Below are 144,179 nucleotides of genomic sequence, written 5' to 3' on the forward strand. Positions count from 1 at the left end.
ATCTCTAGGAACTGCATTATTTGTAGGTTAAATCTTGTTCCTCTCAGACGGTGCAGACAGAAATTAATGAGACAAGTGAAATCAGACAGAAATTAATGAGACAAGAGAAATCATCTGAAACTTTATAAAATCTGGTCCAAAGTGATTTGCTCTATTTCTGAATGACTCGGTGAGAGACCCTAAGGTAAAATTTAGTTCTGCTGCTTAAACTTCTTCATGAATGGTTTGCAAAACCACACCTCCCCCCTTTATTCACTAGTGCTCCTTACACAATGTTGTACCTGGAAATACTTTTGTTTCTATCTTGCATTTTGTCTGAAGGGAATTATTTTATTTTCCTTTTCCATTACAGAAAGCTATGTTGCTTCTGTTAGGAACATCTGTGTCTGAATTAACTTTGTAAATCTTAAATATACATATGTCAGCGTATGTACAAAACATCCAAAACAGAAATTGCTACCATTACTCAATAATTAGATGAAAACATTATTTTCTAATGAGAAATACTCTCTTAAGCTTGAATTAATCATGCTGATTAGTCATGGTAAAAGACACATTAAAAAATACTAACACTTTGGAAGTTTAGGGGAATATTTAGTTTGAAAGGTTATGAATAAAGAATGAAGAGAAATGTAACAGAGCTCATGCAAGAACTTTATTTGCCTATCAAAAACTATACCAAATTTATTTAGTGTTTCTTTCCAAGAGAGTATATTATTAGTTCAGCTGCAGTTTCTTAACTTCACCGTGTTTTATATAATTTGGCCATCACATATTGCCTCAAAATATACTATGAAGTGTGATTACAAATGCGTCCTGATTATATAGAAATTCACCATGGGAGGAGTGAGGGTCATAGCATAAGATCCACTGTTTATGTGTAGATTACTTTTAATGATCAATTGTTAGATAAGCCTTTTAATCTTACTGTTTGTGGTATACCTTTATTTATATTCTATGGCACTGTTTCAATTGCAGACCTGAAGAGCAGACAATGTTGTTTATCTATCTCTCCCACTCCCACTGCACAACAGTTTGGAAAGAAAATGTAGGGGATGTGTCTCCATGGAAAATGAAAATGAGAAAAAAATCATCGAAAGAGCTAGAAGGCAATAGTGAAAGGCCTAGAGAGTGCAACAGAACAGTATTTTTTATTGGTACAAAAGAACTCACTAAGGACCTAAAGTTTTGTTGCATCTTAAAGCAAACAGATTTATTCAATTTAGAGAGAAGGGCCAGAGGGATGACTGTAGCTATCATGCAGATGATCTATCAGAGGGGTTAAAAAGCTCTGTTTTCTTCAACTCTGAAAAAAAGCAAGAGCTTTTAGTTTTAAGACAATAGAGAAAGCCTTGCACTGTATGAGATTTCAGGAGCTCTGAGAATCAATGCAAAGAGAGATTGCAGATGTGCACAGAACTTGTCCTCTCCATCATTGTCACTACTACTGACTATGGAGAGCATCGCACCAAGACTCTCATTCTGAGAATTGCCCTTGTGAAATGCTGAAGATGGTTGAGAAGATGAAGAAATGGTTACTTGATGTGTGCTTGCCCAGGTAACAGTGACAGTGTCAGACAGCAGTTGCAAAGTGATGGAGGGAGATATATGATTCCTTGCTTCTGGGCAAGGGATGAGACAAATTCATTAAGGAATGGCCAAATATGTGACATTTTGAAGTGTTTGCCCATGTATAACCTTTATCTCAAGAAATCCCAAACCATCACTTCACCTCAAGAAATCCCAAACCATCCCTTCCTGGAAGATTGTTGAGTGTAATGAGAAAGAATCACTCCGTGATATATGCCCTAGTTCTTCTGTGCTTACCCTAAGCATCTGTTCCTTGTCACTATAAGAAGGAGAATACTTCTCAGGCACATAAGTGGAAGACTAGACACATCAGGATGAAGTAAAAGGTCAGAGCCCAGTTTCCTACGCTCACCACTCTACTAGTGATGGAAAAGCCTTTCACTAAGAGTCTGAGCCTCTATCAGCCTCTTAAAATATAAAGAAACTAACTTCTCTTTTCTAAGAATCTCCAATAATCAGGACTTTTATTTAAGAGTGAAGAAAAATGATTCCTCAGGAAACTTAAAAAATGTTTTAAAATGATCCTTAAGCCCTATCCTGCATGTCAGTCATGTCAATGCATGTGTTTCCAATTTGAAGATGAGGAGTTTTGTCAGAAAACTCCTTGTAGACAGTGTCTTGCCAGCTCTTCCCAAGATTAAGAGTTCAGTGCTTTCTTTCTGATAATGAGGAAGGAACTCAGTGCAGCTGTGAAAGTTGGGAAAGACAGTACAAGGAGGATGAAAGAAGGATGAAAGAAAATGTGATCCTCATTGTTGGAAATCTGTTAGATGTGGGGAGCAGTTAAATTAGATGTTGTTATACTGTAAGATGAGTCCAAAATCCTGAAAGCATGAACAAGGATTAAAGTTAATCAGCTCAGAATGAGAATCTTCATGTAATGCTCTCTGTAACCAATAGTAGTGGCAATGTTGGAGAGGACAGGACAAGACATGTCTGCAATCTCTGTTTGCATTGGTTCTCAGAGCTCCTGAGGTCTCATACAATGCGAGGCTTTCTCCATGGTCTTGAAAATAAAAAATAGCCCAAGGTGGGAGAGTGAAATACTAAGTTAGGACTGGCCCTCCAACTGTCCAAAGCTCGTGCTGTTAGCCCCATGGGACCACTGCTAATGTCTTGTGTCTGCTGCTTACAGCTTTAGAAAAGAACATGACCTTGTGGTGAAGAGAGTGGTTGCCTCTTTGAAGAGGAGATAATGGACTGCATCTTACATATGAATGGTTATTCTCACAGCAAGAATGTGAAGTAAATACATTTTTCCTCTTCAGCTGAATATTCCACTCATTTCTTTTCTGCTCTAGAGCTTCCAGCTTTCTAACCTGATGAGTTATGGACGGTCATTCTTTCCAGCATCAGCTGAATTCTTTTCTAATTATACATGTTCTGAACAGCACGAGGCAGACCTGCTGGTAGAACATTTGGTGCAGAGAGCATAATAAATTCCATAGAGAGCTTGACATGCCTTGCGATAGATGCAGTATTCATTTTCATCACCATAGAAGAGATGAGACACTGAGCCAGAGTTTAAAAAAACTGCTGTGCTACTTTACCAGGATGTGTGGGTGGGATTAACATCGGCTGTTCAGTTGAAAGGCTGCCTTGTAAAACATCTTCACTAGAATTAATATCTAGACATTTGTAGATCATATTTTACAAACACAAAAGGGCAGGAGATGCATCTAAAAACAGATCCATAAGATACAAAAGATCTGCCACAATTTTAGCATAAAATTGATACTAGCACATTGAAAATAGCACATAGAAAGCGTAAACTATGTCAGGAAATTTTAATACCATTTTTTTTACTCTAATATATCTCTGGAAATTAGATGCTAAATGCTTACAATAAAAAGCAACTCTGAAAACAGTGTGAGTTTATTGTCAAGCAATGATTTACAGAACAAATATGTTCAGATTTCAAGTAAAAGTACTTTTTTGTTTTTGTTCAGCCACCAGGCCTGCAAATCCATCTTGGGACCTCCAAGCAGATTATTTTCTTGTTTCTCATGGATAGCAATAAACTTGCTAAAGACCATCTGTGGAAAAGATGTCCAACATGTCTCTGGATGTTGCAAGCTGCATATTCAAATTTTGGAAAAAAAAGTGGAGTACAGAAAAGTGGGAATTTCCCATCTTTTTGTGGATTATCTATAGCCCAACTGATACCAATGTAAGATAATATTTATGAGACAAATAGCAAGCTTGGAGCAGAAGAAGGCATATGGTTGTGTCATCTGGTTCTGTTCTCAATGCATTAGAATCACGCCATAGAATCATATCATAGAATTATAGAATGACTTAGGCTGGAAGGGACCTTAAAGATCTTCTAGTTCAAACTCCCCTGTTGTGGGCAGGGCTGCCACACACCAGCTCAGGCTGCCCAGGGCTCCATCCAACCTGGCCTTGAATATCAAGGATGGGGCATCCACGCTTTCTCTGGGCAGCTGTGCCAGGGCCTTCTCTTCAGGGCTGTTCTCAATGAGTTCTTCTCGCAGTCTGTACTCATATCTGGGATTACCTCAACTAAAGTGCAAGACCTTGTATTTAGCCTTGGGTGAAAAAGGTTTTGTGAGCTGCTTGGGCAAACAGGTCTTTGCTGCAGCTGTTCAGCTGGCAGGCCATGTGTGAGGCAAGTGCAGAAACAAGGACTGATTCAGTGCTCAACAGCCCAGCTTGGGTTCTAACACATCCCAAAGAGATGAGAAGACAAATCTTAGTATCAGTGGTGTGAGCCACAGTAACCATAAGCTACTGACCTCTAGCAGCAGACTTGCCAGGGCAGCAGACCAAACCTGATGTGCCAGTTGCCCAAAGCTGCTGGTCTGAGGGACAGATGAGAGCCACATTGCTTGTATCGACTGAGTCCAGAAGATATGTCCTAATAATTGTATAGATAGATAAGAACCCATGAGCACAGAAGTAATTTACTTTTGTGGCACATATTGCTGTGTAATTCTCATGGCTTCATGCACTGTTTGGTGCACATCTACGTTTTTATCATGCCGCTGCAGTCAGGGATGCTTAAAGCTGGCAGTCTCTTCCCAGGGCCACTATGAGCATGGTGGGAGCAGCCACATTTCATCCTCCCACAGAGATGTTACTTTTGTTCTCACTTGCTTTGTTGTTTCCCTTTATATATAATAAGAGTCATTCAGAGTCAGTGTAAATGTTTGTTCAGAAGAGGGGATGGAAAAATGTAAGAATAATTCTGGTAATGGAAGTAGAATGTAAACAAAGCTTAGAGAAAGTGGAGAAGCAGTGGAGAGATTTCCTGTTTAATAACGGAAAATAGAAAAACTAAAATCCCTACTTAGGGAAATGTAGAATAAACCCTCCACAGTTTAATGAAAAAGGAAGAATATGGATCTGATCACAGGTTGACAAGGTGTTTTAACCCGCACAGTGGCAAAAAAAAGGTCATCTTTCTTGTGTTGGGAAAAAGATTTCTGTAAGCTTAAAAGAGAAAGGATTTCCACACCCATGAAATACAGTCTAAGTCCTTGACAGCATGGCACAGACACAAAGGTGTGTCCAGATTGCACTACTCCTGATGGCACTGGAGTGAGGAGGGAATGCTGGTGCATTTACTTCAGTTCTTGTAATTTCTGCAAAAAAAGGAATCTCTCAGAGATGGTCATGAAGGAGATCAATGAGAGGATTTCTACTGTGGAGCCTCCCTTCATTCCTGGTTGCAAAGGCTTGTGGGATGCTTGTTTTGGAGAATGGGATGTATTTCAGAGCATCATGACCACCCTAGTACTGTTGTGCTGAGTGTTTCTAATGTGCTAAAAGAAGGAACATTTACTAGGATTATTTTTTTCTTAAGTGCATGTGTTTCACTTGTTATTTCAGATTTATTGGTGTTTACTTATTGCTGAATAATGAGCCTGAGGGTAATGGAAATCTTAATAGGCTAAAGAATTGGAGCCAGCGTCATCAAATGCTTCCTGTTCTTTACTGGTGCAGTGTTGCCACTTTATTTGCTTACTCTGCAAGACAAATGTGTTTGTTGCAACATTTTGGCTGAAATCCTGAATCACACTTACACAGCACTGGGACTTCATCCTGGCTGCCTGAGGGAAAACGCAAGTAGGGTGGCTGTCATCTGGCTCCACGGTGCACGTACATGTCACCATGAGGCCACAGGATGTGCTATTGCTATCAGTGACACGCAGGAAAGATGAGCCTACATTGTTCTGACTGAGGCTGGCTGTTTTGTTGATGCCAGCTGGACTTGGAGCAACACGGTATTGCAGGGAATCCCTGTGACCCAGCAGAGGCATGTGGCAAACCAGGTCATGGGACGTTCACCCTCCCAGATGATGCTACCCTGGCTGAAGTGTCACATGAAGTTAGTCTGCATATGGTTGTGTGGCGAAGTCATATCGTACCTCAGCAGTTTTGAAGGCTAGAGTGTAACCATACCATTTGCTACAGGCAGCTGATTGGAGTGTCTCAGAACCATGGGTTGCCATATTTTCAGTGCCACCACTGGTGCCTGAGAGTCCTTGGCTATTTAGTTATTAGCATTTTGCGGAGGACCATCACTGCCTGAAGAACTATGGAGCACACCAACTCCACAGCTAACTATCTTGTTGTCATCTGAGACAGAAAGGGGATGATGCCTGGGGCTTCTTTCATAGAATCATAGGATCATTAAGGTTGGAAAAGACCTTTAAGATCATCTAGTCCAATCACTCCAACCATCAATCCATCCCCACTATACCCACTAACCATGTCCCTCATTGCCACATCTCCATGGCTCTTGAACACCTCCAGGGATGGTGATTCCATCCCCTCTCTGGGCAGTCTGTGCCAATCCCTCACCACTCTTTCTGAGAAGAAATTTCTCTCAATATCCAGCCTGAGCCTCTCTTGGCGCAACATAAAGCCATTACTTCTTGTCCTATTGCTAGTAACCTTGGAGAAGAGACCAACTTCAACTCACCATAACCTCCCTTCAGACAGCTGTAGAGAGAAATAAGGTCTCTCCCAAGCCTCGTCTCCTAAGAGATTTCACCCCAAACCCACACTTGTGGGTGCAGTGCACCCCATGAGCTGAGGCAGCAGATCAGCCTTCAAGATGGACCAGCAAAACCGACTCCTTCAGTGGATCTAAGCATTTCCATTTGGCAGAAGTGCCAGAGTCTAGAAAGCACGTGTGCACAGCTCTAAGATGAAAAGGAATTTAACCTGATATAATTTTTAACACATCATCCAAACTGCATTTTCAAGCCTCTGTATTTTCGAGCCTCTGCTAACAAGAAGGTCTTCTGATGATCAGACAGAGTGCTTTGTAAAGGAATTTGCAGACCAGAGGTGCTTACCATTAATTTCCTGCTGTCTACGATTACTATCATCGCATTTTTGAGGCACTTTTAAAATAAACTATGCCATGATGTAATGCACACAAAGGGGCTGGGGTGGGAGTGCAGAGAAAGGAAAAGAAGCAGCATCTGGATTTTGACTGGTATCTTCTATAGAGCATCTTGATGTCTGTAATTAGTGTCATGTTATGAGAGCTTAAAAAAATAAAGGCGCCAGAGTTCCAAATAAAACATAAAATGGCTTTGATAGAATAAATGTTACTATCATTGTTTAAAAATGTTGTGACCTGTCTGCTATAGTTTCTGAGAAAGATATTTTCCAGTGCTGCTGCTCTCGCTCTGACTCTTTTTTAAATTCTATTATTACAGATAAGGACAGAGAAAAATCCTCAAGACAGACTCGTTTTAAATCTCTGTAACACAATGCCAGCATTGTCTCTCCTCAAGCTGAACTTCTAAATTAAAATAGGCATGATCTTTAACAGAGCTCTGAAACACTCTGTTCTACAGACACTTTATCCCCTTTATTAGAGAACATTAATAATTCAAATGTTATGGCTTAGGTTAGGCAGACCCATTTGTCTGGTGTTGGAATAATTTAGCTGTACTCCACTGTTCAAGGCTGTTTTGATACAGAGTGGGCCAAATTCTGCAGGCTCTTTGAAAGCCGTGGCAGCTTTACCTGTATCTTGGCTATGCAGCAGGAAGGCACAGAAACAAATAAGAGGTCCTGGCAATCTTTTCCTTGACCTTTAGCATGCACGGAAAATGTACAAACATGCACTCCCAGCCGAATTTTGCAGACTGCATAAGGCAACATTTCCATTTCAGCCAGTTGGATTTTTGCCTGAGCAAGGCCTCTAGTCTTGAGATCCAAAAATTCTACATAAACACACTTGCAAAAACACATATGCAACCCACCTTCGCAGTAAGATTTCCCCCAAGCTTATATTTTACCATATGTGAAGCAGGATTTCTTCACTGCCGTGTGCACATGTGCCTCTGAATGCATCAAATTTGCAAAACATAGGGATTTTCTGTGACTTTTTTTCAAGACTTTCAGAGCCAAGCCACTTTATACCTACAGGTTAGATGGAGAAGTCATTAGCAACAGTGATTTCCAGGCCTATACAACTATGAAGTCTTTGTTTTCTCGTCAAACGTATGAGCATGTAGTGGCATCTAGATTAGTTTGCACACTTATTTTTACCAGGTGATATATTTCTTTGACATGAAACCAGATCTCATCCAAATACAGCTGGACATAAGTACTTAAGATATGTATCTGCCCCTTACGGTCTGACTCTAACACTAATGAAACACAAGCAATGCCCTGAAAAGGCTAAGTTTACTCCTTTCAAAAGAAGCAACATGTATGATGAAGTAGGAAGAAATGGATTCTGATCCCATTCTATACTTCACCTGAGGTAAAGGGTCAAAAAAGCTCCACTAACCTTGGTTATCCTCTACGTGAGATGGTGTGAACAACACTTCAGACAGCAGGGATGTTAGCTTTGCCTCAAGTTGTCATTTCAAGAGATGTAGGACCCTTATAAATAAGGGGAAAACAGCCCTTAGCTACCTGGACATAAATTAAAAACATATTATATTGTATAATTTTATGTTATGATTTATATGTACAGATTACATAGATTTATGAAAAATATTACATACAACTAGCTTCCAACAATGTTCGTCTCAGAGCAGATTGTTTTTATAGTAACAGTAAGAAGAGCATTCACACAGACATCCTCATGTCTGTTGGGCATTTTCTCATATCTGTTGGGCTTCTACATTACTAAATCCTGTAAGCAATGAACAGTTAAATTTGAAAGTGAGGGAGAGTGCAATAGTAGCCACATGTATTACTACACTCACTAAAGACAGTCTGCAAAATGTAATGACATTACTTAGAATAAATTACTCTGTAATTGTATGGAAGAAAACACAATTTGTTTTTAGTGCTTTCTGTTGAAGAAGAAACTAATATCCATCTCCCTGATCTCCCACAGACGTAGAAGTGACACAGAGGAGTTTAGTTGTACTTTAAGCTAGATTTTTCAGGAGATTTGTAAACTTAACATTGTTCTTTAATTACCTATCAAAGTCTTACTTCAGTATCTAAATAGAGATGTTCTTGAATATCCCACTTGATGTCCCTCTGCATCTTCTGGCAGTTAAACACAATCACAAATTGACTCCATGTTTCCCTGAGTTCCTGAAATAAAAGTAGGGCTTCTCTCTCTCTCACAGGTATTTTGACAAGGAAAACATGACAAAGATGGCTAATTATTTTTATCATGGTAACAGAAGATTTAGAGAAAAGATCCTTAAAACCCTCACAACAAGTGCACCAGCCCAAATAAAACACCCAGAGAAATGGAAGAAAATGGTTCCAAGTTATTCTCTTTCTGAATGGTTAGGGGTTAAGAACTAGGAAGAACTAGGTACAGTGATCTTAGGCAGGGGCTAATATCATTCTCAGAAGTTTAAATACTGTCTTAGACTTGGTGTGGGAGGGTAGGCTCTGTGTTACATTACTGAGATGGGGACAAGTCCAAGTGCTCATGAATCCACATTTTGGAGAGACTTGTGCTCAACAGGGTGCTGTTCATGGCACAGCAGCAGGTTATGTTTGAATGGACTCACTGAGAATTTTAAAGACAATGTGTTTCCATTTGTTTCTCTAAAGAATACCAACTCTTTGTTTTGTGCTAATATTTATCTGTGCCTCAGGTTCAACTGGGCTCTTCATCTAAGTTGCAATGAATGTAGTAATGGCAAGCACCCCTGGTGGAAGAGGCCAATGGTTTTAAGGGCAACTGCTGAGCTTTCTGGTGGATAAGGCATGCTCTGACTTTGTTCCTCACCATCCTATGGTAGAGCTGGGTAACTCCTGGAGAGGAACTTGTAGTAAAATCATAAAATTATATGATGAAGACTCTGGGTGAGGAAGAGTGACCTCCAGAGCATGGGAATTTTGAAAAGGGAAAAACCAAGGCACTGGTGCTGAGATACAAGAAACCTGGGGTCTGGCCCAGCCTGGCTTCAGCTTTCCTTAATCTCTTCACCTCATTTCTCCATCCTTCAGTTCTCAAAGAGGTTTTCTAATGAAAAAAACGTTAGTAAACGTGAGGTGCTGAAAGCACATGGTTATCATATGCAAGACTAAACATAGAAACAGTAGAAGGATCCTTATGCTTATGTGATATGTAAGTCTCACAAAAGAGTAAGCATATACAGTTCTACTAAATCATTATGACCTTCAGAATTTATTTAAATGAAACCTCACATAGTCTGTTCAGCTGTTCCTCATAAATCATAATTTTAGTTAAAAAATGAACTTCATATTTCTTCTGGGATTTTGTTCTCCCATAGCTACATTCCTGAAACTGCTGCAGCCCAGAGGTCTAAGGGAGTCTTCCCTGAGAAAAAAAATCCCGTCCTCCTATCTGGGGGACTGGAATCAGGCTCTGGAAAAGACTCAGAACTGGGGGAGGAGAGTGCTGGGAAGAAGGAGAAAAAATGGGAAAGACATGATGTTACAACTCTTACATAGAGCACCTTGTAGTTTCCCATGCTGTCTCACAAAATGTCTGTAGGCTAATGAAATTGTTTAATAGTAATGTACTTTAAAAAAAGAGAGCAAGAGAAAAAGAGAGAGAGAGAGAGAGAAAGAAAGGGAAAGAGAGAGAGAGAGAGAGAAAGAAAAGGCAGGAAGGAAGGCAGGAAGGCAGGAAGGCAGGAAGGCAGGAAGGAAGGAAGGAAGGAAGGAAGGAATTTGAAGCATACTGTTCTCCTATTTCTTCTATTTGGAAGAACTAGGTACATTGGCCAACTCCTCCCTTCCCAAATTTAATGTTTGTTTTGCCTGAAATGCTATGGTTACTCTGTGACAACTGTGCTTGCTTTTTTTTTTCTCTGTCCCAACACTGTATCCTGAATTTCTTCTGTGACCTAGCACAGACACACAAAGCTCTGTCTGCATCCCATCTTTCTATCTAGAGACTCACTAAACTGCCTGAGCATTTCTGGAAGACTCATTCCTCAGCCAAGAAATTCACTTCCAGAGTCTTAAGATTTCTCTGTGCACACATACCAGCACTACTACAACTACATGGCTGCCCCTTGGTGGTGTTGACTGTGATCTTTTGAAGGATGAGATGAGAGCACAAATCACTTTCCTGTTGGTCAAACTGAGGTCTTCTTTTTTGGTCTCTCAATCCAGGCTGAATCTAAAGAGATGTATTGCTCATTGTCCCTAGGAAGATCAATACCCTTCCTGTTGCAGGTTATAGGACTTCTAGTGTAAACCTTTCCAACAGAGTGGCAAGGGCTACAAAACTGCACCAGTAAAATGTAACTCTTTGCATTTTCAAGGCCATGTGGAGAAGCCTGGTGTGTGAAGCTGTTTTTATATGAAACCCAGGCCTAGTTTCACAATGATGACATCACCTGTCCCTCTGGATTTCAGCAGATCTGTTTAATCAGAACCTAATGCACATGCAGGAACTGAAGTACAAATCTCCTCTGGGAGATGAAAGCCAACCATTTGACTGGATAAGTCCACACTTATTCATTAGCAGCATAACAGGGAATTCTAGAACCCTAATATGGCCCTATTCTTCCAGGTGCTGTGTCTATGGCCAAGACCAGTCACTGGTCCAAGGAATTTATAACTAGGATGCTACAGCATTTCCCCTGCTTCTTCTCACATTGATAACATCAAATAATGTTCTGTTTGCCTTACAACACTGGTTTCCAAAATTAAATGTATGTCTTCCATTTCTGCTTGTTGAAAGATGGGACCTGCTGTGAGTGCACCAAGCAGTGAGAGCTGGTCAGGTGCTGTACCTGAGGAGAGAGAAAAACTGCCTTCTAGCCCTTAGGGAGAATCAAAGTACTTGCTCCTTTGAGAATCTGACAATGTTACCCTCCCTGAGGAGCAAAAGCAGAAGTAACATTCCTCAGCAAATGGTTGATAGCTCTGTTCCAAGTGAAGTATTGGAAATGTGACAAATGTCACAGTTATGCCTTCTTCTGCTCTTAATCTATCCTCACGAACACCCTTATTTGCTGCAGCCACTCCTTGTCCTTTCTCTCAGGAATGTCCCTGTTGCCATGTCTCAGAGCTGTTGATCTCCACATTCACCACAGGATTTATTTTATGCTCTCTCACTGCTGCTTCCCATATCCTTTAGCTCACAGGCTTGACTCCATAACATGAAGGACTCAGTCCACAAGCCCTTTTTTCTTTCTGGCTCTCAGTGAGGAGAAGACACCAGCCAGTCACTCTAGTGGTCTCCCAGTTCTCAGCCCTCTATTGCTCTTTCCACAGACCTCCCACAGAGCAAGTTTCCTCCTTCTCTGTTTATTCACCCCCAAATACCGCCATATAGACTTAATTAGGTCCAGCTGGGAAGCATGTGTTCGGTTGCAAGGACTTTGGACCCACATTAAAGGGGCAAGTTCTCCACGACAGAACGAGTTAGAGACTGGGTCCTTAACCTTTGCAAGAAGACAAATGCTGAAAAGAAGAGCTGCCCTTTTCGCTGACGGTCATGCATTGTCTGGAGAAGTATACCCCACTGATATCAGATAGGGTTGACAAAGGGTTTGGCACCACCTTCTCTCTGACACATGCACAGTACCTTCAAGCTCTCTGGCCCAGCAACGATTCTCCTGACTGGTGGACTAGCAATTGCAAAATGAGCAAGTCACATGGGGTGTTCACCAACCTTGGAAGCTTTTTCTGAGTTGCCATCAGATTCTTCCAGTGACTAAGGAGAAATCTACCACTGACTCTGAAGAGATTACGTGTTCTTCAGGCTTGGTATACAGTTGGGAAAGATTCACCAGGAGTGAACAAAGATGGCAGCTCAGCACAGGTGACAACTCTGGCATTGACCAGGAACATGAGGCCTTACAGCAGCATCGCTGATATCTGTCTAGCTAAAGACAAAACCTCTGAACTGCATATTTTATTTCTTCTGAGATATTCATGCTCGTGGTACAAACTGCTCCAAGTTTCAGACCCTGGTACACTTAGATGCAAAGCTGCAGTAAGACTTACAAAGCTCCCTCTCTCTGTTGCTCCAATTTCCGTATTTTTTCCTGTTTCCTCCTTTCTGTAGGGAACAGTATGGAGTAGCTAGAATAAAAGTCACCATAAGACCATTAAACAGATGGATGGGAATAGAGCCTTAAGGCTGAGTATTTCCTCTGTCCTTCAAACTTACTGGTTACTAGAGCCAAGCAGACACAGAAGAGTAAGTAAGGTTAGCTATATAGAAATTTCAGGCAGCTTCCTGAAAAAACAAAACTATTGAAACTAAGTTATGATTCCCTAGATTATCCATACTTTTTGGTGTTCAACAGTCATTGGTCTTCAGATTCGTTTTTTTTCCTGACACCAGGAAGCTGACACCAGAAAAGCATGAGAAATGTGAGTTGAAGACACTAAAAATAAAACGTAATCTAAGAAAGCTCTGTAAGTCATCCCATGTTGGTTGCGTAGAAAGTCATTGTTTTTAGAACTTTTTTTGCAACACCATCGATGTTCTAAAGCAGGGGATTTGGATATCTTTAGGAAAGTCTCCTCCACTGGGATTCACTGGCTTTAACATCTCCAGCACAAGTTTCCCAGTGAGCAGTTTGCTACCTTCAGCTAGCCTCTTCAAAAAGAGATATAGGCTGTTTGAGAGTCTGATTCCTTTGGCATGATTCATCATCTGTCTCAGGAAAGTATGTATCACATTCTGGATGTGCCTTATTCCCTTTAAGTTGATATTAAGGGTCCAAGAAGACTAGTTTACAAATAGATTTTAAAATCTAGTACAGATGTTCCCTACCCTGGCTTCATAAAACAGCCTTCAAAACTAGTGAGGTCTGCATGGACTTCTTATACACCTTCTGAGAAAACACATTACCAGGACCATCTGTTTTTTCTGATCCTGAACACACATTAAGAAGCCTCTCTCCCTTGGCTTCCCTTGAAAATCTGATGGAGCAAGGACGGTGTGAGTTTTTATGGTTCAGAAGGAATTACTTTTTCCAAAGCCAGCAGTTGTTCCATGCAGGTATTTTCACACACACACACAAATATGCTTTTAAAGACTCACAGATCTAATTTTGAGAGTTTTGTGGGGGACCCATACATTACAGTAAGATTCAGGGCTTGATTTTGCAGCCTTTGGTGACATGGGCCATTCTACATAGCATAAGGAGGCAAAGCTCTGGCACTGCTCATTTTCACTAGCTAAATGGCTGGCCTAGGAATGGGTAAGAGCCATTCATTGTGAGTTGGGGCTGTGAAATCACCTCCCAGAGAAGTTTAGGACAAGCCTCTTTCTAGTCTAAAGAACTTTCCTTAGACCAGGTAGGAAAGCAGCAAGGGTAGAGACTCCTGAGCCCACCCGCACTCACATTTCCTTGTCCAAGAACATCAGATTTTTGGGATATAGGCTGAAAAATAAAAACATCCTATAAGGAGACTGTTTAATAAGTTGGGGCAGCCAAGTATGTGAAAACTCCTGTGATCTTCTCAAGCCTTGTTGGGATTGGCAGAGAGGTTTCCGAAGCACATGGAGGTGGTCAGACACTTGAAAAGGACTAAGTGTCAAGTGCCAGGCGAAAAAAAGAAAATCTGTTAAATGTTATCACAGTATCTCTTCTCGGTGAGGTAAATTTCCATGCACTTGTGACTTACTATATGGCAATTTCGTGTGCTGATTCAGGCCATAAACAGTCTGTCTTTATTCAGTGTAAGTATGATCTCCCCCAAACACTGTATGCTTCAGGATTTGGTGTAATTTGATGTGAACTCATTCCATCCACCTCACCCCATTAATATACAGTCTTAAAATCATTTAAATCAAACACATCGTGACATCTCATTCCTGAAAGTAATTCCATGGCAGATAAGATCTTTTCTGTGCCTGCATTGCCATGATTTTTCTACCTGTCTAGAGGTTTCCAGATATAAATATGAAGAAGGAAGCCTCTCCACAGAATTTGTGGCTTTTTAAAAATAACCACAGGCTCCCTGAAACTGATGTAGCCTTAGATGAGCTGAGCTAAGCAGTGCCGCGTTCGGCACAGATGTGGTGGTACAGGAATAACTTCATTAACAAGGCAACAGATTCCTCTTCACCTAAGAATCTCCATGTCCAGCACATCAAAGTCTCTGGTAGCTCTTGGTCAATACCAGCCCTGCCAGGCAGTGGTGCTCTATGGGCCTGAACCCCAGTACAGGTACAACAGAAAAATCTTTGTGACTTCATCTTATACTGCTTTTTTTCTGAGTGACTGACCCTAGCTCAAGAAAGATTTAATTCAGGGAAGTCTTGTGGACAGTGTACACAAGGAAAATAGCCTCTAATGACTGCAGTTTATAATTAATGGGCCTAGGAATGTTTGTGAGGTTGTCTAGTAAGTTGGAGTGTTGGTGTAGGCACACAAGCTGTTCCCTTGTTTTACTACAGTATGTATCAGGATGAAACTCTACTGGCAAGAATATAAGAATACATTTTTTTACTGTAACTAACGTGGTAAGAAACTATGATGATGCTTATGAAGGCACATCTACAGTAAGTGATAAAATAATTCAAGGACTTCAAGAAGATATGAAGATTACTGGTCTGAATGTGTATGCATACAGGGATGCAGCATTCTCTAGTTTCAAGATCTGAATTTGTCCTGGCACTTCTCTCATCTTCCTTTTGCAAAGAGGAGATCTTTTTACAAGAGAAGTGTTATGGGCAAGGTGGTTCACTGGGTTATGAACATATACAGAAATTGTACAAATTCAATAGTGAGTTATTTCACACACCATACCACCTTGTGCTTTAAATTCTGGCCTCCCCGGTTCACTGATGAGTTTAAGAGTACAGCGTACCACTCTCAAGATACTCACTCTGTCAGAATGATGCATAAACTGATCCTGCTCATGGAAGATAAAACTAGCTCTGTGGATCACAGCAAAATTCACAGGCTTGAATGCCATTCTGGCATTCAGCAGCACCACTGCGGGAGAGTCGACTTTACCTTGGAACTCAGTGTTTGCTGCACTCAAAGGCAAAAGCCCCTACTGTCTAAGGCTTAAGACATCTGGCTTGTTGTTGTAAACCTTAAAATTCCACAGAGTAAAAGCCATTTTCAGGTACTCCATCACAAATCAGATTTGAGGTTATCAGTGTGTGCATGTAAGGTTTAGGATTCCTTTTAATCTATGTAAACAGTGTGCTCAAGAGCTGCATATATTTATGTATAGATCAAAGAGGTGGCAAAGCCTACGGGGAATAAGCAGCAAGAAAAGTCATAGAGATGGTAAATGATCAGTTGTGAGAAGGAAAACTTGAAAAACTTGATTCTGGACACGGCAAATAGGTTACACTCAGACACGACTCTGACGTGCATGCTGGGCTGGCACATCAGCCTCTCCTTTTATCCTCTCATTTCTAAGTAACACTGCATCGTGTCCCAGGGATGCAGAGCAGTTTGGACCCTCGCTTTCTGCCACCTGCAGCTTCCTGCATTCACCAGCTGCTGCCTGCACCTGGCGTGGCATCATGCAGTGTCATAGTACGCTCCCCCCTGCTGGGGCTGGGCTCCTCTTCACTTTTAGCTTTAGTCTCCTCTCCAGGAGGCATGGCCAGCTCTGTGGTTTCTTTCTGGAGCTTCCACTTTTGCCACTGTCCTACTTTCTTTCTGTCTCACATTCTGAATCTGACAAATAATGAAGCCAATGACGGTTTTCCTCTGGTGCTTGATTCCTTTCTCTGGTGGCTTCAGGCTAGTTCTGCCTGAGCACATCCAGCAAAGCACCGAGCAACCGCCATGTCCACAGAGATCAGTGGGCTCCCCTACCACAAGCCTGCTGGCACAATGCTGGGAAATCAATGCAACAGCTTCTGGTTTAGCACTGGGTGTGAAGCAAGGACTAGGTCCAGCCAGCCCAGAGCCATCCACCTCCTCCCAAACTCTCCATTTGCTGGTTCCTTGGGAAGTGTCTAAGTGGGGGAATAAACAACCTGAATGAGGAGCAAGGAGCCTGGTTAATGATGGAATGTCTCCTTATACCCCCTAGAGCCCATAGAGAAAGACTCTTCTCCTTTTCCCATGGCCATTTGTGTCCCTTCTCCATGCTGTGCTGGTTGCTAGGAAATCATGTCCTGCACAGAGGCTCCTTCCACAGAAAGCTGAGGGTGGCAAGACAGTGTGATGAAAACCTGCTGAAATGTACTTTTTAATGAGAAAATGAAATGTTTTCCATTGCGGTATGATTACTTTTTTTTTTTCTTCTCAAATTCAGCAAAAAAAGAAGAAACAAAAAGAGGAACATGTGTTCATTTGTTGTAACTGGAGTTTGTGAAATAAGGTCTTCTTGAGAAAGCTACCAAACATGCATTTCAAAGAATACGGACATTTTGGCATCCAAACACTGTAGCATGTCCAGAACATAATTAGCTCCTGAAGTGGTTTGAACTTGTAAATATGTCTTTAGATCATAAAGTGGTCCAATAGCTACGCTGCGCTTTAAAGCTGACTCCTGGAAAAACAAGGCTTGGAAGGAGAGCTCAAGCCACAATAGACATACACCAGACCCAAGAGAATTTTTTCAGGCATGTGGCTCATCTATCTACATACTTTGCCATAACTTTTTCAAAAACCTTTGTGCTTTGGGTGGTGGATGAGATTACCATTAGAACAATATAAGTAATCGTGAAAGGTTTGAGTTGTTTTGCTGCCTGCCAGTATATATTTCATTCACAATTTAGGCTTTAATTTTCACCAGACAAAAGAAGAGCAAGTATAAGAACACCTTAGATGCACTGCTAAAATTAAATCTCACAAGGGGCTTGCGAGTGGGGTTGGAGGGCACAATTTCTGATGGAGGGTTGGACTGATTTCCTATGAATGTGTTCAGTGGCAAAATCGAAAGAAGAACCTAAAAGACACTGAGGATATTCCTGCTTCTTCCCTCTGACTTTTGAAATATATTCTGCAGGCACGAGAGAACTCATTCAGATCAAATAAGAGCTGATCCAGACCATTGCCCAAAACCCAAGCAGTTAAGCTCTGTATAGTGCTTTCAAACTATAAAGTACACTATAAGTGCTAAGTATTATTATTACTTTGAATCAAACAAAACCCAAACCTGCTCTAGAGGTTCAAAAATATTTGCTTAACTTTTATGTATTTATTTTAAACTCTGGCTTGACTCTGCGCTTCCTGTTGTCTCCCGGGACTGAAACTGCAGATACTTGCATGCCACAAGGTGGCTGTGCTAGCAGGATTTCTGACTTGGCTGGAGGTGAGGAGCTCTGGAAATCTCACAAGAAAGCCTCCTGTGTTATTCTCCACAGAGAGTTTAATCCACCTGAAAAGCGGTGGGTGAAATGCTTGCTGCAGGAAAAGCCCCCACCTAAGTCAGAGCGTGATGCTGAGGTGTAGCCAGAATGGTATTATACTTTCCTGGAAGAGAAGCTGAGATTTTTGATGAAGCTCTTTCCAGAACAGGGGTTTTCAAAAGAGCCTGGAGGACTTAGGAACACCTCTGCCTTCAACTGCTTCTCTGAATGTGGGGTTTTAAAAAGCTAGTGCAAGCTGTGAACCATGACGCCCTTCCAGCCAGCATAGAAAGAGGTGGAAAGAGTATCACCTGCACAAGGCTAACTCTCCTGTAATTAGGCAAACCATCAGAAAGACTGCTTTCCTCATTCGATAGCAGTCTGGTTGGTTTGCCTCTGAGGTTTGCGTCGCGTTTGAAGCTGGATTGAGTCTATTAACCTCTTAACTACTCTTGGCCCTACCTGGCAGAATAGCACGCTACACTGATTTGGGTGGAATGCCAGTAAAATGTTGGCAAAGGAACAGATGCTGTTGGGACCCAACAGAGAAGTGGTTAGCCGCATGTATGTTGTTCAGCGCGGGAGCCTGAAAGCTCATATTGTGAGAAGCACTTTTCGCCATGTGTAAAGTCTGACACATATTTCAAAGGAAAGCTTTTAATTACAGTTGGCAGGTCTGCCCCCGTGACTGAAAAGTGACTTAGTTTTTGACCCCAGCAGCAGAGGAGTCTGTAAATCAGGCTGCCTATTGCAGGACTGATCCAAGCCAAAAGCTGCAGTTCCATGCTTGAAGAGGCAATATGTGGGCTGTGTGACACACTGAGCTGACAGCGGGGCTATGGGCTCATTGACACAAGTCACTTCACCTCCTTTCCTTGGATTCCTCATCTGCAGAATAGGAGAAATGCTGCATCCTTTCTGAAGTTCTACTGGACTTAAGGGTGGGACAAAAACCCTACAGGTTATTCAGTGTAGGTTATTCTGGGGGCCACAGATACATCCTAGCTGCAAAACTTGCTCTGGATTTGGCTTTGGACAGTCCCTAAGTTCAGGAATGTTTCAATGTTAGATTTTCATGTTTCAATGTTAGTTCAGCAGGAAATGTTGCACACTGAATCTGGGCTCGCCAAAAAGTAGGAATAAGGATCTGATTCAGGACATCACTGTAGAAAGAAAAAAGACAACTGCTTGGGAGAATAACAGTCATCCAGACGACGGCCAAACTAAGCCCCAAATCCCTTGTTGCATGGAAAACAATGACCCTTAGTATTGAAGAGGGGAGGGATGCAACATGGTACATTACAGGAGATAGAGATGGCAAGAAGTAACAACTGGCTGACAGAGAAAGGGAAGAATAATTGCTGCTAGTGGTCATCACAGCAGGCTGATGGTTTCGTTATTATCTCAGGAAGGAAGTAGTGCTCAGAACATGACAAATAGCCCAGCTGTAACACCTGGGGACCACAATAATTTTCACCAGTGATCAGATGAGAAAGTGAGCTTTCCAGCTACTGCCAAGTACCCTTGAAACTACAGTTCCTCCAAGAAAAAGAGCCTGGTTCTGCACCAAGCCCTCTGATGGTTCTGCAATCTGACAGTGGTGTAGGCACCCTTCTGTGGGCAGCACTATGTACAAACTCAGACGAGGGTTTCCTTGAATAAACCCGTCAGCATTTCACTTCTGATGATGAGTTTGCCCAACCCATCACAACCACACAGATGGAAGAGACCAGTTTACATGTGCTCATTGCAGCTCTGGAGTTGCAACGAGGTGAATTTACAGCACATATTTATGCTGAGACTGGGTTGTTTCTCTGGTAGGTTTTAAAAGGTACCAATAAGAAGTTGGAAAGGCAGTGCGATTGATTTAGCTTTTTTTTCTTTTTTTTTGGAAAACAACCTCCTAAATCTACAGATAGCTTTACAATCCATTGCCTATGCAGATTTGGGCATATAACATAAAAATATTTGTGTGCAAATATTTTGCAAAAGTCACATAGTTGGGGTGCCAGCACAATGCTCAAAGTGGTGCAGGATCACAATGTGTCCATAGAAGCATGGGGTTTGTCTGCTAGATATAGATCCCAGCTCTCACTCAGGGATGAAGGGCTCTGAAATTTGTTCATTAAAATGTGTTCAAATGAGACAGAAAAAAAATACTTTCAATTAAGATAATCCAACTCTGCATGGTCCAATTTTATTACCATAACTACACTTTGACCAAGTTAATTGTATGGTTCTCAAGTTTCCTAATATCCAAATAAATGATTTAAACCAAATCTAACCAATTACAGCCTCACCAAAGCCTTTTTGCAATAGCTGATACCTCCTCCCCCACAAAAAATCACTGCACCACCTATTAGTGTTGTGATGAACAGCCTAGGTAAGCTGTGGGTACTGAAAATAAACCAGAGTTCCTCGAAGAGACATGCATCATGTAAATGATTTAAGAGAGAAGCTACATTTAATAACTTGTTTATTATAGCAAATCCAGTATGACTTCATGCTAAGAAGTTAGATTGGTGTAATTCTCCTCTAGCTGGCTGCTCTAAAGTTTACATGAGAAGCGGAGTTTTTGGAGTCTGAGCTTTCATCATTCCACAAGCAATTGTAGCTATGTACTGACACCACTAGGACAATAACAATGATTTAACATGATAGTAATAGCAATATAGTCAAAGCTTCGTCAGAATTTCCATTTTAAACTCTGTTTATTTAGAAATAATATTTCAACCAGTTAAAACTGCATCAAGTACAAACTTGGCATTTGTGGTCAGCTTGGATGCCTGGATGTAATTACTTTCTTTTATACACACACACACAAAAGAGAAAAAAATTAAGTTACTCGATTTTTTTCATTATTTTCAAAAGATTTTTTTTCTTTTTTTCCTTGTTGTTGCTGCCATTGTCCAGATGAAAGAATTTTAATCTTAAACAACATGGTTTTGCAACCACACTGTCCATAAAGAAAACAAATTGCTCTTGGCATTAAAAACAGATGAGAAATTAAGGCCTGCACGAAGCTGATCCTCTGGCCCGGAGATCAATGGGAGCTCTGTTATTCATGTCACTAGATGCAAGGCAGCCTTGTGCCAGGGGAGCCATTGGAGCTGAGCACCCTATATGCATCCCCATCCATATGCTTCTCCTGTGAGGGGAGGGGCTGAAGTCCCATTCACAAAATGGGAAAGAAGGGGGAAGACCCCATTGCTGGGCAATGGGTTTGTTCCCTGCACACCTGCAGGCTCAACACACAGGACAGCCTGGTGAGGGAAGGGATCCTACTGCTTTTTCTGGCCACTTCCAATAGCAGGCCATCCCAAGCAGGGGACTTAAGCATGGAGTTGGCTTGGCTATGAGGTCCATGAGATAAATTCAAGTTCTGGATCAGAATTTGCTGAGAACCGGCCAAACATTTTAAGCGCGTATCAGTCATATGTTCCTAGCCAGCAGAAAGAGTAAAACCTTGCATTAAAACAAAGCCATGTATTCCTATTCAAAGGATAGAAAGCCCAATAAGGGCAAATACTTACCCTATCTCAAACACTGCAAACCCCATTTAAGGCTGCCCTCACACTAAATCCAAATGCATTAAAGGAAAAATGCAGGACAAAACCACCCAGGCAACATTAATCCTCTCTTGAAATCAAGTCAGACGGCTATTTCAGAGTTTATGACCTTAAATGAGAATAAATTGATTTTTAAAAGCCTTTTTGTTTTTTAAAATGTGCACCTTCCACCTCCCCATTTTCTCTTCTATGTGTCTGGGCTTGGGGAAAAATTAAGATTCTTCAGGTGCCTTAGAACTATTCAGTACCTCTGAAGCACAGCTTTAATTTCCATTTACCAGTGTTTAAAAAGTCATTTGTTGTTTCCAGCAATTATGTAAGGAAATGTACAAACTTTGAGCTCAGATGACTCATTTTTATGCTTGATTTGTGATTTAGCAGCCGTATATTAAAGCGTTGCCGCTTCTAAACACAGCTGAAATATTTTCTTTTCATAAGGCTGTTTAATATATAACAAAACTCCACAGAAACAAGTAGGAAGCTTGCCTCATTGATTTTAATGGGAATTTGTTTCCCAAGAAGAATTTGCTGGTTCAGTATTTTCCTAGTTGTGCAAAAACAATTTGCATGGAAAATAGATTTGACATATTTGGCCTTTTGATGCTGCAGAAGGATTGAAAAACACATTTCAGGACGGCCCTTCTTGCAAGGCTTAGGAAAACCAGCAGTCTGCAGCATTTACAGGGTTCACAGCATCTGCAAAAGCAAGCAATCTCCTTGGGTGCCAGCGGGTGGCATGCAGCAGGAATCACGTTTTGGGAAGGAACTGGGATTTTAGGAGGAAGCACAAGTCTGCGCACACAGCTGGTGCTTTTTCTGCCCTGCATTAGCCAAGGGCAGCAGGACTGGGGCAGTATGCTGCCCTGGAGGTGAGGGTGATCATAGCTTCTGAGGCCAAATTTTCAGAAGACAGCAAACTTGTCCATCAGCACACCAGACACTCAGCATATTGCGTAATATTGTGCAACGCTCTTTGGAAATCATCCTCCTCTCGACACCAAATGATGTGGTTGCTGGTGTGCTGGGTGATAATCATGTTTTTCTGTCTTTCTCTAGGAACAGCATCACAACATCCACTTCTAACAGGCACATCAGGAATCATCCCGCTGATTTCTGAGAACTGATTGCTTTGTTGCCTCTCTCATGCTGTCTCCCCAGATATATACGACCTTGGTCACCCCTCATCATTTGCTGGGGTGAGCGGGAGCCCCATGGGTGCTCCTGTCCATCACAGCCCCATCTGGACCTTCACTCATTCAGGACATGGGCATTGTCTGTCCTCATTGCTGTGGACAATCCCAGCAAGCAGCTCCTGCCTGCCGAGCTCTAATTGCCCTTACTCCCAGCTTCCAAGATGTTGTGCTTCTAAGTCAATCTTTACTTTTCTGTAGCACCTTTACCTTTTACTTCATTTAAGACTTAGGAAACAACACCGGTGGGGGAGATGGTGGACAGAAGAAAAGACAGGCGGAACTTCCTAACCTTTGGACTTCTGTCAGATTCACAAGCTGATGAAAAACCCAGGGGAGCTTTTCCTATGTTGTTTTCATACTCCCTGTAGCTGGAAAAGTGAAATTCTTCTGAATGAGCAAGACGAGGAAAATACTTAGCTCTGACGATGCTGGGAAAACTCTAGGGTTATTTTTGTCCACACATGTAATTTCTGGCCAGAAAAAAAAATAAATTGCCTCAAGTGTTCTGAGTATGTGAGTTTCTTATCTGCTATTAGAAAACATAAGCGCTGGCAGGAGAAAGCAGACTTTCTTCACTAGGTGCCAAAATATTTAAGATAGGTTCCTCAATATTGGAAAAAGTAGTCAGAAGAAAAACAAGAAAAGTCATTATCTGTTGTTTTTTTTTTTTCCCCTTTTAATAACCTTTTCAGTAGCACAATGCATTCAAAGCTAGGCACATTCCCCTCAGTGCAATATGGTCTCAAGACATGATTTAGATGGAAAATTTAAGTAAGATTAATGCAATTTATTATCCGCCAGGATATCCCTACAAACCACACTGCTTGGCTGAATTTTTGATTCTCGATCTAATATTTCAGATGAGATTTCCAGACGGGTGTCTTATTCCTCTATTAGTTTAGTGAGGGTGATATAGAGTTTGTAAAACAGGAGAGGTTAAGCTAGTTTTAACACTTGATTAATCATTTAAATTACTTTGTTACTGTTTGAACCCATTGACTTTTGTTTACCAAGCAACTCCCTGAAACCCAAAGCCAACAAAAACGGCAGGCAGCTCTCCAAGTTGTTAATTTATTCAATGAGTTCTTCAAAGGAGTTCTAAAAGGGGAAAAAAGGAGCAAATTTATAGTTGCATTGAAAGGGTAGAGCAATTCTTGTTCATTGCTTGCTAAAAACGTCTAGGTTTTTATGACTCAGAAAAAAAAAGCCAATATTCAAATACGCTGGCCAGTTCCTGCAGATGTATGTTTTTTAAGCAAATCAAACAAGCACTTAATAGAGCCTGACTGCGCGCTCATGAAAATGATGATTGAAATAAAATCGACTTGTGTGACAAGCCACACATTCCTCAGCTTTTTATGTGCATCTGTGACTTCATCTGAAGTCAGATTCTGTTCCCCTGAGGAAAATGTGAGCACTTTCAGTGGGAGCGGGATCAGGCCTGTAGGAAGTCAACTCAAGAGCATGAGGACAAAGCTTTTTCAAAAGCAGCTATGAATGGGTGATTAAAAAGCCCCCTTCAGTTACACAATGTACATGTGTACAGTTTAAAACTGTCCACTGGGGAAAGGAGGGAAAAAAAAATCCCAAACCCTAAATCATAGAGAAAAAAAAAAAAAAAGCGAGCCTTCTATTCTGCATATTACAAAGTCCGAGTTTGGTAAATTGATTACAATTTCTTTACAGAGACCTATCAGAAATAAACCACTAAGTCTTAGACATAAATTTGAATTCCAGAGTCTCCAGCTAACCCAGCTCATAAATGAATTCCTAAATGCTGACTGTGCCAGAAGACCCAGCACTGCAAAACCACTTGGCAGAAGCCATTAGTTTCAATGAGATGAACTGCTCTATTTAGCTCTCATTCAAAACTTTACAGAAATGCCAGATTTCCATAAACACAGGTTTCCTTGAATTTCCAGGGCTTTGATTAACTGGTAGATGAGGATGTCTTACAAATATAGATTTGTATGCAGGGTTCAGCTCAGAAAGCATGAGAGACTGGAAACGGACTATAGGCTTTTCTTTCTTTCTTATTTTTTCTGACCTAAGAGAAAGCAGGAAAAATCCTTTAGAATATTTTGGAGGCTTTAATAATTAATAATCATTCTGTGGTTTAACACTGTTGTAGATCATTTGGCTGTCATTTATCACAGTGTGTTAAGCTTTTTATGACAGATTAATATCCTCTAGCTTTTTTAGTACAGTTTTAAAATCCTGAAGCAATGAAAGACTGAAAGAAAAAGAAAAACACACCCTCCTTATTTTTTTCTCTTTAAAAAATAACTTGTTTGTGAGGTCTATTAAGGCAATGTCTATCTTTTTTTTTTTTTTTTTTTTTGTCAAGGGATAACACTTTAATTTTCCTAGTTCTTTTGCTTGCCTGCACTTTTCCTGATCCACTCATCACTAAATCATGTTGAAGCTAGAAATGTTTTTCAATATGCTTGAGTATGTTTGATAAAGGGTTTTTTTGGTTGTTTTGTTCGTTGTTGCTTTTTTTTTCTTTTTTTTTTTCATACCAGCATTTGGGGCTGGTTGTGCACCAGTGCCATTTACAGTGTAGATGTAGCGCACCAAAGATTAGAAGATAAAGTCTCTCAGTCTCTCCCCCTCTCTCATTTTTTTTTTCCTCCACTAGAAAATGTTCCTAAAAAACACATAATCTCTATACTGCCATGGAGATCGTCATAAATCTATGAAGAAATGGCACTGCTAGTGAGAGTGCAAGAACTGCACAGATAATAACATGCAACTATGGTTTATTAACCTTAAACCCTCTTAAATCAGTCATAGGCCCATAGCAGCCAAGAAAACTATTGTGGTCAAATGCCATGAACCCTAGCTTGCTTTTAACACTAGGAATATTTCCCCTCTTCTCCGGCTTTTCTACAGTATCTCTGCTCCCAAGCAGAGTTTTTATAATAAAAATTATAGTTTATGTGCATGTTTTTTGGTTAAGCTGAGAGTCTGATTCAGCATTTTTTTTCCAACTTTTTTTATCCATTGGCGGTGTGGGTGCTGAGCCATGGAGGCTGTGTGTGGCCTCGCGGCTTGGCACCCACACAGTGCAGTCCTGCTACAGCTGGCAGAAGCTGCTGGGATTTCATAGCTGTAAAGCACTACGTTAGGGCTTTGGCATTACCCTGACCTTCCAAGCGTTGCCTTTGAATAAGGCCGCATCCTTTGGCCATGTATGGATTACGGCCTTTCCAGTGTGTTCTGTTCGGCCAACGAATGAAAAAGGTTACTGAAGCCTGGACGTACGTGCAGGAATAAACGTGGTCTAGCTTTTCATTGAGAATTAACTAAGTTTACCATTAGCTCTTCACATGGGACTAACTACCAAGAAAGGGAGAATGGGCATGAGTGACTGACAGGCATTGCTGGTCTGAGAGAAGTAAATTCAACCAGCAAGGAGAATGCTGTCCTTGGAAAATATAGCCAGGGACAAAACAGTGAAGTAATTGCAAATCTTCATAAAAAAAGGAAGGGCGTTAATTTCACTAAACTATGCAGGAGGTGTTAAGAAGTTTTCAACATCTTAGGTAAAAGGTAACAACAAAGGATACTGCTTCAAAATTAGTGCTGGATGGGGTGCATTTCAGGAACTCCAGAAATAAGCTGAGCAGTTTGATCTCGGATAGGATGGAAGTGTAATGTTTGTAAAGCAGATACAGTCATGAGATGTATTGAGGTACAAAATCCACATCTCAAATATTTAGGCCTCAGGTTGGAATAAATATTATATAGAGAATAAATTTTCGTTTGACTACCTAAAATATATGGTCTTATTTACAAAAGAAAAACTGATGAAATAGGAAAAAAAACCCCAAACCCCAAAGATAATTTACTGCTGTTGTATGATTTCTCTTTACAGAAAAATGTAACAAGAAGAAACCACTGAAACATAGTTTAGGTCTGAAGAACTGTGTAGCTTGAGTATCTGTAAATCTATGAGCATCCTGCTGCTTTTGACTGGTTTCTGTGAGCCTAACGCCCCAGCTTTTGGTGAGAGGCCACACACAGATCACAGGCTGTACAGGAGAAACCCTGATCCCTCACTTGGCATGGCACAGAGGCTGTCTGTCCACTTGGTAGTTGGTGTCAGAAACCCAACAGCAAAGTCTGTCTTTCATATGAGAAATGCAGCATCTCTTCTAATAAAATGCAGTCAAAACAAGTGCCCTTCTCCCATATCTGGATGGGCTGATGTGCAGAGCACTCAGAATAGGAGACCTCCAACTGAGTGCTCTCCTCACCTGGATGAGACGCAAACCCATGTCTCCTACAGCCTCTGTTGAAAGCAACAAGAATCATAGAACGGTTTGGATAGGCAGGAACCTTAAAGATCATCCAGTTCCAACCCCCCTCATAATGGGCAGGGACACCACCCACCAGATCAGGCTGCCCATATCGCCATCCAACATGGCCTTGAACACCGCCGGGAATGGGACATCCACAGCTTCTCTGGGAAAGCTGGTTCAGTACCTCTCTACCTCATAATGAAGGATGTCCTCCTAACATCTAATATAAATCTACCTTCTTTTTAGTTTAAAATCTTTCCCCCTTGTCCGAGAATAAGAACATGGCCAATGTGATAGGATATTGCCTAGTTTGCCTTCCAAGCTTTATCAGTCTCCTCTGACTCCAGCAGGTGGCTTTATAGGGTTTCTTCCACTTGAGGAGAGATGCTGGTGACCATGAGTCATTTTTACTGTGGAAGCACACCAGATCTGGCTGTGCCATACACACATTCAGATACAGAAGCACACAGGCACACGCAGGCAGAAATGCCAACTCGTCAGAGGGATATTTGTTTCAGAGAGAGCCATGGGACACAACCTTCTGTTCAAAAGAGGAGCAGAAATGTTTTCACGTGTACTGAACACAAAAAATCCTACAGTAAAATTAATACACAAATCTGTGAGTTTAGAAAGATTCCTCCTTTTTAAAAAAAGGAAAAACCATAATTATCAGTTGTGCTAACCCATTTGAGCGTGTAAGGAATTCTGCCAAGAATTTTTATTTCAGATAACAGATTCCAAGACCCCACTATCACTGTAGAGGAATTAACGCCCTCTGTACATATTTTTGCCAACGTCAAATGTGGAAAATGCTCAAACCACACCTGTTTCAGTTCTACAACACATACACTTCTGCTTGCCAGCTCTCTAGCTGATAAAATTAGTTAGGGGATTTCTGATCTTTTTTCTCCTTTTTTGTTTTCTTTTAAAGGCCGTTATAGGACAGCAGAAGCAAGGGCATGTGGTTAGCTCATAGGGATGTGAGAGGGAAAGCAGAAACACAGCAGATCTTAGGCTGTGGTTGGCAAAGGAAGATTTAGCTCTACGAGTGACAGCAGAATCGTGCAAGGGTGCCAGGCTGTGCCGTGGGCCTTGGCGAGGGGATGTGAGGTCAGTCTGCTGCGCCAAGTAGGTTTGTTCAGTCCTTGGAGGTGTTGCTCAGCACCTGAGGCAGTCTGTATTGCCTCAGATTAGAATAATCTGTGCGCTGTATTACACAGATATCAGGACTCATTTTATCCTCATTTGTCTAAAATACAGTCTCCTCTGTCAAAAATTTTAAGTAATGTTTTCATACAGCTCCTTCTTCAGTCATCTGTAACTATTTTTGTCTTCTTTCCTATTCTCCTGCTTTTGGAATAACGAAATCTAGTTAAAATTACTCTGAATGTCCTGAATTAATATCAAAAAGGTATATTAACAAATTAATTAAACTTAATACTGCACTAGCACAGAGGACTACAAGATGGGTATTTTTGCTACAGAAATGAGGAATGAAAATAGTTTTAGAAAAAAAAAAAAAACTTTCTTGGGAAAAGAAATTATTTTCATTTTTGAAATCACTGTCTTTGGTTTGCTCTTCTATTTCCCTTTATGTCTGGTGGAAATAGTCAGCTCACTTTCGCATTGGTTTATGCCCATATTATTCTCGCCAATTTTCACAGTGATGTGGTTTATCTTCTCCCATGAGAGACCTTTCACAACCTTAAAATGAAAACACAGGGCGCCTCTTGCTCTCCTCCCTCAAAACAAAACAAAACAGCAACAAAACAAAACAACTCATTTTGTTTGCATTGTAGTTGGCAATAAAAACAACGGAAGAAGCTCAAGGTTCACAGGTTTTGCAAAACTGTTTAACAAGAATCTGCATTAAAGCGTTTCTTAAAAGATAAATATATAACCAAGAAATCTGCTTACTGTGAAACACAGGAGTCAAAACCTGATATCAAGAAAATTTGATTATTTAATCTCACTTGGCTCACATACATTCTCACAGCACATGCTGATCATCTGAAAGAGACCACTGAGCTTCGAGGTTTTAAGACTGCACAAAATGGGATGGCACAAGTAGATATTTTAACTAGAACTACAATGTGATACTGGAAAGATACAACCTAAATACTCACTTGCTAATTTCTAAAATCTCATCTCAAAGGTTATGTTTAAAAGAGCCACCACGGTGAAAATATTTTATTGCACTCATATTGCACTGAGTTTTTCCGTATCACCACTGCTATGAGAAACCTAGTTAAATTCCTTCTTTTTGGTCATAAGCCTTGTAATGTATATATCCGTATTATGAATGCTATGGATACCAAAGAAGGCCAGTTCTATTTTATGACAGATGTCTGGAGACACATATTAACACTAAATGGAAAATGAGGTATTATATGGTATAAATCACATAATATATGATTTCTATGTGTTAGATTGGAATTTCAGGCATTGCAGAGAATGGAGGCAATATATTTTATCTAATAAAGGTACTCAGAAGACATTTCCTACAATTTTAACTGGAACCATCAATAGAACGAGACTAATGGCAAGCAAGCCATTACTTTTGCTGATTGGTTTTCACTTGCTATTGGTGTTTGAACTTAGGAACTTTGGATTAAAGGAGGAACAACTCTAAGAGTCAAACCCAGCCCAAACCAATTTGCATTCTTTCATGTATATCCCTCAGACTAGCAGGTCTTTTCCATACCCTTCCCAAATGATTAATTTGGAAATATTCAATGGAGAATATAATTTCCAGTGTAGCCTAATGGATTTGGGGCAGAATAAATAAGTGATACTGTTTGCAAATACGTAATGGCCTACATGCACATCTGGCTAGTTTTTTTTTTATGAAACACAGATTTCTGCTGTCAGCCATTTATTTTTCCTGACGAATCAAAAGAGGAGTTGAGAGCACCTTTGCCAAGTAAAGAGCTCACCCCAGATAACAGTCAGGTCAACAATATTTTCCATGGTTTGCTGGAACATACCATAAAAAATAATACGCAAAGGAAAACTGGAAGTCTGACTAGTCTGCTTATAAAAATTAAGTGATGCTTTAGTACTCAAGTAAACCATATAATAATGTTTGCTTTTCTTCTTCTTTTTCTTTTTTTTTTTTTTTCCTAAATGAAACCTGAATAGTCTGCGGAGGACAGCTTTTATTTATAGCTTCTAAGCGAACCAGATACATTATAAAAGTAGAATGGCAAAGCAAATTAAGGTTAATTTAAACCTTTTGGCAGACTTCAGCACACTGGATCATTCTTAGCAATATTTTCTTATTTGCTGCTTCTTTCCCAGTTCATAGATTAGTTTGAAAGGAGAAGGGATGATGACTTCCTGCAGTTCATTCCTCTCCTTCATGTTAAGAAGACCAAAACATTTCCACTAGCTACCTTTGTAGAAAGATCCATAACTCTTTTGTAAGCATAATTTGTGCTGCTCAGACCATCTCTTCCAGGCTATCACACCATCTTTCATTCGAAGATGTAAAATGGAGAATCAATCAATTCTTGTCCAAGTTTCCCCAGTATTTAAGTACCTCACCGTTATAAATGCATGCCTGACTTCTATATGTATTTCTGGATCAATGATGAAGGAGGTGAGCAGTCTGAGAGCCTGGCCCTGCTCACTGGAGAACCTCTCTGGCCATACCCATTTGTTGGTTGTTGCTTCTTGGGCCCTAATTCTTAGTTGCCTCTTTATTCCATTCAGTACTTCACATGCAGTGTTATAGTGTGCAGTTTCCTCAGTTCTGCATGCCATGTAATAGTTGTCAAAAGCTTTAAAATGTCTGTTTTATTTATGCAGTCACTTTTATCAAACAAGTTTATAATCTCACCAGAGAACGAAATCAGATCTATCCAAGGAGACTGATTGTTCACAAAACATTGTTGACTAGCATTATTTCTTTTCCAGTCCTTTACTTCTTTTTTGATTATATCTTGTGTCAGTTTTATTCCTGGTGCTGCAATTGGAAACCCACAATAACAGCACTATAATATTTCACAAATCTGCTCATGGCCAGCTCTCCTGTTGATTCAAACTGTAAGCATTCAGTTTCTCTCTCTTTCTCTTCCTGCCTCCCCCCCAACCCCCCCAAAAAAGGAAGAAAACAAAGCTACCCAAGTAAATTAGGAGTCCTGCTAAAAAATGCATACAATGCAGAACCAAACCAGGAGCCTATGGGCTGGCACACACAGTGGAATTACAGCAACGCAACAATTTACCACCCACCCCTTTACAAGCTGTCTGTGCTTGATGTCTGGCCATGGTGACCATGATAGGGCTGTCTGAGGTTAGTTACACCACAGGGGCGGGACAAGCTGTCAGCTCAAGCATTCAAAGGTATGTAGACAGTTCTGGATGAGGCGTAATAAACTGGTAAGATATTGCCATGACATAATTGAAACTCCAAAAAGGAATTACTTCGAAAAATGCAGCACCAGCTCCTAAAGACCTTAGCACCATTAAACATTGCGTCTGCTGTCTCCTCTGCTGTTCAAAACACATGCACACATACTCTCGCTTCAATTGACAACCAGGCTTATAGCACAGAGTTCTGTTAGCCTCCTGTGCACAGCAGGTGCACCTGAAGCCCAGCAAAGCATGCGCTGTACGGCCTGAGCAAACAGATGGCTTCCAGAACTCTGCTGAGTACACACCGTGTTTATCAGAACTCTGAAAAATCACAGAACAACTTTTCCCCTTCCTTCTCCTTTCTGTAAATTTTATGCAAGTGGCATTTTGAAAAAATACACAGAAAAATATTATTTCCTGGCATAAGTGGGATATATGTATGTATATATATATTTGCAATAGGTACAGGAATGCTTTTGCACTTAACACCTCCCTGAATTTTTTTTTTAATTTTTTTTTTGGTGACAGAATATCGCATCTGGAAGGTCCATTCTGAGGTGGCTGGCCTGCCTGCCAAACGCAGGCTCCAAACCCTATCTTCCCCAGGTGCTAAATTACCTTTCCTGATAGGCTGAACTAAATCTGGGGAGGTGTTTGGATTAGGTTTGAATGGTGCAGTCCAACCCCAGCCATCCCTCTTCTGGATACCCAATAGCCCTGTGAATATTCCATACTGATAATGTCAGTAAAAGAGAGTTGGTCTGAGAAAGCACTTTTCACTGTAATTTTCCTGAGCAGAGATCAAATGTGGATGTTGTAGGGAAAAAATAAAGAGCAGAGATCTATATGTTGTGGATGCTCTTGGGTGAGATAACTCCAGCAATTGAGTACAGCTTGCACTCCAGCACTTGGAAGGGGTTAGAGAAAGTTTCAGCTTGTCTCTAATTTATTGCAGGACTGAAGGAGGCTGATTTCAGAAGGCTTACTATTTGGCCCTCTTTGTCTGAAGAGCATTGCCCCCCCGCCTTAGAGGTGGTGTACTTGGCAAGATACTCCACAGTGAAAACAAAAATGGCAGGGTTCTCAAATTGAAGCCATCTCTGGATGGCCTGTGGGTGCTTTAACTTGTCTGCACATAAGCCATGCAAACACATTGTGAACATCACAACTTGATCAGGAAAACTTCGTCATGGGCATATGGAAAATGATGCTCTCTGTGAGAACTGAAGTACCTTGAGGTCCTTCATCTTGCTAGTTACAGGTGTCAGAGAGAGACATCAGTGCTGCTGTCCTGTCCTCCCTTCTCTTTTCTTCACACTGCTGATCACAGCACAGCACAACAAAACTACACATCCAGAACTTGTGTAAGTTGCCTTGCCTTTGGGCAGCCAGTTGAGCACACATCACCAGATCCCAGAATCTCTTGGGTGCTTCCCTTGACACAACAGCCCATTACCCAAGTATTTATCTGAATTCTCATTTCAAAAAGGAGACTGTTTTGCATTTATCCTTCGCATTTTGTGCTTCGTGCTCTGATATAGATGTATTTCTAAGGAAAATCTCCTGTGCTTCAGGAATCCTGTTTTCATTTATGATCTTAAGGGAAAACATCTGTTACTTTTGCTCCCTTACCATTTGTCTTCAGCTTTCCTTGTAGCTGTTTTTTAACTTGTGATATCATCATTCTTTTTCTATCTTTGCTATCTTTCTGTGTTGTTTCTTCTCATCTCTTTGATAAGTCACATGCTGTTCTCAGTGTTTTCCAGGACAAGGTCTTATTTATTTTTAGAAGGTGTTTAAGCCAATGTTTTGTCTTTTACTGCTCCTTGGGTTTTTAATATTCTATTCTATGTCTTGGTCTAGAGTAATTTTCCCCATCTGAAATAGTCCCAGAGAGATAATTTGTCTCAAAAGAATAAATTTTCTCATTTTTCTCTACAGGGAAAAACTGCTGGACTTTCTTTTGCTTGGATTGTTAGCTGTTTTAATGGTTGTTTTAAATGGTGCTTTTTTGCTGTCTGTTGATGGCTGTTATCAGAAAATACTAAATACAAAACAGAGGCCCAGATTTATGATTTACGCTACTTCTCCAAGTGCTTTGTCAGTCTGCTACAAAACCTATGGAGAAAGAGGACTACTGAGACCTTCAGTGAGCAAAATTGTCCTCACTTCTCTTTTGACTAAACCACCACCAAATTACATAGTGAGAACCTAGCGCAACTGTGCTCCTATCTGAGGCAATTCAGGAAAAGGGTTAGAGTTATATGGGTAGCAGTCAAACCACAGAAGGAAGATATAGCTCTTAACAAGGATCTGATCAGCACAGTATCCCAACAGAATCTCTCTTCCATGTTTTCTTCCAGAGCAAGGAAAGAAAAGGAACGACGAAGACAGAAAGCATGAAACCCCCCAGTGTCACTGATGGGAGTGACACTCAAATAACCATCCTGTGTTATTCTTAAATGCCTCTTTCTTTGAAATTAAATGATGAAATCAATCCAATTCATTGACAAATTAACTACTGCCACTGAGACCTGTACACCCAGGTGCGCTTAAATATTACCTGGACTTTCTGTCAGTGAAACAGACACTGATCTCTTTACCAAGGCAGGACTCAGTGTACTTGATTTATGATTGCCAGGCACATCTATCAGTTCATGATGAAATACTATGCACTCAAAATATAATTCTCTGGAAAGAAGACACAATCATGTGGGCAAGCATGGGAATTTTCTATCTCAGATAATGAAATACAGAAATTTGATTTCAGGAAATGTAATGCAACCTTTTTATGTGTGTACACCTTAAGTGAGTATACACAAAAGCACGTGTGGAGTAGGCAATACTGATACTAAAAATCTCAGTGAGGTCAAGGGTAATGACAACAGGATCTTCCAGGAAAGCTCATTTGCTGATCTCTGCGTATCCTAAATTTGCTTTTTCTGTCTAATGTTCTTTAAAATTAAAAGGACAGTTCTCCTGTTCTGATTGCAGTGTGCTTAGATAAGGCTTAACTGTGCTACACTTGTCCTGCAAGGGGAATCATCAAACAATGCACTGCAGTGGCCTTTCACCTCTGGATGAGCTACAGGGCAAGATTTGGATTTTGGCTTTGAAATTGAGCAAACACTTCATATGGGGTTTGAATTCCACCATGCTTAGCTCCCATGGGCTCTTCTGCTGTGAGACTGAACACCTCACAAGGTTGATCCTAGTGTTATTTCCATCAACAAAGGCTGCATACAATCTGTAGACTCCTCCTACTTTCAAATCCCACCCAGCATTCAAAGAGAAAGAGTAAGTCCTGATCTATAAATGCTTACATCAGCCCATTTCTTCTCCCTAAGAGAATGGGCAGAAAAAAACGGTGGATGCTCTTGTTGAGACTTAAACTAGTCTCTGATCTTAGCATAGAAGAAGTTTACCAATACTCCTAGGGATCTCCCAGAATCTTTTACAGGCTTTTTTTCAAAATTTAAGCTTAAATTGTGAATGAAAATACTTTTCTAGATTTCATGGATACTTAGAGAATGGGGAAAAAAAAGCCCTGGTGTTCTTTTCCCTCTGGAAGTTTTGCAATAATCCACTAGAACGGTGCAATGCAAAACAAAACAAAACCATGCACAAAATGAACTAACGGTGCCACTCTCCCCCACCCCCACTCCTGACATGGCAAATTTATCAAAACAAACCTACAAAAACTCTTTTAAAGGATTTAAACATTTTAAAGAATAGAGACACCTGCATCCACTCAAAGAGTCCCAGTTCAGTTAAAGACATAGATTCTGTGTTGCAGATACTCAAGCCAAGTAGGGAACAGCATAAAAAATCCTCGTTTCATTTCTTGGCTTCTGCAGTCTTATCAGAGTGCTTTTCCCAGCAGAACTGAGCCCTGTGAAAAATGTATATCCCCAAGTTCAAGTGAGCAGGGTAAAACAATATCTGAGAGAACTTAATTCCATTGCTTGTTTCTTAAATAGTTTTCAGTGCAAGGGATGGCTTTATAATCATGTGTCTATGATCAGAGACTTTTGGATAGACACCAAATCAAAACATCAGCGAAGAGAATGGGGTGATGTGGAAAACTGATTTATTCACTCATAGTCAATAAAGTAAGCATGCAGTAGCTGGATTGTAAATAGCACTGCAGAGAAGATTTATAAGTCTTAACATTGGGAGACAGGTTTATCCCAGTTAAAAGCACATTTTAACTGGAAGAACTCTTCACTGTGTTTATAAAATGAGGCCGTGGGTGCAAGATGAAACCTTAGGGCTGTGTGAATTTGAAATGGGCAAAGTATGTCATCTGCAAGCATGTTTTTCATCCCTAAACTATATAGCTAAAATAGGTCTGAAAATGTAAAAAATAAAAATAAAAGGTTCTAAGCAAAATAAAACTAGGCCTCAGCAGGCATATGAGCTGTGCTTAAAACTTCCCTTTGCTACAGATTGCTGTGTTTATAAATCAAAATTATACGTCCAGTGGGGAAAAGGGAAGTAAAACTGTTTCCAAATGAAAAAAACTGCAAGTGATTCATTTCTGTTAAAATCATAATTGAAAATACAGAACATAAAAAAAACTCTTGGTTTATTCTTGTTTTTATTTGCAACATTAGTTTTGTTACAGACAATATGATCAAGGCTCTGAAAAAGAGTCCATTTACCACTATAAATCTTTTAACTATTTGAAAAAAAAATAGATTTTCTTCAGCATATAAAGTAGAGCTTCATCTTTACCAGGGTTATATGCACCTCCTTTGATATCCTGATAGAACAGGCCACTCCAGTATTTCACTTATTAAACAAGAAAGTATCCTTATTGACTGTAGAACATAAACAACTCAGAGGAAAACCAAGTGAAATCTAATGAGGTATTTCCCTTTGCTGCATGACAAGGTTCAAATATGTGCATATGTGCAGTAAGGAAAATAAAATTGGTTCTGACAATCAGATACCCTAGCGAGCTTCTATCTTTGCAATAAATGTGCTCTAAATTCCAATGTGCTTTGACAATCATCATTTATTTCAATGCATCCTCCCTAGACGCTGATTCTTAGGGGGCAAATCTCTGTCTCATGGAAGTCAGAGGGAGTTTTGCCATAGGTATCAGTGTTGGAAAGATTTGAACCTAACTATGTTTAAAAGCTATCAGATGCAAAATGAAAGTAAATGAGTCTGTTTACCCCTTGAAGTTCCAAGGACATGGAAAAAGCAAAAATGTCTGGTATTTTTATTTTTAAGCTCTCACATGCTGACAGAATATCAAATGCTCTTTACAGCTTAGCAAGATGCTTCTTCAAGGCCTTCAGGGGTGCTTAGGGTGCAGACAATTATCTGTCTTTCAGTGCAGTAAGTCAGATCTGTCTCCCTAGGTACAGCTGCCCTTCTGACAGCAGAATATTATTCCCAGGAGCTCCTTTGTGCTAGAGACTCTCGCTGGTTTTGGCTGGACACAAACTGGAGATATCTGCATTCACAGATGTGCTGGACACATAATTTGTTGCACCAAGAAGTGGATAAGGCTCCTTTATGGGCAGCCAAACTTAAAAGCGTAACAGAAGAGGACACCCTTGGGAAGAAGGGAGACAATCCTGAAGGAAGGGCGCCAGGGTGCACTTGAAATGAATCCTTTTGAAATTCAGTCACTTATATGACATATGTCATTGATGATTTATACTACCGAAGGGAGGACAACTACATAAGCAGAGGTTATTACTATTTTTTAACAGATGTAGAAAATGAATATAGTTCCAGGTGCTACTGAAGCTCAGTTAGGCATGTATGGTAAATATCACTGGTTGTCTGAGATGAGTTGGAGGCTGAGCACAACAGTAGGTTCAGGTTGTGAAGATCAAGACTATGCAACTAGATAAATGCCATATAATCATGTTACCATATATAATGGTTTTAAACTAAGATGGGGGAGGTTTAGGATAGGTATTAGCAGAAAGTTTTTCAGACGGAGGGTGGTGACACACTGGAACAGGTTGTCCAAGGAGGTTGTGGATGCCCCATCCCTGGAGGCATTCAAGGCCAGGCTGGATGTGGCTCTGGGCAGCCTGGTCTGGTGGTTGATGACCCTGCCAGTGGAAGGGGGGTTGAAACTAGATGATCTTTGAGGTCTTTCTCAACCCAGGCCATTCTATGATTCAGTGAGTCAGTCATATCACTGTGGGAAGCTATGGTAGTGCAGGAAAAAAATTCTCTGAGATGCCCTTGGCTCCCAACAAGTTTCCCTACCAGGACCTGCCCTTCACTTCTTGCACTGTGACTTCCATGACTGGTCTCAGCTCAGCACCACGAGACAAATTTTGGACATTCACACTCAGCTCAGAGAATAAACAAACAAAGTAATTGTGGGGAAACTATGATCTCCTTTCAGGTAATTCCACAAATTAAGCAGAAAGGAAAAAGTACTTATAGTACATTGGTCATATAATCCTGGAGATGAGCCAGTTTCAAGCAAGATGGATGCCTGAAAACATGAAATATAGAGAAAAGTTCTTCTTGCCTTTTTAAATACAGGAGAGGATCAAGCAGCACTTGAAATGCAATGGTTTGCTTTTCTTGTTTATTTCATGGCATTCACCAAATGAGAAATCTTGCTAGCAACTCCAAGCACCATCTTCAGTCAAGACCTTGTCTATTTTTGTTTCTATTCTCACTGTTCCTCAAAAGGAGTGGCCAGGCATGGCTCTGAAGATTTGTTTTGCTCCTCCAGCTGCGAGTTTTATTTTCTACACTTCAAAATGGGCAAGCAGAACACCTCGTGTAGCACAGCTTTGGTATGGTTTATAAATACACTTCTCAGAAGCTGTAAGGCTGGATGAGGGCTTCTGCCATCATTCCCATAATAGTGCTTTCTCTCTCATCAGAACACTGCTCACTGCACTGCTGGGACTTCACATTTATCTGAACGGCTATGCAATTAGTACATGCCTGACAACACTTCTTTCCTAGAACTGCTCTAATAAAGAGTAATTTCCTTTTCATAAAACCAAGAATATGGCTGTGAAACCTTCATCAGGTTTCACCACCAACCATGGATACATGGACTTGTTGACCGGGAGCTGAGGGACTACATCAGTTCCTTGTTGGCACACATAAAATGCTAAAAATCTTTGCAAATAAGGTCTGGTTACTCAGCCTGACTTACTGTGTGATTCACCAAGAGAACATTAATGAATGTGCTGTGGATCAGGACGTACTCTGCAGGTGTGATATTAGGGACACATTTTCAGGGGAAGAAATAAAATTATGTCATTTTCTGATATATTCAAAGCACAGATGAGGAACTGAGTGTTAAAAAGCTTATGTGATGTACCCAGGGTTATACAGGAGGACTGTGTGAGTGCTGGAAACTGAATGCAGTTTGCATCTCCTGGCTATCTCCTACTTCGATCGTTTTCTGTCACATAAGAAGATTACTGAGAGTACAGCTATTCCTCAAATAATTGCTGGGAATACTGAAAGATGATTCCATACGCATGTTAGAAAAGTGACAAGGATATGTGGTAAGCATTGCATCTCAATCTGCATTTCCCTTTCCTTGTGTTCAGGTGGCTTAGTGTTAAAAAGGGAATAACACTGCATATCAAAACCCACAGGTAGGAATCCAAACTCTCTGGAATATTGTCTTCAGTATGTTTGGAGTCTTGCAGTGCAGACTACAGAATATCTAAAATTTGGAGAGTAGCTAAGTATTTTATGGGGGGAGCTGGGAGGGTGGGAGTAGGAAGGAATCAAACTAAGCCTTGCAGAGGCAGCCTTCTGGTCACCTATCTTCTCCTATCTCTTGTTCTGCCTTTTAGTTTTACAGCTGCCTTTGCAATGAAAGAGCAATTAATAAACAATGCACAAAGGCAGGAGAGTATCAGTTGAAAAAAGGGTCGCAAGCAGTAGGGCTGTGATATATGATACTCCTGAAAAAAAAAGTCAAAGCGATTTGGGGAAAAAATGGTATGATGAATTACAGGAAATAGTAAATTACAGAAAAGTGTATTCTTTGCTACTTTTTCATAAATCCCTTGAAACTATTGTCATGGGATGATGATTAGAAATTTCAGTAACACAGTGGTAGAAAAAGTCTGACTTGAGAGACTGTATTTTTGGTTTTGTCTGCAAAACTTCCGTCTTTGTATATGTGGAAAGTGAAAGAAAGCATATACGTATGAATAAACAGTCACCCGTGAAATCAATGAATAGCTTTACACATTGTTATTTCTTTTCAGATATATTATTTGGAAATTAAAAGCCAGATCCCTGGGGTGGCTTTCGTTTAGAGATCTAATCTGGCCTCCTATTTTTATACCATTTTATACCACCATATACCACAATTAAACATCATAGATAGCAGAACAAAATTATGCAAATAATGTATTCTCTTATCGATTCCCTTCTATCAGAAAATGTTTCCTTGAATGCAGTTTTGTTACATAAAAGCTCCCAATATCTGGGCCATCTAAGGGTGGTTACCAGTCATGATTTTGACAGTGATGTCAACCTACTCTTCCCTAATTTATTATGCCTGCAACTGGTGTCCTGCCCATTTGCAAATTAAACAAAGGTTTAGATTTCAGAATGCCATTACTCGATTTTCTATGCAGAAATGGACCTAAGTAGGTACATCCATAACGTGCATTACTAATGACATCTTATACACAAGTTTCCCCTACTTTAATCATTTACTTGGTATGAAATGCATTTACTTCCTTCACAGGGGAGCTCCTATCAGAAAGGTATCCTTCGGGTGGGAGTAGATTCCTTTTTTTCCCTCTGTTTAATTTTATCCATCAGGAGTTTATACAATGACCACCAAGACTGAAGGAGAGACAGCTGTTGACTAAATGGGCTTTCTGTCACACTCCAGGAAAATGAGGAAGGCATATTGATTTTTCGGTTTGCTGTTAAGGCACATTTTGAAATTCTGTGGTTTTGGCTGACACTACAGGCTTGGCAGGGGCTTAAAACTGCAAAATTCAAACATAAAATGTGCCACTTCCCCAGTTCACTACTGTTCATTGCTCATACCAGGGATATGGCAGCCATCAGTCACTCAAGGTAGATTTTCAGCTCCTACCCTGTCTCCTTACAGCTCCAACCCCAGCTACGTTTCATCCATGCAGATGGGAGCAAGAATGTGGTCTGTCACAGACAAAAAGTAATTTTGACAGATTCTCCTTTTGTAAAAGGAAGAGATCACTGTTATTTCTCACAGAAAGCATTCAACCAGCTAACAGCTTCTCACAAAATACTTCCCTTCATCAGCTCTGGGGTTTAATGACTGAGCACACAATGATGTTCAAATTATCATTTCCAAGCCTAAGAATCAGTGCTGGGATCCTGGAAGAGGTCAGTGGGAATTAAGCTTGGAATCAGCCTCCAGTTATGCTTAGACATAACCACATTACTTTGACTTGAACAGAAATCTCACCTCAATTCCATGTCTGCCAGTGGTAGGCAACAAAGCCTCATATTCAGCACTTCCCTCAAGTTTATTCTTAAACTTAATTATACGCATGTGCTGACTGCAACCTTTGGCATAACTCAGGATTCTTGTATCACACTTGGGGTTTTAGCTGCACTTTTGAGCCAGAGCCTAATTCTGAAACCAGGCAAGCAAAGAAATTACAAGTATGGTTTTCACAAATGCTTTAGCTGTCTCTATTAACAACAAGGCTACTTGCATGCAAATCTAAATAAGCATTAGGGTGGGTTGCTACAGGCATCCAAATTTGGAGATGGTGGCCTTAATAGCTTGGATAAGGAGAGGTGTTTTGTATGTGAGGTGTTAAGTAAAATGCTTGAGTTTCAATAAATAAATACTTCTATTTAGGAAGTGGTGACAATGTGCAATCTACAAAAACGGGAAGCCTAGGAGGTGCTGTGGTAATAATGCAGTTACTTGAAGCACATTTAAGATACAAATATCTCTGTGGTTTTTTATTTGCTTCCACTCTTTGAGTCATTCTGAGAAACTTCACAAAGCTGTGCACATTCCCACTATGGCTGAAGCATGATGCACTCCTCACTGCACACAAAAAGCCTTTCTCCAGACAACTACAGCATGAGCTGGAAAGAAGTCTTTTCTGAGCCTTGCAAAGTGCAGTTGTGAATCAAAGCGTAATGGAGAACTTTCTTTCATGTGTATAAAAGAAGAAGAAGGGCAAATATTCCTGGCACAGGAAGGCAATTAAAAAGACAGGGAAGTAGCTACTCTCAGGCCTGAAGCATTTCTGTCATAACATGTTCTGCTGAAGTCACCAAAATGCTGTGGTGATGATGTGGCTTTGTCCTAGATGGGGAGAGATTGTTTTGATAGTACTAACTTGAATAATTATTACAAAATCATAAACATAGCCAGAGCCCTCAGAGGGTTTACCTGAACCAAAATTAGCTCAAAGCAATTTTGCATCCTTTGATTTCAAGTTCCAGAAATTGATCAAATTGTATTAGTTTCTAGAAGCTATTTGGAATATGGTAGCACTTGACTTGAGTTTTGCCCTAGGAGGTTCAAAGACAAGAGGAAAACAGATCTAAATATCTTCTGATAAAGACAGAAAGAAAGAAAAAAACAGCCAACATAACCACAGCCTCATGACTTATATTGCTTAAATGAAGGTGATTTTTTTGTTGTTGTGGTTCTGGATGCACAGAGAAACAGTAACCCAAGGATCAGGGCTGTCAGATTACAGATCCAGCACTGCAGCTGTTACCTATACCGAGTCAGCTGCCAAATGTTTCCTAATGCCTCAGTTTACTCAATCACAGAACAAAGATAAATACTTAAAGATTTACCTAAGGCTCTTGAACAAAATGTTTAACACAAGTAGAGATGCTCCTGATCGTTACTAAAACAGTAGTGTTTTGTTTGGTTGCTTTTGTGCTTTTACTGAGGTTCACAGCCCTCTTCAAATTCAGTCAGAGCTCATGTGAGGGCTCTGCCTATGCCTGCTCTGCTCCTGTCAGTTATTCAGGCTTTTTCTAGCTTTCCCAAGAGAAGCTGCTAAACATTTCCAACCAAGTTTGACTCTTCTCTCACTTTTCTCCGAGCCATCCATCTTCCAGCAAGCTCGATGCTGATAGATCCCTGAGGTCAAGTATAACCCCAGAAAGAGCCCAAGGCTGCTGTGTAGATAGAGGAATATGCCTGGGGAAGACAGGGCGGTGTTATCACAGGACGGGGGCCTCACAGATCATTTAAAAGACCAGCTGGGGGTGGGGGCTTTTAGTCTAAAAGGAATCACACTGGCCTGTAAATGCAGGCAAAGATCCAAATTAGCAGAAACAGTTCAGTTCCTCAAAACCTTATTCGCAGCACTGCTAATTACCACACAACGTTTCTGTGAAAACCCATGAAACTTCTCAAGACACCAAACCTTCAGTCTGATTTAAATGCTCGCTGGGCCAGGCCCAAAAGCTGAAATAAACACCTAACCCCATCATACACACATGTGACCCATTCTTCTAACTGCACATAGAGGAACAGGCTGGAGGTACTGAGCATGTCAACACGTACCTAGACTTGGAGGGCAGGGTGCTTTCCCATAATCAGGGGGAAGTGTTGGAATGTATTGTTGCTATGTTTTTTAAGACTTTTGAAACTGTGGCCCTAAGGAAATGAGGAAATACGGGGGATGGGGTTACATTGTTATTATTATTTCACTTTTTTGGGGGGGGGTGGGGGGGAAGGCAGGATTATAGGGCTGGATTCATACTGTATTAGCTTTCTAAATCTTTAAAAGCACAGGGTCTATAGTGCAGGTTTATGCTTTATTCATTAAATTTGTAGGGATTTTTTTCTGCTTACAAAACTCTGCCTACCTAGCATGCCTTCCTTGTTTGCTCTCTCTCTCACACATACTCCTCAGCATATTCTTGTCTAAAAACATGTGTGTGCAAACTTTCCATTTCATAAATAAAAGATTTGCTTTTTTGGGGCAATAAATCAGCGTTTCCTGCTTTCCTTAATTTCAGACTTGATGCTGACAGCTACTCTCTGACCAGGTTCCCCAACACCCTTGCACAATGAGCAGCCGTTGCGCAGCCTTAAAAACAGGTGGGATCAGTCCCTTCAGACATGCAAGAAACTATCCCGTTTTCCGGAGTAGTATTTTCTGCACATGAATGTGTTTCCAGGTGCTTCAGGTAAGAATGGTAAGAGAGGCGATGTTCATGCTTCCCCTGAGAATGAGAGCCTCATCATGCACCCACATACAACAATTTACATGACTGTCAAGTCCGTGAAGTTCAGTGGAATTGTCCCTGATTTATGTCAGTCTCAGGAAGATCAGACAAAGGCTTACCAGGGTTATTGCTCCCTAAATCCCAGTGCAAGAAAGTTTATGATATTACTACCACATGATATAATGTTTGCCATAGAGACACTGTATCATCTCAGACCTGCTTTGTTTGTTTGTTTTCATGAAGGTGTTAAAAGCTCTGACGCTGATTTCCGAAACAGTTTCTCCATACATATAAATGCTTGTGTGTGTTTTGTGTAGTATATGAAATTTAACACAAAAGACACAAAGAATTATCTCACTAATATTAATTAGCCAGTTTGGTGGGATTCCTCTTCCATGGAAGATGCCTCTTTTTGTACTTGGTTGACCCCCTTATACCGTTCATAAAATTGCTACTGTTGCATATTCAAGGAGCTTTAGGGAAGAACAGAAATGAAAACTGCCCTATGTGGAGGACAAGCCTGGCAGTTAGAGCTTGTCTGCTATCAAGCATGCTGGCTCTTGTGGCCTTACATACATCTCTTTTTCTCTCTTTTGTTTCTACTGCCTTATCCTTCTGATGGCTCTATTTGCTCTGGTTTTTTTCCTTTTCTTCCCAATTACAAGGTTTCTCTTTACAGCACTAGCAATTTACGCTTTCCAAGATCTCACCATACGTACAACATTAAGACGTTTTTCTTTCAAAAATCACCTCTTCCAGTCCCTACTATCATATGGGAGTAAGAGAGAGTGCAAACTCATTAACTTCTAACTGCCATCACAGTATTTCCTCAACAGTCCTTAAGCAATTGCTTTTCTAAAATACAGCAAATAGGAAGAAAATCGTTAGGTTTTTCACTATTTCAGACAATTGCACAGTACTGTACATCCTGTTCCAAATGCCACTGTAAGATATACTGTATATTGCTGAAACAAATTATATGAGCAAATCAATGCTTCTGCCTAACAACATTTCCTCTACATTACATGGGAAGTGTCACAACTTCCAGAGGAATCACTTCTCCACTCTGTCACCCCCAGAATCTCTACTCAATAAACTCCTTAAGTCATCGCTTTGAGCTCGGAGAAGAGGATGGTTGGGGCACACTGGCGTGCAATGCTGTGCCTTTACTCTGTGTCACAATGGCCTCTAGTGGATTTGCTGCAACTGACAGACAGCTCTGTCAGCCCCTGGTGGCTGCCAGCTCCCCAGGGGCCCTGGCATGGTTGCAGACCCTAATGTGCCCTGATGGAACAACGGCCTGCTGCACCCACAGCACCCTGCTGCACACCTTAAGCCTGATTCTGAGTCTGGAACTGGGCCAGGGCCTCGGACTAGACCTGGTCACTGCGCTCGATACTCCCTCTTGACCTACTGTCCCTGCTGGCTACTTGCTAGCCTATTTTCCCTCTCAGTTGGTCAGAGGGACTCAGTTGGTCCCTCTCAGAAGCCAGCAATATATTTCTCTTCCTTTGGAGCAAAGAAAGAGAACCACGCAGCACTGTGCACCTGCTGTATTTAATGTGTTTCAGCAGGGGTGCAAAAGGAAGAAAACCATGCTAAGCCTGCTCCCAGATGGATGTAGCATCAGCCTCTTGTTTTATCAATATGGAATGATTGATTTTTTTCATTAAAAAACAAAAACGACAAAAATAAAACCAAAAAAACAAAACCACAATGATTTTTAATGGGTTTCTTTAGCTTTGACCTGACCTTGGTCTGAATTTTATCAGAAGAAACTTTGTTGGTACAACTTCTGTTTTCTAAGAAGAGTGAGTACAAATTGAAGAGATGAGGAAAAACTGAAGGGAGAAAGTGTTTTGCATAGAGTAAACGACTTTCACAATACTGCACTTGAAAGATCCACTGTGTGTAATTTATGATTCCTACTTTCTGAAACACATTGCCTTATCTTATATTGCTGTTGGTCTGTTAATGGCATATCAGTGAAAGCACTGCCAGACACAGTCGTCCTACCTTGAATTTTTAACCATTAATCTTTCAAGAGTCAGCGTGGATTCCTTGTTTAAATGTGAGTCATCCATCAGAGGCATACTGAGCTGAAATGCAAGGACCAATACTTCACCCAGGGTGCAATCAGCAGCATCCCAGCTCCTGAGATCTGCCATGAGAGCAACTGAGACTGGACGTAAACAAATGAGGTATCGTCTTACATGGGTCAGGGAAAAGAACGGCAGCTTTTCTGGAAGAAAAGTCAAGTGAGCAAAATGCTGCTCATCAAAGTCCAGGCTGATCAGCTACTGCAGTAAGCAAGCTTTTTCTCCTCTCAAAGTGCAGCATGACATTTAAATGTACCTCACACACTCAAACAGCAGGAAAATGATGAAGCCCTGATTTTGATAATGTTCAAAAGTGCTTTATCATTAGCTACAGTGAGGTCTGTATATTTGTCCTCCTTGGAGCCACGGATCAGCCTTTTGCTTTCAAAATAGCATTTTGCGTTACTGGGATAGAACATAAGCTGCTCTCATACAAGGAGATTGCCTTGTAACTGGAAGACAGAGTAAGCACCTCCCTTGAGAATCCTTGGAGTTCAGGCACACTCAGGTGGAGCTCAGTGTTACACAAAATCACCTACAGGAAAGGACACACTTTTTCTTTGTTTCTTTCCTTAAGGTCACCCTTAAGGAAAAATTATTGTTATCCGACATGAAGGGCATGGAAGTGCTAACAGCAATTTAGTAACCACTCTTCTGTGCTTGTGATGGACAGGGGGAAAGTGAAATGATTCCATAGCCTCTCATAGAGAGAAGGGTGGCAGTTTTATTGGTTTTCAAGAACTTATTTTCCTTCCCTTCCAACATGCTTAGGAGACATAGGAACCTATGTATACACTTGTAGGTAAGCTAGGGGCCTCACGTAAGAAATAGCATGTTTAACAACAGGTAAAATGACAGCAAACATTTTTATAGATACAGGTCCATGGGGAACTTGCTTTAGCACCTTTATTCTTCAGTTCCAGACATTCTGGGAAGTCTCTGGGAGCACATCATAGACAGTGGGTCAGTAGGAGTCAGTACATGAACTAATCCTTGGACTCTGCAAAGGAGAATGCCATGCAGCACAGCCTCTAAAAATACCTCAGACTTCTTGCAAATGAGAGAAGTTTAACTGATTTTAACAGGCACGTTTCCACATAACTGGCTAATTTGCTATCCCGCCATATTCTGTGCTGTTTTACCAAGGAAAAGGGAAAATGAAAGCCTTAATTTTCTATGTAAGTGCCTCTGCAGCAAAGATAGAAGAGGAGAAGCAGAAAACACACAATACAAAGGCAGGCTTGTGTCTTTGCTGAATATTTTCATTATTTTCCCTGGGGGGCCAGTGGGTTTTTACACACAGCACTAGCACATTTCATTTTGACAACAAGTCAGACTTTCCAAGTCACTACACCTTTCACAACACACTGCAAACTGTCAGTGTGGTAACTTCCTTAAGTTTAATGAAGTTACCTTATGAAATCTCTTGACAGAACTGACCAAAAACAAAAACACCCAACCAACCAAAAAAAAAATAGCATAAGGCTACTCAAAAAATAAGAGGAGTCCCCAATGAAATGTGATACATGCAATCTGGAAAACCTCTGAGGGGAAAAGGAAGAGTTGTGTGCTGACAAATAGTGCAAACTTCTGGCTAAGATTAGATTTCTGCAGGCCGGATTTAGATAACTGGCTTGGTTTTTCCAATGGGCCGAACGCCTCCCGGCTCCCAGTGTTGGCCCAGCAAGCCACAGGCAGATCGTTAAGCTCCTAAAATTCAGGCACTGAGTTTGAACCTAAAAAAGCTTTAGCGCCGATATCTTCTATAAGACTCAAAGGACTATTGCTTTTCAATCTTTGCAAGGTTTTTTTTTGCACAGCCTTGCCAGTAATAGTGTTCCTAATCACCTATTTTTTTAAATCTAAATCAGTCTTCCTTTTTTTTTTTTTTTGTAAATGATGGCTATATGATGAGCCTAGAGAGGAATCTCAGCCTTCACCGTACAGCTGAAGAAACTCCAGGATAACAGTCACCAAAATTAAGGCATGTCTGTCAGTGACTAAAAGCAGAGACACCCACTTAGCCCAGATTAAAAAAACATATATAATTTAAGGATTAGCAGGCTAGCAGAGCTGGAAGAATTTCAAGCTCTTTACTAGGCTCAGGAGGAAATCTCTTTTAATATTCTATTTCATTCAGAAGTAGTCGAGGATTAGTGGTTTCAGAGGAGCAGGTCAGTGCTGATACGTGAAAGCTCTGGGGATGGTCGGTGCTGTTTGTCCTGGGTGCTGTGGAAAGGAATAGGTATCATATCTTTACCTGAAACTGAAGCCAAAAAGAGTATGCAACATTTGTGTAACCTTTGTTTAAACTGGATTGCTGTTAATGTACAGATACCTATGCTGAGAATATCTGCTGCCTGCTAGTCAACGTTTTCTGGATGTTTTCTTCATTACACTCCATTTTAGTTCTTGTCTTTTGTATATATATATATATATATACTCTTGTACAGAGGATTCTAACACAAGAGATCATCTGGAGAAATCCTCATTTCAATCACTGCAGGACTGAAGCTGTGCCAGATCTCCTTTGGCCTTCAACATGAGCAGGTTCAAGACCCTGCTTATTAAAATCTAGTTGAAAAAATTCAGTAAGAGAAAACTTTAAAACAAGCAAATTCAATCTTTGTAGTTGATGTTGCTAGTAAGTGAAATATAATTTTGGGCTGGGTGAAGGCAGGGAGGGTATTTTGTTTTCAGTAACTGAAACAGTGGGTTTTGGTATGCTCCCTGTTCTATTCTTTATTTGGGAATGATTTTACTGAAATACAGGAAAGTCTGTGATGTTTTCAAAGGAAAAAGATTCAATTTCCTGAGCAATCCTATAAATGGTTGCAGATCCTGATCTGGGCTAGGGGAGTGCCCCTTGGAGTAGTCCAGGCAGAGAATGGAGCCTCTTCCTGACAAGTTCACTGAAATCTTGGCAGATGATTTGTGCACTTGCAAATCAAAGAGGTCTCACCTCCCTACTCCCAGATCTTTGTGTACCTACAAGCGAAACCAAGAACACAATGTTTCCCTTGCAAATACTGTTCTTACTCCTAACTTCTCTAACTGTAATAGCAGCAGAAAGAAGAGATTAACAGGTTAGAACATATCAGAAATGACCTTTAAGAAGTTATCATTAGAGCCCTGACACCGTGCCGCTGAAGCCAGAATGAGCCCAGTTCAGTGGGCTGAAGTCTGAAGCATGGAAATCATCAACAGCAGTGTTAAATTACACTGTGCTCAAAAAGCAGAGACTTTGTTAAATTTAGGGGAAAATGAAGGGCAAGGACATGTAAGAAATTATTTGTTTCTGAGCAAGGAACAGGCATTGTTTTACAACTCTGTATTGCTTGAATCTGTGTGTTCATTTCATACAGAAGAAAAACTTCAGGTTAAAATAAGTATCTCTGAGTGTCTGCTGGCAAGCGTGGCCCCTGGCAGTTGGCGATTGTGGAGCTTTAGGTCCATTCCCAGTTTCTAGGCACATATTTCCCTTTTGAACCTCTTCTACACTGGGCTGACAATGGCATAAGCACTGAAAACTCCTGGGGGTTAGGGTGAGCCCCACTGGCACGCAGTTACTAAGCTGGCTTTAATGACACTATTTCTGTCAACTACTTTGATTTTCTATTAGTAAACAGAGTCTCAATTTTGCTGTTTAAACAGCAAAGAAAAAGCTGTCCTCTGTGCCAGCTGGTAAGTATTCCAACAATTAGACTGTGTGTTTATCTCCTTCACTAAGCTTGATCAGAGTAAACGTGATGATAAGTGAACCCTGATGAATCATTTCCTCATTTGCAAAGAGTTTGTTTTAAGCTTAGGAACAGCTGTGTCAAGTGCTCTTTAACTGTAGGGCTAAACTCCCATACGAGGAATATTTAAAACTACGTTCCTTTTTTTGATTAATCAATATTCTTAACTTATATTTTCTCACTTGGGAAGTACCCCACCCCTTTGATTTTACACAGAGGATATCGCTGATTTTGAAGCCAGTGCCAAGGTATAACAGAAATGTGACTTGATCAGCCTGTAATTCAACACGACACAGAACATTGAGTATAACTGCTGCTGTAGTGGTAGTACTGAAAACAAGACACAGAAAACAGAAAATAGCTGCCCAGGAGACTACTTGTAAGGGTGTGCAAGCTTCCACATCACATGATACAGAGCCTGCAGATACTGCTGCAACTGGAGCAGTGTCAAGTGTTGTGCTAAGCAGATACTGGGACAAAATCTGACAGTTAACATACATTTTCTACAGACTAGATCCAGACACCTTCGGGTTCTTTGAGTTCACTCGTACTTCCCACTTTGCTTCACTAATCCTTCTATTATTTTCCTCTTTCATTATCTGAATGAATCCAGGCCAGGAAACTGAATTCTGGCCAGATGGGTTAATTCAAAAGGACGTGAGACTTTGTATGGCTGCATTCGCTTGTGTGCAAAAGTCTCTGTCTATAAATTAAAAGCCTCTCAAGGAAGCACGTGCAGACACACATGCACTCACACACACTTACGATTTTTCACACCTTGTATAAGAGAATCTCAAGCACTTTACAAATCTTTAGGAGTGCATTGCACTCCCATAAGATGAGTAATGACTGAGAACACATTTGCAGGACCTCAGTTTGGTCTACATCACACATCACATTTCCATGTCTGCTATAGGAATTGCCCAGTGGAATTCAAGCAGAAGTTCATTTAGCCCAGTAGTCTGCGTAATTGCCAGAAGATGATATTTGGCATATTGGTATCATCTATAAAGCATAAAGAAATGCAAAACAGCATCGTTATTTATTCCTTCCACCCTTTTCATTATTTTATACATTTCTCTCTGTGTTTCTTGTATTAACTTCCTCCCCTAAACTGAAGGGCTTCATGCTTTTCAGCCCTTCCTACTCGGAAATCTTTCAGTAATCCCTGTCCTGCTCTGAAGAATGTCTGCATACTCAGCATCAAGTTCATCTGTACTATGATGATGTGAAGGAAAATCACACCTAAGATATTTATTTTTGTGTTCAGAGTCGGTGCTTATGGAGTGCGCTGCTGAATTCTGTAAGAGGAATGAACTGAGGATGTGTGACACGAGCAGTTGGATGTCATACAAACCAACACTCCTTCAGAATCAGCTTGTGAAATATCTCACTGATCACTTTGGAAAGTCTGAACCTAAAAGACTGACTATGCCACCACAAAGGAAATCTGTAACAGAACCTGAAATAGAATGCCAGTCTCCTATTCCACTGCTTCCCATTTCCCCAAAGCTTTTCAACTCTGAAAGCTGATAGACAAATTCGGGTCTCACTCCCACATGGCAATATGTGCCCACAGAACCACACCTTTCAGGAGAAAGGAAGATGGAAAATGGTGGTCCAATGTATCTGAGCCTAAAATAGGACTGTTTTTTTTTTGTTTTTAATTAATATTTTCTCTCTCCATTGAAAGCATAAATGAAAGCTAAGCTTGGTCTTTGAATACATCCAGGATAGTTCCATTTCATCAGAGTTAGTGGAAAAATTCTCAGAAAGAGCATGGCGCTAAAGTGACATATTTATGAGGTGAAAATTTCAGTAGAGAGACTGTCACAGAGATTTCTGTTTATTAGGTAAGTGTTCTCACGCTCGTGTGACACCTGATGTTCAGGGTTCACTCTAAGGAACAATCTCAGTGCAGAACCACGATGCACTCCAATTACAAGAAGTCAGTTTACCAAGTCCTACGTTCAAGATAAGCCTTTTTTATCGTCCTTCTTGGACCCAAAATGCCCAAAAGACTTCAGCAGGTGTTTGTTCCATAAATGTCAGGAGCTCCATATTACATCCAGAGGGAAAGACTGCGATAGAGCCAAAACTGAGGCATTGTATCAAATAGTCTTGCTGGGAAAGTGCCAATGTTCTAAGAAATATTTTAGTGATGTAACTCAGAATTAGGTGCTAATAAGTAAACATAAAATAAATTAGATTAGATTTAAGATGTTTGGCAGCATGAAGGCCTTGAATAGCACAGATGGACTTCCCTGTGATATTTTGATCTTCTAGAATAAATGATGATGTTTCTCACTGAAAGTAGTTTTAAGGGGCAGTTTTGTAGCACAGTAAAATTTGGTCATGGTTTCTATACACAGCTTCTACAGCAATATCTTCTCATGCCAGCACGTGTGACCACTATTTCAGTGAAAGTACCATCTGTGTTCTGGTGAGGCACCATTTGGTTTGTGCACATCATATTACCATAGTTAGGGCCATGTGCTACAAGGTTTTAGGCATCAGGAGAATTGAGGCCATTCAGCATCTTGCAACAGAGAGTGCTAAAAACGGAAAGTTACTTTTTTTGCCAAATAGCAGGTAGTAAATCTGTGTTGGAGAAAAAGCCCTGCTCCCCTCATATTTAGAACACTCTAAAATCAGCCACACGATGCTTAGACACGCTACATGCAATATGCATGCATGCTTGCATGTTTCTTAGCACTTTCATGCAAAGAAAGCTACCAAAAAAAAACCCCAAAAATAAAAACATTTGTAGGCACTGCAGTGCAGAAGTGTGAGCAAACTTTTACCTCAGAATCTACATTAATGGCCCTTCTCATGTCAGCTGACATTTCTTTCCCTAATTCTTCATTTTATAGTACCGCAAATCTTCTTGAATGTAAATGTCATTTACCACAACAGTGTTTTTGTGAGAGAAGCATCAGTCTTCCCGTACAGAAGTAACACTACTTTCTAACTTGGCTCTGTTTGCAGAAGCAAAAGTAGAAACTAGCTCTTTGTTTTTGCTACCAAGAGGGCTGACAGCAGTATGCTACTCACAAATGAAGATAAAAGATACAGAGCTAAATAAAAGTCTTGTTAAGAGAACTCTTGAGCTTGAGTAAATCTTTTCTAAGAGAAAGAATCCCTGGGAAGTAAGAAAGATTTCAAAGGAAATCATAACTACAGTTCTCCTTTCTGATGAAAGATGATCTTTCTAGCAGAAGTATGCCATGAGGGTTGGTGAAGAGACTGCTTATCTATATTGCTTAACAGTATTTGATTTTATGTAAAGAGGTACAAAACACAAATACTATATTGTTTCTTATATGTTTTTTGGATAAAACCGATGAATAGATCTCTTGAGCCTGACTCTGAATTCCCATCAGATTCATGAGAGACCTATCAACACAGCTGCTGCTGCTTTTTGCCACTGTTGGAAATAATAGTTACACAAATGTAGCTAGAGCTCTGGAAAAAAAAGAACATTTTCAGACAGAAGCTAGAGTCATCGCATGGCCTGCATTTTGATTATCTTATCTTTCACAACTGTAATGGGTGTCCTCTTGTTTTCTGTTACTCTTAATGCCTTGCAGTCTGGCAGTAACAAATCCTGTGTAGCCCACTGGCCTGATGTTAGATCTACCCTGGCAAAGGCATTGCCTTTGTGAAGCCCCTGAGCTGAAGGAGCATTTGCAGAGAACACAGACAGAAATCTAGTCAGGAGATCAAGGCCTTAAAATGACAGTAAGACGCAAAATCATGGTCAGTTAAAAAGAAAAAAAAAGGCGAAGGAAGCAAGGCAGGGCATCGCTCAGGGAATTCTATCTGCTTGCATGCAAACACTCATTTGTAACATACTCATATCTTCCTATAACTTCCCCATAAGACTTAGTTAGGTTCACTTCCAGCAGGAACTGAAATCTTCATATTGTAGCTAACTAAAATAATTTCGGACTTCTTCCCTGTTAATGCAGTTTCCTCGTATTTAAGTTCCATAGAAATAAGTTCCACAGCACATAAGAACATCATTTTTTTCCTAATGAGTACAGTTTTTTATAATTATGTTGCAACTGAGTAAGAAGAAAACACTCTTTAAGAGGAAGATAAAAGCTACTGCATAAATGATTAATCAGCACAAATGTTCATCATCTGGAATATCATCTGCTTTTCCTTTTTCTTTTTTTTAACTTTCAGTGCAAACAGATGTCTAAGGAATCCCCTTTTTTCATAATTTTCAGCAACATGTTATAGATACTCTGTGTAGTCTATAGAAGAAAAGCAAAATTGACTTTTGGCAGGTTCAGTCTATTAAGTTCATAAACTTTACTGCGTCTGTCTTGTCCAAGATTAGAGACAACCTGCTCCAAGTCAGTTTCCCATTTGCACTTAATTAGGGAGTTCATTTTAGAGGTCAATGAAAAATAGCAGAGTACGTTTTCATAATAACTCTCCTCACAATAAAATTATTTTTCAGGCACTCATCCAGTTTTCTCTGGAACAAGGGCAAGAAAAGAGGGGACACAAAATAAAGTTATTGGATACCTTATCTGGAACTACCCAACATGTTGTCCATTATCCAAGGAACACATAGTACATTCTGGACCTGAAGAAAGACGCCAAGCATTGCATCTTTTCAGACAATTTTCCTAACTGTACAGCTTCGTTTTTTTCTAACAACTGAGACAGGGATTCTGAAAATGTTTGGAAGGCTACGAGGCAGCCTGCACAAGGATCTCCTCAGTATTGCCCTTATGTACATTTTCATGGCTGCACATAACAAGGTGGTCTCATGAGAAATGCCAGAGGGAAGCTGGAATACAAGAGGAAACAGCAATGAAGAGACAGGTGAATAGCAGAAGGGCTGTGTTTTGTGCTGTATTGGACTGGTGGCATCATTTACAGGAGGAGAAGTACTTCATATGAGATTTGTCAGCCACGTCATAAGGTTTCTTCAGTGGGACTTGCAGCATGGATTTTCTGCTATCTAGCTGCCTGAGCAGCTCGCCTGAGTGAGCAGGCAAGTGAGGCCTGAATTTCTCCAAAAGCCTAAAAATGTGTGGATCCTGGGTTTTGAGCTGATGTCATCTCTAACTTCTATGTTTCCCTCAAGCTTGACTGAATCAAAACTATTTTGGAGAGTGCAAACTAGCATCTCTGAAGATTTTCCCAGCACTTCTTGGTCAGCCATATTTGTATACACTTCCAGTGACTAGTGCAGAGCAGAGTGCAGGGAGTTAACATGAACAACTTTGGATCTGATGTGGGTTTGGGGCAAAGATTTAGATGAGTTTCAGTTTTATTTTAACTGATCATGAACTGGTTACAGGTAATTGCCTGTGCAAGTATGAGTTCAACCAAAGTATGGCCAGGTGGGTATGATTTTAATTTCTCTACTTGTGTCCACAAAGAAACAACAAACAGACTGAGAAAAGCATACAGCAGGTTGGGCAACAAAAACTCATACAAAATTGGGTTATAATTTCCTGCTTTCACCTATGATTTTTTGTTTCTTAGTTTTGTTTGGCATTTCAAGAGATGTGTTTGACCTCTGTAGAGCAATTTGTACCTTCTCAGAAAACCTCCACACCATCCAGATTGCTTTTACTAAGTCTGGTGCCTCGCCTCTTACCGCTGTACCTGATTTCTTGTTTAAAATCTCAGGCACTCAGGAAATTCTACCTTGATGTCATCAAGAGCATCTATAATGGGCAGGTTCTGGGAGCTTAAGTTCAAGCCACTGGGACAGTTCATTGGATAAGGACAAAGATCACACCAAATCAGGTTTTGTTTGATTTTTTTTTTCAGTTTAGAAATCTTGTTTACATTGACTAGGGGAACAGTGCTTGTTTTCCACCTGACATGCATGATACTGGGTAGTGACTTTTTCTGAAATCGTATAGCATGGTAATGTCAACACTAATGACCAAATTAGAAAGAGCTAGTCAGTACCCATCTCAACACTCTTCAGGAGCCGCTGACCAGAAGTTTAAATCTTTTGCTATTTAACCTTTTATGAAGAGTACCATGAACATACTAGAAACGCATTTTCTTGTAATCTCAGACGTAATCTTACTGTTTTTTTAAAAGAGTTATCTTCTGTGCCCTCCAGAGTACAGGTTTTACTTTACACCAGGCTTTATTTTTTATTTCATTGCAAAGACCCCGGTCTCACTTGTCAGGAAGCATACAAAATGTAAAAATAAGTGGAGTTTGGACCACTGTCTTAGGTTACTGCCTGACAATGTTTTGCTCTAGGACAGAGACACAAATATATCACTGATATATATCAATGTGCAAAGGCCTTTTAGATCTATCACTTGAGAGCAAAAACTATCTAATGAACTGTGTAAATTGTGGCCAAAGGAACTTGGTTGTTCCTTTTTATCATCATCATCGTCATTATTATTATTACTATTTGATTTGTTGCTAAATGAAAAACAACATAGCTATTTTATTTAGGACACTGACCCAAGTGTGTAACCGTTGTAGGTGCTTTCCTAAATCAGGTTTCTTTCTTTTTTTTGGCTCCCCATCGTCCTTCTGAAGAGAGGAAGAAAGGTGTAGCAGTGGTTCAAATCATCTTGCAACACTGTATCACATTTCAGATCATTTACACTGGCAGCCATGTCAAGAAAACAGACATTTCAAATTGATCAATGCAGTAATTGAAACAGCAAGAAGAACTGGGGGTTATTTTGTCAGCAATAGCTTTCTTTATGAGACTGAACAGTGATGCCTTAAAATGGGATGTATCCAGGGAAAGCAAGCTTCCTGAAAATGTTGTAGCCATTACTTTAAAATAATATTATTTAGCCTTCATGGTCTATCCCTTGTGGGTTTTCAATTCCCCAGCAAACTTTCTTTCCAGCACATCTTTGATCCTGGTCTCAAAAACCTGACATTTTCATTTTGCAGAAACTGGATATACAATGGACTAGTCAAGAATAAGGGCCAGATGCCCTAAATTGGTACTGCTCCATTGCCCTCCAAACTGATTTACAGAAGACAAGGATTTGGCTGAAACTCTTCCAAAGCTTGACTGCTTTGCTTTGCATTTTCATGTAAGCACTTATTTCACGTTTAGTCGGACTTCCTAAGGAAATGGAGCTTATGCAATCATGTTCTTTGTGCACGCACATGCGTGTGTGAGTCTTCGAGTGAATATTTGTTTGTTCTTTCCCTCAGTGGCTTTTGAACCTGGTAGTCAGCCTGCTAGTTAAGCTCAACCAGACAGGACGCTTTAAAGAGACTACGCTCCTGCAATGTGTACGATAATAGCAGTCAGACACTTTGCTGGTGTTCCCACTGAGGAAAGGATTAGTGAGCTGAGTCCTTGCAGCCTTCAGAGGAGTATTTCTTAGACACAACTCCTTCAGTTCTGGTCCTGTTTTATCCACTTACTTTCCCAGGTGGCTTTCCTCCATCAAAACTTAAGCATCTGAAGCTCAGATTAACCTAGTTTAATTGGACTGGCATTTCTAAAGAGATGGTTAGTGCTCTTTTGGTGTTTTGCTTCAGAGTTTACTCTAACTATTTAATCAACACTTAATCCTCAGCTGGTTAATTAATAAGCTTAGAACCAACGGTGAAGCTGCTCCCTTTCCTTCATCTGCTGAGCAAAACAAAATCAGGCACAGAATTTCCCATGGCTTTGTAATTCTGTTGCAGTCATTTTGTTTTGCTCTTGCCAAGGGTCTTAGACAGAGAGATCAGAGGTCAAAGGGAAAGTTGTTGATGCTAATTCACAAACAACCTCATAAAACTGTCCTTATTAGTCCTGTAAAAAAGCAACAAAATATAATTATACTTGCTTTGAGCTTAGTCTTTGTGACTAATGAAGTGATCATTGTTTAGGGGTGTGTAGAGGTAACAGGATTCATTGCTTAATGGAGTGACATGAGAATTCCAAGAAAATTATGTGAAAAAAGCCTTATCATTTGCCAAAGCAAATAAATAACTAAATTAGCTTTGTGGTTGGCAAAACAAACAAACAAAATATCTAAAAAAACGCACCCTTGTAAACAGAACAAAACCAAACCACCAAAGCCGCTAAAATATAACAAACCCAAACCAAAATATACAAACAGACAAAAGCAATGAAGAAATGAGCTGTTTGTTAAGCTTTGTCCAGTAAACACGGGGCAGGGAAGTTATGACAGAAAACAGAAGTTCAGTGGGAGTCTAAGATATACTTGAATGTGAACTGGAAATGAATGGTAACCTGATATGCAAATGATGCACTTAGGAGATTCAAAAAGCTGAGGGGTGCAAAGTGATTATTTTCTATTGAAAACAGAAAGGCAACAATCACATTTTGTTTACTTCATGAGGTAGCTTATGCCAGGAAAAGAAAGCACCAAGAGCGTATTTTGCACCCTGACATGCAATAGTGCAGAAGGATATCCTGTGTGCGAGGAAGGGTCTCTCTGTATGGAACAGCAGGTAATGACAAATGAAACCAAGGATACTTCACATCCTGAAGTGCTTTGCTGAACTGGGAATCGGCGCCTTATGGGAACAACCTCTGGATCACGTGTATTTTTTTAACCTATGGACACCATTAAGTTAAGACCGAAGCACAAATTTGTCCACTTCTGGTGACTGCCTGATAAGGAGAAAGATGGACAGCAGCCAGATAGCCCCAGTGTGATCGTGCACTTCCCACTCTATTGATTTAAGCAAAATGTGAACAGATCTTTCTCTCACAGTGTGAGGATTGCTGAATGCTCTTGGTGACCTCATCCATGAGCAGTCATTTTGGCAGACAGTAAAAACTTTTTAAAGAGCCAATAAGAATAGTTTTATGAGGCTGTTTGTGAATTAGTATCATTCTTTTGCCCTTTGCCCTTCAGTCTCTTTCTCAGTTTGGGCCCCTTGTCAACTGTTGGACAAAAGGATCTCAAGTCAGCCTAAAACCCTGGGAAGTGCTATGAGTGTTTCTGCTCCTTGCTCCAGCCATAAGTCTTCTGCTGGTTAATTGATATAGCTCTGTGGGTGGAGATATAGCCCTTCAAAGTACGATGCTAGTTTATGAATGCTAATTGCTCTGTATCTTTTGGCATGAATGCTGACACACAGAAAAAGAATGCAAGCCATACTAAGAAGTGTCATGTAAAATATTGACTGAGCTGCTATTTTCTGTCCATAGGCACCCAATACTTTTATAGATGTTTCAGAATTCTCACTGTATTGAAAGGAAAACTGAGATAAAGGGAGCTGAATGACTTGTTCAGCCTGATCTGTGTGAGTACAATTCCTATTTCAGGAAGAACAAAGAAGTTTCAAAATAAAACTTAATGCAAACAAACGGAAAACTATTTTCCTATATAAAGAAGTCTGGGAGAGAAGTGTAATTCTTCAACTTCAGAGCTTCCTTCATGTCTGGACATATCTATGACCTGCACAAGGAAGCTGATTGCAAGGGTTTGCCTCACCTGAGCTGGGTGCTGAGAGATTCCCACTCACTTCCTTATCTTGTTCCGCATTTTCTGAGGAATGCACCAAATTACTCAAGGATGTGTGTTCACACTCCTGAACCTCAGCTCCCTTTGTGCCCAGCAGAGATAATTACACTGCTGTATCTCACAAGCATGTCATAGATTTAAGAATGTTAAAATACATTCTGGGCATTAGATTTGAGACCTAAAAGGAATCTTCAATTTACAGAAAATTTGCAGAAGTGGAGGCACAAGCTCTCACATGTGGCCAGTGATGGCTGAGTATCTAGTCCTCTTTCATTATTAATAACATGAAACTAAGAGCATGCTAACAATTCAGTGATTAAAACCTTTAGGAAAAAAAAAAAAAAAAGAGAATTGTGCTCCAGATTGTCCAAATTGCTTGGACCAGCAAAATGGAACTATGATTTGTACAACTGATGAACAAGCTTTCTTGCAAGATGCACAGTTCTTTCTGGAAAAGGAATAAAACTGACTTTCTCTTACTGTTGTACTCCTTGAAAAGCAAAGCAAATAGCAGAGTGAAATGAATAGCTTACATAGCAAAACATGTTTGTATAGCAAAAAAGACTCGATTCTGCCACAAAACTCCTAGGTTTGCTGAAATCTCTATCTAGCCAAGAAAAGACAGGACTTGAGTGAGTTAAAATACACTGAAGAATGCAATTAGTACATGTTATTCATTTTGATATTAAACGAGATTTATTTGACAGTAACACCATATGCTTAGTGGCGCCATCCACATGATGAAAATTCCGTTTTCAACAACTGTTGAAGTTCAAAAATTGTTTTCATTCAGCTTTGGAATAAAAACAAAAAAGCCTTTCAGTTCTTCATGGAGTAGAATTGGACTGAAGTGGCTGATTCCAGATAAAGAGTACAGCTTTTGCTTTTGTGAGGCCTTCTTGCTTATAATGTGTTTGCTAGTCACCCAACGGGCAAAGCTCTAGAAGGCAAGAGAAGGCACAGGTAATCTGTAATTCAGAGGTCTTGGGACTATTTAATAGTGTTGCTACTATTACTACCACCACTATTACTACTACAACTCCTACTGCTACTGTTACTCAACTCTGGATATTACTGAGACTTTTTGTATTGAGAATGCACAATTGAGGTATGCAGGCCTTGTCAAGGATGAGAATGGAGACTTCTGATGGACAAGAGAGAAGCTGAAGATTTTGGCAACAGGAAAACAATTTTGGAAGCAGTTGAAAGTGACAAGAGTGAACAAGGCCCTTGCCTTGTGTGCTCCTTACAACATCAGTATTCTAAAACATCAGTTCCTAAATTCAGTAGCTTAGAGGATGCAGCCTTTCAGAGTGACTGTAGGTGAAGAAATTTAGGCACACAAAAAATTAGGCACAAAATAATGTAGAGGAAAATGTTTTCTTTCTTATACATGTCTGGATGGGGACAAATAGAGCAAGAGAGAAAAGCTTCGATTAGGAAATGCTGCTATGACACCTGCTGGGGATTAGTGGCCTCAGGTATGCATTCATGTGAGTGGTGGTTTGAGCACATTTCTGGCTGATGGACACGGGCTGCTGTGCACTCCCCACACCCTGCACAGTGCTGATCTCTCTAGGAGCCGTTGTGGGGCATCACAGCTGCCCTCATTGCAAAGGATATTGGGATACTGAACTCTGGGAGCTGGTGCTTGGCTAGGGAGATCTCATCCTTCCCAAGAAGGAGGCAGCCAATTACTATTGCCACGGAGTACCACTATAGCATTTCTGAATTGAATTGTTGTTGGTTTTAGCCAAAATATTTTGGTTTTGAGGATTTTCAGTTCTTCAAGGAAAAGTTAAAGTATTTGGCAGAAAGCACACCAAAAAAAGTTAAAATACATTATCCTATTACCAAAAAAAAGATAGAAACAATTTTTTAATCCACAAAAGAGCTATCCCTATAGCACTGCAAATCATTAGGCATCAGCAGGGAGGGAATTTGCTAATTTCTGTAGAAGCCACAGGTTACATGTACAAGGCCTCAGCCCTATGGACTCTTAGTTCTGTTCACTGGTGTGGGACCCTGCTCTGCCTGACTCTGTGCCCTGCTGCCCTCGCACATGTGCGGACAGAGAGCCCTGTGCACACACAAGCACACACGCTGACGCAGTTATGGTCAGGCCAGTTTGACACTCCTGGTCCTGGCAGTCTCAAAACCAGGCGCATGTGGTTCGTAGGAGGCAGCACTATTGGAAGAGCTGCATTTGCTTTGAAGTGGCAGGTGAGGGGAACAGAAGTATTTGGCAAGAAAGACCCTTCTGGTGGCCGTGTGTGTGTTGCTACTGTTTTGAATTTCTCAGCAAAGCACACAGGCAGAGGAAGGGGACTGCATGGCCTCTGTCTTGTGCTCCTTCCCAACAGGGATGCCTGCCCTGGGGGCACTTGGCCCCAGCTCTTGCAGGTGCTGGGCTGGTGGAGATGTGTGTGCATGTGTCCTTGCACTGCCAAATAAACGTGTCATCCAATTAAGAAGAATAACGATTCATTAAGAAAACAGGCACTAAAAAAATACTCATTTAAGACAATCACTGCTACTTCCTCAGCTTTTCACTTCATTGCTGCTTATGTGAGTAAAAACAACAAACTAAATGGAGACCTTATGGGCACCAGGGACCAATTAATGACACGTGACTTCCTCCCAGGCTTCCATGAAAATAACTGTATTATAATGGTCTGTGATATTAATATCGTCTTTGGGAAAGTCAGGCAGCAGCTCCGTAGGGAAGGATGTAGCATGAGCAAGCGCTCTGGAATGTGCAGTATTTGACAGAAGAGAAGTGGTGTCTCTCTATAAGTTACATCTCTTCTTGCTGTTGAAATAGAAAAGTAAGCTGGGAAAATACAAACAACTGGGACAGTCTCAGAAGTATTTTTACAGCATATGAACTGAATAAATTACAGAGCCTGTTCTAAGACAATGATCTTCAGTTTATAGGTTAAATCTAAGAATTAAATTCTGAGGTGAGCTAAGGAACCTAGATTCATACATCCTCAGGTTCTGTTTTTCAGGCTGTACTTTTTCAAAGCTTAGATCATTGGATCCAAGGATTAGGATCTGTGTTTAATTTAATGGCTGTATGGACTCTCACCAGGTTTCTGCTCAGGGTGGTGAAGATGCAGCACACTGACAGATGTAACTGTGCTGCCTGCAGTCCCCTGCCCAGAGAGGTTGTGGATGCCCCGTCCCTGGAGGTGTTCAAGGCCAGGTTGGATGAGGCCCTGGGCAGCCTGGTCTAGTATTAAATGGGGAGGTTGGTGGCCCTGCCTGTGGCAGGGGGATTGGAGATTCATGAACCTTGAGGTCCCTTCCAACCCGAGCCATTTTGTGATTCTGTGATTTTGTGACAAAGCTGTATGGGAACAGTTTGACAAGAAGAACCTATTTTGCATCTTAGACTGTCCTGGCTAGTCTGAAACACAGGATCATAGAATCATTAAAGTCGGAAAAGACCACTGAGTTCATCTAGTTCCATCAACATATCCTAATTCTGCTACTTGAAACTGAGCTCCGCTGAGACAAGCAAGAATTGGAATTTGTTGCTCTCCTTGTGCTAATGACATACAGATAATACAGAAAAGGAAAGACCTATGGGTGCCAGAAGAGCCATGTAGAAGTGAGATGGGAAATCAATGAAGAAAACGACAGCCATACACCTCCCTGCTGTAAAGGAAATCTAAAATGATGATTGTGCACATCCTACCTGCTTTGGCATACAAGACACATCTCTTGGCCCACAGCCTGTTCCCATGCTGACCCTTCCTAAGGGCTTGCATGCCAAAGTGCCAAGTGGAAAGAGTACAATAAAGATATCATTGCAGCCTTCCAGTTCTTGAAGAGAGCTTATGAACAGGAAGGGTCTGACTTTTTACACTGTCTGATAGTGATAGGGCAAAGGGGAATGGCTTTAAACTAAAAGAGGGGAGATCTAGATTAGATGTGAGGGGGAAATTCTTTACTCAGAGGGCGGTGAGGCCCTGGCACAGCTGCTCAGAGAAGCTGTGGTGCCTTATCCCTGGAGGCACTCAAGGCCAGTTTGGATGGAGCCCTGGGCAGCCTGAGCTGGGTGGGGGTGGGTTGGCTTTGAGGACAGAACGAAGGCAGTCTGATAACTGAGTCTGAAGTGGGTTAACCGAAAAAATGGATCGAAATAGCATCACGTTTGGAGGAGTGATCTGGGTTAGAGGTTCAGTTCAGCTGAGCACTGAAAAGTTCAGATGCTGGTTAAACTTTGGATAAACTTTTGACCCCTTTTCCTTGTAGGAATCAGACTAAAATCACACAAACACAGACTCTCTCATGAGCTTTCTGATACTGCTTGGTTTTGACAGAGCCAGTAATAGAAGAACAGATTTCTTCACAATACTCCTCTATTTCTGCTTCCAAACTCACCCAGTTTTTCTTTCCTTTTCTTTTCCAAACCTGCAGAGTTTTTCATTCTACCCCGTATAAAGGTTGGATGATAGCTGAGGGCAGGTCCCGCTTTATCCTGATAGATTTTTGCATCTCTGGGGATGACTGTCATCCTTGCTGGCCTTTTTCCCATCCAGCATTAAATATTTTCATTAATGACTGGAGAGTTAGTCAGTCCAAAAACAGAGAGACTGTATTTTCCAAACATAACTGCTGCTGTCCTCCCAACTGTGGATGCCTGGACTTGGGCAGCTCTGCAAGAACTGTCCCTCTCATCTTTTATTCTCCCTCCCTGACCATGTCCATGGGATAACAGCCAGCTTTGCTCACTCTTCATGCCCCCTGGTCTGTTTTCTGTGCCCCTGAGCCCTCTCTCCTCATGACTCAAAACAGCAGTTCCCATCAGTTCTGTGTGCTTCCCGCCCCATTGCTAACTATAAAGAAGAGAGAAATATCTTCTGAAAATATCAGCACCTTTCTCCAGCCCACTCAGATTGTCTGTTTGCTGATTCCTCTCCATGCAGCCCGTGACCTCAGCGTGCAGGAGTTTTAGTTCTGTTTTCTTCATTGGGCTGATTATGTTGTCAGCACTTTAAATAAATAGGAATTAATAACAGTAAAATTAATCAACACTTAAGAGCGTAATCACTCTTAGGATTGATGGAAGCAACTTGTAGGTGATAATTAGAACCAGTCTGGAACTTTTTTTCAAAAGCTAAATGTAAATTTCCTCCATGTTAAAAACCACATATTAAAACACCCTCCCACAGTATGCAACTTTCCTTGTTCTTTTTTATATCCTCACAGCTTGGCAGGTCCTGTATTGGCCACAAAAACAAACAACAGCATCCAACCCTCACCAAATATTGCTTTCACATATTTCTGGCTCATCCAAACTTAGAAAGCACCAGAAATACTATTGCGCCAGAGCTTAGGAAATTCTCAAGCCTATTTTTCAGGCCCAAGAGGTGAAGGAAACATATTTGAGCTCTAGGATTCTTTTTCCAAATGGAAACCAGTGTGGTTTCCCTGCCAGCGAGTGCTGTGTGGCGGGGTCTGCATGATGATGTGAGCATCCCTGCACTGCTGTGCCCATCTCTACATGGAGTGCAGGATCAGTGCTCAGGTGGGGGAACAAAGTCAAGCACTATGCAGGGAACCCATCCCTGCTATAACAGTTGTTTAATAATTTTCATAGAATCACAGGATTGTTTGGACTGGAAGGGAACTCAAAGGCCCCCCCAGCCCCAGCTGTAGGCAGGGATGCACCCCCCACACCCCCAGCTCAGGCTGCCCAGGGCCCCATCCAGCCTGGCCTGGAGCACCTCCAGGACTGGGGTGCCACAGCTTCTCTGGGCAGCTGTGCCAGGGCCTCACCACCCTCTGACTGCATCAAGGCAGCGTTTACCTTCAGAGCTATTCAGGTGCAGAAAGATTTATCTAAGGAGGTTCGCTCTATGGAGATCTGCCCTGCTAGCTTTGATTTTATGCTTCTAAGTCATTCTCCCTCCCTTTGTCTTGATCTCCTTCCTGTTTTTATATTGCAAAGGGCGAGGAGAGAGCTAAGAAGTCCTGCAGGCAGGAGCGAGATGTGCGTGTCCCAGCTCAGGAAACAAGTGTAGCAACTTTGCGGTTGTGCAGGGAACAGCGTCTTCAGAATGACTTGGTGTTGTGGCTTTGATGATTTCTTCAGACACTGCAACTAGACTGACAAATTGACTTTCAAGTGAAAGGTCATTGAAAAGAATTGTGGATAAAAGCATCTGGATTTACAATTAAAAAGCTACAGAAGTTCAGTTTACAGCTCTACTGGGTTCTGCGCGTAGGAGTTTCTATCATGTAATTTGGCAGCTTCTTCTGCCTTCTGATTGGGACCGCAGAAAATAAAAATTCCTTGTGGTTTCTTTCTTTTTTTTTTTTTTCTTCTTCTTCTTTTTTAAACACAGTGGAGAGTTGTGGTGTTTTGGCAAGTCTGATACAAAGAAATATTGTACTGGCATTGTCTCATATTGTAGGTGACCTCAGGCCTGAACTATACGGGGGGAAAAAAATAGGTCTCTGTTGAATAGAGCACACATGTGCTTGAATGAGATTATGGAGAGAGTGTGAAAAGCAGAGCGCACACACACCATACATACAGTGCTGATGCCGTGGGCTTGAAGGCAGCGCCTGATTCTCATCTCATCCCACCGGTGTAAATCAAGGGCAGCCTTGAGGCACTGGGGCTGGCGCCGCAGCGGTGCCTGAGGATCCTTTTGGCATCCTCACCTCACCTTTAGCCCACCATGGAAGGGTGTTTGCAAACAGCAAGGTGGCTGAGGTTCCTCTCCTTGTCTCTGGTGGGTGCTGCCTTTCCAAGTGTTTGTGAGAGGATGTTTCTGAACTGCATTCTTTTTCTCCTTCTTCCCCTTCCAGGAGCCGGGATGGGAAGCTCAGTCATGGAAACCCTTCTCCTGAAGGCAGGAGTTGCATGCAGAAAGGTTCCCTCTCTCCGTGCCTCCCTGGCACTCCCTCCTCCCTTCCCCTTTTTGTGGGACATAAAACTAAGCTAAACAGAGATTTGTCCCTATCAATATTGACTTGACTGATTTCCCTTTTCCTGACTTCTCTAATCCTGTGGTAGATTTTCTGTGACATTTGTTTCCGGTAGCAGATTCATATGAATGTTCGCTCCAGAAACAGTACATTTCCAAATGTCTATTAAAAAGCAAAACAATGTGGTCAAAGAAAATAAAGGGGGATGTTTTTCTCTACAGTTTAATTTCAGCAGCATCCGGTATTTTCTTTCTGCTTGAAAAAGTAGTGGTGTTCCAGTACGTAGGGGCTTCCTTTTGTAAGAAAACAGACTCGGTAGGTCTATTCTGTCAAATGGCTCATGAAGCCTCCTTGCTCCGCTGCCTTTGCAAGATTGGCCACCAGACATTGCTGGAGAGAAGAAGTTATGCACAGCTACTATAGATACCAGAATGTGGTTACCCAGACTAGCCAGAGCTGGCTGGTACTGATGGTGGAACTGAGGCAACTGCACTGATCTCCCTCTCTCCATCAAGATATTGCCTTATCTCAAGGAAGGAGGTCTTGGATCAGCCTGGACTTTGCTCCCAGCTGCCTTTCCTGTTCCTCCTGTAATGGGGACAGATTACGGGGGCAGAATTCATGTTACAGGGCCATAGAACCGTACTGGTTGGAAAATACCCTTCAGATCATCAAGTGCAACCATTTCATGTATCATGACCTGAGTATACTGGAAGCTTATGCTGTTGCCAAAGCAGAACAAAGTGAGAGGAATCGCCTTTCTACTGATAGCAGAGGAAATCTGGGTGAGAAACCACTAGAACTGGGGTGGAGTCTGTCTGCCTCAGCTTCCCATCTGAAAAATGGGTACAATGCCCCCCTCCATTCTATCTCCCTTTGATACGTTCATATTGCACAACATGAATTATGTCTGCACTACACTCAGATTGAGGGAGAAGGAAGAACTGATGACAAATTTTGAAATGTCAGTAAAGAACTAACAATTAAGTGCTGTGTGTTTTGATGGGTACAACAGAAAGTCCTTTTTTTTTTTTTTTTTTTTTTTTTTGTTATTAAAAATGTAAATATATCAAGCTTTGTCCTTATTTCAGGGAGCCTGAGCTCCAGCACGCAGGCCTGTGCTGATAAAGATAAAGAGGGCTGCACTCAGTGGGACCTCTTCAGGTGAGTACAGCTCCTCTGTGAAGAAGAGGTCACTGGGGTGATGGCACTTGGCTGAAAGCTATGTGTGTCCGCTTTGCCTACATCTTGCAGCAGATACCACTGTGCTCTCTTGGCCAGTGAGAAGGAGACCTTAAGTTGGTTGTGTGCTGGGATGGTGGAGGAATTTTCTCTCTGCTCCCATATAGAAAGGATCCAAGCACGGGGATATGGTACCACTGTACCACACACCCAGTGAATAACTGAGAATATAGACCCAAGACAGGGAAAGCAAGTGAACTTGGTAGTTATTGAGGGCTGACAGCTTTGCTCCATGTCTTCCTCTCTGCCACCTTATCATACAAAAACACTGGGCTGAGCCCAGCTTTCCATGGGAGCTATTAGCCAAATATTATCTTTTTGCTCTAAACTGACACTGCTGGAAAAAGGATGCTGTCAGTTATAGCACATGCAAGCCCCTGTATGTTTAAATTTAAATAATTGTTGCTGTGTAGTTATATACTGAGGGCATGGTGATGCTTTGGCAGAAGACTTGAAATATACACAAAAATTGCAGATTTCTCTCCCTCCCCCTTTTACTACTTTTCCTTCAACTCTGCTTTCCAGTGTCACTGAGTTATTATTATCCAGATCCAAAACTCACAGTTTCTCTGAAGGAGAACGTGTATTAAAATACCAGATTTACCAGAAAACATCTGCAAGTTGCAAGCCTATTGTATTTCTATTATATGAGCAAGCCATTGTAAATTCTTTTAAGTCTGTAACTTATTTCACGTTAACACACTGTGTGTTTTACAGCACCGTTTCAAAGTTTATGGCCCTTTTTCTTTAGCCGCTTGTTCCAATTGCATCTTATATTTCATCAAATATGGTAAAGAAACCATGAGAATAAATTGATGCTCCATATGATTTCCTCCCTCCCTCCCCCTCGATAACTGGATGTTGCCAAATTGCTGTAAAATGGTTTTCCTTTTTAGCCCTCCAAAATTGTTAGTGGGTTTCTGAGGCCAAATTCTACAGGGAAACGTTATGACCATTTAAGGCCTCCAAACTATATGCTTCAGTACCAAAGGCCTAAGGGCGAGGATTTAGAATGGATGAAGTGGAGAAATTTGCACTTCCTTAAGAAAACGCAGGGCATTTCCTTCCGCGTGTCAGAAATGGAAACAGAAAATACAAATGAATTTGTCGTGTTTCCTTCTTTAGCTGCCTCTCCCACCCTTCCCCCAGCCCCCACCTGCCCTATTGCCCCTGGTCCCACCCCAGCACCAGTGATGGCCGCTGCTCTGCTCTCTGTGTCCCACCCAGGACAAGGGCAACGCTGTGATGCTCACAGCCCCCTCCCGCCTTCAGTCATCCAGGAGATAAGCACTGCACAAGGGCTGCTGGCTCAGTGGGGGATGACGGCTCCTCGTTTGTCTCTAATTGGACGCCGGTGTAAAATGAAAAAAACACTTGTCATATTTATGAGTTACTGTGAGTTAATAATACGCTGGGATCCATTTGTTAAAGCACATTTGCTCCAAACATGTGGCCTCGTCCTTTTGCTTTTTTTATTATTATTATTCAAGCAACATTTTTGCAGATGAAATGCTGTTGCCGTTTTTCTCCCAGGCACTCAGTAAGCCTCAGGGAGTTATAGCAGCAATTATTTTCCTTCTTGCGCCATGTGGAATAAAAAAGAAACAAAAAAAAAAAAAAGGAGTATCCTAGCCAGAGAAGTTGGGATTATTATTCAAAATAATAACGATAGAAAAGAAAAACATCCAAAAATACAAAGCTGCAGCCAGCTGAATAAATGTAGTCAGAATTAAATACACAAAAGTTGCGGAAGATTCTCTTGCAAATAAGACTGGCTCTGCTCTCCCTGTATTTTTAGATATCTCCTGCCCTGCCTGAGCCAACTCCTTTTCTGTTCAAGTCTGTCTGCTTCAGTCAGTTTGCTTTGACCCTACTTTGAATGATAAATTCATTAGTGCCTTGCAGGTAGATTTGCCTGCAATTATCTTAGAGACTCCAGAAAGCATAAAAAAGCCACAGAAAAGGACAAGCAGAACCAGAGCACTGACAGAAAATTGCTTTCAGACTTGTTTCTGAAACAGTGCTTTGTTTATGTGCAGTAAAAATCAAGATGATCATCTTTCTTCCTCTCCCCCGCTGCAATATTTTTTGGGTGCCGAGAATTTACCCTTCCCCTGGTGCCACCTTTTTTTTCCCCTTCTTTTTCTTCACAGCTGCATGGCCTCTGGCCAGCTCACGCTGTACCTTTGTACTTTGCTGCACCTTCAATTCGAGAAGGCTTTCTTATGTCGATAACCAACCGGGCAGGCTGAGACTTCAAACACCAGCTATGTTCACAAGCACTCCGGCACTTTGCACCTCACTACTTTATCCTCACATCGTCACAGCCAACTTTATAAAAAGCCACTTGTGCTGATTACCTGAGACTTAATTTACACTGCTGGCCTTAGAGGGACAGGGCGAGCTCCACCTGCTCATTGCATCGGGACGTGCTTTGCCCACCATCCCTAGGAAATGGCTAGAGAACATTTTCCATACTGCTGCTGCTCCATTGGTAATAAGTTGCCCTTTATTTTCTAAGCTTGACTTAAACAAAAAAGCTCCTCCATTGCTGACTCAGCCTCCTAAGCCGCACTTTATATATGTCAAACAACATATATAAATTTATAAGGTGAACAATGGTTGTATTTAAGTACTGATTTAGTAATCATGAACTTCGCTGGCAGTATCCTTTGGAAACTAAATCCATAAATTTTATTAGTATTAAATGTTTCTAATGGGAGTTGACAAATACTTGAACTGGGTTGCTTTTACTCTGCACTTGGCAAAAGGAAAGGGGAAAAAATTCCTATTACACAATGAGAAATGCATTAATGCTAAAACCCATTCATCTCAATTTTGTACAAATATAATTTAAGACCTTTTACAACCATTGGTGAAATTACAATGTGCTGTGGGGAAGTTGCAAAAATTTTATGAGAGTAATAAAATTGTCATTGTAATACCATTATAGGGTGCAGGGACAATATAGATATTTGAATTACCTATTGTCCTTATGCCAGGTTGAAAAGGCTACATGCAGGAATTATGGAATGTAATGGAGACAACTGCTGAAACAAACCAGAGAAATGAAATCCAGGTCCACTTCAGCCGGCCTAAGACAAATCCTCATTAGAAACCCGGACCCTGAATACCCTTCCCACTTGTGTCAACAACAATGAAATTTAAACAGGCAGGCTGTTTTATATTTGTGTCAGCGGTAGCACAGAGACCAACTAATTAAGCAGAGGTTATGCGTAACAAAACAATGTTGCATCTGAAAAACTGATGTTTTTAGCTTCTGTGGCACATTTTCTGGGGTTTGCACTCAAGCCTGACTTGAAGTAATCACGGTGGTCTCTCTTGCTCATAGCCAAAAAGCCCTCTCAGGTAGCTCATGGTAAACCCATGAAATCTTACCTGGGATTAAAATGGTGTTAACTTTTCAGAGGTGAAAATTCCTTTCTCTGAAGGATACTGTTGCTGGGCAATTTCCAGGGAAAAAGCATTGCCTTCTCCTTGCCTGACCAGGAGATGAACAAAAGGGAAAAAAGAGAAAGGAAAAACAAGAGAGGCAATTGCAGCCCTGTACACTAGCAGCTTTTCACTGGCTGTGTTCTAGAGAGTAATAAAAGCGCTGAAATAGTTCAAGCATCTGCCCTTGGCTGAGCGACTCGTAATTGTACACGATGGACTCCACTCCCTTGGAACAACTGTCTTTGATTCCTATCTCTTCTTTTATTACAGCTGAAATGCAAAACTCCTGATGAAACCATTACATTTCCATGTGAAATTCACAACTATAAGGGGAAACCTCTGCAAAGTTGCCAGACTTTTGAAGGGGGACAGAAACATATGGGCAGAGGTTGTAAAGTTCCCTTCCAAGTTTCAAAGGTCCAACCACTTGGGGCAGCCTGCTCTGGAGCTTGGGGTTCATTCTCCTCCCTTCAGTAAATACTTTGGAATGAGAGTAAGAAAGCTAATTTTATTTCCTGTTTATTAAGAGTTACCATATTGTGACCTCCTGTAGTTGGGCCAATCTCTCTCCTTCAAATCACTGTCTTCGGTCCCACCGGGATTATGAGAGCCCTAGTGAAACCTCCCAGGAAATATTTCTGGATATGCAGAGTCAGTAAGCCCTACTATGGTTTTTATATTCCTCAAGGTTTCCACTCCAACTTTGGAGGGCACTCTCCAACTGGGGAAAAAATGCAAGAGCCTCGCTTGGATCCTCAAAGTGATAACTGGAACTTATTTTATCTGCCCAAGTCTTCTCCACAGGAGAATGGAAGAGGCAGAGGTTGGCCAGTGCTCAGCCCCTCCTTATCAGCAGACATCCACATGCAGGCATCTTTGAAATCCCCAGCAGGGTGTACACCAATCCTGGAAATCAGGGCCTGGTAAATACACGTGCCATTTTGGGTCCTTTTGGTGGGACGACTGGGAAGATTTCACTTGTAACTCCTAAAAATGCATCATGAAATTGTGCCCTGCCTCTTCTGAACTCCACCACTTAGCTGGGTGTAGGAAAAATGCACAAGGAGTCCCCCCATCCATACGCACACACTTGGTCTTTCACTGAAAGCAAATTTAGAGATGTCTTTCCATGCACAGACAGCCTAAGCCTTTCTCCACCACTGAGGAGGCCGCCCAGCAGCCCGAGCTCCTGTCACGCTTATTCCCATGTTTCACACGTTGCCCAGAAGCAAGAAGGTATTTCCCTACACTGCAACCTTTTATTTTCTGTTCTTTTTACTCTGCCTAATATGTCTTCTTGGTAACCACAGAATAATAAATTTCATAGAGCATGACCGGCATACTTAGTTCATATTATTCATTTGCAGTCATTTATTTTCCCTGCTCTCCTTCCCCTCCCCGTGCCCTCTCCCCAGTGCTTGCTCTGCAGAATGATAATAATACATGCAGAGCGCCAGCCAGCTGAGACGAGCTGAAAAACAAGTAAGGGGATCTTTGCTCACACCTGTTTTAAGATTAGTTATCCTCAAAAAGGAAAACTGCAGGGATTCACTCTCTTTCTTTCTCGTAGACCCCAGTGGAATATACCATTAAACCACAGGGAGGAGAGAAATCCTTCAGTGCACTTAAATATACTTATGTCAAATCCATCTCATTCTTCCTGCCTTCTTTCCTCAATCTAGCCACCGTTCCCAAGGGCTGGAGAACATTACAACGCATTCACTTTATATGAATGGGCACAGACAGACTTTTTCACCATTTCGATATGTCTACATTTGCAGGCACATCCTGTAGGCCAACTGAAACAGCCTTAATTTCAATTTACTGTCTCCCTGAGGAACATGCCATTCTCCTGAAAATGGAAAAACCCCTCAATGGCCATTCCCTGCGCACCCCCTCCTCAAGTTCAGATCTGAACGAGAGGGAAAATTTCTCCCAAGATTAATGGACTGCAGGTTTGATGCTTATAACAGGGCACATGATCTTTATTAAACAAGTAATGAACAAGTTTCACCAAAGCACTGCTTTTGGAAGGTGTTCAGCATCACTGTACGCGACTCATCTAAATCCTTTTCCAAGTCTCTGTAGAATGCTGTTATATTAAGGAAGAAAAACCACACCATACCTTAGTGGTCATTTAACTCTGCCTTGATTTTCAGCAGTGCTATCAGTAATGACAAAAACAATGGTAAAAAAATATGGATATGTATAGCAAAGATCTTGACTTACTAACTTCAGATGCACACTAGAATCAGTTCTGTAAGGCATAAAAATAGGATGCTTCCACCTTCCTGAAACAACCACTAGGATTAGCTATTAAGGCATCAGATCTTCAACAAAACAGTTAACCACTGCAGATACAGCAAAGAGTGGCCTATGGGAAAAAAACAGCACAACTTGCCAGGCCTCTGTGGTTACAACACTGAGTTATAGCAAACCCAGAACGCAGAAATCTGGATTTAGGAGGGGAATATGTATTTCTTTGCAGAAACACTGATGCCATGCTGCCATCTGGGCTCTCTGGTACATGGTACTGCAACAGTTCTCTGGAACTTTAGTAATTGTCCAGAAAAAGAAGCCAACATGTAAAGCACAGCCCTGCGAGTCTATAGTTAATGGTTTATCATCTAATATCCACAGCACAAACCTAGTAAGACCTTCAAGTGCAGTGCTGTAAATACCATGGTATTCCAACAGGCTTTGTAGGAAAGCATACGGCATGGAAATGTATGGCCAAGCAGTGATTCATGCTATTACTGAAAGTTTTAGCTTTGCTGATGTATTGCTGAACACTTTGTGTTTTCTGTGTGGTCTCTTCTGGGAGGATGATAGTTCATGGATTGATGGTTCTGGTCTAAGTCATTCAAGGGGTCTGATGCTGTAAATTTGGACACAGAAGTATTGCACTGGAGGCAGCTCTTTCTGGTGTGCTTGCCAGGCATGGGTGGGCAGAAAAAAAAAGGATATTCTGGTTAAAAGAGGCCAAAGAGGCTTTGGGCTGGGCTAGAAATGTCATCCGAGCTTTCCACAGACCAGCAAATTATAGTGACCATAGCCACCTCAGTTTTGGAGTTTGAAGCTGTTCTCTTCCCTACTGTAGGCAAGCGTTTTATTTATTTTAGCAGCACTGCAATTAAAAATAGCAGCAAACTGAGAAGTGGTTTGTGTGAACATGCAGGAGAATCGGCCTCCATGGAGAAGCGAGCTCTGCTTCACACAGCTACAAATGGCCTCCACTCAGCACACCGGATCTTTTCAGACTGCAAACGTCTCCAGACAAAAACAACACCCAAGCTGCAACTGGAAGGGCAGAGCTATCTGCTTTACATGGTCATGGCTATGCAAGGGAGACAGCATTCTCTTTAGTTTGAAAAATGCTTGCCTTTTGATCTGCTTTTTGGATTGTCTCGTTATCAAGGATTGGGAATAGTAAATCTTTCTTGGAAATATACAGAGGAATTCTAAGATGCAGTCAGATTCAGGGTATGGCACAAGGCCATTTCTTAACCAAATTAATACTTTGCAGCAAGCTACAAAGAGTTTTTGAAGCTATTATTCTAGAGAGTTGTTCTGATCATTGCTTCTTTGTTAGCATTACATTATCCCTCACAATAACAGACACTTGCACAAAAGAAACATTATACTGGGACTACTGGGACTAATCTATTTCATACATATAAAATCTTCTTATTAGTAGCAAACAATGGGGAGAATATATGTCTCTGATTTTCTGCTGATTGTACTAGTGTCCAAGCTGCAGGAGGTTGGAACTTGATAATCTGTGAGGTTTCTTCCAACTTAAGACATCTTAAGACATTTTATGATTCAAAGGTTCTAAATCATGTTTGCTTTTTTTTTTTTTTTTTTTTTTTTTTTAAGAGAAATAGTTAAAGGCAAGCTAAAGCTTGACCTGCAGCCCAACAGAGTCAACTTTCAACAGTGAATTTGCTCAGCTTGTGTTTACAGATGGCTGGAAGCACTCAGAGGTTACTCCTGAGCCCTGCACGAGGAGCTGCACTCAATTCTGGGGCCGTTTTTGGGGATCTGGGTCAGAGCTGCCCTTTGCAGCCCTTTGCTGAGAAGCAAGGCAGCTTCCACATAAGCATGAGCATGGCTGGTTAATTTGCATAATGACTTTTCAAAGGGGTTCTAATCATTTGCTACTATTAGTTGATCCAGATGTTAGGCTAATTGGTTTGATGCTTAGCTGAGAGAAGCCTATTTCTCAAACAAACAAGAGGATACAACCTATTAAACCTCAATGAGGATGCAGACAGTGGAGGTGTAAATGAGCCTGGAGTAAATACTGGGCAGTGGCTGACAAGTTCCTGCATTTTCAGCCAGAGCAGGTGATTTAGAAACCCAATCTCTCAGCAGCTGTGAGGTCACCAGGACAGTTGCTCTTCAGAGACTGCCCAGGATAGCCTCTCCCCTGCTGTCAGCTCCCTCACATGAAAAACCTCACATCAAGGGGGCTGGTGAAGCAGTTTTTTTGTACCTGAGGATGACAACGACAGAACTCAACCACAGTGACACTGCTGCCCAGAACAGGTGGGTCAGGGCCTTGTTAGAGAAGCACATGTGCTTTTTCATATTATCTCCATTTCACATGCCAATAAATGAAGCTTAGGTAAAGGATGGACTTGCTGAAGTTCACCTGGCAAAGCACAAGGTAGAGAGCATGTCTTGTGTACTGCTTGGTCTCCACAGCCAAACCAAACATTTTCATGTATACTTAAAGACAAAGGGTCCTGTGAGCATTGCTGGAGCTAAAGATTTTTTTAAGCACACACTCAAAGAAGAAATAATTTTTGGAAAAGAAAGCAGGCACCTGGAAAACATACTCGGTTTTAATGGATATTAATGCCTTACAGAAACTGAAACCTAGTAATTTGCCTAAAAGTAAAGACCATTTTGTTTTTAGTGTTAAATCAGAATGATATTATTCAGCACATTTGATATACTTGAGATGAAGCATTTTGGACCTGATGGACAGGCAATAAATTAGGCAAAGTAAGACAGTGCAGCTGATCAATGGAGCGAGGAGACTGGAGGTAAAGGTGAGCATGCAAAATATCATCAGCACTGCTTTCAAATACAAGATGAAAGACCTGAATATCAGAAGGCAGATGGGAAAAGTAGGAATGCAGTTCCATCTGTGGATACTGTTTTGTGTCATGGTTTCCCTGCCTGACCTTGTTTTCCCATCAGTTCCTTGGTGATGAGACGAAGGTGAATTACTCTGGACGAGTGAGTTTTGGCAGAGCAAACTTAGCTGCTGGTGGGGAGCATTGCTTTGAGAAACAGAGTGAAGGAAGCAGGAAGTGAAGGCTTTTCTAAGCCAGCCCTGTTAAAGGTACTTCTCCCTTTCTTTTTCAAAGACTTTGCTTCTGTCCCATAGCAATCAACGATAATTTCCCTCTTGATTTCAGTAGGAGGATAGAGCTTCTGGAGGGCAATGGCTCTGACCCAGTTTCTCCTGCTATTATGTTAGGCACTAAGCCTGGACAGCTTCTCTTCTGCAGACTGAAATACAGTTGATTTGTATTCCCTTCAGAATAATCTTCCCAGCCCTTGTTTGTCTTTCCCATAAGAAGATTCAGACAAAGAAGCACTTTGCATTACACAGTGCCATTGCTAAGGTGAAAGGAATATGCTCTGTTTGGAGAGCTGGCTTGGGTCCGGGCCTGAACTCAACCCTTTGTGGAGGTAGAAGACTTTTCTAGGAAACTGGCACTGCACTGTTTTGCCTTTTATAAGAAGAAGGGTGCTGTTCTGCTATACACATAGCTAGATAGGGTAGACTTTGGCTTTTCTCAAATCTCTCCTGTTTGTTCCAGCAGTTGAGTTATATGCATATTTTGCTGTGCACATAATACACAGCTTGGCGAGCAAAAGATAGGAAGGGTAAATGATGATATGTTTACCTTAGCTCATGGAGATGTCTTAGCGGTTTAACCTTCAAATGTGGTGTGCCTAACTTTTCTCTAACCACAGGTCCAAGTCCCAGCGGGGCTGACTCAGCCTTTATCTTCCTCAAGATAAATTCAGTCCCATTCACTTCACAGTGGGTGGGTGCTTCACATGAAGCCTTAAAAATGAGAGTTTTGTCTGGTCTGGCTGGACCCTAATGATCCCTTAGCACTTTTCATGGAAAAAAACATTGGTTGTGGGCCAGACTTTCTTCACTGCAGCAGTGAACTGTGAGTATGAAGAAAAACCTCTGCGATGCTGATGTGCTTAGATCACGAAAGTACTAACACCACGATTTTGAAGCAAATGTGGTGATACTGTGAGCCAAATTTACTGAACCCCACGGTCCTACTGGGCACACTGTGAATGCTGAGTATGCCCCTAAATAATTGTCACTCAAGGCCTCAGCCTGGCTAAAAGCCTTTTACCACCCAATGATGTGGCATTATGTAACAAGTGCTTTTCCTGATCTAGGAAATCTCATTCCAATAGGACGTGAGGTAATGGCCTTAAGTTATGCCAGGGGTGGTTCAAGTTGGATATTAGGAAAAATTCCTTCTCAGAAAGAGTGGTGAGGCACAGGAACAGGTTGTCCAGGGAGGTGGTGGAGGCACCGTCCCTGGAGATGTGGAAGTGTCACTGAGGGGGACGGTGGTGACGGACTGATGGTTGGACTAGAATGATCATAGTGGTCTTTTCCAACCTGAAGGATTCTATGATTCTATCCACTGTGGAATAAAAAGGAAAAGCTTTCAAACACTTGCAGAAGAATAAGAAGATGAGGAGGTCAGTTGCACAGCTCTTGCACAGTTACATGATAGTCTGACATACCAAAGCATGATCTGAGCATACAGGAAATGCATGGATGTCTGTCACTTTGTGAGGAACTCCTGATAAAAATTCCCTCCTGGTTCTAAAATACCTTTCCAATGGCATCCCTGTCAAGACCAGTGTATGCCTGTGAGAATCTTCTTTAGGCAAATCACCATGTTTGACCTCTCAATTTCTGAAAACACAGCCACAGAAATGCTGCAATTCATACAGCATCAATTTACTTCCACCACTTATGCAGGTACCACCCCTCATACATTTGCCACAGACTCAAATTGGTTAAATAAATCAAATTATTCTTCTCAGTTTTGTCAGAGCTCAAACAGTTTCTGAAGTCAGTTAAAAAGAAAACAAGTCTTCAGTTGCATTTTTGCCTCAATGCTTGCATGCCTCTTTTCATCCAGGACTAGAAACACCATGATAGCACAACAGAGATGAATCGCCTTGTATTCCTGGCCAAAGCAGAAGGAACGGAAAGATCGTGAAAGATGTTTGAGATCTCTATTCATTTCACAGACACAGGTGGTTTGGTTTAGCATCTGAAATGTTGGATCCTGAAGCAAACCAAACTCCACTTTCATCCCTAGGGAGGAGCCCATAATTATTACAAAGAATGGACAGTGTTGGCAGGTCATGTGGGTCTTATGGAGCTGTATTTCCAGAAGGCATGTGCTAGCATAGTCAGAACATTTTTGATAAGGCAAGCATATTTCAAATGTTTAGGCTTAAATAAACACACTGATTAATGTGCTGTAGGTGGAACATAATTTTCCACTGTACTGAATCTCTTAAGTGCTTTCTATTCTGGCAGGCAGATCTGTTCAAAGTGCTATAAAATAAAGCACTATGTAAATGTTGGAGATAGTTTGGAAGTATCACAATAAAAGCTTAAAATTAATAGTGTTGTCCAGTGAGCAACGATTTTCTTCTCTGTTACCTCACTGACTGCATGGCCTGTTTTGTGGGTGACTAAAATAAGGTTTCTTTCTGATCTCCCTGGTATGGTGAGGAATTGGAAAGTATAACTTGCATGTGAAGTGATTTGAGAGTGTGCACAAAAGTGCTACAGAAGTGCTAACTAGTATTATCAGCTGTGAATAGATATTCTTATTATCAGCCGATACACTTCAACAGTCTTACTCTAGTGTGCATCTGCAGCCAACAGTGATCTCATTTTCTATAGCAGTAGCCAAAGAAATAGGTTGGGTTGCTTAATATTAAAATGCATTAGGGATTAATATGCAACTGCATAAGCTTTTTTTTTTTTTTTAACTTGAAAGGGCTGTGGCTCAGAATGAGGTTGAGTAAATTTATGAGCATGCAGTATTACTAGGTCCTGTTGTCCAAGTCCATTTTATATTCTAAAGAGCTTAACAATGCAACTTTTTAATTTAGGAAAGATTTCTTCAGATTAAAAGTGAGAATGAAATCAATAAACTTTCTCTTGGTTTAACCTGGGAGTCCAGTTGAGTCCTTGATGTGCCCATCTGCACAGTAACAGCTGGCAAGAACCTGCTATAACTTTGTAATGACTGTACCCATATCTGGTGGAACAGTTCTAAGACTGACGTATTCCAGACAGGAGAATTGCAAATAAAAGGTTATTTATCCAAACATGAAAAGCGTGGGGCCTGGAAAACTTGACTTCAACCAAAAGAGCAGAGTGGTAGGAAAAGGAGGTGCTGGCAGCAGTGTGTATCTCGGCTTCATGATAAGAATATCCTTTTGTGCTGTGCAGACTACAGGCTGGTAAGAGCTGTCAGAGCATCTCACTCAGCCAACCTGAAACTCTGTGTACAGAGTGACATCAGTTTTCATTCCTTGGAGGCTTCGGTGTTTCTGTAAAAGCTTACAGCACCAGAAAATAAAGACTCTAAGCACTGTTAGAAGCTGTGAATAGAAACAATATGAGTGAAAACCTGGAACTGAAAACCCATCAGGCTTCAGGGTATTTGAAATTCAGAATCCAATGTAGTTTGGACCCTTCTCTTGTTTTGGACTCTGCAGCAACATCTTGCTATGCAAGGAGTGGAAAAAGGAACCTCTAATTGGGTGAAGTCACAGCAAACTTAGTCAACACCTGAAACAGTCAACAAGAAGACTGAAATTGAGTTTAAAGTGAATTCTTAAGAGGTCCCTCTCAAACAGGAACTAAATGGCGAGTGCAGCTCCTCTGGTGGTATCTCTCTAACTGCATATGACTTAAGCCATGAACACTGCAGAAAATGATGCAGAAAGTTTCAACTCCAAGTAATGCCTCGTTATTTTACTTTCTTTCTTGTTCCCCAGAAAAGCCAGGCTTTAAAACAAAGCAAGTACAAGAGGAAAGCAGGTGTTATAAGTCGAAAGGTGGTATTTGCACTTTGAGTATGTGAACAAAATGAATTACATTCAGGATTCCAAGCCACAAATGAATAGAATGTGACATGCTTTCCTGGGAGCACTAGCTAGGAATGGTGGCTTCCAATCCAACAGAAGGCTACCTGAAACCAACACATTTTTCTTGGAGCAATCCCAAAACTTGTAATATGCTTTATGCCTTCATCACATAGTACAAGGGACTGGAGATTTGCTCTCATTTACTCTGGGATCTACAATGAATACATGTAAGTTACCAGATATGTATGTCTTTACAATACAGGAGGCTGTGGTCTACTAACAACAGGACAGGTAAAGTGAAAATCCAGTCTAAATGGAAGCACTGTAGTTGATGTAATCAGAAAAAAGCAGTTCCATTGCTTGCCACAATTACAATACTTGCATTGAACAATGTTTTGAAGTCCTTTGGCAGCATCCCTCTAATGCACAATTTCCAACTAGCCAAAGCTCTTTTGCATAGTCACTGCTTCTCAGTCAGATGAGACTTCTGTCTTAGCTATGGGTAGTTGAACTAAGGTATGAACTGGTGGGGTGGGAGGTTTAGAATCCCCTTGATGGTTGATGGCTGGGTCTTTCTAATATTAAGTAATATTAACAAAAAGGAAACCAACAACAAGCCTGGCTCAAATGAAGAGCTACTGATTTGGTCCCAGAGTATATTTAAATATCTTATTGCACAAGGGGGGCATCTAGAACTTTCTTTTCCTCCATCTCATAAAGGTCCTGTTTTACAAGGACACTTGCTGCCCCTTGGAAGGGCAGGATCCTGTTTCCTCTTTATTTACTTTTGCTTGTTTGGAAAAGGGGTGCTCCAGGGAGGAGAATCAATTATTCAAGAACAGGAGAGAGCAGCTTTCCTTTCCCCAGGAGTTGAAACTGCAGACTTTGCTGGTCTCTCCCCTTTTGGCATGGCTGTGTTTGGGGCATGTCTGGCTGAGGGCAGGCTCTGCCCCTGGGCGTCCCTCTGTCACCTCCCAAGGAGGGGGCTGGTTAGAAATAAGCGTTTAAAAATTCTGTAGTGAGACTCATCCCTCCTAGACATTTTTACTTAAGCCTAGATGTTCCATATAACATAAGGACAGGAAGAAACTGCCATTTTATTTATCCTAATGGCAATTTTTTTAGGTTTTTGGAACCTGAGAGTTCCAAAAGCAGAGGACAAAATATAAATTAGATTCCCCTTCCACTACCCTCCTTCCTCCAAACAAACAAAAAACAACTTGAAAAAAATTATTTTTAGTCCAAGAAGCATATTTAATGATTTCCTTGCAAAAGCAACTCAGAGCTTGAAATGGATGGGCTCTATGAATAAAGCTTACAAAGGGAGTGATAAACTCTAGCTGGCTTGTCTAAGATGGTGAACTTTGAAAGCACTCCCCCTAGCTTCTGGATAAGAGGCCTCCTCTTGAAGGCAGTGACAAACATCAACCAGGCAAACTGTAGCCTTCTGCCTCGCAACATATCACTTATAATGACAAGCAGCAGATGGAAATGGAAATTCTTTGAGCAGGCGTTGTTGCTAAACACACTATGTGCCTCATGACCTGCAGGGAATGCAGTCTGCACACTAGTCATTAAAAAATAAAATAAAACAAAGAAAATAAAAGAGGGCAATTAAAGGATCTTAAAAACCCACAAACCATGGGTTTCCTTATGATTTACCTGACTTGTAAAAGTAGAGTTTCCTTGGCTCATAGCAAAAGTTCTTAAACTTGTTAGGAGTGCCATCAAGCAGGAGCAGGAAGATAACCTATATTTAAGTATCCTCACCAAAAAAGCTCTCTCAGCAGCCACCAGCAAATCATGCTTGATGAGGATTCAAATAATAATCTATGCCCAGCACTTCAGAGGGCAAGGATATTTTTCCCTTAATCTCTAATTCTTCCCTCTTGCTTGAAAAAGACAGCAAGATCTGTATCATACAAAGAGGAGTAGCTTTCTTCTGCGTTACCTCATTGCATGTTTCTGGCATGCAGTTGGATCTTGAGCTCATACTTGCATACATTTCAAGCTAACTTGATCAATCCTAGGTCTCTGTGTACATTATGGTATCCCCTTATTTTCTGACGTACAGAATCATGGAATAATTAAGACTGGAAAAGACCCTGAAATCATCTAGTCCAAATGCTAACTTATCACCACCATGCCCACGCATATATCCTGCTTGGGAAGTAACGTGTAGAAAGACAGAAATAGTGTAGATATGGTTGAGCTCTCCACAGGCAGAAGGAGGACTAGATGATTTCCTAGTGCCCCTCACACCTCTTATGCACTCCAGTGTTTGTCAGAAAGTTCTTACAAACAAACAGGACATTTTAGTTGTCTATTCCATTGTAAATAACTAACTACCATGGAGTAAAGAGCAGAATGGCCTCCCACTGATGGCATTGAGTCACAGCAAGATCTGTATCGAACGTTAGCAATGGAACTACTGTGGGGTGAACATGAATCAGTGTGAACCTTCACCCATCCCTGCCACTGGATGCCTTTAACCACAGCCAGGAGAAATTCAGTGATTCTGGGAGAACTGAAAGACACTTATGTCCCATGGAGGCAAGACCTGCACTGCACACTGGAACAGCGAATGACACAAAGCAAAACAAGACTGCTTCCCACTTAAACAGACAAGAAAAATGACAGGATTTGGAAATGCCTGGACATTCCCAATGGACTTTACTCAGAAGTATATCAGAGTTGGTTTTGGAGTAACAACTACATGTCATTGAAAAATTACTTTCTCCCCTCAGATAATTTATTGAGTATCCAGAAGTGACCTGTCGTCATGATCTCTGCCTTGAAAGCAAAACAAAAGCAAACAATAAAGAGTTTTGTGTGGATTTATGCTGCGTTCCAGCCCTTAATTAAGCTGTCCAGGGGCTGCTGAGTATCCAGGCTGTTCTCAGGGCCAATGGCACAAATCCAGAGCAAGTCTGCTGAAGTGAAAAGTGCAAGTCCAAATTGGGATGGGAGAATATTATTTCTTGAGCTAAGAGGAGACTCCCAGTGTCAAAACCCGTTGGAATCCAGAGCACCTTGCTCATGCAGGAGGGCAAACACTTGGCTGAATATAGCCGAGGCATTTGTTTGCAGCGTTAGTTTTTTGCCTTCAGAAAAGTTTCAAGCTGCCTATATGAGGCTGGCTCCCACTTCTATTTAACTTGTACAACACAGTCTAAGCTATCTTCTGGCTTTAAGGTGTTAGAAGGCTATAGGATTTACAAAGATCTGAATGACCGTGCATTTAATCAATTATGTTTGAATTTGATCCCGCCAATGATGGCACATGTGGGGACCAGACTCCTACCCTAGTTTGAAGACCCACTGACCTAGAGGTGCTCCACATGAATGCAAGAGCCCTGCTGTGTTCTGCCTGTGGTAGATCCTAGTGATTGTCAAAAAGAAAGTCTTTTTGGCAAAGAAATCAACCAGCTCTACATTTCTAGAGCTCTGGTAAGATAGACTGCATCCCAGACACTGTGTCTGTGTCTAGTTTCATCACATCAGCAAAATAGTTAACACTGGTTTCCCTGGTGCCCAGACAGTGATTGACAATGCTCTGTCTGTCTGTCTGGGGCACCTGCAGATAACCACCTGAGATAGATCAGCACAGGAAACCGTTTCCACGCAGCACAAATGTGCAGGTGGCAGGCAATGTTAGGAGCATGATTATTATCCCTTTTCTAGCTAACTGTTCTGGGCCCCCTGCATGACGTCTGCATAGTTGAGATGTCATCACTCAGCCAGATGTTGAAGTCACATCTATCTAAATCCAGTTGGATATATGAAAAATATTGTCTATTTTGAAGGGCATAAATCAGGGGGCATTTCTATGAATAACGGATTATTACTAAATCGTGCACTTTCTATTAATAGATCCCTATTAATGCTGCAGGTGTTAGTAGTAACTGCTCTTTGAAGCATTACTTAATCACCCCCTTTGCAAATCCCTGTAATCCAGCTCTCATAAAAATACATGGATTATTGATTGAGAGCACCTCTGGGATCTCTAAAATGAGGTTCAGCTCAGATGCCTGCACAGTGCAGGAGACGCACTGCAGATCGCTCCCTGGAATGTCTGCCAGGTGTTTGCAGTTTCATGCATAGCGTGCCTTGGAAATAATAAAAAAAAGTGGGGGCGGAGGGGAGGTCATTCCCATCTGGGAAGATCAGACTCAAGTAGAGGAAGGAAAATGAGAACAAGGACCATAAGTAATAGCTGGAAAGTTGGCGGTGCAGAGGTTGTAGGGTGGGCTACTTCTTCCTCTCTGGGAAAGCTGTGAGAGCAAGCGGATCTAATGCGTGTTATGCTCTCTAACCTAATGCACTGCATGCAGTAGGGGCTGTGGTGTCAGAAGAAGCCTTTGGAACATATTGGGTGTGGGGTAGCTATGAAGGTAAATTAATAGTCAGGAAACACACAAAGATCTTTATTTAAAGATGATCCCCCACAGCCCAGTGTAAATATTTTGGGATACAACTGCAAAGTATAATACTTGTGAGCACTGAGCAGGTGAAGCTGAACACAGCCATTCTGCAGGCTTAGCAGATCTCCGTGGCTTGGATCTATAGAAGGACTTCAGGGCCATTGGGCTTGGGTTTGCTTGAAGGTATGCTCAAACCACACTGTGCAGGACGGACACCCTGAGATACTTCAGGTGCCAGGAGGAAAGCGGCGCTACTGGCAGAATAGCAACAAGAAATAGGGTCCCACAAAGCCCTGCGTGCTCGGGGCTACCCTGCTTCCCCCAATGGGAGTCTGTGCATCTCCCATTAGGAGCAGGCAGCTCTGCAGCTCCCCACTAATGGGGAGCAGAAAGTCCCTATCTCGCCTTGCAGGGAGGGCTGAGAAATGCAGCCACTGCCCCATAGAAGGCACATAAATGGGCCCTTCATTCGTCAAACCGCACTCTTCAAAAAGTGCTGAGAGGTGAAGAAAGTTTTTCAAGAAGAAGTAAGGATAAGAACAGAAATCAACTCCTGACGGAACAACTTGATAAAGCACCATTTTCCAGGGTGCCACCATCTGGTCTGTGTTATGGAGAATAACCTTGATGTTATTACATTACAGGATTATTATTATACAGTAGTGTGTTAAATCTCAACCAAATGTAACAAGCGCAAGAGAGACATATAATATTGCTGATTGCTGGAACAACAAACACACTTCAGGAAAGAGCTTATGGAAGAGTGGAGGACTTGGGAAGGTGCTCAAAGGTGAGCACATTCCCAGCGGCTCTGCTGAATGGGCTCATTTTCTTAAGCTATGGCTCCAAAGTCAAATTTCCCCACCCGAATTCTCCAGCCTTTCACAGGAAAGCGGTATTAGGGCTTCAACTCTCATGCATTGCCCAACCTCAGCTGAGTGGTACTCTACACACCGCGTATGGCACTTTATGGCTTTTTATTTCAGAAGTACCAGTCTGGATAAACAAGTGCTTTCCAAGAAGCATAGCTGCTCTGCACATGTGTAAGCTGTCTGAACTCGAGGGGAATGGGAGAAGTGTGGAAGACGCAGTGCAATTCTTAGCAGAGTTCTTAGCTGGAGCCTTTAGAGCCCAGAGAAAAATAAATAACCAATGGAGAATATGTGTGACTGGCATCCTAATGTTGCTGCTCTTCATTTTCATCCCTGATGTGGGTTATTTTCCCTGTTCCCTTTCCACATTTGCCTTGAACCTTGGAAGATGAACAGCTAGGCCTTCTCAGCTCACTTACTCAAGTCGCCTTGGAGCACTTGGAGGTTTTTCTCCTCACATCCTAATTAAGGGTATATCAGCATCCCATTGGGACTGAAGCAGTTAACGAACACCATCCGGCAGATCACTTATAAACTGTTTGCCCTGAGATTGAGGGCAAACTCTGGTGAATTCCCAAGGAAAGAATCAAATGAACCTGTTAATGAGCAGAGCATTAGGAGGAAGAAAAAAAAATGAGGCAGGATCTGAAGTCTTAAGGAAATGTAGGAAATAAAGGTTTGTTTATCTAGTGATTTTACTGGTGTCAATGCACAGGACTCCCCTTTCATTTTAAAGCATTTGCAAACAAAAGATTCAGTTGCAGATAAGCTTTGGGAGTTTGCTTTTACATTAGACACTTGTAAACATTCCCCAAAGATGGAGAGAAAGAGGGACATGAAGCATATTCAATTCAAATAAAATCTTGCAGCAAGGTTTTTGTGTATGATCGTCAATATCTGGAGCAATATCTGGGGCACCTAGATGGGCTTTAGCTGCATCTTGCTTAAACCTTCTATATAGTAAATCATATATTCTGTCCCTAGTGAGTTTATTCTGAAGCAGTAATTGCAGTTTTCCAAAAGTACTACCATAACCTGAAGAGAAGCTCCTGGGGTGCTGCCAGCTTAGAAGAAATCTTGTAGGAGCTCAGTTTGGGGAAATTTAGGTAGATGCTTTAGGTAGGAGATCTGAGGTGTGAGTGGCTGTCAATGGCATAACTCATGAATAAGAAAACAAACGTGCACAAAGAAGTAATTAATGTGCTATCTAAGAGCAAACAGATTTTTTTGTGCCTGTCTACGAGTCATCTTAGACTTCACTCTGAGCTGACCTCAGATGGGGCTAGGTCTTTGCATTTACAATTCCATAGATTTTCTTTATTTGCATTAAGGACTGACATACAGAACAACTAAAAACTGTACTGAAATAACACAAAATGTTTTCAAAACTAGAAAATATTTGACTGGAATACAGCTGCATGATTGATGGTCTTTCAGATGAAAATGGCAAAAAAAAAAAAAGCTTTTAAGGAAAAATATGTTTTAAAAAATCTCATCAGAATGCGTGGTGCAGGTAAAAGAAAATATCCTGCATTATCTTAATGTCCCTTTCTTTCTGTCTGCAGAAAACATGCAACAGAACATCCACTTTCACTCTGTGTCTCTGTTTTTGTAAGAAAATGACCAAAAGCAATGCTTTTCAAGCCTGAAACAGCAGTGCAGACGGTTGGACAGACCTTGGTGTGAGGGCAAGCCTTTGCAGTGAGATAGAAAGAAAGGATGTCAGTGAGGTTCTCTCCTTCATCTAAGTTCTTCTGACTTGGAATGAGGGAAAATTTCTTTGATCTTTCACAATTGTCTTGTGACACTGGTGCTAGAAAACACATCTTGACTTTCTAAAGCAATAGCATGACCCGTAAAAAATCATTTATTATTATTGCCAAAACCTGAAAGACCCCAAAGAAGAGATAACACATAAAGGCACAGAGGTCTCTGGAATGTTTTTTTTATTATTTTAAAGGAGTATCAGTACTGTACAACTATCGCTTCTGATGACACTGGACTGACAGCATCTTCAAGCCCTTCGGGCCACCATCACAAGCAGGTGGCTTTTAGTCTCCTATGTTTGTTAAAATTTACTTGCCATATCCTGCTTTGCTAAAGAGTTTCCTACTTCCTTTAAAGGGATTGAAAGATTGACAGCCACTGAAGATGTATCATCACCTTCCAGACACCCCAAGGGAGCTGCAGTGACAAAGAGGGAAATACAAAGTAAGGAAAGGCATAATTGCTATTAACTGTCAGGCAGTGAGGAACAGGGGCACTTGGTATGGATCATGCAGAATGCGTATAGTCTATATGCAGTAAAGAAGAGTCTCTGTAGTCTATCTGCAGGAAGAAATGAAAGAGAAGGATGACTAACATCTGCTCCTGGAGTTTTGCCCTGTGCTATGGGGAGTAGAATGTTAGGTAGTATCCCTCCTTAATTATCCTTGCTCCCAAGTTATGGCTCTGTTCATTGATATCAATGGGGTGTTTCCCACTCGCTTCTCCAAACCTATGGCTTTTCAAAGCAGAGTAGAGCTACTTTGGTGTGGGGCACTTCAACAGGAGCATTAAGAGTTCGAAGTGTGAGGACACCCAGTCAACAACCAAGAGAAGGGAAACTTTGACTACAGACAGGAAAATCATAATTTAACGAGAAGCACAGTCATTACTTAAAATACAGACAGCACTGAGGTTCATGTACTGACTTTGGAAAAGGTTAGTGATCCTCACTCAATCCTCCCATTCTATATCCAAAGGATCCAGAATATCTAAATAGTTTTGGTCCCTTATCTCCCCGGCTAACCCCTGACTCGTTTCTGAGCCATAATACCATATTCAGTTCAACCATAAGTCAACCATCCTGACAGAGAAGTCAGTAGAGCTTTCTAGCCATTAACCCCAATGGAATTGTTCCATATCTCCTTACAACATTTGCAAGACTGTGTGAGTTGCAACATCAAAATACAAGAATTAGCCCACTGACCTTAGTCAAGGCCAAGACCAATCTGACTGCTTTGTCTCACGGTGACCAGAATCAGCTGCTTCTGAGGAAAACTGGTTCTTACCAAAGGTGTGCTACCTGCCATGACTAAGTGGCCACACAGTTTGATACACAACAGTGGATGTTCAAGAGGATTATCAGTTCTTTCCACTGTTTTACTCCTATTTCTCTATTTTACAAACAATTCAAGGCATAAAGGAAACTTTCAAAGCAACTTTCTCTATTTCACAACATCTCGGTAAATCAAACATATGTAGACAGAAAATCTAATAAAACAACTATGAGGAGTTTTAATCAGAAGAGTATATTGAAATGCAGATAGTAAAACCTCCATAACTAAGTACAGATGCTGAAGAAACTATAAAGCTGCAGTCAGAAAGGTATGCCATGTTACTGTGTGAGAGCTGAGACTGCCGATAGTTTTACTGTTTGACTTAATAAACTGGCATATTTTTTATTATTATATAATGCATCAAGCTCCTGTCGTTTTACTATAGTAAATACAGTTCAACTGTAATTTAAAGAGAGATGCTGCTTTCATTTGCTTTTTCAATACACACAGTGAAAGAAGCTGAGAGAAGTATTTTTAGTAATACTTCTTTTGCGCCCTTCCCTTAACTTCCACATCACATATTGGTGCTTGATACATGAGTTCTGCCTAAGATCATTCTTCATTTGTATTTTTCCTTGGAAATGGAAATCACCTTCAGTGAGTTTTGCAGCACAAAGATTTGATATTTGAGACAGGTACAAGTAACAACAACTGGAGTCAAGTTTTAACCAGATATGGAACTGTCTGAATATGCTTTCACAGAGAAACCCATGAAATACAAGCTGCTTTACACAAATTTCATTTTGAAGTTTCCATGAGTGGAACTAGTGGTCATCGGGTCCATGTGGAAATCACCACAGCAAAGAATGGAAAGATGGGCTGCAAGAAAAAGAGTGCTTCTATTTTCCTAAGCTGTTATATTGGTACACACATCTTAGCTCTTTCAATGTTTACTTCCTCTCTCTTTATATTCAGTGGCAGTGTCATGTTATCTGGGAACTACGTACTGGTGCCAGGCTGACAGCCATAGAAACCACAGAAGCAGAAAAATGTGTAGATGTTCCTTTCCTTCTTCAACAGGCTGCGATGACAAAACCCCAGTGTGGATGGGGAAAAAGTGAATTAAAAAAGAGAAAGAAAGACCAAACTTCATTAGTCATCAAACTAATGCCGACTGACAGTGATTTTCTCTGTGTGCCACTGTCAATTGTGTTCTTAATGCTTTACGTATAAGCATACATCTCATTAGTCAGATCCTGCAGCCAAGGAATATTACAGGAAAACCCAGGCCTGCGGTACTCATTCAGGTTGGTGCATTAAGTGAAGCATTTAATTTATTGTAGGCATGCATGCACAGGCACCTGTACTGAAGCTTTAGGCTTTAGCATTGTGCAAACCTATTGGTTCTCCCCATTCAGCAGTGATCCAGCGCTGCTGCGTGTGGTCCAGGAGCACCACAGGCACAACGTTCCCTTCAGCATGGGGGATGGTGTTTTGGGGTTTCCTGCTCACACAAAACTTCGCTTGTCAAGGAAATCCTGGCACAAATGGCCAGAAATCCAAGCATGCCCTTAATTTAGACCTTATGCACTGCTTCAAAGACATTCAGAGACAAACGGAGAGTTGACTTGGCAGTTTTCTTCACTGCCATATTTTCCCACTGGCAAAAAAGGTAAATGCCTGGACTTCTTCCTTTTGGGGAGGAACTTTTTTTTTTTTTTAAGAATGAACAAAAAAGAGATAGGCCTTTTTAAATTGTACATGGTAAGTATGATTCATTGCCTAAGAATTTATTGTTCAAAGCAGACTTGAAGCAGACAATCAACTTGAATGGTCAGTGCCATTGCGAGAAAGCCCTGGTCCAAACCTGAATTCTTCCACTGAATTCAGGTATAACCAGTGTCCAAGAAGGGGCCAAAAAGCCAAAATACTTTTCAGTTTTGGATACAGGCTCCTGCTGTAAATCAAGGTAAAGCACTGCAACAACCACTCCTCTCCTCTTTTGGCTGAAATGCCTGGGGGAAAATAATCTTTCCAATATCTTTCCAATATCTTCCAATAATCTGCCACCAAGCCCTACTGAGCAATACAGAAAAAAAGGTGTAGCGGAGCCTCTAAATATTTAGCCATATTCATTCCATTTTCATCTTTTTTGCTTCCCTCTTCAGCTATACTTCTCTGACAGCCAGGAAAATACGGGCAGCTATTTTAGGTGTTCTACCGTTATCACTGAGATGCAATAGCTTTGCTAAACGACCCCATTTCCAATGCACTGCCATGTAAACCCTGGGCTGACCTTTGACTCTGTCATCTGAAATATGACCATAAAAATAATGAGTCTGTAAACTGCTTTTGGCAATTATGCCGCTGCTGGAATGAAAGGACGTTGTCATTAGCATGGAGCTTATGAACCCCAGCTTGCTGGGGCTGGCACACAGCCAGCCTGGGAAACTGAGCCGGCCTTAAAGCTGACACAGGTTCAATGGGATAATTAGGCAGCTTTTTTGTTCCAGTTTGTTGATATAAATGTGGTAGAGATTAGCCTTTTCCCCGCAGCTCTGGGTAATGGTCAGGGCTAACAGGTGTCAGGCTAATGGTGGGGTGGGAAATTAATACGTGGTTTCCTGGTACCGTCCTTTGTTGGTTTTCCCGCAGAGGAATGCTTCCAAAGCTTCCAGCACTCTGCATGCCTTCTCTCCCTTCCTCTTTCCCTCTTCTTGCTTAGTTTTACCCAAAACATTTTATCAAAAAGCAAGTTTTGTTGAGTCACATAGAAAAAAGCCAGGAAGGGCTGACTGGAAAACAAATTACAATCAATCAAATCAGTTAATCAGCCCTCCATTTATTAGGCTAGGGAATCAAACTTAAATTTCAAAATAGCAATGGGCCAGATCGTTTTTTGAAGTTGGTGGGAAATCACCAGGGAAACAAGCCAAAGCAGAATAAAGGACACCCGGAGTGCAGCACAGCTCGGCGCAGGCTGCAGCACCACTTAGACAAGTGTCTAGGTCACTTAAACATCTGGTTATCTTAAGCAACTTGGGACAGGGTTCTTGGCACTCAGAAGGAATTGAAAATACCAGATCAGCTCACAGTTCTCTATCAGTCCTCAAAGCAGAGGCTATCTGTGCTTAATGTCAAAGCAAGTGGGACGGCAAGAGAAATCACAAGCCTGCCTTTACGCACACTGTAGCTCACTGATAGCCCTTGCAGAAAGCAAGTGCTCATGCTCATTTACTCGTGTGTGCTGCCTTTTGTCTTGAGGATTGCCACGGTACTGTAAAGGGAAAGCAGGCCCCCTTCCCTAATCACCCACCCCCCATGCTTCTGGAGAGAGTCCTGGCTGAGAGTGCACTGAGTGCACCCAGTGGCTCGCTTGGAAGGAAGAACTCTCAGCCTCCTTGCTCTACAGCAGTTCCCTTCTCTCCTGGCCCCCCTTGTGCCTTGCCACTGTTATGTCTCCAAGAGCAACCAATGCACTACTCCATCCCAGGACTAGGAGGTCCTATTTCTTTTCTTGGCCACAAAGATGAGGCCAAGGCAAAGCTACTCAAAGACATCCTCTCCATCCATCCCTTGTGTTCACACCTATAAAACATACCAGAGATACTACAGAGATGCTCTCCTTCTCTGACATTTCATCTAGCAGGGGAACTCACTTCCCCAATGCCACTGCTTCCTCAGGTTTACCACAACTGCCAAGGTGTGCCTGTGTGCTGGGAAGGAAGGGGATGCTGCAGTTCTGCTCTAGTCCTTCTTGCCCACGGCAGGGAGGGAAAGCATCTCTACAAAGCCCCCTTTGTAGCAAATACGATGAAGGTTTAGAGAAGAGTTACCAGAATTACATTTCATCTCCCCTGTAGTAAAGGCACTGTAGTAAAGGCATTGTTTACAAACTCACTAATGACAGCCATAACATAACAAAACAGCCATGGGGCTCAGCCCAGACCACACACTTCTGTGCAGGCCCATGTGCAGTGTCTTCTGGGCTACGTACTTCCCAGATTGGCTTGAATGTGTTCACCTGCAGTATGGTGCAGCAGCCTAGTCCTCTGAAACCTCTATCATGAATATCTGAAAGAAGTCAGTAGAAAGAGCATAGGAAAGAAAGAGCTAAGAGGTAACTGGCTGCCTTGCCCTCAAACACATCTGTGAAGAGAAGAAAGTGAACACTAGAATCCTTCCTTTGGAGATCCGGTGGATAAAATTTGCAAGTCTGCAGTTTTTTCATTGGAAAACAAGCTGTATGCTTTTAAGAGTGTGAGTAAGTCACTTGGAGCAGGTTACTGTGGGCTGTGGTACCCTCTGTTTGTTGTGGTCTCCAGCTGAAGAGCAAATGCATTTCTGAAGAGACATGCCCCACTCTGAAAACAGTCTGTTGGGCTGAAGGCCAGAATCACTGGACAAAATCTGTGGCTTTTGCAATAAAAAGGGTCAGACCAGAGAATCACAAGGATTTATTGCAGTCTTAAAATCTATTAATCTATCTGTTTAAAAAACAGCAGTGAAAACATATTGTGTCTACAAAACCCTGCTGTGTTCGAGTCACCAAGAGGTATGACAGAATCACAGAGTTGTAGGGGTTGGAAGGGACCTCCAGAGATCGAGTCCAACCCCCCTGCCAAAGCAGGTTCCCTGGAAAGGTACATCTGAGTTTGTATGCCAAAGTAATATTTGAGCCACCTCAGCTTTGCGTAGGTGTTGCTCACCCACCTGAATATGAGAGATTAAAAAAATAAGAGCAGTAATTAGCTTCCTTTTGGGAGACTGCCAAATTCTGCAAAATAGAGGCAGCAGCCATTTCACAGAGATTACCACACACCCTTTCCTCAGCTTTTCTTGCTATCAATAGCCTGATAATTACTTTGCCATGAATGTCCAAAGGGATAGTAGTGCCGCCCTAGAAAAGACTAACACCAAAAGGAGATGAGACAGCTTGCCCTTCAAGAGTAAAACCACAAAGACAGGCACAGCAACAAGCAATTTTCATTCCATCAGCAACTTTCACCAAACTCAAAGCCCATCAAAGAGATTTTTTTCTGCTTGTGGGACAATTTTTGAGGCACAAACTTGAGTTACTGGGTAAGGAAGAAGATGCCATGACTTCTGTAGGATAAACACATCCTTCAGATAGCTGCCTATGGTCAGTGGATACAGGATCCAGAGCAGCTGCTTTGATGCCTGGATAGGTGCAGACTTTCCTGGTGTTTTGGAGAGGAGTGGGCAGAGGGCTGGCAGCTGGGGTTTGGCCTGCTTTCCCAGGTAACGGTGACAGGACAAGAGGTAAAGTCCTCGAGTTGTGTCATCGGAGGTTTGGTTTGGATATTAGGAGACATTTCCTCTCAAAAAGAGTGATAACACACAGTGGGAATCGGCACAGGCTGCCCAGGGATGTGGTGGAATCATTGTCCCTGGTGATGTTCAAGAACTGTATGAATATGGCTCAGAGGGACATGGGTCACTGGGCATGGTGGGGGTGGGTTGGTGGTTGGACTAGGTGATCTTAGTTTTTCTTTCCAACCTTAACGATTCTGTGATTCTATGGTTCCATTCAGGCAGACGAACCCAGCCTGGCAGTAACACACAGACACTGTTTAACACCACACTGCAGCGCTGAGGGTGCTTACAACCTGCCATCACCACAGGTGTGGGCTCAGGGCTTGCACTGTGCAATTAACCCACATGTAATAGTGAGTCACAAAGTCTTCCCATAAGAGAAATATCTCCCACTAGTCATGGTATATTCTTGGCATGTCGCATACGAATCCTTCACTTAAGACAATTTTCTGATCCAAAGAAGTCTGGTCTTGAATTATTGCCTTCTATAAGGTCCCTAGATACTTATATTTTATGTATTTAACTTTAAATGCCCACGACAACAGAAGAAGAGAAATACACAGAGCAGTCACTTGCAGAAACAGATCATCTAAGGTCTGCATAAAGCAAAGAGGAGAGATGAGGGGGAATAGCTAGAAGCCTGAAATGACAATTCAAACTTTCATTGCCACTGACTGAAGCTGGAAACAAATGCTGAGTCTGCTTTGAAAAGTGGATTCCAGGAGGAAACAAGAAAAAGTTTCAGACCCCAAATTCAAAACACCACTAAACTGTGGAAGCTGGAGACAGGAGAGGTCAAAGAGGATCCATGCCTTGCCCTGGGAAGGTTTGTTGTCACAAAGCAAGAAAAAAAAATGCTGCTTCTCCCAAAACAGCCTCTTCAGGAGATCTCTCAGAAGCAGGGAGCGTGGAAGTGTGGGGTAGGGTTTCACAGCTTTTGGCAGCTGTCTTTTGCCTTCTTTCTCCACACACAAAGGGACAGCAGATTTCTCTCTCTGAAAGCATTGGCTAATTCCTGAGGGAACAAGGATGCCTTGAGAGGAAAACATTTCTGCTGAATTCCCTTTTGCATCAGTATTGCACTGATGTGCATCCAGTTGGCTGCACTGGCATCATACCCTATTTGTACTGATCTTAACAGAAAAAACATTGCAAAATCCTTTTTGTCTTCCCTGGGCAGATCTACTGGCATTGAGACTTTTCCCAGTATGCAAGAAGATGCATTCACTTGAGTGAGGATCTAAGGCATCTTCCCAGCAGGCCCTTACATCCCATAAAAACTCTCAGCCACTCAGGCCACTGGGTTTTCCTTCTTGCACTGCACCAGAAATGTGCTTTTCCTTCTTTCAGAAGAAATCTCTTTAGAGCGGTAACAAGTGAATAGTCTGTCCTAGAGGAAGGATTTAAAATATTTCCAGATGAGCTCCCATCTGGGCAGCAGTTGAGAACAATCCATTACAGGATTCTGAATACAGGATGCAGAGTATCAGTAAATATCCATTCCACAAAGGATTCAGTGTTATTGCAAGACAGTGTGCAATTCAATTAGGAAAACACAAAGGCTCAAGAAAAGAAGCAATAATTGCTGCTGAGATTGAGGTGGAGCTAATGATGACTCATGCACTTGTTATGGAACATTCTTCACTTAATTCCCTTGGAGAGGCTGAGGATCTCCTTATCTAATCTTACACCCACATCCCTGACCTAGCTTTCAAAAAGTATGCTAGGTACTTTCTATGCACAGAGGAAGCCAAAGTGTGTATGGTGTTCTGCAAGAAACACATTCAAGTTATTTCTGCTGGAGGATGGCAGAAATTCTGAAAGGTGAGAGGGAAACTGTTGCACAACCATGTCCAGAAGTTTGAAACAGGGCAAGTTTGGAACAGGACCTCATCTCGTTGTCACATCAGCACAGACAGAGTTGCTTTTCCCCTTACAGGAGAGAAGGAACAGATTTTCAACTATACCAGGAATAAGGACTAAAAATATTTTCCCTGGAGTTTTCTAAGAATGGTTTACAGTGTGGTCAAAAAAAGGGAGAGAAAGAGAGAAAGAAAAAGAATGTGTATCATAATTCTTTGCAAGGAAAGTACTGTTCATGCAGAATATTCTCTAAAGGGATGTTGGAAATCTTTACAGTTCATTCGATAATATATTGCGTAATAATGGCTTCCTCTTCCCTCTTGCTCCTTTCAGTTGCAGTGATTCATGGTGAATTCATACTACATGATGAAGTCATCTAACAATCTCTGAATAACAATTAACAGCAAAAGAGAAGTTAGTGCTGTTTATTGTTCTGGCTCAACTGCAAGAAGGGGTAATAAGATAAACCATAAATACGCTCATATTTCTCAAGTGCTACGCTCTGCAGCAAAGTATATATACAGGTGAAATATGAAGTTGTTGCAGAAACCTCAAGGCTGTAAATAATAAAACTTAGTAGATAAAATCTTTACGTTATGGAGAGTTTGCCATTTATTTCAGCTGCATGTAGTAACATTTAAAAGATAGCAGAGCTAACTTGAGGCATTTAATCTTTATCTTACATAAGATTTTAGTTAAACAAGACCAGGAACTTACTGTGTGGTGTTACTGACATATGACAGATTTGAGCAGTCTGAACAGATTTAATACATGTCATGTAATTGGTGACAAATTATTGCCAATTCTTAAATTATGGATCACGTGTGGATATTTGAAACTGGATGGGTACTAAACCACACCTGCACACTACCCAGAAGCCTGAAGAGTTATTAGCTCTGATTTTGTTTATTCCTGATGTGTGATTTTTCCCATAGGGAGGATTTTGGGTAGCTGGAAAATAGCTACTCCATACACTTGCCCTTGTGGAAGTCCATCTGTAACAGGTTTGGGCTCCTCAGTTCTGATTTAGATTCCCATCTCAAATAAATGAGGAACTGCCTTGATGTTGGCAGGTGCTGAGCACTAGGAAGCCTCAAGTACTAGCAGGTCTGATTTGGGCAGACTTCAGCTGTTCTGCTGGGAGATTTCAGCTCCCCATGCAGAGACCCAGAGGAACAACCATGTTTTCTTCCCTCTCTCCTCCAGCAGTATATTCACTCAAGCCTATCTCAACTGTTAAGGATATCTGTGTATGTGACAAACAGGTGCCAAAACAGCAAGGATAAGAAGCATACGTGCAGGAAAAGCACAGAATTGAAACAAGCTACACAAAAATAAAAACAAAAGGAATCCAAGTTCCAACTCAAACTATTCTATGAATCTATGAAGACAAATTCTACTTTCTCTTTTTCACAGTGAAATACAGAGGAATCCATCCCTCACTTCCCTTCATTAAGATCAGTTGCAATCTGTACTTAAAGACCCTCAGTATTTAATGCAGAAATGAGATACTCAATAAGTGTTTGTTCTTTAAAGCTCTCGCTCTGTAAAGGGAATTCAATCTGTTTCTCTTTAGATCTTCACGTTAAAGGGCCTTATGGTGAGTTTCTCATAAGCAACCTCTAACCATTCCGGCTTGCTGAAAGTATAATGTGGAAAGAAAGGGCATTTATTTGAAAAACAAATCTTGAAAGTTTAGCCATTAGCCTCAGTGCCTATAAAATCTTCTGGTTCAGCCTGGAGTCTCTTGGGAGTAAAGGCACAGGTGCTAAGTGGTGAGCAGCTGCAGCAAGTGATGAATTTAGGGAATGGTATGAAGTTTAAAAACCGAGATGGCCAAATGAGATACATTTTACAATCAAAGCCCAAGCCTATGTTAAAAATTAGAATGCCTTTATAGATGCTTTTGTTTTCCCCTTGAGCCTTCTAAAATCAGTATGGCAGTGAACACACAGCTAACGATGAAAGTACTGAGTACTTCTTGCAAGTTCTGGCTCAGCGGAGAGCTGGAGCAAGAACTGCTCATGGGTTATTATTGTTTTTGATGTGTGTGGTAGTATGAAAGGCAAAAGATCAATGCTCTTACTCTATTCATTGTGCTCAGTCATAGTTTGCATGCATTTCTTAGTGCTTTTGCCTTGCCGGAGTGTGTTAAGGAGCATTAATGTAATCTGCTTTCTTATCTTCTCAATAAGTAGTCACTGGATCCAATTAAATGTGTTGCAGCTTTAGCCATGAGGTGATATAGAAATGGTCCTGTTGGCTGATAATTTGTGGCCATAAACGTTACGTTAGCACAACCTAGCCAACACATCGGCTTCTCTATCCCTGCATATGAGAGACCTCTAGGTGAGCTCCACAGGTGACCACATGGGCACTTGCTCAGCTTTGCATGAGGGGGTTCCTCTGCCCATCTTGCACAGCTGGAAATGAGGAAAGGCTCCCCTGGAGCCCTCAATTGGACAGGTTTGTGAGCTGCAGCCGTGGGGCAGGCTCATGGCGTCCTGCAGGGCAGTGAAGTATGTGTGGGAGGGCAGGGAGCCCTGCCAAAGCCTCAGGGGGGAAAAGGGAGAGCCCTGTACAGCAAGACATGGTGTTTGGTTGTAAAATAAAGCCAAGAACAATCTGAGACATCCCTGGAGTGGACACAAGAAACTTATATTTGAGTATTTGTTTCCTTGAGTAATGTCCTTCACACCATCCTCACGGTAGCACAAATAAGACCCCTTCCACCTTTTTCTCTATTTAAACACCTGCCTCTATTCCCTACACATCACTCTGGAGTTTTCCCTGAACTGTGTGTGGCTCCTGGCAATACCATGACCCGGCGCTGCTGACAGTCCCTACAGCCTTCCAGAGAACAGGAACCAGGCCAGCCTTGAAGTAAAAACCATGCATTAAAAACATCAGTCTTCCTCTAAAAGTGATCAATCTAAGTGCACGTATTGGATCAACCATTAACAATATGCTCTGCTTTTATTTTTCTTGCAAGAAAAATTAAACAGCTCATTTAATGAATCAGTGAATTTCTCTTCCATCATTAAGTCATTTCTAGAAAGAAAAAAACATCCAAGTCCAACTATATATTTATCATGTTTAGTACAAAATAAATCCCATACCAGTTCTTCAATCCTAGGCTTCCCAAAATCTTGTACATGCTTTATAAACACTATTAATCATGCAGAACCTGTCAGCGGCGTTAGCAGAGCACATAATGTATTTGGAACATTTGCAGCAGAGCAGCTTTGTATGTTAAGGTCACCATCTCCACATTAACTCCATCAAAATAATTGGGTAATTTTCCTTTAAAAACACACAAAACAGTTTCTCTCAAAGGTCCCATGTGGCAGCTGAGCCTGACATCTGTGAAAGAAAGCATGGACCTGCATGTATAGTATCACAAAGCTGCATGGGAGATCAAAAGAACATATTTGCTTATGCTAGCTTGCAAACAGGGGAATGTCAAAACCAGGAACTACACCAATGCATCCAAGTCAAGCCCAAGCAAGCCAAGCATTTTTTGAAGGAATGATACAGCCTTCGTCCATTGGCAGGTGGGATCCAGCTGCTCTGCAGAGGAGCAAAGCCCTCTTTCTTCCTCTTCTTCCTACTGCTGGCTGCAACCTCATGTTTCCTCTGCTGGACACAGGATTATAGAATCATTAATGTTAGAAAAAACCTCTAAGACCACCTAGTCCAGCTATCCACTTACCACCAATATTGCCCTCTAACCATGTCCCTCAATGCCAAATCTCCACAGTCCAAACACCTCTGGAAACAGTGACTCCACCACGTCCCTGAGCAGCCTGTGCCACTGCATCACCGCTCTTTCTAAGGAGAAATTTCTCCTGATATCAACCTGTTGGAATAGGGACTGGATTCCTCTGAGGGCACACTGGTACTTATCAACTGGTGGAGAAGCTATCAGCATTTCTTCCTCATCGTTCCCACAGGTGCAGCTCTGCCTGGTCCTGTAACCCAGGTGCTGTGCCTCCTTCTGCTTTATGCTACAAGAACTTTACAGGCAGCCACGGCTGCTTTTGAAAACTGGGACAAGTAACAAGGAGAAGGGATGCTCTGTCACCTATTTACCCTTACTAGAAAGAAATAGGCAGTGTGCATCTACAGACATGTGCAGAATATCACTCTGATGATGAGGGCAGGGGCTTGCTATCTAATTGTAGTGAGTGATTCATTCATCTGTACATCACACCTTTGCATATGTTTGACCATATGGGAATTTAGGGCTGGGTCTCATCCCAGATATTCTATTCAAGTAAAAGGTCCTTGAGACTTAAAGAAGCAGATCTAAATCATTAACAAGTTGTGAATTTCCTTAGTTTCAGTAGCAGTGCTAGTCCTAGCACAGTTGTAATCAAACCTGGGTTGGCTGCATATCTTCTGAATCAAATCCCAATGTGTTTTTTGGAACAGGCTGCCCAGGGAAGCGATGGAATCACTGTCCCTGGAGGTGCTCAAGAACCATGGAGATGTGGCACTGAGGGACACAGTTAAAGGGCCATATTGCTGGTAAGTGAACAGTTGGACTTGGTGATCTTAGAGGTCTTTTCCAACATTAATAATTCTATAATTCTATGATAGACCCAAATGGCAGCAAGAGGAAGCAAGCAATGAAAAGTCTAAACAGCCAATGTCTTTTCTGAATATTTAGTGAGACCATTACGCACACACTGACAGCCTCCCCTTAACACAGCAATTTTTATCAAGTGAGAAATGCTTTGAGTAAAAATAAAATTAAGTAAACTTATGTCATTTCAGTGACTGGAATCCATCCCAATTTCTGCAAATTCAAAGTAAAGAAATGTTACATGGCTTCGTTATGAATGCTTACATGAAATGTTGCTTGACAACATATCACACCATGACACAGCCGTAGCCCATAGTTTCATAGGATGAAAACTGGAAACTCTTTGAATACTCAAGATTTAGCTTTCTTAGTTCAAGATTCTTTAATATAAGTAATATAAAATGGAGTTATCACATCAGTTATCCTTCATTTCATTTCTAAAGCACTGCAGGAAACAAGCAGAAAACACAATGTGGAGACTACTGGACCTTATATCTAATGCCAAGAGGCAGAAGTGCTTTCCTTCCAATTAGGATTTCATCTGAATCAATAAAATATTAGCATAATATAAAAGATCCTCAAGAAAGAAAAAACATCAAAGAAGCCATAACAAACTAGAAGCTGACTACTGCTGCTCTTTCACATATAATCGTGTTTCAAAAAAGGATTTGCAGATTGAAAGCCATAAAAGACCACCAGACAGAATGAGTGAAACCGTGAAGAAACATGCTTGCATTTATACCCACCAGCTACGACCATTGCTACAGTCCCTCATACTCCTCTATACAATGTGAAATGGGAACCAATAGCAAGCCTTTCTGTACCTGAGAGAAGATTGCTTTATGACTGCTTATATCCTTGTAAGCTACATTACTGTGTCTCATCAATAGTAAATGTAATAAATGGATCCCATCCAGCATGTCAATTTTGAACTCTCCCAGATTTTTTACCCAGTGTCTGGGGGAAATCTTGCCATTTGTGGCCTCCTGTAGGGAAGAGTTTTCTTGTCCTGGGTGCTTCAAGCAGTAGTGTGAACTTTTGGGAACTCTCCACAGTCAGAGAGCCACGTTCCTGTAGTCTTAAAATAATCCCTTTCATGAGAACTTTAAAGGGCACAAACCAATGTGCAGTCTGCACCCCTTGGAGCCAAGTCTGAGTATGTGTCACCATGGGCTGGAGACATGAAGAAATATATCTTCCACTATTTGTGTTCTCAATTGAGAGTTTTACTGCACAAGAGAACATAAACCTGTCTGAAAAAACTGATGTTAAAGGGGAGATTCAAAACATCCAGCCCATCAGGACAACCAGAGCTACTGATAGAATCTTCATGGAATTATAAGTAATAAAATCCCTTAAATCTCTCCAAATGGTGGGCTGGAAAACTCATTAATTTGTACCCAAGGAAATAACTAGAAATAGGTTCTTTCATCAACACTGAATTCTCATCCAAAGGCAAGCTGACGTTTCTGCATTTCCTAGTGTTCCTACCCCTAGAAAAGGTCACCATGTCCTCCTTGGCACTGCAAATCTTTCCCTTCCTTGTGATGGCCTAGACCAAGCTTCTCTCACACTAGCCTTACATGGTGCAGTGGGAGAAAAATGACTTGAGTTCACAGCCTTTTGATTAATTGCTGTGACTTTTAATGAGTGCCAAAAGCTCAAATTTTGCAAGAGAAATAGCTGCCTAATATAACTGGCCTTAGGCCACCAACTTGTTTTCAAACAGCACTGCCTAGCCCTGGTCATTATCCAAATCCAAATCCCAGACAGAGGGAGGGGGGAGACTCTACATTTTTATATTCAGCCCTCATACCATCCAAGCACTGCTTCTGAGCCACAAAAGCATACCTACAAAGGGAACTAGACAGGGAAACAAGCTCATTAACCAAGACTTTGGGAAGGACAAAGCAAGAGTGGCCAGTCCAAATTTATTTCAAAAGGGCAAATGGACGCTGCTCTCAGGCTATCAAAGTCACAGTAAAACACTGCTATTCAACCTCCCTGTAGGCTTTACTGAGCTGAAGTGGAGAGCCAAGACACTGAGCACAGAGTCCTGGCCCCACAAAAGGGAAAGGCAACCTTATTGGTCATGGTGGCAATGGGTTGATGCTTGGACTAGATCACCTTAGTGGTCTTTTCCAACCTTAATGATTCTATGATTTTATGGTTTCTCCTCTAACTTCCAACGTCAGGGTCAAGACTCCAGCTGGATCTCTTGCTTTGTGCTCTGCCATAAGCTCAGCCACTTACACCACATCCATGGTGTCCCATGACCTCCTCCGCTTGCACAGGAGGAACACATTTCCAGCCCTCTGTGAGCTGCTTGGCCCAAAAGCCTTACAGAGAGCTCGAGGTTGCTGTCATGCCCCTCTCACACAAAGCAGAAAGCAGGAGGATGCTGAAGCCAGGACTGCAGGACGGGATAGCGCTCTTGATAAATACAATAAAAGCCACCCGGCAATCAGTAAACAGTGATATAATTAGCAAATGTTTTTCTATTTACTTCCTTTAATATGCAATAGGGGGAAATGAAATAAAATGTCAAGGACTTCATCAAACAGATGGTTCTGCACTTATTATTTTTCTCTGCCGCATTGTTTGCGTCAACTAAAGAAGAAACTCTTTTACGAAGTGTGACTCATGGATTCCTGGGAAGCTTCATTCTCAGCGGGGAGAGGACAGCAGGGGAGGAGAGGAAAGGGGAGGGAAGAGGACTCAGCTCATGAGCTTTTATTAGGAGCATTATTATGTCTCATTAATTAATCTGACCGCTGCTTTAGTGACGTCTCGGTCTCATTTCACAGGAAAAAATTACTCTGGATTGCCAAGTTAAATAGACAATTACAGGAAGATCAAATTATGCCTACATTGCATTCCCTCAGGGCACCAGGCCAAGTTCATGTCAAATCCATAATAACTAGACTACCCTCACTAAAAACAGCTCCTGTGGACATACGTCATGAACCATTTGTAATCTACACAGAGGATGTATTGATCTTCCTTGTGCTTCCTTTCTCATAAACTCATAATAGCAAAGACGGGATTTTTTAAGTATCTAACTCTCAGCTGCACATATGCAGAGCATAAGCTGTGTTAACTCCAATAAAGCGTAATTAAAGCATAACCATTAGCTGTTTAATTTCCTTTTCCTATCCCAACGGACAAGTGCCTAGAGAGCAGGAGGAGAAGCTTAGTACATTTCAGAGAAGGAATTAAAAAAAGAAAAAACTCAACACGTTACAAATGAAAATTTTCCCTGAAGAAACACAAATAGGTAAAATCGAGAGAGGTTTCTCTTGATCTGGTGTAAATAAAAACAGCTTTCAAGATCTGCTTTGTATACAGTTGGAAATCCATAAGAAAAGAAGGGCTGTGGACATACTGGTCTACAAGAAGTGCAACGCCCTTTAAAAACCGGTTGAATAGATGACACCAGCAAGACCTATGCCTTTCAATCCCACCATCATGTTTCATTCTGCCACCTGCAGCCCTGAGCTCTTGATCTATTCTTTCTCTATTCTCTTCACGTGCAGGTCTGTCTTTTTCTCCTTGTCTCTGTTCAAGGGCTCCCAGCCAGATGGGTCCCATTGTCCCCAGCCGCAGTGCATCCCCCCACCAGTCCTGGTGCCTCAGCGCTGTCTTTCAAACACAGTTTCCTTATTCAACCAACAAGTCCCGCTGCCTCATGAGAAACTGGAGTCCGTTCAGCTGGCACACCAGGAGCCTGGCATGTCCACCGTGGCACAAATGCGCACAGAACAGTGAGAACAACTTGACTGCACAGACAACATTCATATCGAGCCCCCAGGGAGCAGCCAGCTGAGTTCCAATGTCCCTGTTGGCCCAGGGTAAATTTTAGCATGAATTTGCACATCTGTCTAGTTGTTCTTGGCTGCTGGGGACAACATCCTTGCTACACGGTCCGCACAGGTCAAGGCAACTGCAGCAGAAAACACAACCAGTGTTTCAGAGCTGCTTTTCGAGCTAATGTGGGGATTCTGGAAGACGCTCTGTTGTCTCTTTCTTACCTTAATGCTGTGCAAGCAATGAGTGTTATTAAATCTCTGTTCCTTTCCCAGGCTGTAATGCTCTCTTGTTCTCTCTACTGCTCCAGCTGAGGATTTTTCATGATCCCAGCCAGCTTATTCAAGTGACAAAGCAGATCACTTTGCAAAGTGGCCATCAGCCAAAACAGTGACCTTTTTAACAGTGAGGTGAAATGGCAGTATTTTGATTATCACGGGGCTTTTGTTTTGGAAAGTTAGTTTTCCTTCTTTAACCACCAAGCAGCTTTTTACCTTAAGAGCTATTTCAAGAAGAAAAGTAGGAATATGATAAAAACTGTCTAAAGCTGGTGATGAGATACTCCATGTTTTTTCTCTGGCATTTAAAAAATGTTGCCAAACTTCTGTGACTACTTTTAATCCTTCCTTTTGAAAACTACTGCTGGATCTTCAAATAGAAACAGTGAGTGGTGTGAAAATGCCTAAGACACCTTATACATTATTGTGAGATGCATAAAACATTATTCCCTCTTCAATTTTAGAGAAAGAAAATTCATTAAAAGGGAAAATTACAATAAAAAAAAAGAAAATCCCAAATACAATCTTTGGGATGGAGAATCATCAGCAAAGGATTGTGCGCTGATAAGTTTTTCCTGTTCTGAAATAGCAGTAGGAAGAGGTGGAACCATCAGCTTCTTGTTTGTTTCTCAGCCATAGCTCTCAGTGTGGGCAACCAGAGCCTTGTTGCACTCCTTTCACTTTTGTCAGCTTTTGATAATTCCACATTGCTGAATTTTGTTCAGACTTCACCCATTCGGTGCTCACCTCCCTGCAAAATAACTGATGGACCCTCAGTGCAAAGGAGATTTTCTGACAGCAGGAGAAATTGAGCTGAGAAGGGAGACTGTATGTATCATGGGACCCTGCCTTCTGTCTGCTAAAGAAATATTATTTTATAATCATGATTTGAGAACCTCCCTTCTCTTGATACTAATATTCCCAAAAGAATAGAAGTTCACTTGATACAAGGCTCTCAAAGGGTAATCTTACAGTTGTGAAATCAGTAAAGTCTTTCTTTTCTACCAAAAATAAATCCACAGAAATGCAAATACATTATCTGCTAATGAGGGTAAGGAGAAGTGCAAGAAGCCTTCACTCTCTAGGCAGCAAAACTTGTCCTGCACAATGTCATGTGTCATAGCAGCACTCCTTTTCTGCAGCCAATAAATATCTCATCTTCTATCCCTCATTATTTACAATCCACTGCCCAGTGGAAAAGGTGTTTATAGAGAGGTTAGCTGCCAAGCCTCACAAGTCCACGGCATAATCTTCTGGTGCGTGTTTTCTCCAAAGAACCTACCCTCTCTTTATGATCCCCTGGCAATCAGATGTGCTGGGAAGAAGCTGTTTACTGGCAGAGGTGCAGCAGCCCCTCACCACCTCCGGCACTGTTTCACCCCTGTAAAAGTCACCATGTCACGTCTCATTTCCCAGAGCAGGAGATGTCATGCAGCATGATGAAGATGCTGGCTGGTGCATACTCCTCCAGCAGACCAGGAATAACAGCTGTCACCCGTGTTTTTACTGTACTTCTGTCTGCACCTGCTTGTTCTTTCTGCAAGTTCCTGTGTTTTTTTGCTTCCATATATTCAGACGTCCTGCAATGGCTTTGTTATCTCACACAGACTGATGTGGTCAAAGCATTTGCCCAATGGGCACGAGGAAAAGCGAAGAAGTAATGCCAACTAACAACATGCTTTCCAAAAGAGACGACATGCTTCTTTTGTGGCTTGCAACATATTCTACATACAGTATGTCTCAATGTTTTCTCTACTACAAGGGTGTAGCAGAAAGAACTACTCAGCTTCTGGCCCGTTGGAAAGACTCATGGTGGCATGCTTCAAGGGTGGTAGGGTGGAGTGTAACACATTTATTCTAAATGCTGTCAAATTAATCTTAGTGCTTAGGATAGGGGAGAATCATACTTCTAATAAGCCAAAAACAGGGCATCTACAAGACACATCAGGGACTGAGGATGAGATATAAGATTGGGCTTGTGTCGCTACTGCGTAGAGGACTTGTATTTTTATCTCTATTTATTTATTTATTTTCATATTTCAGTAGAGATCCAGATTTGAATGAAAGTCTCTCCTCAGAGAGGAGGAATTGCTAAGAAGTTAGAGGAGGAAAAAGTACCTTCTTTGTTTACTCAGTCTTTAAATATTTTATCACAATGGTAGTTTACGCACAGCCCAGTTAATGCATTCTCATTCACATCCCTTATCATGGACTAAGGGCACGTATTGTGCATGAGTCATAATTAGATTGTTAGTATAATACTAAAAGGAAAACAAACAGCCCATATCTCCCTGTCACACTAACAATAAGCTGACACATACTTAATCAAAATAGAGGATGCTGAATTAATTCAAAGAAGCTGATTTTCAAGAAGGACAATTGGAAATTCCTCTCCGAGCAGTTAGTCACTCAGGAGGAGTTCAGCCAAACATAAGATGAAATTTGTCACATTCATTCCAGAATTAGTCATTTCTCAGAACTTATTTCAGTTTGCTTTAACGCATTTCCAGACTTCACAGTGAAGCAGATGACGAATGAAAGATTGATGCAACTAAGTACTAAGACGCTCAGACACAAGAAAAAGATTCTGTGGGGAAATTTCTTTGCTCACACTTCTGACATCAAGCCAGGAGAACCTTCTCGTGCCCTGGCAAAGTTTGCACCAGTGGAAAAGTTTAGGAAAATGAGAGACCCAGTTAACCAGTTGCTGAGAAACAAAATGACGAATAGTACTATTTGTCAAAGATCCTCATTTCTGCAGCTGGCCCTTTGTTAAAGAACTATAGCAGTTACTGGAGCAGGAAAATGAAGCAATTGCTGGCCCTTCAGCAGCTCAGCATGGGACTGGCAGTTCTGCCCTGCTCTAGGTACTCCTGTGCCATCCACTGGAGGAATACCAGATGTTAGGGTGGACTCTACTGGCAACACTATCAGGTATAGGAACAGAGCCAGAAGCCTTGCCAAAGCTCAACAAAAAGCCATCCCAGCTCAACAAAAGCCAGCCTTATTTACCTCTATCAGCCAAATAAAGAAGAAAGATATTCCACTTACAAGGCAGGAAGAAAAGAAACACGGTGTGCTAGGTACCTGTGTTAGACCATCGTGACTACTTTTGTGCACTTGAACAAAAATACACCTTTCTCCTCTAGCTGCAATTTTTGGGTACCCACTGGATGGAGAAAAAGAAGCAGCTAAGGCACAAAGACATTATGTAGACGATATACAGGCATCTTATATTTAAATGTTGAAGTTCAGCATAAATACAGCAAGGAGTAAACATTCCTTTGCTTTATGTTCAATAATGCACCTTGTTTCCAAGGTTACACCTGTTAGTTACTTTCTTGCCCAGCAAGTAGTACTTCTGTTATACAGCATCATCTGTTATACAGAAAAATAAATTCCTAAAGAAATATATAGGAAAACTATAAATACTTGGAACTCTGACGGATATACTTTTGATTTATTATATTAATAATACTGGAGTTTTCTCCTACAGGTAACAGGAAAAAAAATAGATTTGTTTGACTAGAGTCACATTTCTCCTGATTTACGTGAGTAATAAAACTGTTATGAAATTCTTTTGGAAGAAATCATCACTGCACATGCTTAATGTTTGTCCCAAGTTTTTCTTCCTCTCAGACAGTCTGGCTGTTTCCTGCCAATTTGCTCATCAGAGCTCTGTTTATGTTTACAGAGCCACAGCTAAAAACCTGCATGGAGCAAGTCAGAAATGATCATCTCATCCATATAATATTCCTGTGCACAGATTTGACAAAGTCTTTGAGAAAAAAAAGTTCAAGATGATTAGTCATGTTAGTTTCATGTTCCTGAGCAGCAAATTACTCATTTTGTATCAGCAGAAGTAGGGGAAATAAAAAAACAAACAAAACAAAAACAAAACAAAAACAAAACAAAAACAAAACAAAACAAAAAACAAATACCCTGCAAATCATGTCTTAGATCTGACACTTCTGGAGTAGACAAAAAGAAATTACTCAATGGAAGAATCAAGCAATATCTATCCAAGATTGAATGCCAACATATTTCTGAAGACATGAAGACATGAAATGTGATGAGTAAGCAGTTTTATTCAGCACTGCTTGAAAAGACATTTTTACATGGCAGTTACAGATCATAAACATTTGTTGCTTGACTTCTTCATCCTACAGGGAAGGCTTCCTAGGGATGGCAGAAGGAGGCTATGTGAGCAGCTTTGTGAGAATTAATTTGTCAACGAAATGGCACGCTGACTTTTGGCTGGTAGTCTGGAGAATGACAGTGACTCTTAAATGCAGTTAATTACGCCCAGATAAGAAAGCTCTAAGATTTGATGAGCACTGGTTCATCTGGCTCTATGGCCATCTGCTGACAAAAGCAGGTGAGTCATGGTGTCCAGCAGCTACCTGGAAAAGCAAGATGTCCTCCTGCTTTGGTTCTTCACTCTAGAAATTCAGTTTTTTATGAAAGTAACATTTTATTCTCTCAAATGTTAAACCAAGAATAATGAAAAAAGAAAAAAAAAAAAACCAACACAAAACTAACTAGAATGAAAACCTTAAGATAAAACTGTTTTATGAAAGTCTGCTAATAATAAAAGAAAAGTGAATTCAAGCAAGTTTTAGCATTTAACCATTAGCACCAAATGTGACATAGCTGATGCTTTCCAACACTGATAGATGGAATCTCCTGGTCCTTTGTTACATGAGGAATAGAGTCCAACTTTCATACGTGGCAGAGAAATGAGAGAGACAGCTGCTGCATCCCAGCTATTCCATTCACAGCTTCTTCCCTGTACACTGTGCTCTCACTGCCTGGCTTGTCACTGTCTGCCACCACTGTCACTTGGGTCTGAGGATGGGCTGGCAGCAGGGATTCATTCCCTGCCTGCATGGCTGGTGCTTGCCTGCAGTTGAGCAGCCTTCTCACAAGTGAGACAAAATGCCCTGCAGCCTCAAGAAGATGCACTAGACACATGTAGACATCTGCACGGAGCAGCAAGTGGCCTACATGTCCTCAATTAAACCTACCCTTGGTTTTGTGTGCTTAGGGTGGCCATTTTGTGCTTCAGGTGGCTATGAGAAGGGCAGTCATGCTGATGAAGGGTCTGGAGCACAAGTCCTATGAGGAACATCTGAGGAACTGGAATTTTCCAGTCTGGATAAGAGGAATTTCGGGACAGACGTTATCACTCTCTACAACTGCCAGAAAGGAGGCTTTGGTGAGGTGAGGGTCGTCCTCCCAGGTAACAGTGACAGGACAAGAGGTAATGGCCTCAAGTTGCACCGAGAGTGTTCAAGTTGGATATTAGGAAAAATTTCTTTTTAGAAAGAGTGGTCAGGCATTGCAACAGGCTGCCCAGGGAGGTGGTGGAGCCACTGTATCTCCCTGCTCTTTGCTACCAAGCCAGTGAGAAGCAGAGCAAACCATATGCACAGCCCTAGCCCAGTGCCAAAATTGCTTAGCACAGTACACTTGCAGCAGTGGATGTCATTAATTACCCAGCAGCTCGGGAAGGTCATCCTCTCAGCGCAGATGTTTATACGAGAAGCCTATGGCAAATGTCTCCAATCTTGACACTTCTCTGTATTTACATCCTTAAATAAAACTCCTCAATAACTCCCAAAAATGAGCCATAACAAACACGCTGCTGGACTCTCAGTTAATGTCACGTGTAATCCTTCTTCTCTGAAGCAAATTCTCAACATGCATTAAAACCACTTAAACCATCCATTAAGACCAGTCTTCAAAGCCTGCCCTGAAACATCCTGGCCCTTTAGCTAATCATTCCTCTCGTGGTCCTCCCTCCTTCTGACCAGCAGAAACTACTTGCAAGGCATGCTTTAAAGCCTGGCATATAATTCTACCACTACCATTACTCTTCTGTACACCCCAACAGCTTCACCTGGGCTCGTAGCAGATATTCCTTCTCTTTACCCACAGTCTTCTCTGATTAGAGACATTTCAGCAATGACTCTGAGAAGGAAGAAGGGGAGAGGAGGTGGGAGAATATTCAGCAGGATGATGTAACAGGTTATGAAGTTAGATAAGCAAGCTGCAAAGGTACTGAATGTCTCTTTCAGCAACGGCAGCTTTAGAGCTTGCAGTGAAATGTAATATTTGGTGATTGAGCTGCAGACATTTACTACCTCCAACATTTTCCATTTGCTGTTTGTATAATAAAGCAATAGTAAAGGGAGAAATAGAGAGAATACAAGGAGACGACATGAGAAAAAAAAACAAAGTGTGACTGAGTGCAAAAACCAATACAGAGGCTGACAGAGTTGTTCCCCAGGCTGGGCTCTGTTAACCAATCTGAGACTGCAGGCAAATACATTAGGCATCAGCAGATATTTTGCAAATCTTCAGGCATCCTCACAGTCACAGAGGTAATGCCCCTGCCACAAGCATGAAAGGGCATAGCAAAAGACTTGGAAGCAACCAGAGGAAAACATGGTATCACCAGAATCAGTGCATCCCCCAAATGTGAACTCTTGATCCAAAGAAGTTATTCCCATGACCCTTCACATAGGTCAGATTAATCTCTGCTCTTGGCTACCAAACGGTGAGGCCCCCTGATCATGAGAAATAAGGAGGAAGAGGGGATTTGCTGTTGCTGTATATGGTTGTACAAAGGCAATCTTGAAGTATGAAAGTGACATGGTAAGCATTCATTTATGACTTGTCCTTGTCTCTTTCCAACTACTCTTCATCAAAGTGGATGACACATTTGGAGTCTGTTGTTTTCATATGGATTACTTAAGAAAAGAAAGGATGGTAAACAGACTAAAAGAAAAAAAAAAAAGAAAGAAAAAAAGAAAAATATAAGTGGGTCCAGATATTTACAAAAAAAAAAAAAAAAAAAAAGACTTTATTTTTGAAAAAAGGCAGGTGACTGAAAACTTTTTTTGCATAAGCACGTGAGTTTCAAATACAAATTTGGCAGCAGTCTTCCCATTTCTAGGATAAAAAATGAGTCAAAGAAAGAGAACTGAGGTTCAGGGTATGAGCCAGAGTCAGAATTGTCCCTGTTTAAACCTATGGTGCTCTCCACCTCAGTGAGAAACTTATTGGTGAAGAATCTAAGCAGTTTATCAGGGCATTTCCATCAGTGGGGGGAGAAGTGCAGGGGGAAGGCCAGGTCTGAGTCCTTACAAGTGGTAGCTGTACTCACCACTCTGTTGGCAGACCTTAGGAAAGATAGGTGGAGAAAACAGGATATCCAGGTGTTTTTTTTCTCTCTTTTTTTCCCCTTTTACCTTTATTTTTCTCTTAACTAGGCTCTCTGAAAAGTTATACCTTTGGTGGAAAAGGAGCACATTTTGAAATCTCAAAACTTCGCAGGACAGGAAAGCTGCTCTCTGCTCAGCTCAAAGGAAAAACCATGTCACCTACAAGATCTGCACATGCATACTCAGGAAATACGACTCTACCTAAAGCTTATTAGTGCAACTATAAATGAATTGTTCAGTTCCCTGCAGAATTTATGTACCTTGCATGGCTTGCTGACTTTGGCAGTCTCTTCTATATTCCAAGCAATAGGAATTGTCTCTTGCATTTCTTTCTCTGCACGCATAGCTTAATGCAACTGAAATATTTTCCTATGTTCATTCTTTGTCATAGATACCTCTCAGACTTCAAAGAAGTAGCCAGAGTACTACGTTTTCAATTTTTCCTTTCATTTCCTCTGTCCAGTTCCAGCAATTGGCATTTTCCAGTCTCAATCTTTTTTCCTATTCTTTACAGAGAGTTTTAGAAAGTTTCTATATTATTATTTTAATTCTTCTTACCTAAAAAAAGAAAACCCACAATAAAACTCTTCACCTCTCCCTTCCTAAGAGAAATAGTCTAAAACAGGGATATATTTTCTTTATATAGGACCACGGATTAAGGATATATTTGGAATCAGATATTTGGTTGGTAGAATTTGATTCCTGCAGCTGTTTTCTTAGCTGTGAAGGAAAGAAAAGTTACTATGTGTGGCACTGAGAAGACTGAGAACCCGAGGGTAGAGCCATTCTGAGTCTAAATGAAATTGTGAAACCTTCGTTTTCTTGTACATAGGGTCAGTTCTAGCTTTGAAGTAGAATCTGTACTCTCCAGCTGATAATGTCTGTCACTTGAGTGACTTTGATGGCTAACAAAATCTGCTAGGGATGCTGTCTTTCCCTATCTCTTCAACCCATTCTTTTGATCAGCACATTAGAGGACAGTGAATAGCTTTTTCCCCTGCCCGCATCAAAAACAGGCACTGAGTATCTGGATAGAAACCTCTTTATGGCTGCTAGACACCTGCATGTGTTAGGACTTTTCAGTACTAATTTATGAAATATATTCACAGAAAGATACGTAGCTACAACTAATGCAATGACAACCAGCATCTGTCTGCTTAGTACAATTAATGCATGAACACTATGTACCTAAGCTCCGTACTGAGCACGAATCTAGTCAGCTTCCCCACTACACCAGCAGAAAATTATTCAAACCAATCAGCCAATTAAGAGACATGCAACTTGAGCTTTAAATGCCATACCGAGAGCCAACTTGCAGCTCTGTAGCTGGATATGGTCTACTTTGCTTGACAGAAGAGGTCTTCTCGTGTGCCCCCTGTGCAAAGAACCACCACTATCTCCAATGCTTCTCTAGCAACAGATCACGCTTGATCTGCTTCATTAGTGGCAGTCAGGGGAAATCTAATTTCTAATTAAAATGTTCAGCAGAACTATTCTTACCAGAAGCTTTTATCTCACAGAAGTCTCGTTGCAGAGTTGCAAAGAGAAAGAAGAAAGAAGAAAGAAGAAAGAAGAAAGAAGAAAGAAGAAAGAAGAAAGAAGAAAGAAGAAAGAAATAAGAAGAAAAAAAGCAGTACAGGTACAGTTTTCATGGTTGTCTTTGGCAAAAAAAAAAAAAAGAGAGAGAGAGAAATTGAGAATCTGTTCCCTAGCAGGGCTGCTTTACATTCCAGCTTCACAAATGACATTTCTGTGAAAGTCAGCCTTTGGGATGAATTGGTGCCAGTCAAGTTGGTAACCAACACTTTGCTAAAAACAGAGGGATACACAGAATTATGTATGGTATCTTTGCAGAAAGCTCGAGAAGGAAACGCTTGTTGAAAACAAAAGCAAGAAAACAAAATAAATTTTAAAACAATGAATAAGAAACTAGCTCTCTACAGTGAAAATGGCATATATATGGTGATGGCAGCACGAAACTTCCAAGGACCTAATTTTGAGCCAATCTAAGTGATCCTGCTCCAGCAGGGGATTGGACCAGATCAACTTTCGAGGTCCCTTCTAATCCCTGACATTCTGTGATTCTATGACAGACGTGGTAGAAGAGGAGATTGGCCTTTGTTAACAGTGTCATTAGACAAAAATACTTTCTGATCAGGAAAGGTGATTACGAGTAAGAGCAATATTGACTGGCAGGTTAATGTGACGTACACCCAAGTCAAATCATATCATTTTCTCAACAGCCCAAGTGAGGAGATACAATCTGTATCAGGTCAAAATTCAAGAGAGGCATGTTTTTCATTGCCTCCTCTGTTTCTTTGTAAGGACCTGAAGGGACTGATATCCAGGCTGATATAACATACTGTAGACTCTCCCTTCCAGAATGGAGAAAGGAGCAGGCTTAATCCAATTATACAGATTCCCTTCTGCTCTGACACAAATTCTGTGGGCTCCCATTGTTTTTACTGCTTTTGTTTTGTCCTTTCTAAGGTTTTGAAGGTGGAGCATAAGACACACGTAATCCACGTGGGGAGTCCAGCCCGCAGCTTGATTTGCAAAGCTGCACCCATGGAAGCCCAATGGAAGACCCAATAATCTGGGAGAGTGTGACAAGCATGGGGTAGCACTACAGTCAAAGAGTGGGGTCATGTTGATGGGACCAAGGAATTACTGTGGGGCCATGACCAAGCCTCACCATCCAGCTCATGCAATGGCCCAGAGGAGTAATGCAGGGTCACAAGCTCTGTAAGTTATGCAGAAAATTTCTAAATAATTGAAAGAGCTACCCATTGACAATTCTTATATGTTATTTAAAGCTCTTATCAAGGAAAGAAAACAGGGACTCAATGTACAGAAATACATCCCCCCCACCTGGAAATTATGCTACAAAAAGGAAGCAACTTAAAATAGGAGGTAGGATGCGAAGATGTCCAACATCCAGCTTCCCAGGCTCTGGAAAAAGAGCTTGCATTTCAGAAGCAACCCAAGCCCCCAACGAAGACATGATGACTGCTAGGCACTGAGCAGCAGAGTGGGAGCAGGATCTACATTTTGGGACCCCCAGACCCATCCAGTTTTGGGGACACAGAGCCCAGAGCATTCACAAGCAGCCAGCTCACAGCCATCCTTAGCATGCTATTTGGTGACTGCCCACATTATGCAGGCAATTCCCATTCCAAACTTCCTTGCACTGCCCAACCGTTTGCTATCTGCAGCAGAGGGATAACTCAACCAGAATGGAGCAGGTGGTACCGCAAGTGCTCCATAGGTTATGATGGATTCAGAAGAGTAATCGTGGTCAATATGCTTTGTTTTCATTTAAGTACCTTTCATCTCTACTGTCAGGAGAAAATGACAAAGTAGCTATGGTGTCATAAAAGGTTCCCTGTCCTTCTGGGCAGCCACTTGTCTCACTAACACTTTGTAGGGTTTGACGAACAGGCACTTGTTTGTTCGGTGTGTTTCAAGAGGTTTGAGGAGATTAGGCTTGAAAAACATAAGGTGACCATAAGGCAAAGCCCTGAAGTCATGTCACCCTAGTCTTCCAGGCAGGTTGGTCTCCTCTACAAATAAACAAGGGTCTGGAACAAGGCAGGAGGCTGCTGGAGGCTTGTGGAAGAGGAGGGATAAACACACAGCTGGCTCAGCTCTCTTAAGACATCATATTACATACTTGTGGCTAGTTTTTATGTAAGGAAAAAACTTTATAAAAAAATACATTTTGGAGTGAGTTTTCTATGTAAAAATATCTCATTAATGGAGGATAACCCTGGAAGCCAGCAGGAAATGTCTGCATTTAATCCTCAGCACAAAGGGAATAGATTAAAAACCCAAGGAATAGATTAAAAAATAGATTAAAATAGATACAGTAGTAGTATGGGCACTTGCTTATTGCATGAATATATGGCCAGATCAGTTATTCCACTGCAGTGTTTACTGAGATAACACTTGTGGATCCTGAGATGCCAGCAGCACAAAAGCTAGCTGCACCTCATTGCCAATTAGTTTTGCTAAGACAAAAAAAACCTCATTTTGTTCTTGTTAAAAAAGTTGTGGCTTGGAAAAGAAGAGATGAATGAAGTTTTACTGAAAAAAAAAAAAAAAAGAGACTGGGTGTTGAATCAAAGGAGCAGACGAAAACACAGACTCTGTGTTTTTAAAAAGAAGTTAATAAAATAATACAGTGTTGAGTTCAATAGGGAATCCTTACATTTTCCTTCTACTTTTTATATTAACTTAAAGCTGTCTTCTTCACTGTGTCCTTTCATCTCAGAAGCACAGCAAACAAACCTCAAAATAACGTAATACTCTTCTTCATCTTCTTTCCTCCCTTAACTGCCCCTGGTACTGGAAAAGCACTGTAAGATCTGTTTGAGGTGGCCTATTAATGCTGGAGAGCCAGTCTTTCAGCCAGAAGTCACACAAGAGTTATAATCAGAACCACATGGGACTGTTCTAGCAAAGCACAGGGACTGTTGAGGCAAAGAGTCTTCTTCCTAAGCGAGGTGTCTGTGGAAAGATCAGTGTCTCTCTCCTCTACTCCTCTGAAGTTTGACCACAGGTCTTCGTAGCTAAAAAGCCTGACCACCACTTAACATTAAGGAGAATATTAGGTTATATCCAGTACTGGAGGTACTGTATCCTGATTAAACATAGTAAGAAATAGCAAGCAGCAACTTTGCACAACCTCCAGGTTATAAACCGATTAATTCATGCAATGCTTTTCTCCCTAAACCCCACACGTTGTCAAGATTATTTACAGGACTCCTCCCAGCAGTAGCAGTTAGCAGTATAAATAGCCAATAAATTTCAATGCAAAGAAGATTCTGGTTTTGCACTTCCAGATACCAGTAGGTATCTGGGAACATTTTATCTGTGAACTTGGAGCCCTGTGGGACTTTCAAAGCCAAAATAATAAAAGTCACACTATTAAACACGACTTGTTGAGCTGGGAGGTTGCAGCATCGTGTCTGAAATGGTGGGTGGCTTTCCAGCAAACACCCTTTGCTGCTGAGCAGAAGGCAGGCTGCAGGCTGAAACTCACACCGCACCTTTCTGAAGTCATGGCTTAGGTAAGAGAGGTTTTCAGAGGTGTTGCTGAAAGGTGAGAGCTTAAGTGCCCCTTGGTGCTTCTGAAAACCTCCTCTGCTTTATGAACCAATTCACACGTCCAGCCACTCCAAACTGCTAAGGCAGCATGCAATCAGCAGAGCAGTGTCCTGGTTAAATATTTAAGTCCCAAAGCATCTGGGAGCTCCAGTCATCTGCAGCCTCCTGTGCTCCTGGGCTGATGCCTCTAGCAGGCACAGGCAGCGTCACACCACGTGTGGGCAGCAGAGCAGCAGAGTCACTCTCTTCAGAGGATGTCTTGTGATGAAGCCCTGAATCAGTTTTTTTCTCCCGAGGACTTGCTGCGGACTAGTTGCGAATACCTATGCTTCATTTCTCCTTTCTCCAGCTCTTAAGTGGGAATGAGTCATATTTATTTGAATACTTGGCCTTACTCATAGCAGAGCTCAATGTGGGAAGTCAGAGCTTCTGACAGCTGCACCGTGTCAAAAGCTGGCTGTGCAAACAGATGGGACACTGCACAGGGACCAGGAGCCCACAGCTTTCACCCAGCCCCCCTCTGTGCTGAGTATGACTTGCAGAAGGTTGCTTTACCTCTGAGATACATGCCAGATATTAGGACTCTGGGTAAGAATAACACTTTCTTACAATTTTGGACAGAATAAATCTCAGTAGAACTCTAATTTTTGGTGAATCCAACCACAACAATATGGAGCCAAATGCAATGTCCCAGTGTGATCACGGCATCAAGAATAGTTCTGCAGAAGACACTGACATACAACTTAATGAAAATCTTGTACAACTCAGCATCTTGCTTCTTCATATTTTCACCAAGTCCTTCCCCCTAACACGTCTATTAAAGATAAGGTTGCTAATTATACAGCCATGCAGCCTGATGCTAAGTTAAAGTATCCCAGCTGTATAAATAGAAGAACACTTAGGCAATTGTTTTTGATTTAGGTAATAGCTTTACTTGCTACTTCAGGACTATTTAAAGAAGCTGCTTTCCCTATTAATGGCTAAAATAAAACAGGCTGATAGATCTGTCATCGTTCCCAATGGGTAGATGTCAGCAGCACAAACCAATCCCACACAGTCAGCTCTCAGCAGTACCATGCTGGCAGTCTCTCTCTGAAGAAATATCTGTCCCCAAATCAAGGAGAAAACAAACTCCCTGCTGACTCCATCACCTTGCCCTATCCCTGAAGGTGCTCAAGGCCAGATTGGATGGGGTCCTGGGCAGCCTGATCTGGTGGGGGGCAGCCCTGTCCACAGGTGGGGGTTGAAACTGGATGATCTCTGAGATCCCTTCCAACCTAAGCCATTCCGTGATTGTATGATTCTGTGATCTTCAGAGTCTTTAGTACCTGCAAACAACAATCAGGTCCATTGGCCAGGATCTAAAAACGGAATGGAAAATTCCAGTGCACCATTTTTATTTTTCTGGATACTAACTTAGAGCCTTGTTCCTCAAAAATCTGTGGTATTGATTCAAAATGATGCCACAAGCAAAGTTCATAATGGGAATCAGGGAAAGGAAGTACAGTGGTGATAATGAGGCAGTAAGTCAACAAGAAACAAGCAGCCTTTCAGACAATCAGTTATTTAAGTTTTAGTGTTAACTTGAGTTCACTTTTCTCCCTAATCTCCCTTCTTCACCTACTTCATGGAAGTGAATATTCAGAGTTGATATATGTTGTCATTTGTAAATCCACTAAAGTAAACAGAGGTCGTTTGCTTGAGAGCAGAAACTGCAAAAAAAAAAAAAGTGGATGCAGAGGCTGCAGCCCTACCCAAGCCAAGACCAGAAAAAAGTACAACCATGTTATGCCCAACAGAGGGAAGTGAGCAGAGTGAGGCCTGCAGAGATTATATGTAACCCTTTCTTGGGGTGGATGACAAGAGCACTATCTAGTATTTCTCATAGAATAACAGAATAGCTAAAGTTGGAAGAGACCACTCAGATCATTTAGTCTAAGCATCAATCCATCATCACCATGCCCACTAGCCCTTGTCAGTGCTAGCTTTTTCTCTTTCAGGTCACTCGTTTACTAGCTTTCGCATTGAACTGCTGGGTAAAAAAAATAGCAATTTTCTAAAAGAACAGAAAGCAAAAGCAACTTTGCCTTAAAATAGCTTTGTTTACCACCCTTTGAAATTAAGAGAGTATAGAGTAAGATAAATGCAAGAACTAAAATTCAGATACACCTTCCTATCAGATGGTGCTCAGATTGCAGTTAAAACAAGAGCATAAAACATATACACCCATCAAAACTTTTGAAGCAGAATGCCTCTGTGAGATTATAGTAACACTAAGATTTTGGGAGTAGTTAATAGCCAAGCTGCTCACAGACAGATGATAGAGAAGCTTTTCAAAAACATGAATATGGCTGATGAGAGTGACACAGATTTGCTCCACCACATTTGTAGGCAGCTGAGAAAAATACACTTTGGTCATCAGAAATTCTTCAAATCCAGTCCTCAAATAAATGTTATACATACTTGCCCTCTTTCAAAAAGAAGCCAGATTTGAAGAGGCCAAATACTTTATTATATTGATTAGGTAGATTGGCCCTACCTTTGAAACACATATCTGGATTTGGCCAGGAATCCAGAGGCCTTTGCCTTGAGTTTTCAAATATATTTTTCATTCTGAGCAGCGTCCATAAGCAGAACTCAACACTGAATGGAGGTCTTGCAAGATTCTGCTTTATAAATATGGAAATGTAGCAATTCCACAATGAGATTGTGCCTATCAGTATCCTAGAGCTGTGCTGGAGAGAGATGGGATCTGGACTGAAGATGGAAAGCCATCGGTGATGCATCTTTGCCATTTGCTACAAGATCAACACAACTCCACAGTGACAAGTGATTGGTAGTACTATAATTAATTTGGTCACCCATTGCAACACCTGTTGAAATGGAACTTCTGGTAGGATGAATTATAACTTAGCACCTACTGTGTCCTGAATACTTTTCCTTTGGTTATTTAATATTTAACAAGAGTGAGCATCACAGTTTAGGGACAGAAGTAGATCAATCTAGTCTAAGCACCTTCACTGTTTTGACAGGAAGAGGATAGATCACATTTGTCTGACTTCTCCCAGCTCCATTCTGCAAATCCCAGTCTCTGCACAGTTATGCTCAACCACTAGAGAAGCTCTTTTTCCACTCAACAGCAGGATAGGCAGTACTGAAAAAAATGGATGATGGCATTCTACTTGCCTTAAAAATAACAAAATAAAAATAGTTAACTAGCAACAAGAGCCTATTCAGATTTTTAAAACCCCATAGCATAAGGCCCCTTTAAGCAGAAGAGACTTAAAACCACTGGGAATCTCCAGGCTGAGTCTCCCAGGCTCCCACAGCAGAAGGGTCTATGTCACTTGCTGCTTTCTCCTTTCTCTTCTATGTGCAGCCTCACACTTGCCCCAGGTGGCTGAGCGCCAAGGCACCATCGCTAGCCAACTGCCTGCACTGTATTCTCCTGGGTGACATAAAGATCCCTTTAAAAATAATTATTTTGGTTAAGAGGGATGAGGAGTGGTGTTCTAGACCCAAGCACAAGGCTAGAGAAAATCTGGTCTGCTCTGTTTGTTTGCCTCTTTGGAGGGCTGCTTTAGGGTCTGGCTCCGAGTTCAGGATTTTCCACACTGAACCTGATTTGAACCTGAATCAGAGCCCAAGTTTCCTTCAAGCATATATCAGCTTAGGGACAAGACACATACAGAGCAACTCCCACTGAAGTTAAGGACTGACGTGTGCAAGCACATGTGTGCGTATAACCATTGGCAGGCCATGACTACATGCCTACTTTAAGAACTCCAAATACTTCTATTTGAAGTGCTTTTTGCTTTTCATTGCTTCTGTACCCAGCAGTGATCCTTCTTTCTCAGTCTGTGGAAAGAACCAGGCTTCAACAGATGCTAGCTGTTGCGCTCCAAAAACGTTGTGTATATAGAGCCTTATTTTATTTCCATGATGGTCAAGTGTTTAAAACAAAGTTCTGCAAGTGAGAATCAGGACTATGCCCTTCTTCCCAGCATACACACACTGCCTTGCTGTGGCTGATTGGAACACATCAAAGCCATCCACGCTGTCCTGCAGATCCTGTAAGACTAAAAACTTTGAATGAACAAACTTCTGTGCACCTTCTGCACTGCCCCAGGCTGCCTCTGTCCTCTGTGGGACTGCACAATCTCACACATTTACAGCAAGAGGTTAGCTTTAGATAGGTAGAGATTTTTAGTTTGAAAGAAAGCTGATAAAAGCATCCTCCTTCAGCAATCCCTCACCCAAAGATTTTATTACTCCTATTTATACTAAGAAGACTTTTTCCAGGAAGAAAAAAGACCCCTAGGTTTCTTTATATACGTAGTAGGTGGTTGATCTGTGCAGGCCCTTCTTTACAAAGAACTGTTGCCATCTCTGTAGGGCACTGTTTCCATGGCAGATGTGGCTTAGAAAATGATAAAGTTTGCTTTCCAATTATGATAACCTTAAATACTTAACAACTATCTCTGTATACTGCAATCAAAAGACATTAACTTGTTTTTTTCCCTGGAAATCATAACAAAAATCAGTTCAGTAAAAAGTAGAGAGTTGCTTCTATGTACAAAAAACACTAATGGCTCTAAGCATGGCACAGTATGAAGTGGATCTCCATGCTTTCAGGGTCTCAGGGAGAAGGAGGAAAAAAAACAGTGGATCAAATTTAGCTTTGGCGTAACTGGGTGCAAATCCCTCTGGGAATTGCACCCACCTTTGCCAGGACTGAGTTTGGCTCATGGAACTTGCAGGGTGGTCGGGTAATTAAATTATATGGTGGTTCAGTATACTTCTACATGCCAAATGATGCAATATTTTTGTCAAAAAGGACAGCTGCACATTATTTAGAACGCTCTAGCCCACCACCTTCATTACTACTTTGCTCTCAAGATTCAGCAGTATTTCAAACAATCACTGAGGCATCTTAAGCTTTTGTCTTTAGACAGGAATACTGACAGTCTGAATTATATGCTGCTTCCTCCTTATTAGACGCTGCTTATAAAAAAAATACTGCCACTGTGGTCTACAGTTCAATGAAGTCCATTGTAAACTCCCCAGTATAACATAAACCTCCCTAAAACACATAAAATTATTGGCTTCCAAGACCAGTCTCACTGAAAGAAAGCTCTGTATTTAGTCTTTGCTTAAAACACAAGTATTTGGTTTGGAATTCAAACTCCCAACTCAGTTTTAAAAGGTTGGGTCCAAGGAAAGTTGACACGGACCATGTAATTTTAATTAAAGAAAGATTTTGCTCCTTTATGGTCAACAGGGGCATTGTAATGTTGACATATTGATGCTAAATAATTATGAGTCCATAAATAATTCAGTATATAAAAGTGTTGTATGGCCAGTGCCAGGTAGCAAAGGGAAATAGCATTGAAATAGCTGACCTGTCAGGTTACTACTACAATGCCAGTGGATAGACAGGTAACGTGACCTAGCAGCTATTAAAACAACATAACCTGTGGTGTTCCCTACCCACAGAGAGCACTTGAAAGTGGAAAACCAAAGGTTGTCCAGTTTTGTCACCTCAGTGTTTTAGCACCACTGTTTCAGAAGAGGATATACTTCTCAGGGTGGTACCAAGGAGAAATTGCAGTAGGGCAATCATATGCAGAAAGAGAAACATAGTAGAGAAAATTAGTGACAAATTAGAGAAGTTGTTTGTTTGTTTGTTTGTTTTGCAGGATCTGGGCAAGTACCACAAACTTATTTTCACAGATAACCCATTCACCTTTAAAACTGAATTCAGTTCGTACTCTTGACACTTTGGTGTTTGCTCTCCGTGAACTTTCAGAAGTCAGCTGTTCATTGGTACAGATAGTGGGGGCAAAAAAGCTTTAACCTTTAGCATTTGTGCCTAAAAGGACATATTCTCATAAAATGCTCTGCCTATATGTGCTGTGAGATCAATACATTTTGTAAGCAACAAATATGTGAATGACAGTGAGTCAGAGACCTTGGGCAGACACAATTAAGCAATCTGACTTCGTTTTCACAAATACAGATGTACTGAATCTTTCCTCTCTTAATCAACTATAAGACAGCAAGGTATACACACGACCAGGTTTCATAGGAATACTTTGCATGTACAAAAGCTTCATGATTTTATAATTTTAAAAAATGTTTTTCCAGTTTGTTTTCCTAAATTCCCCTTTCTCATGCATCTACTAAATTTCTGCTTTCCCTTCAGAGCAGCTCAGTCACTTCAAATATTCCCTTTCACTACGGCAGTCACACTGAGCTAAAGAAAACAACAGATCACCAATGAGAACATCCAACAGGAAAACCCTTCTATTGGGTTACATCAATAATATTAAAATGATTGCTAACAATTGTGCTAGGAGACATGACCAAGACAGGGCTTACTGGAAGAACAGGTGCTGAAAAGGAATAAAAAGGAAATGCCTTGTGTTTGCCAGAATTAAAAGGGGAACCAGCAAAAAAGCTGGAGAGGGACATTCATTAGGTAATGTAGTGAAAGGACAAGGGCTTAAAGTTTTATACTGAAAGAAGATGGGTTTAGATTAGATATAAAGAAGAAATTCTTTACTCAGAAGGCATTGAGGCCCTGGCACAGATACCCATAAAGCTGTGGTGCCCCAGCCCTGGAGGCACTCAGGGCCAGGTTGGATGGGGCTCCAGGCAGCTGAGCTGGGGGGAAGCCCTGCCCATGGCTGGGTGGCTGGACTAGATGATCTTTAAGGGCCCTTTCAACCAAAACCATTCTGACTCTGTGACGAAAAGACTACCTGAATCCAGGAAAACACTTTAATCCAGCAAACTTTATGATTTTAATAATTAACCCCTGAAGAATTACTTTTCAAGTTATGGGCTTGGGCCATCTAAACATCCACTTTAGATCTTTGCACATGCTCTATCCAGCCCCTGTATGACTGTATTTGATTTTCTTTAGTGAATTAGAACAGAAAAAACACGGAAATCTTCTACATCAAGGAAATAATCTGTAAATAACAGTTTGTTCTGTTCTGCATCTGCAAGTGCGGTGCTGGACATGGACAATGCCAGGTCCTACAAATACGGCCCTGAGGAGCAAGGTGCGTGGTGGCTGAAATGTGAGAACTAGGATTTCCCTCAGGTTCACATTGGCCGGGGGACGTGGGGCTTGGCAACTGCAGGGGGTACAAGCAGGAGGAGGCCAAAATAGAGCCCAGGGCCACATTATGCGTCAATCCAAACTGCTGTGAAGATTGTTTTGTTCTGACTCCATGCTAGTCCAGTTACATCTCCGTTGCAGGTGCAGCCTTCTTTCATTCTCTTAATCAAGACATTTCCTTTCCCAGAGCTGGGGAAAAGAATAGGCTCCTCTGACTCCAACCAGAACAGCACCTCCCACTGAGTGATTTCTTCCCTCTTATGCCTTTCCTCCCAGACAATGGCAACTGCTTTATGGTTGCTGCTGCAAGAACCACTGTCACAGACAGCACTGACATCTTGGTAGCACAAGGCTATATTTGTGTCCTGTATTTTATTTTAAAGAAGAGGAATGTATTGAGACTCCAACTCTCACTCAGTAGGCGGAACCCATGTTTCAGTTTTGGAGAAGCATAAGACCTTGCTGTCTGCATGCAGAATTGCTTTGCAGAGCTATGCATCAGCCTGGCCAGAAGGCCACCATCATGAAATATCCCTGAACCTTCATCAGGACTCAGAAGGCTTACAAAGCTCACTTGTCACCACATACATTTAGATGCAGAGCTTTGCAAAAGCCTCAGAATTAGCTGAATTCCACCCCCTTCCAAACAATTAGACCTTGAGAATGTTTTCAAATTCAAGAGGACCAGCAAATCAAGGCCACAGGGCATGAGTTTGCTGCAAACAAGAGAAAAACCATACACCACAAATTCATATGCACATCAAGCAGTGGAAATCCCCATAAAATTATCACTCTTTTTTTTTTTTTTTTTTTTTTTTTTTTTTTTTTTTTTTTTGTTCTGAAAATAATAGAAAACCAAAGCAAAATATTATCAGCTTGACATTTCATAAAATATCTCATGGGTCTAGGGGGATCTAATAACAAGCGAGATAAGTGTGCAGGTAGGAGGTAGAACAATTTGTTTGTCACAGTGCATGCCCTAAGGAGAAACAGAAACAAAAGTAAGCTGGGGAATGCAGTCCACAGCCTACGGCTATAAAACCCATTCTTCTGGGCAGAAATGCACCTCTGATTTCTGAGTGTCTTTTCTACCAAGTTCTCACTCCATTTATTTGATGGCACATGGGCATCCCTACTTGGGAGCCCCAGGTATGGTGATTGTCACCCAAGCAGAGCAAAACTTGAGACACACATATGTTGGCATATTTGTTAAAAGGCCAGAATAGAGTCAGAGCTCTTATCTCTTCTTATATCGCATTCTCAAAGAGACTCTATCAAGAAAAAAAAGAGCATTATTTACATGGCTGACAATGGTATATTCTCAGTTCAAAAGAAAGAACATGTGTCTGTGTGAATGATTTTCTTTCTACAAGGCCTTTGTGTTTTGTCAAATTAACACCTGGAGAATGAGACAATGTGAAGCTTCACCCACAGGCAGAATGGGCCATCCTCCAGGTTACCTCCTGACCTATTTTGCAGAGGCAATTTCCAGAAATGGGAGCGACTTGCCATACAATTACCATGTGTGGCCCAGCTCCTATTCCCAAGGTCTTAGCTGCTTAATCACCACCCATCAGAAGGGTCAGGCGTTGGCTAAGGAATAGTCTGCACTTAGATGTCCCTCATCCTAATGAACACTAATAAAAAGCATTTAGTTGACTAACGCAACATAAAACTCTGCCCTATTTCATTGCATCTGCTTAATGAGAACCTCATTTAATATCAAATTACTGCCTGCTCAGCCAAAGCCTCGTATTTGTGGTAACAGGGCTGCGAGGCGGGAATATCAAGAGCTGCAATATGGAAATTCCTCACTAATATCCTCTGCAGGGCTGTGTGATTACTTAATTCGTTTAGCTGAGCAAGTCCAATCTCTTGGCCAACTGTTTCACAACATCGAATGCAGTGCTAGGCAACTGGCCTCCCCATGGGCTGGCCGTGCCGTATCGCTTTTCCTGGGACCCAGCTATTAACAGTTGCTTTGGGGATTTCAAAGAGGTTCACAGATAGTGTTACCAAATGAATGAACTTGTAGTAGTGAACATGAAATCCTTCTTCTTCCCAGTCAAACAGCAGTAAAAGGATGTCCTGCGAGGCAGCAGCCGTGAAGAAGCAGCGTGGTTTTAACTCCCATCTGTTCGTACTAAGGAACACCAGCACATGGGCAACTCTCTGCTTTGAAAAATACCCACTCCTGCCATTTTAGAGAGAACTGCCCTAAGACACAGCTTTGCCCGTTCTCTTTATCCACAGTTGCTCGACTCAGCTGGCTGCTATAGAAAATCGAGCTCTCCACAGTGTACATCAAACTTTCTGGAGTAATTTGTAAAAAATGTAAACAGTGATAATTCCCAGCTCCCGTGAACAATCACTTACCAGAAACAATTTTTACACACATTCTTTACAGCTTTCATCCAACCTCAGACCCTAATGTTTCAGGGAGGAAGACTGAGTCAGTGTATTTGAGGCAGCAGAAGGAACCATATTGAGAAAGAAGGATGAATGTTACAGTGCACGTATTTTTCTAAATAAATTAAAAAACATCCTATCGTGATTTTATCTCTGTACACAGCTTTGGTCTGACAAAGTACTGATATTGCTGGCTTCCGTTTGTAAAATTTTTCTGTTTGAAAAATTGGAAAGGGTGTGGGAAAAAAAAAAAAAAAAAAAAAAAAAAACACCAAAACCACACACAAATGTGATTCAGTGGCTGCTGTAGTTGCCTTGTAATGGAATTCAAAGCCTTTGATTTCCTTAGTTCAGTAAAAAGTGCCTAAATTACAGTACACTATTGTCTTTGCAGGAAGAAAAGAGTCTATAAAATGCATTGAACAGAAGTAGAAAGATTTAAGTCAGACAGACACGGCTAACCCACCATGGGCATGGACTGACAAGCAACAAGGTAACTCTATCACTCACAGCTCTCAAAGCAGATACCAAGGAGATACATTCTCATCTAATAAGTTAGTGAACTTGAGAAGTGGGGGGCAGGCAATGTTCTGCAGTAGACCAGCCTTTAATAGTGGCATTGGATACAATTTGACACAAGGGCAGAGGAAAAAGAGTCAAAAAGAAAAACCTCAGAGACCTGGTTCAGAGGGACCTGCCCAGCACCCAGTGAGAAACACGGCAAATACCTGCAGTGCAGAAACCTCCTCTGCAGTTTGGTGTTGGTGTGGAGAAAAATCCCTTCTCTCTACATATTTTCCTCTAAATAGTCTCTTTTTTCATTATGCTCTGAGTTTCCACAATGATGGGCGTACGGCTCCCTTGCAGGCAATGTGCACATGCTAATGCTGGGACAAAGCAACTGGAAAACAGTACAGATATTCTAGCATATATTTTCCTCCAAGAGGAAAAACCACATAGAGGGCCAGGAAACTCGCATTGTTTCAAGACTCTCCAGGGCCAGCAGATGTCCTGAGAGTCATGGAGAAAAGAGTTTGTGGGAAAGGTCAGTGCCTGCATTATGCCTGAGGCACAGCTAGCATCCTTGGTGAGGGAAGTGGCTCACGGGCACAGGGAAGAAAGTAGCCCTGAAAAATCAAATGTCCATACAATGCCACACTAAATGCCCCCATTCTGTAGGAAACAGTAACTCTATTTCTTCCTACTCCAGAGGATTTCTGCAAATGGTTTCTACTGTGTTGAAGCAGCAGCTTTATGATTGTCTTCTGCTCTCACCACTGTTCTGTCTTGTGCTCCAGGTGTACCACTTGCTTAACTGGAGCAAAATAAAAAGTTAAATATTTTGAGGGAAAAATTTATTTTTATTATTATTTTTATATTAGAAAATCATCTTTTTTTTTTTTTTTTTTTTTTTTTTTTTTTTTTTTTTTTTTCCCACCTATCTACTTTCATGCTATGCAACTTCGGTTTTGTTCCCAGCTACATGCAGAGCTTAATATCAGAATGGATATTAGGAAAAAATCTCAGAGCAGTGAGGCACTGGCACGGGCTACCCAGGGAAGTGATGGAGTTACCATCCCTGAAGGTGTACAAGAACCATGGAGATGTGGCACTGAGGGACGTGGTCAGTATTGGTGGGGTTGGGTGGTGGTTGGACTAGATGATCTTAGTAGTCTTTTCCAACCCCAATGATTCTATGAAATTCATAGCAACTGGTGGTCATGCTGTGCTTCATTCTTTGGTTTCTCTGTCCAGGTTTTGCTTTCAGTGACAGGTTCCAATGGGTTTGTGAGCTCACTGTGAAACTCTTGGAAAACCCTTGATAGCTCAGATTTGATTTGAAGTTGCAGGTGTTCTTCATGGGAAGGACAGAGTTTGTGGGAAGAACTCAACCCTTGTTCATCCATGGATTAACAAAACATGACCAAACTTCAGCAAAAAAGAAAGCATCTACCAAAATGGTCTGGTTTATGATTCTATTAAAAAGAAAGAAAAAAAAGAAGGAAAAAAAAAAAAAAAAAACCCCAACACCTGATTATACCATCAGCTTTGTGAGTCTTTAGAGTCTCTAAATCAGAATATTTCTTCACCTCCAAGGAGAACCACTAGACTTAAAGCCATCAGCCACTGTAGTACTGGGATCTAACATTACTCATACATATACAGAATGGGGACTATGTTCACGTCTGAAACTGCTGCTGGTGGTTATCATCATGACACAGACTTCCCCAGTTGCATTCCTACACACCCAGTGCAGAATATCACAATTTGGGCCTGCAGATGAGTGCTTCTTTGAAGGAGTCTGACAAAACAAGTAATCATGTGCAACCTGGAGGAAGTTAATAGGGAAGAGCAATGTTGCTCCAGAACACCTGTGGTGTAAATAACTTAGATGTGCTACATCTCCTCCTGCATGTTAGCAACAGTGATGACTAGCAGTCACAGTCACACACTTAATAGTACATTCAGGAAAATGATCTCCACTTATTTTTTAATTCATTCTGCTCATATACTCAGTAATTCCTTTGAATACCAAATGACATCTTGTTAGCTAATTTCCAAGTAGTTCCCCTATTATGATGCAAAATGCCAAAATGAATCAATGGAGGGGGGGAAAACTGACTATGACTATTCTGACTATGTCAGAAATGTTTGTGAACAGGCAGGAAAGTAGATGAAAGCTAGCATGACCATACAGTAAAATAAAATACCTCCCTGGACTTGTGTTAAGACTGACAGGTTCCTGTTTGCCAGCTATCTTTGGCAGTAGGAACAGCAAAATCAGAGACTCAGAAAGAAGAAGTCTCACAATTGGTAGAAAAGGCAAAACTTAGAGGATCTCTGAATGAATGTGCATTGAGAACAAGAAAACAGCACTCCACACCTAGAAAGCACTTCTGCCCTGTTCCAGCTAGTCCCAGAAGCTGGCATGGTCTCTTGGTTTTATGGGACAATGGACAGAGTGTGTGAAGATCTACAAGTACCCCCAGAAGTTCAGCAACTGATGGTGGAGCGGATGGAACCTGCATGACCACCCAGTCCCTCCCAAACCCAGACACAGAGGGGAATATCATCTGCTTGTTGCTTCCCCTGGAGCACCACAGAGGAGTGAGCATATGGCAGGCCACAGTGTCCTCTAGAGGTGAAAAAATATTTTATACTTTGGTGTCAGAGAAGGACAGGAGGATACTTGGAACCAGGCAAGAGGTCACACCACATGTCTCCATCACAAGCGATGGTGACCCCAGCACAACGAAAACACCTAAAATGCAGTTAGCCAGTTAAAAGCCACCTAGGCAGAAGAGCTCCTCGAGGCTGCCAGACATCTCCTGAGATCTGGGTGCAATGGGAGGGAGCCCAGTGCAACAGCTGGTGTGGCTCGATCTCTACAGATATGGTAGGACAATTCTGGGGAATATAAGGTTGAAAAAATATTTGCACTGCACTGCAATGCATTGTTCATGCACTGGTTAAGGACAGAAGTTGCTTCTGGTATTACCTCAAGATGAAGAGCCTGTGCATTTGAGTAATCCTGTAAGGCTTTGTGCCATTGTGGAGACAGAGGCTCTTCAATGATTTAAAAATTAACTTCAATGTATAAAACCAGGAGAGTCTCCTACGTACTACATATCTTCCAAAAATAGCCACAATTAATTAATTAATTAATTAATTAAATAAAATGGGAAGAACTTCAATATCCCTGAAACAGGCTCAATAATATTGGCAGAAAAACAGAAAGTGAGTACCTGGAGCAACACAGTGGTAAGGGCCTGCTAGACTTAAAGGAGCCTTGATGCCTTCTTATGCTGTGGAATCCAGCAGTCAGACTGAATACAAAACACTGCAGCATCTCCAATCAGAATAAAGAAATTAGATTTAGAATTGCTGTCTCCTTATGAGCAGACACCATTGCATGTATGTAAGTATGAAGGCCTAATGCCTGATAAATCAAGAATCAAACAAGTGAGTAAATATCTCAATTTAATCTGAAGATCATGCATTGCTTCTTCCTCCACATCCTCCCCTGCTGCTGCTGCTTCCTCAAGTCATAGTTCACAGAGCATCTGAACATCCCCTTGCCCCATGAGCCCCAGAAGAATCCCTCCTAACCTGCCAGGTTTTGTAGGTTCATCTGAACAGACTCCATTATTGTGAGTATTAGCAAACAAAAAGGCATTCAGTAACTCCCTTTAGCCAGAGCAAGAGGACAGCTGTTCCTCCCACCACCCTTTCAGCTGGGCTTTAGCCCAGTCCAGAACAAGCCACAGAGCAAAGAAGCTGGGGAAATCAACCACAGCACAAAGAACTATTTATAAACTGATAACGGCTGCAGATCTGCAGGTGCCAACCATCTCCACTTTATAGAGGGAACATGTGCCCAAACCCTGCTTGGTCACCAACCAGCGACTGAGACAACAGATGCCCACAAGAGAAGTGAAAGGCACTGGGGGTTTACGAAGAATTACTTAGCCTTTGCCCCTTGGCCAATCTTGATCAGGAGAGACTGCCTCAACTGCTAGTAGGTGTCCCATGGCAAAAGGTCGTGCATCTTCTCCACCCAAGCTGCCAGATCCAGTAGGTCTGGTAGGACAACAACTAGGTATATGATCCAGGTGTAGGATCATCTGCTGTGCCAAGAGTCAAACACTCACATCGTGAATATGTTTTTAAGTAGGAAATACATAGAGAAACAAGTGCTAAACAGTTTTTGCGTAAATTGTGCAAGGGACTTCTAAGCATGAAATAAAAACAGATCCACAAACCAAGGTCCCTCTGTATTAATTTTCCAAAAGACACAAGTTCCCAGGAGCTGCAGTGTTGCAGTGTGCCCAGCAGATGGTAATATTTGTTAAAAGTTAAGCCCCCGCAGTCCCTAAGCAGCAGCAATTCGCATCCGAATGTAACAATCAATAATCAATTCCACTATTTGAAAAGAGTGACTTTTTTCCTTTTTTTTTTTTTTTCCCCCTAAGGATTGGGAAATAATTATTCCAGTTTGGTCAGATTTCTGCTCTCCTTTCAAAGTAATTCGGCTCTGCATACTGAAGCAAACCTCATTGTCATCTCATGCAGTTCATACGCTTTGAAGTCTGCAAAAGATTAACGAGTTTCTCTTGGAGTAAAGCAGGAGTTCTATAGACAGATTTGTGGCTGTCCTTAGCATTACCCATTTCCAGAAACAGGTGGTATAGACTCGTGGTATTTTTTCCTTGTCTTCCACTTGAGCTTACACTATTGATACTTGTGTTATTGTTCAGTCAAATTATTTATTACCTGATGGCTCAGGCACTTTGGTGTTGGTGAGAAAAACATTACTGAATTCCTTTAAGAGTTGCTGCATTACATAGCAAGCAAGGCCTGTGTGCATACACATGGAAGGTGTCTTTCTGATCCCTAAACTTAACATCAGCAGCAGCAACTGCCACAAGCCACCACCTAAAGCATCAAACAACTGGAAAGTAAATCAAACACAAGTGCTTAAACCTTCTCAGATGGTATAAAAGTTCTCCCCGTGCTGAAGATCTCCCATAGAGAGGATCACATTCTGTCCAGGATAGGTTCTCTCTGCAGTTTTTAAAGAAGTGAAGGTCAGACACATCTTAGAATTCGCAGTGTACAGAATAACTCAAGGAGCAGATTTTCTGACTTAAGAATCCTTGAAAAAGTCCAAGATAAAACTAATTCTAGTATACATTTCTATTTTTAAGTCTTTCTTTAGTAAGTAGAGAGTATGAGTACAAGAACATGAGAAGCATTATCCTGTCTGTTTTGCTCGTATTCTCCCAAATATTACATTTCTTTACTCCCTTTTGTAGGACTTGAAACTAGCACAGCATTTTACTTCTGACCAAGACTATCTAGTGATTTAATAACTGTGAGACTAGATTTCAAGACTAGAGAGAAACGTTACTCTGAGTTGATGTAACCTCCTCTGATCCCCTGCCTAACACAAGAATTTTCCTGTTTAGCTTGCCTCAAGTTCTGACCAAGATCCAGTTAGTTTGCCAGCCAGAGAGAATCACAGGGTACTCTACTGGTACATACATGTCAATTCCACTGTTATCCTTGTTTAAGAGCTCAGTTTAGTAGTGACCATTTCCTCCCTACCATCTACCAGCATTTTTCCAGAATGGAGGTCAGTGTGGTGCTTTCTTTTGGTCTGAAGTAATAGTTTCCCTTTATTGCACTGAAAGAAAAAGGAAGATACACTAACCATCATCTACAAAACAAAGCAGATTGCCTTGTCTGTGTGACAGCATTAGGCTCCAACTCCAAGTCCACCAAAAGCAAAACCTGATAAAGAAGACCCTCACTCCAAACTCTACACCCAGAAATGGCCTCTCTGATGAAAGCCAGAAGAGAGTCTCCAGAAATGAAAAAGAAGAAGCAGCAACTAGTCATCTTCATAGAGCATCAAACTTTATAAGGCATTTTGCTTGGAAGCCGCTGCCCAATATAGTGGTTGGCAGCCCTGTCCATGGCAGGGGTTTGGAACTAAGTGATCTTTGAGGTTCCTTCCAACCCAAAGCATTCTATTATTCCATGCTTAAATATCTATCAGGTCTGGCATGTGGGGATAGAAAAGCTCTGGGATAGACCATGTGAGGTAGAAGGAGATCAGGGGTCTCTGAGATGGCTGCTTTCTCAGAGAAGGGTATTTGTGTTCTGCTTTCCAAAGGTGATCTGGCAGGAGAGAGATGCTGACATCAGGATGAACATCCTTCAAGATGAAGCACAGGAACCTTTGGAAAAAAAACCAGCAATGCAGAAAGGGGCAAAGTCCTATTTACAATAAGATGTACATCTTTTGCAGAGGAATGTGATGACAGCAGGGATGAGGGAAGGGGAAAAAAATTCAGGGCAGCACCCTGTGTGGGAAAGGATCTCTCTTCTGCCTGTCCCAGCTAGCTTGTACTCAGAGCCAGCCAAACTGGGAACTGGCTCCAGCCAGCCCACTGTGTGGTGAGGCCTTGCACCCCACGCTGTTGCCTCTCAGCAACTTCCATCCATCTATACCTTCTGCTGACTCTAGGGATTAACAGGCAGCATCGGGAGAGCAGAGGACAAAGAAGAAAGTGATCGCATTGATTTAGGACTTGTGCTGCTGAATCTGCCTGTATCACTGCCTCTGGGACAAGGCTGAGCATTCTCAAAAGCCACAGCAGCAAGATGCTGCCGGACCACCCCCATTCCGAGTAATGACTTCTAAAGAGTGACTGGCCTGTTTTGAATGGTTTCCTCATCTCCAGCGTTAACACTCTTCTTTGAAGGTGCTTTCAGGCTTTCTTGCCCATCCCATCAGGAGGAAAATTACTCTCCTTTTTGGGAGGAAAAGAGAAACCCAACAGAGGAAGATACTAATTAACAGATATGTCACTGCACATTATTAAGTTTTACCCATTTGGCAATAAACCCATGTCATGCCTGCTCCCTTAATTAGTTGTCTCTCAGTCAGGAAAATCAGGGCTGTGAAGTGCTGATATGGTGCTAAATAATTACCTGGGAACAACTGCTTAGGGCTGGCCCAGAAACTTTCTCAGTGCTGTTAGCAGCTCCCTGTGAAGTGCCTGCAAGAAGTGGTGCTGGGCAGTGGTGAGCTGATGCCTGAGGACATGGGAAGGGGCTGCCATAACAATGCAATTGCATCATTTGTTGATTTTGCCATGCAGTCTGCCTTTCAGAAGAATCTGGCTTCTTCTATGTTCCCTTCCAGTAAGGATGGAGGCTGCCTTGTACGCATATAATCCTTAAGTTTGAAAATACCTCTAAGATCAAATAGTCCAACCACCAGCCCATCCCCATCAATCTTTCCCACTAACCACGTTCCTCAGTGCCACATCCCCATGACTCTTGAATCCTTCCAGGGACGGTGACTCCACCACTTCCCTAGGCAGCCTGTGCCAGTGTATCACCACTATTTACCTAATATCTAACACCATCCTGCTGCTGGGTAGCAGTGACTTTCAGGAACACAATTGCTTGCTTTGTTTCCCTGTCCTCCAGGCCATAATGGGGAAGAAGGTCTCACCCAAACATGACCAATACTAACATAAGATTGCACCTATGATCTGTCCCTGTACATGCAAAAGGAGCAAAACATATACTTTCTTGAATTTAAGGGGCAAAGAGTAGAAAGACAACATCATATACATTTATTTCAGAGGTGACAACATGACTCTGCTTTATTTTCTGCAGGGAACATGTAACACAAGATGACATTCACTTTTCAGCTAGGTGAGTGGCTTTTACCTCTGTATGCACAATACACAGAAAAGGTTCTGGCACATACAGGGAGACACAGAGCTGATATAAAGCCTTAGCACAAAATGCACTGGGGCAGATGCACCCCAATAAGCAGACCCTTCTCCAAGAGGTATGAGAGGGCTGTGAATCAGAATGTGATGTATTTCACCAAATGAGACAATCCAGGGGTAAATCAGTTGTTGCTGGGTGGACTTAATGGCTCCTTACAACTGAATTGTGTATTCACAGTCTTTATGGGAACTGGCACAACTCAAACTGCCATGGGTTAACCTATTAGTATACCTGTGGCCTCAGCCTTATGCAAACACCTAGTTTTATTTCCACAGCAGTTACATGACACAAATCTGAGATGCTTCTCAGGAGAGAGCCAGCCCAGTTTCTTGGCCCCTAAAGCTCAGAGCAATTTAACTGAGCACAGGAGACTTCAAGTGCGCATACATCTCGGACCTCCACTTCCCACGTCTCAGCATCAAATGACAACTCGTATCTTATACCTTTAGAGGACTTGTCCTCTGGGCACTTTTCAGCCAAATACAGAGTATTCCCTGCAGAATGTCTTCATTGGAAGGAAGCTGTGATGTACAGGCAGGGAGGGAGGTGTGACCTGCTCCCAGAGCTAAAGAGTTTGCTGACCCTACAGCTGTGTGCAGCCAGGCTGTGCCCACTGGACTCTGGCAGGCGCAAAGACAAAATTCTTCAGCACTGACATGAGAAGAGGAACAGGCTCTGGGCTGTTTCTGTTCACCAATACCATCACAGAAGACACCATGACACATCCAGTCCAGGAGGCTGATTGAGTCAGGTGATCTGACGTACAGCTCTCCTGGTGACAGATCTCCATCATCACATTGCTCCTGTCTGCTATGGTGTTATCTAGTCCTAAGATTTATTTCTGGGTGTCACTGATTGTCCCTTTAGTTCACTACCACTCAGTAATTTGCTCTTGTTTTCTGAACACTGCAAATAAACTCTTTAAATTAAAGCTTTCTTATCTTCCAGGCTGATGCTGTTGACACACAGTTTCTCTTCTGATGTGTGCCTGGCAACGAGCTGACAAGTTTTGTAACAGGCAATGACATACAGCACAAGAAAGCCCCCAGCCAGGAAAGGAGATGACCTATTCAGCTGAAAATCACACTGTTCCCTATTTTGATTATATAATCAGTGCATGAATTTTTATCAAATCGAAGAACCAAGATACATAGAGTGAGTTGATTATGAGAACCAGGTCCTATTTGTCAAAGTAAAATAATTAGAAAGAGACGTCATCTCCCTTTTGTATTGAACACCTTGGCTTATCTTGTCTTTCTAGTTACACTGCTCCTGCAAAATTCAAGCCAAGAAGGAATCTCATAGCATCTGGGATAAAGATTAAAACTGGAAACCAAAAGAGCCAGCAAGTTAACCCCAGCAGAGCCTGGAGGTGTACATTCAGCATATGTAAATTTTAATTCCACTCTTTGACTGATACCATTTGGACGGTCATTCCTTATAGTTCATTTATGATTTCACGAAGAATGGTGCATTCAATTAATGCAACATTTTTCTTTGCAGGAGATAGAAATTGATTCACAGTACTTACCCGGCCATGCAGCCAGCATCAAGAAATGTGTATTAGCATACAATAGAATCACAGAATTTTAGGGGATGGAAGGGACCTCTGGAGATCATCTGGTCCAACCTCCTGCTACAGCAGCTCTCCATAGGAGGTTGCACAGGTAGGTATCCAGATGGGTCTTGAGTATCTCCAGAGGAGACTCCGCAGTTTCTCTGGGCAGACTGTTCCAGTACTCTGTCAATCTGACAGTGAAGTTCTTGCTTGTGTTAGTATGCAACTTCCCATGTTTCAGTTTGTGCCCATTGCCCCTTCTTCTGTCACTGCTCACCACTGAAAAATGTCTGGCCCCAACCACTTGACTGTTGCCCATGAGACATTTATAAGCATTGCTAAGATCCCCTCTCAGTCTTCCTTCTCCAGGCTGAACAGCCCCAGGTCTTTCAGCCTTTCCTCATAAGGGAGATGCTTCAGGCCACTCATCACCCCTGTGGCCACCACTAGACTCTCTCTAGCTAAGAGATAAAGCTTGTTAGGAATGCCAGTAAGGTCACTAAAATTTTGTTAGAGCATAATCTGTGTGTGTACACACATCCCAGATAACACTGCAGACAGGAATGAAGCAAACTCCACTGTCAGAGCATCTCTACTCAGGGCCCGCATCCCCAGGGCCATGGGGTGCTGAGGCATTTCTGTGATCACCCGGTTTCAAAAGCAGATAAACCAACAGGCTGTTAATTTACAACGTGACTGCCCATGCTGATCAGGATCTCCATATCATGGTTTTCTTCATTAATGAAAATAAAGATAATTCTGACTCCTTTTGCAGCTGTGTCGACTTAGGGGTTCAGTCAGCTCATGGTGCCCCAGCCCTAGGACTGGCAGCTGGAGCTCACCAACAAAGCTTTCATGACCCCGCTCTCCTTATAGCTCATGTTTTTCAACTAAGGCAATATGTCCCATGCTGAAAAAACATTGGGAAATGTATTTGTGCACTTAGCAGAAACAGCTGAGTTTGTTTATACAGCTGAGTCTACGTGTGAAGATGAGGAATTGAATTATTCACTGCATGTCTCAGACCTTGATGACTAAATTGGGATTTGCTTCTTTATCTTCCAGGGAGGGTGGAGAAGACGCAAAGAAGGGAAGTCTAAGAGAAAGAGGCCGCATTGTATCCCTCTGCTCCTCTGCTGGGAGCATTGCAGATGCTATAATTAACTGCCTATAACAAGCAGAAACCTGGTGGCACCACGGGAATTACAGCCTTGCAAACCCTGTTATTAAATAGTCATGCACGGTGCTACCTGACTTACATCTCTCAGGGCTTCGCTTACCTTTTTATAACAAAAGGGAACAAAACGCCCAAGCAATTTCCATGAGATTTTAACACTGTGTTAAAACACCACCTTGGACCCTATAGATTAAAAAAAAAAAAAAAAATGCTATTGGCAATATGGTGTGAAGGAGAAGTTTGATTACGGTGTGCTGTGGTGACCTGCGCTCTCCACAGGGACCTTGGGGTCCATTCAGAGACATCTTTCTGGAGCTCGTTTCACAGAAGGAAAAATATATATTCTATAGAATATCTCAAGCTGAGTTTCAGAAACTGTCAATGTCATACTAATGCCCTTTGGATGCTTTAGCATCATAAAATTGTAGAATCGTAGGGGTTAGAAGGGACCTCTGGAGATCATCAAATCTAAATGTCCTACTAAAAGCAAGTTCTCCACAGTACAGTGAGCAGGAAAGCAACATAAAGGGATGAATCTTTGAGAAGGTCCCACTTGGTACAAGTGAAAATAAGATTTGCAGGTTTTGGTTCCCACTCTACTTTACTTTGTTGTTCACGGTAAAATGGCCAGACTACTGGGAGTATGAGAGGAAAGAGGAATACACTGCTTTGTTGGTATTTAATTACTATATGGAGATTTGTACTTTTTCTTAAAGCTTGCTGTACACCCTTCGTTTCTCCATAAGTGATTGATGAAGAGACATTTTCTTTGGCATAAAGCAAAGAGCCTGGAGATATATGCACTTAATTGTCTAACTTAGGTGGAGCAGTCCTTCAGGATCTGAAGGAGGCAATTACCTGAGAGAACAAATAAAAAACAAAGGAAACAATACTTTTCCAGGACAATGGGGAGCATCGCCCAGCAGATATTAATTTTTAACATGTTCTCTCCACTTTGAGTGAGATTTAAAGAAGCTATATGAAACAAAGTTAGGGGCAGGAAGGCAAGAGAGACACAGAATACCTCAGGAGACCCAGAGGAGGACTGAGCAGTTGATGCAATGGCTGAGGGCTAACAGCTAGTGGTCTTTTCCAACCTTAATGATTCTAGGGTTCTATGATGAAAGTCTTACAAAGATCCTCTCCCCAGAACTTTGCTTCTACTACCTGGCTACTGTTCCCCTTGCATCCCTGAAGTGCCCTGTCACAGTCAGGGCTGGTATCTGGGCTGTCCTCAGGGGCTGCCCTCCTTCAACAGAAGAGAGCAGGTACCCAGGTCCACCCAGAAGCTGCCCCATACCTGTATCCCTAAGGCTATCTCAGAGGCTTCTTTCAAAGGCAATCAAAGGGACTATGCAAAACCTGATGTTTACCAAAAGTTCATTATATGCACTGCACATATAAAAATATGTGTCCCCCAGAGGGGAAATCAGAGAACTATGTGAATAAAGGTGGATATGAATTGAGGAAGACAGAAAGAGAGAAACCAGACTCTGAATTATTTAGGTTTTTCTCACTGAAGTACAATAGTCAGAGAACCATTTGTTTCCTTGCAGCAGTATCAGAGAAAAAAATATAACAAGCTCTCACTATACTGATGCTAATTCTAAAGTGATGAACTGAGGCAAACAGGAGAAGAACTACATTAAAGAAGCCTACTTGATTCTGAGTTGCTTCCAGCAAGTCCCTGAAGCATACTGTCAGAAAATCATTACAAAATGTTGCTCTCCATTTTTAGAAATAAAAGTAATTCCCTCCTTGTTCTGGCTCAAACGCTAGCAGTTCCCACCCAAACCCAATTCATTTACCAATAAAATAAATAAAGGTGTTGACTGTTTTCTTATCCATATAGCACCCAGAAACTAGTCTGGATGCACAAAGCTGGAAGCGCAGCAAGCCTTACAAGCCCACTTTCATCAACTTGCAGTTCTTCTGGCTGCCCAGGTGTGTGACACGTTGCAATTCGGTACCTCTTGAAAGTTTAATGAATGTGAGAAAAGGACAACCACCATGTTTCTTGTTAGGACTTATTTTTGTGTAAACCCTATTCAAGGGGTTACATTGGGGTATATGGGCAGTGCAGCTGGTCTCACAGGGAACATGAGTAACTTCTGTGTTTGTCTATGTGTGGCAATACTGCAAGGGTCACTTTGTACCCCATTTCCTACAGACCACAGAAAGGATTTTCAAAGCTTTCATAACACAAACACATTCCATTCTGCTAGGTGTCTTACTTAGCTACCTAATGAAAATACCTACAATATTGTCAGCACATACATGGTGAATGGGCATGGTCATGCCTTCATAAGTTGCTTGGCTTTGGTCACACAGTATGCTGGGAGTTTGGCATTTTTCAGATTGGCATCACTATAGAAACGGTAACTGTACAGCAAGCAAGAAAAAAAATAAAACAATAGGAAGACAAAGAGAGACGAAAAGCAAAGATAAAGAACATCAGTCCTCCCCCACTACTTGGACACGCTGGGCAGTAATGTGCCATTGACACCATCCAGAGTGGAGGAGAAAACAAAAGCAAAGTGCTGACAGGAAAAAGAAAATCTACAAATATACTTTTCCACATTGCTAGCCCTTAACAGGGTCACAGCTGGTGGGGATTTTCTAGGAAAATGGCCACAACATTTGCCAGTAGTAATGGGAAAATGCTGCCATATCAAATCACAGCATAGCAAATCAACAGAAAAGTTATCCAGCAGAAGCATTATATAAATTTTTCAAAAGCCAGGATGCAAGAGCACACAGGGCAGACAAAGGAATATGCAGGCAGTGTCTCTGTTGGCCATATTCCTGCATTTCTCAAAGTCTGCCCAGGATACACTGGAACCAAGAGTGATATGGAAGTGGCAGCCATGCTCTGAGATCAGATAGCTTCACTGAAAAAATCAGCACAGAACTTGGTGAAAATCCTTTAAGAGGATGTATACAGCCTGAATAGAGGAAAAGCCTTTTGCTCTGTAATGCTGCAAGTAATTCACCGAGCACTGGCCACGTTTGAGATGCCACGCTGTTCCTCAAGCCTCCTCTTAGAAAGACCTTTGGAGGCAAAAAGGCAAACAGGGAGAACACATGTACGAGTGCTCAGGATTTCCGAGGGAAACTGATTTTCCAGGAGGCTGCACAGCCTGTGTTCCACATCCCCCATGGACCAAGTTCTCTTCAAGGTGGACAACGACACATGTCACAGAAGCTTTCTGCAATCAATTAGGAGTGAAAATGTCTCATGAGCTTTTGATACAGTTCATGAATTCAGTGAGCACAGTTTGCGCCTGGCTACCTTCCCTCACCTAAACCAAGGCTGATAGCATGGGCCAAACCTGGAGGTTATGTAAAAGCCATTAAAAAACAATTGTCATGTGAAGGGCACAGGGGGATTTTTTTACTTATTTGTTTATTTAAAAGTCAGCAGTTAATTCACCTTCTCTCACAACAAACCAAATGTTAGAACCTCCTGCACAGATGGTAACTTTTGATACACTTTTCTGCCCTAGAAATGAGATTTGCCCTTCAAAATCTCATCTGCCTTCCCTATTTCTGTGATCTCCACTTCTGCTCCTGACAGTTCCCTTCCAATACAAGCACTCAGTTGCCCCTTGTAGGTACTGCAAACCCTTTTTCTTGTATGTCCTTCTCTTGAAGAGGAGGAGGTGGCATTGCAATGCCCATTTCCACCTTCCTGGACATCTTGGCCCTGAATGATCCAGAGAAAGAAGCTGCTGGCAATTCTGTCAATGCTAATGTCACATCTATTACAATACTAAGAGAGCTGTGAGCAGCAGCTGCTAGGAAGCAGGGCTGATCCAGCTTCTGACTGCAAAAGACGAGAATTAGTTCTCCTAGCCATGACCATCAGGGCGTACTCCTTTGCAGGCAATGGCTATAGATAGCAGGGTAAGAGACTGAGAGACACCAGGGTAGGACTTTGATTTTGGTGGAAGGTTATGCAAATCACTGATGTTTCTCTGCATGTCAGATTGATTGCCCAGAGAAGCTGTGGGTACCCCACTCCTGGAGGCATTCAAGGCTAGGTTGGATGGGGCCCTGTGCAGTCTGAGATGGCAGGTGATGATCCTACCTATAGCTTGGTGTTGGAACTAGGTAATCATTAAGGTTTGTTCCAACATAAGCCATGCTTTGATTCTATGATTTTATCTTGCAAACTTAAGCAAGTCCGGCATGTCTTTATTTTCTTCTGTGCTAGGTGATGAAACAGGGAGTCTCTTCATATGGACTACATCAGGGCTGGGGCTTCAGTCCAGAGAAGGAGTGGTCAGCCAGACCAGACAAAAAGGATAAGGAAAGGCCTGGGAGAAACATATTGCAGGAATTAGTACCCAAAGAGCTGCATTGATTCTGCATGGTAACCTAAATACAGACTGTGAAATAGATCATTTTGCCCACTGGGTGTTGTTCAAATTAGGCTTCAGTGTATTGTCTCCAGAAGTAACAGAGGTGCTTATCTTCTCTGCTGATGCTTTTCTAGCAGATTGCAGAAATGACAGCAGCTGGATGACAACAAGGAACAGAACATTTCAGCATTCCTGCTCATCCATGTCTAAGCAGCCTTTCTGTTAGCTGCTGTCTGGCACCAGGTGCCTTCACTGGAGCAGTTGAACACCATGATGTGCTCCCAGTAAGTGAGAAGCTATGACGTTGTTTAACTGCAGACCCTTTTGTTACTTATGCTTGGGCACACGACCTCTCTTTCTACCTCTCTTTCTCAGTCGTGGATGCGAGCTGTGATTTAAACAAAGCAGTAAAAGAGAGGGGGGAAAAAAGACCACAATGGAAAAGCCTGCAGCATGCCTACAGAGGCAGTAGAGCTTTGACATAAATTTATATGATAGTTTTCTGTAGCAGCAGAGAGACAGCACCTGAAATTTATGCTGTCATTAAACTTTCGCACGTAGTGGCCCAGTGAACCTGCAGCAGCATCATGAAACTCCAGATGCAGCACTGTTTGTTATCAAACCCACAGTTTTTTCCCAAAAGCTGGTAATGGGACAGGACAAAGGGCTTCATAGTTAAGGACTCTGGCTTTGGTTCTCTTATTTATACTGTGGCAACGGCAAGCAATAATTTCATTGTTCACCAACTGTTACGCTTTATAAAAAACGAAAATAAAACTGATCTAGTGTGAAATGAAAATAAAACTGATCTGACTAACTGAAAATGAAAGTGTTATTCAATCACTCTGAGAGTTCTCTATATCTCTGAATACAAATTCAGTCATTCCTAACCACAGCCAGATAAGGTATGTTACCAGCTGAACCAAGACCTGGGACAGTGCGGGATGGAGACCTCACTGCAATGAGGAAATGGAGTTTGCAAGGTAAACTGCAGTCAAAGCCTGGTAAGGTCAAGATTTCTCTAGCCAAAGTGCCTCCCACAATAAGGACTCCTTTATTCAAATGACCTGCCACTCTTACTTTAACAACATTAGAGGTGAAAGTGTTCAGGGACAGAAGCCAGATTTTGCAAGTTCATGAAACCAGTACATAGCTTCTTCTGGAACAGAGACAGGCAAAGATACATGATACGTTTTGGCTACATTCTGGTGTCCCCAGTGTGCCTTTAGAAGTAGAGAGCCAAAGGCAGAAATCCAGTTTGGATCCTCAAAGTAATTTTGACCCCATGGGTGTGAGGCAAGAAGAAACAAGAGAAAGTTGGTGGAAAAGAAGAGCTGAGTGGATAAACGTTGCACAGAAACCTGCAGATTTACAAAGTAGATCTGAGAGAAGGCTTTTGAGGAGTCAGGTAAATTCCACAAGACCAGAAATGGAACCCAAGAGGGCTAAGCTGAGTAGTAGTACTCTGTAGTGAAGATGCCATGTGTATTTTTCTTACTCCTAGTGAATCTGAACTATTAAATTCATACATCAGGCTTGACAAGCACTCTGTTTATTAAGAGTGATTCATTTGTCAAGATCAGTTGATACATATACGGATGTGACAAAGCATCTTTATTAGCAAGCCGGGAGAGACAACAATTGCATCTAACAACTGCATTCTAGTAGCATCTAAAGTTGCATCAGCAGAGTATACAGTAAGGAACTCTGGATGGTTGTGGGGAAAAGTCTATGTTGTAATTTAGGAACCTGCATTTATAGCTAGTTTTGTTTAATACATACTGTGCCTTTGCTTGATGGCCTTACTTGATGATGTGAAGCCAAAAGGTTAAAATTTATAGGCTTATCACCTCATACCCATTGCAGGTTCAGCTCTACCTGGGTGTTGCTGTTGTAGCATCATGCCCCCATCAGTGCTCTGTGTGGGGTCTGGGCTGTGTGAGCCAGACAAAGTGATGATATGGCTGGGAAGGCAAGACATGCAGTGTGTAACCTGATTGCTTCCCATCACACACGGGTAGCAGGAACACACACACATTCTCTCTGATGTAGAATGAAGGAAAAGCATTTTGCAATGAGGCTGCTTCTCTGGTTTAGTTTTCAAAGGTTAGGAACGGGACAGTGGCAGTAAATAAAGAGATGTGCATTGAACCAGTTACACTGTCACATACTAAAGGGTTGGTTTTGCACAGTTTTGTTTTATTTTAACTAAACGGTCCTCGAACAATCCCAGCAGAAAGTCCAACATTCTACATTCGCCATTTTGCGTATCGGCTATATCTTGTTAACTCACCATACAAATGCTGATGATTTGTTCATTATATTAGCTTAATTGCTGTAAGCCTAGTGTGTCTGAATAAAAGTTAAAAAAAATAGCAATATGTTTTTATGTAATCACAAGTGATGAGAAAGCAAGCTGTGCAGAAGGAGGTTCCACATTATATCCTCAGTTATCTCTACAAAGGAATGATAATTAATTCTGCACTACTTCTTCTGAAGGGGTAGAAAAAGATGGGAAGAGATAATGGTCATTGGTGGTTATATAATCCCTGCCCATTCTGCTTGCTGCAGTATGCTGATAACAAATGATCAGAAGTATAAAGCTACTTTGAACCCTAGCCCAAGAAAACCTTAGCAGACACATCAGGAGAAAAGGCACAACTCCAT

General features: G+C 41.6%; 1 long non-coding RNA gene across 1 annotated transcript; it reads right to left on the minus strand.

Moving 5' to 3' along the window:
- Window positions 1–7,445: 7,445 nt before the first annotated feature.
- Window positions 7,446–104,260, minus strand: LOC128083695 (uncharacterized). The gene is made up of 3 exons (XR_008208158.1): window positions 104,168–104,260; window positions 8,372–8,499; window positions 7,446–7,998 (listed from the first exon to the last, which is right to left on the minus strand). It is a non-coding gene; the product is annotated as an uncharacterized LOC128083695 (long non-coding RNA).
- Between the last annotated feature and the right edge of the window lie 39,919 nt (window positions 104,261–144,179).

The sequence above is a fragment of the Tympanuchus pallidicinctus genome, unplaced genomic scaffold, assembly GCF_026119805.1.
Source record: "Tympanuchus pallidicinctus isolate F22 unplaced genomic scaffold, pur_lepc_1.0 scaffold1, whole genome shotgun sequence".
NCBI classification, from domain to species: Eukaryota; Metazoa; Chordata; class Aves; order Galliformes; family Phasianidae; genus Tympanuchus; species Tympanuchus pallidicinctus.